The sequence below is a fragment of the Heterocephalus glaber genome, unplaced genomic scaffold (genome assembly GCF_053883595.1).
Source record: "Heterocephalus glaber isolate CG9 unplaced genomic scaffold, H.glaber_assembly_v1.0 deba00000071, whole genome shotgun sequence".
Taxonomy (NCBI): Eukaryota; Metazoa; Chordata; class Mammalia; order Rodentia; family Bathyergidae; genus Heterocephalus; species Heterocephalus glaber.
The window spans coordinates 30,925,461-31,069,639 of NW_028258137.1; the positions used below are offsets into that span (position 1 = coordinate 30,925,461).

General features: G+C 40.3%; 2 protein-coding genes across 2 annotated transcripts; one reads left to right on the plus strand and one right to left on the minus strand.

The window, feature by feature from the left end:
* Positions 1–18,452: 18,452 nt before the first annotated feature.
* Irx5 (iroquois homeobox 5) lies at positions 18,453–23,324 on the minus strand. The gene is made up of 3 exons (XM_004847913.3): positions 22,606–23,324; positions 21,144–21,549; positions 18,453–20,945 (listed from the first exon to the last, which is right to left on the minus strand). Exons 1-3 carry the CDS (start codon positions 22,852–22,854, stop codon positions 20,149–20,151), a joined length of 1,452 nt encoding a protein of 483 aa, XP_004847970.1. The 5' UTR covers positions 22,855–23,324; the 3' UTR covers positions 18,453–20,148.
* A 751-nt stretch (positions 23,325–24,075) lies between these two features.
* Positions 24,076–86,361, plus strand: LOC110349909 (uncharacterized). The gene is made up of 8 exons (XM_087192105.1): positions 24,076–24,252; positions 24,842–25,284; positions 30,222–30,285; positions 41,958–42,038; positions 44,754–44,830; positions 57,139–57,282; positions 58,281–68,394; positions 83,584–86,361. Exons 1-7 carry the CDS (start codon positions 24,076–24,078, stop codon positions 58,498–58,500), a joined length of 1,206 nt encoding a protein of 401 aa, XP_087048231.1. The 3' UTR covers positions 58,501–68,394; positions 83,584–86,361.
* Positions 86,362–144,179: the final 57,818 nt, after the last annotated feature.

A 144,179-nucleotide genomic window follows, 5' to 3' on the forward strand; every position in this document is an offset into this window, starting at 1 on the left:
GGTGGAGATGAGAAGACAGATGGTCAGGCATGGGGCTCTGTGACAAAAGGCACGGGGAGCGGGATTGGGGTCTCCAAGGCCTAGACTGGTAGGATGACGGGGAGCTTAGCAGAACTCTCAGCTCACACACCAGGCAGCTCCGGCTAGGGGACCAGCTCTTCTTGGCTTCTAGATCACAGGGGATGGGGATGGGGAAGAATGTGGAAGAGTATGTTGCCGATAAATTGCAAAGGACTCTGAATGCCAACCTAAGGAATCTGGGCTTGAATGACCATGAAGGCCTAAACACTGTTACTTCTGGCAGTATACTATGTTCCAGGCCCCACTCATTTAACCTTCATGGTGCAGTTACTATCTTCTCCATTTTACAGAAAAGAAAACTGAGGTTTAGAGAGTTAAAACCACTTGCCCAAGTTCACCCAGCTGGTAAGTGACTGAGCAGGTACTGATGCCTAGGAGGTCTCTCTGACTCCAAAGTTTATGTTCTTGACCACAGTGTTATACATCAAGAGAAAAACAAAGCAGTGAGCTTTAAAAAGGGGTTTCATTGCCTTAACATATTTTTAAATTCTCTAACTCATTTGCTCCTGGAGCTCTGTTATGTTTTATTGACTTGAAGATCAGGTTTCTACACTGCTTGAGAAATCTCACCCCTCCCCTTTTTAAACACAGCTGTCTTGGAGGGTGGGGAGGAAGAGTGTTCTAAACAGGACTTGTTTAACTAATTGCCAATTATCTCTGAATAGGGTATGGTTTCCAACAGCTGTGAGGGATTTTGGTCCCCATCCACTGCCTACTGTTGCTGGTACTCAGAGTGTGTTGAGGTATTCTTGGCCTCTTGCTGCAGAGCTGAGCCAAGGTTCGCCCCTCCTTCGTCTGCACAGGCTGCCTCTGCCCTCCTTTTGTGCTCACTGGCTGGGTTGGGAGGGCACTGACTTTGGCTGTAGGATGATGGGCACAGACTCTTCCTCTGTGCCAGTGCACAGACCTTATGAGGGTGGGATGCTGCCCTTGGACTTTATGCCCATGTTGCCAAGGCCCGTGTGCTTCCCCATCTCCCCTGTGCATGTGGACAGTTCTTGCTCAAATGTTAGAGCAGCCTTTGCCTCCTGCATTCCCAATTGAGCAGAAAACTCAAAAAAAAAAAAAAATCTTCTAATAGGAGATGCCAGGAGACCCCTGTTTGGATGGGTGATGTTAATTGTCGCTTCAGGCTCTGTCTGCTGAATTCCTGGGAATAGGCCGAGGGGCAAACCTTTGTAAATGTTAATCTCCTTATGTTTAAGATATCATACTGTCTTTGATGTTCTCAAACATGTTGACTCCTATCTTGGTTGAGGGTGTGTGGCCTAGACAGGCCGAAAGCTTGTTTTGTCTGTTGTTTCTTCCCAGAGTCCTCGGTGATGGTATGCTCACCTCCAGGGGAAGCAGGAATGGGTCCCCTTTTGAAGCCAGGTTTGGGGAGGGGGGAAAAAATGCAGTGACATTGTGATTCTGGGCCAGAGTCACCAGAAACCAAACCTAACTGGAGTCATTTTCTCATTTAAAACCCTTTGGATTCGTGTGTATGATTGTTCATTCCAAACTCCTCCTGCCAAAATGGAAGAGGAAAAGGATTTTTAAATCCTTTCACATTTATACTGGTTAAGCTAATGCTAGTTGCTGTAACAAACAAAACCAAGGTGTGCAATTGCTCAAGTATGATGGAGATGTACCTATCCCTGATGTCAAAGCCAAAGAAGATTCTCCTGATTGGAGATGGTTTTTCTCTGAATGATGACTCAGGAAGCCAGATCCATTCCATCTTGAAGTCCTTTTATCTAAAATATGGAACTCTGAGGTGGCTATAATTGCCTGCAGCTAGAGGTGGGAAGAGGGGGCATAGTTGTTGTATACCTGCTACTGGCTAGAAAGGACATAAATCATTTCCTATCTTACTCTGTTGACTTGAACCAAATAGTCCAACGACTTCATCTGGAAGGGAGGCTGGGAAAAATAATCCCTAGTTTGCATCCCACTACCAGCTTCCACTATGGAAATGGGAGCATGGGTCCTTGGTATACAGCAAACCTGAATGTCACATCTTGTGCTATGAGAGAACAGCCCTGTTATAGGAAGAGGTAGCTGACTCAGAGCCAGAAGATGTACAGTAGAGGCAAGTTCCAGAATCTGGCTATGTCCCTTTGGGGAGGCACTTGGTTTCCTAATCTGTAAAATGAAGATAAAGGAGAATGGAAAGAAATAATGAAACTAACTGTGTTATATACTATCAAGTGCTCTACCTGGGATTACCAACTAAGTTTGAACCTTACAGCATTTTAGGGAAAATATGATATAGTTGGCAATTTATATGGATTTCACATTTCCCTGAAAAAAAGGAAGGTCTGGTAATATTGACTCTGCATTTCTATATGGTTACAATTAGAGAAAGCTGAATGTATTAGAAGCATCACTGTGAACTTCCCCAGAGTTTCCATCACTCCCATTAGCCCGCTTGGCCTGTGGACACAGCAGGCCTAGCCGTGAGCTTGAGATCCCAGAGCTTGGAAGTGTCATATAGATTAATAATGATGATCATGTACAAGCTTCAGGGGTGATTTCCATCTACTTTTCTACTTTCCAAAGAACTTAGTCATTTCCAAAACTCCACCACAGATGTAGAATCTTGTGCATTACTTTAAGTACTCAGCTCTAGAAATTGCTTCTTAACAACTAAAACTGATGTATATAGTATTTTTAATGGTCAATGTTTTGTCTTGGCAGAGCATTATGTTCACAGTACAAATTTCAGAATTTGCTAATTTTCAGAAGATAATGAATGGGAATTTCTAAAGACAATTTTAGTCCAGAACTCAGAGCCCCATGTGTCCAGTGATATGATTAGGATGTTGGCCTGCTGAGGCCTGTGCTGGAGAGGATAAGTGACTGACAAGTATAATTGATTGATGTTGGTAAGGATGCCAGGGGCACCACTTTGTCCGGACAGGCTGGTTATCTCCTGCCAATGTCCACTTGAATATTGCTGGGAAGGCAGGAGATGAGCAATCCCTGAAGACTTTTAATGATCTGTTGACAGAAATAAGAAATGGGATCATAAGACTGCTCAGCACAGCAAGTTAGCCAAAAGAGGGAGAGGGAGGGAGGGAGGAAGGGCGGGAGAGAGAGAGAGAGAAAGGAAAGGAACAGGAGGAGTGAAAGAAGGAGAAAGCATAAGAAGAGAGCGAGGAGAAGGAAATTAAAAATTGCAAGTATATCATTAAGGATCTGCTAAGGTTTGATACTATAACCAATGATCCAGTATCTCAATGGCTTAATGCAAAAAAGGTTTATTTCTTGCTCACAGTACATCTCCATCAAAAGTCAGCAGAGGTCTCCACTCCACGTTGTCCTCAGTCTAAGACCCAGGCTGATGGAGTCTTCACCATCTGGAACATGATTGTGGAAAGGAAAGAGAGAAGGGTGAATCATGCATTGAGTTTTAAACAACCCAACTGGAAGTGGCAACTATCACTTGGACTGCTGGCAAAGAAAGTCGTGTGTCATGCCTTACTCAGGAGAGGCCAAGTGAAACCATACCACATGTCCAGAAGGAGGAGAAAAAGCAGAAGGTTTGTGAGCATCCCCATTATCTATGCCAGATTTTGGTTTTGGGATCTGTTCTAGCTGGGACTCTTGAGCTGTAAATAATAGAAGGTGAAACTCAAACTTCAACCAGATAGGAATATTGACTCAATAAACCAAAGACAAATGGAAAATCCAACTGTCTTCAGGCAAAACTTAAAATAAGGAGTCAAATCCTCTAAGATTTCATCTTTTTCCATCTTCCAGCTCTGTTCCCTTCCACTGAAACTTTGTCTTCAGGTTTCTTGTCCCCAAAGGTTCAAATTCAGTATGAAAAGAAAGCCTCCCGTTTTCTTCAATTTTAATAAAAGTCCTAGGCCTCGATTTCACTGGGCCAAGTTGGATTATATGTACATTCCTGAACCAGTACCTGTAATCAAGTGGTGAAATGTTGGTTATGCCTAAATCATATTCCTAGGCCTGGACCGAGAATTGAAGTAACTTCATCGGAAGTATGTGAACCCAGGGGTGGTTCTAGGGAAAATTCAAGATGCTAAAATGGAGTCTACATGTCCAAATCAAAACAAATTAATAAACACCAAACAAGTAAAATAACACATATCTACTACAGGACAGAGATGCTCCAATCTAGAGTCTTTCCAAGTGCTGGTTTGTAGCATGCTCAGGAGTCACCTTCGAAGACCACAGCAGAGCTCCAGCACCTCCATCTCCCTTTCTGTTAGACCAGCTGTGCTACCCTTGTCATATATATTGAGATTCAACATAAAACTTCTTTGAAACAAAAAATCAGGGTCTTCTGCTTTCAAGAAAAATCAAGAGCATTAAAAAATCACTGTTCTTTAATCCCATCTCATTTTACAAAAGGAGAGTGATTCAGAATGGTTAGTAGATTTCTCCTCTCATATCTCCTTGACCAAGATTGTTCACACAGCCACCTAGCTTCAAGGAAGGCTAGGAAAGCAAGCATCTTGCAAAAGGGAATGGAATTCTCACAAATGGCTCAGATATGAATGGTTTATCCACTAAGTCTGGGTGCATTGTTAACCCCCCAAACAAAACTGGAGACCTCTTAGGAAAAAAGAAGTAAAGAAATGGCTCTCAAAGTGCTTCAGTCATGGTGATATGAGTCTGGACTCATTAAAAATTCCTTAAATCTAAGATTGGGCCTCCCTATCTCTGCCTCTGTTTATTCCTCCACAGGCCTGATCTCCTTTGATCCTCAGAACAATCCTCTGAGGACACTGACTTTTAAGGTGTCCCCTTGGAACAGGCAATATTATGACTGTCCCATTTTGTAGATGAGATGGAGAAACTGAATCTTGGAGGTGAATCATGTATGCAAGGTCACACAACTAGGGAAGGGTAGAAATGGGTTTTTTAACATATATTTATCCTTCATTCTATACTTTTAGTGCAGAGAGGGGCAGAGCACTAAGGACCTTTATGCATAGACCTTTGTATGGTCTATGAAGAGGTTGGACTATAGGAAGGTAGGAGGGAAAGGGAGAGACAGGGCATGCCAAGCAGAAGGATCAACATGTGCAAAGGCCCAGAAGGAAGACAGTACATAGACATGGCAAACCATTTCAGAGTTAGAGCATCAAGTTGGAAAAAGCGTCATACCTAGGAGTCCTTGGACACCTAGGTCCTTGTATAAGAGCCATAGAAGACCATTAAATACTTTAAATTAAATACTTTAGACCAATGAATTGTTACATGTGCAGTCTATCCTCAGCATGGAAGATGACTTCAAGGAGCAAGACTAGAGCTGACAGGTCATGGGGAAGTTAAAGGTGACAGTAGCCTGGATTAGCTTGGGAACAGGGAGAAGTAGAGCTTCAAACAAAAAAATTGTCAAATTTGAAAGCCCCAGGTGATACTTCAGAAAACCTGAAAAGCTGGCTCACTCTAATGTTTCTAGATGGTGGTTTCATTAGCTAAGGGGGCCAGGTCGAGGGGGTCATGGAGGAGAAAGAACCCAGGCAGCCTGACTCTGAGCCACACTCTCCATCACGGTTTATTCCAGGTCCCTGTAATTATTTACAGGCAAGGACGAGTACTCAGGATGGGGATGGGGTGATGAGGAGGGGATCCCTCGGATTGGGGTGGGTGCATGGGAAGTCAGCTTGTAGCTACCTTACACTCACCTCTGCCCATGCCTGAGTCCTGGGACAGTGAGAGCTGCCACTAGTCATTGTGGGCCTCAACTTGACCCCTGACCCAAAGTGAGACACCTGGGCCTTAGGTCCATCTCAGAATTGACTTCAGGGGCCCCCACTAGATAGTGGTGGGACAGTGGTTTAAACTTTGTTACTTTCTCAATCTTTGAGCAGCACCTGGATGCCTCACTCCCATGACCCAGAAGCTAAAACTCTGTGTCTGGCATAGGAAGCTGCAAAGATAACGAGGTAAACACATAAGAAATTCTTCTTAAATTTAGGATAGGAGAATAAATGCCCCCAGGCAGATAAGTGAAATAGTTTCGAAAAAGAAAAGCAAAAAGTGGACTGGAGGTATAGCTCAGTGATAAAACACTTGCATGGCACATGCAAGGTCCTGAGTTCCATCTCCAGTACTGATAAAAACAAAAACAAAAACAAAAGCCTACAAGTAGCCCTCTTAGCATAAACAGCCTGGTACAGGCTCAAGATAAGTGGGCCATGAGAGTGCAGAGCCAGATCTGTGTTTTCACAGGGACACACACATGCAGAGATCGGCACAGCCAGCCAGAGCTCAGAGTGTGTGCTTTTTGGAATCATCTTGTCTCCCATCTTACACAGGGGTGGGCACTCAATATGTGACCATTGTGTGCACCTGGCTGTGTAGGCAGTGCTAGAATGAATGAGTTCCAAGGCGTTCTCCAGACATGCTTATACTCATCCTCAAGACTACCTTGAGGATACAGATAGTATCATCTTTACTATTGGGGAACTTAGGTTCTGAGAGACTGAGCTACTTCCCCAAGGTCACACAGCTGCTGTGTGGCAGAGTTTGTGCACACCACTGCCACATGCTCAGCAGCTGCCCCAGGTGGAGAGGAAACCACACTGGCTAGAGCCATTAGGAGAGGCCTCTCCACAAGCCCCTGCAGCGCAGGTGGATATAGACAGTGGCCAAGGGAGTGGAATCAGGCTGGGGAAAGGGCTCAGGAGCAACTATTCACCCAATGTGACCCCAACAGGAGTTACCATGAGGAGCCTGAAATGTGCAGCTAGGTAAGAAAGCGGGCCCAGAGTGATGAAGGGCTTTGAATTACAGCCAGAGGAGTTGGGGCTGTTTTTTGAAGTACAGATTTGATTTTGTCTCTCTCATGCCCTACAACCCTTTACTTTTTAAATTTTTTTTTATTTTTTGGTACCAGGGATCGAACTCGGGTCCTTGCACTTGCAAGGCAAGCTAGGGCACCCCTGAGCTAAATCCCCAGCCCCCTACAACCCTTTATAGCTTCTAATGTCTCCTGGCTAATAAGATAGGAGTTTATAGATGGAAAGATGGAGGGAGAGCCTGCAGACAGACCTATTAGGAGGTTGACATCTCAGTCCAGGGCAAGAGGACCAGAGACTGGAGGGTGGGAAGGAAGCATGTGCACTTGGGGGCAGGATTTTGTGAGATGCCCACCCCAAAACCTCCCACTCACCTCACCAAATTGAGGATCATTGCTTCCCTGCAGAATCAGATAATAGCTCAAGCTTAGCAAGTAGCAATTCCTTTGTTCTACTCCTGGTCAATCTGAGCCACACACAGTCAGAAAAACAACTGACACCTAAAACAGTGGAGAACAGCCAGCGACTCTATCTTGGCCCAGAAACTATCTAGGATTCTATCTAGCAACTCCATCTAGGCACAGAAAATGACAGCCACACATTCCTAGGCTGTTATCTCGCCTTGACACTAACTTAGGCAAGAAAACTTTCAGTGCCTCAGTCTCTTCACTTATTACTATTGATAGCAAAATAATTGTTTAGATAGCTTGTTAACTTTTGAACTCTGCAATTAGCAGCTTTCAGCAAAGGAATTGGTGTTGGTATTCTCAACTATTGTTTATTTAACCCTAGAGCCAAAGACTTGGGCGTTACGCCTTAGAAATGTCAGGATTTGAAACAAATTCAATTTCTTTCAAGAAGTTATGAATTGTCATTTCCTCCTGCTATGAAGATCACTAGTTATAAATAGAGAACTAGATGGACAGATAGTAAATCATAAAGAATAAACATATTTTTCCTGTTTGAAGTACTGAATGCTATAAAGAAAAGGAAAGAAAAACCAGTTCTCCTGCCACAAGTCCCTGCATGTGTGACAGAAGCCCATGGTGTCACCTCCAGGAGTTTTCATTATTCAGCTTTTTCTGGAATGAGTGATTGATGTAATTAAAGTTATTGGTAAAGAAAGATTCAGTTACCAAGGGACAGATGAGTCAGCAGCAAGTTTAAGTAATGAAATAATGTTCCAAGGAGTTATTCTTAAAATAAGCTTTTCTTTTTTTTTTTTTTAACTCAAGACATCTTAAACATTGTAGGTCAGCAAAAAGATGGGAAGTTGTTAAGAACAGGGAAAAACACACTACACAATTTTAGAAATTCTCAGATGAAGTCATTTTCAATCCTATGAAACAATATTTATTGAATAATCACGGCAGGAGCTCACATTTACTGCAAGTCTGCCATGTGCTTTCCATGGGCTTTGTATACATAGTCTCATTTGCTCTCTGAGATCCATCCTGTCATTATGGCCATTTTAAGATGAAGTTCAGAGAGGTGAAGCAGTTTGCCCAGGGCTGCAGAGCTGGCAATTACAGACAGGGAAGGAATCCAGGGAGGCAGTCTCTGGGGATCACCTACTCCAGGTCCTGAGCCTCTCTGCTTAGATTCCTTGTTATTTAACCTGGATCACTAATATACCCCCTAATAACAGAACATGGCAGTCAGATTTGAACCTACATTGTTTATCTGACTCTGGAGCTCTTTCTAAATTCGTAGGCTGCATTGGTTTGTTTTCATCTCTATAAGCATTTGTTGAATACCCAGGACCAGGCTTCAGGGTGTACTTTGGTGGTACAGAGATGATTGGGAGAGGGAGGCTATCAGAGGACATGGCATGGTCTGTGCCACAGAGGACAACAGTTCAGCCTAGAGCCGTTGAGGGGAAGGAATTGAAGGAGATCCTTCAGAAGGATTTGAGGGCAAAGGTTTGTGAGGTATAGGGGAAACAGAGGAGGCAGGAGGTTTCTAAAGTCCCTCCACTGGGAGACTGAGTGAGGGACAGCAGGAGAAGCTGATCTGAGGTTGGAGAAATTAGGGGAGGGAAGGATTACTTCAGCTTGGGACATTTTGAATTGCATGTGACCCTTCCAGTGGGAGACATGTCCTCAGATAGTCAGATGTGTGGCTCAAAGCAAGATGGGAGTAGGGCCTGGTGCATCCTCAGAGGAGCACAGCTGCCTACCGGGGCAGCTAGAGATGCACCTACCTGGTTGCCCATGCAGGAGGAAAGGAGAGGGTATTTTGAGCAACATTGCAATTGGAAACCCAATTGCCCTCCACTTCTTAATATTCAACAGTTGCCATGTGTCCCTGCAGTTGGCTGCAGGAATGAGGGGAGTGGGATAAGGAGCTCCCACTTGAGAGTAGCTGGAGAAAGGGGACCCAGGGACCCCTGGGCAGAAACCTCCCCGAAGGAGATGACATCCACTGCCCAAGCCCAGAACCACCGACTCCCTGCCACCTCCAAACTTTGCTCAGAGCTGGGGGCCCTAGCCCCCTTCTCCCTTGCAAACAGAAACATGGGCTTGTTATCCCCAAAGACTGAGCACAGTCAGGAAAAGGGGACTAGCCATTACAGACATAGGGGGGATCTAAAATTCCCATTTGAGTCCTGCCTCTCCAGAAGGACAGCCTGAGATGAAGACTTGAGGCAAGGGACTGATTAAAACACAGCTCCCAGAGTAACCAGTGGGGGTGGGGGTCAGGGTAGGAAAAGAGGCAGCTGTCCGTGGCTCTGTCACCAACTGACTATGTGATCTCAAGTTGTCTAACCTCTTCAGTTCTCAATATCTGTATCTGCAGAAAGGAGTAGGTGCTTTTTCCCAAAATGTGGTAAGAACACATCTGGGGGCCAGGTGCATTGGTATGCACCTCTGGTCCCACCTACTTGGGAGCCCGAGGCAGGAGGATCACTTAAGTGCATGAATTGGAGACTAGCCTGGACCATGTAGAGAGACCCCCATATCAAAACAAAACAAAACACAGGAGAAAAAAAACAAAAGGCCCGGAGGGTATAGCTCAGTGGTAGAATGTTTGCCTGGCATGTACAAGACCCTGGGTTTGATCCTAGCACTGCAAAGCAAAGAGACAAACACATCTGGGAGTGCATGAGGTGGCTATAGGTGGGTATGAACAGATACTCATAAGGATAACAGATAATTTTAAGGGCAGCCTGCAGAGCAGAATGATAAGGTTGAAGGAGCTCTGAGAGACCCTACGAGATATCTGAGACATGTCTGCCTTCAGAGTCCAAAGGAAGAAGAAATTCACTGAATTAACTTTTTGTTGTAGTTGTCTTTTGTTTCAGTCACAGTAGCAGGGTAAATACTCCTTTCAAAAGCAGTAAATGCTGATTAAATTTGTGATAAATTATTCTATAAATATTAATTCCAATAATCAGAGGCTATGATGAATACCTGGAGTCTGGGGCTGGAATGAGTAGGTTTTGAGGAGCACAGAGCAAAGGAAAGCCCAGTGCTTTCCAGTCTCAGATCCTGCTGAGCCTTCTCAGACCACCCTCCCACACACGCTAGGATCTGTCAGGCTTTGCCAGATTGAAAGGGAAAATTAAAAAGAAAAAAAAAATCTGGAAAGAAAAGCAACTTCACCAAATAAACCAGGCCAATAATTTTTCTGCCCCATTCCTCATGAGAGTAAAAAGGTGACATTTATTCCAAATGAACCCTTTTCCCCAAGTTGCCACTAATCTACTCTTTTATGTCATCTAGGAAAATTGGTCCTCAGCTACCAACAAATGTCTTTGCACGTATGAGTGCTTAGGAAGAAGGGCCAACTATTACTACTGGCTCTGGATTTAGATACCGGGTACAACTAGAAGGTGAACAGACAAACAAACAAAAAAACCTTGTAGTTTACATCTTTAAAAAAGTCTCAGAAACAACTATGTGGTGAATCTGATGTCAAATTACGTTAGCTGGGAAGGTGTCTGGAACATTGTGGAACGGTGAGGATATTTGAAATGTCGGGCTAACAGATGTCTCACTCTGCATGAAAGATGTTGAGATGCTGTTCCGAAGGGCCTCTGGGTTCTCTTAGGGAGAAAGCCACTGATAGTTTACAGAAAAAAAAAATTCCCCAAACTGACAACCATATATACACAATACAAAAAGTCAAGAAGAAAAAACTGAGAAAAAGCACTCAAGCTGAGGCATTAAAAAAAAAAATTCAAAATAAATGTATGAAAGAACCATGGTCTAGGGCTTTGCCCCCAACTCAAATCTTTGATAGGATTTGCTCTGTAAAATGATGGACAAAGGAACATTAATTTTTGCTTACATTGTGTGAGGTAATTGTGGGCGGGCAGAAGTCACTTCTGCTAGGAGAAATGAGCAAATCCTTTCAGAAAGCAATTATGTTAGGAAGAAAACAATCTCTGGCAGGGAAGCAGTCCCAGTGCCTCTTGTTGTTGAGTCTCCGGGAGAGATGGCACATCCCGAGCGTTTCCCTCATCTGTACTTCACACACGGAGTCCTAAGGAGGCAGCTGTCCTCCAGTAGCGTTTGAGGAGGGCTAAGATGTTTCCCGGCCCAGCCTAAAAATATCTCCCTTGACAGCCTGTCACAGTGTCTGAGATTCCACCATTATAAATTCATTCCTCTCTGTTAAGGCATTTTGTTTCCAGGAGTTCTCTGTTAAAATACAGATATCTGGGAGAACTTTGTTTGGATGAGGCAGGGGAAAACTTAGCCTCAGGAGCCAGGAGACCTGGGTTTGGGATTCAGTTCTGCCCATGAATTCACTGCATAAACTTAGACAAGTCATCTTCACTTTCTGAACCTCAGTTTCCCCACTGGGGAAAAAAGACAGGAATAAAAAGGGAAGACATAGCCAGAGAAGGCTGAGAGTGGTGGTTCCAGGAGAGAGGATCTGCTCACTTTGGAATTTTCCGAGGATCTGTGTTTCTTACCCTAGATATCTGGCAGGTACTTTGCCACTGGTTGCCCAGCATGTCCATGAGACCAGATACTGTGGACCACGGGGCTTTAGGGGTCAGGCCAAAGCATACCCTACATTCTCCTCCCTGAAGAAGAAGAAGGAAAAAAAAGCCTTTCTCAAGGAAAGGGTGGTAGTTGTACATTCCTCTAATCCTAGCACTCCGGAGGCTGGGGCAGTAGGATCATTGCAAGTTTGAGGCCAGCCTAGGCTACACAGTGAGTTCAAGACCACTCTAAAGTACATAGCAAGACTCTCTCTCTATATATATAAAAAATCCCTGCTGCTTCCATAATGTTTGGCATCTCAACAAGTGGCATTCCTAATCTTCCAGGTACTCAGCCCAGAATCCTCAGAGGGATCTAGGGGTCCCCTCCTTCACCCTTTCCCCATGGCCATTTAGCAGCAAAGCCTGTTGAGTATACCCGCAAAATATGGCCCAAGGAAGCATCACTTCCCCTAGATACTCCATGAGCTTCCTAACTGGCTCTTGGTTCCACTCCTGGCTTCCCAGAATCTTAGCTTCTCACACCTGGGGATGCATTTAAGATATCACTTAGATCCTATCACTCCTTCAGAACCCTTCCCACTTCCTCTCTTTCTCTCTCTCATCATAAATCCCAGTGATCTCATCAGGGCCTACAAGCCTGCATATAACCTGCCCCTTCTTTGCCTTGACCTCTCCCACCCCCAGCTTCTCTTTGCTGTTACTCAGCCCTGCTAGCACCTCTGGATCTTCTGCTGTTCCTTCTGCCTAGAACTCTTGTCCCCCAAATGTCTGCATGACCCATTCCCTAACTTCTTCAGATCTCTACACAAATGCCACCTCCCAAGGAGGCTCCCCAGACTATCCTCACTAAAAGAGCGTGCTCCTTGCCCAACTTGATTTTTTTTTATAACCCTCATCATCCAGACAATGTGGTAAGTCAGTATCACATTCATTTGTTTAGTTACTCTTGCCTTCTCAAGTGTAAGCTCCAGGAGGGCGGAGATTTTGTTCTGTTCATGCTGCATTATCAGCACCTTGACCAGTGAATTTGGTATATCATAGGTGGTCAATTAACATTAGGTGGATGAGGGAAGGGTGAAGTTTTTAAGTGGAGTCTCACTAAAAAGCAGCTCAGTGTAAGTGTTCCACTGCTTAGGTCTTTCCCACCTTCTGTTCCAGCAAGGCAGGATTGCCTTCAGAGGCAAAGGCATAGCCCACTGCTGGGAGATTTGGGAGGGACAATATGAAAGGTGTAAGGTAGGCAGGGAAAGTGTCACAACCAGAGCAAAGAATCCCAAGCTGAACTTGTAAGTCCTCATGCCACAGGTTCTTGGCTGAGACTGGCAGAAATCTTGACAGATTCCAAAAGATAGGATTCTGCAGACAAAGGGCTGGTTAAGAGTGGGAGGGGTTCTGAACTGTCCTGCACCTCCCCTGAAAAACTGGATTCTGCTACATAAAGGAGCCACAAGGCAGCTCCAATCAGCTGCCCAAAGTTTAGCCTTAAACAGATGAGACTCCCCATCTGCCTTCCTAGTCTCCTCCCATCCTCCATCCTCCTATCAAGCCCCTAGGAGTGATGCTCAGAGAAATGAGGCTAAGGAAGACTCAGGCAGACTCTGGCTCCCACCCTCTGCCTTTAACCCTCACCTGGGCTAGTGCCTCCTGGGAACTTGGCAGTATGACTTTACTAACTGCGTTGAAGGATGCCCATGTGCTGTAATTCATACCAAACCGGGGTGATATCACCCTTTTGCACAGATGAGGACACGGAAGCTCCGGCTGGTTACTGGACCTGGTCAAGGGCACACAGCTGGTAGGTTGAGGAGCCAGCACTGACACTCCAAGGCCCAATCACCCTGTGAGTTAAAGTGTCTTTGGACTAAAGTCCATGTTCACAGCTCCAGGCTGCATCAGGCTTTCAGATCCCATTGGAGACCCAAAGGACACCAGCTACCCAGCTACCTGTGGTCCTTTGGGAGCCCCAGCCTGCCCTGGGTTGGAGCAGTCTGCCCACAGGGACCGATGGTGGGGCAGTTAGAATCCCTGCCCCGAACCTCCTCTTGAATCTGGGAACTGGGACCACCAGCAGGAAGCGATAGGTAAGCTCTCAGGGCGGGGCACTTGGGGAAACTTGCAGGAACTGAGGCCTCAGAGGCCAAACCCCAGTTGTGTTGAGCGCGCTGCCAGGCCGCTGGCGTGGAAGTGAGCTCAGAGATCTTGTTTGATGAGCAGCAGCCAATAAATTCATTAATCATCATTTTATGCCTCATCAAACCCCCTCCAAGCCCCTCCATGGGAGTTTCACAAATTAGCCCCTGAAAAGACAGTAATTTCAGTTTATGGAGGTAAGTGCTTTCTGATGGGCTCCTCGCACAGAGCTCTCCTGACAAGCCAATCCATCAGTGCGTGGGGATGCGGCGCTGTGGGACGTCCTGCCCGGCCCTGCCTCGCCCGACCCAACTGGCCCGGGTCACCAGGTCCAGTCCTCCCACGCCCTGCCAGGTCCAGCCTCTCTGCCTGGGGCGCCCTTGTCCTGCACCCCTGCTTCGCCGTCTGTCTTATCAGGCCTCTTCCTTGCTCACACTGACCTACTCTCCAGCCCTTTTGAAGGGGAGAAACTTTTAGGGAAATACAAAGACCAAAAATTGGGGAACAAACTCAAGGCGCGGGAGGACTCACTGGCAGCGCTGAGGTTCTGTACCACCGCCCTCCCCCCCCCCCGCAACCCCACCCCAAGAAAACCAGGAGGCAGCTCCTTCTCCTAATATCTAGTTTGTTCGGGTTCTGGGACCTCTTGGAATTATTCAAATGTCGTGTGCATTGCGTGCGTACAATATTTGGAGGAAGAGGGGTTAATTCACGAGTTGGGCTGATTCTGAAAGAAACCCCAGTCTCCAAAAGAAGGCCATTTGTGTACTGAGAAAGGGGTCCTCCCTGTTGCGGCGGCTCCACCGGACCCTATTGGCCTGAGAAGCGTGCCTGGTCTTTTGGGGGGCCCTCTCTGTCTCTCTTCCTGAAAATGCTTCCTGGGGTGAAAAGACCGCGCCTGGAGAAGAAGATAGGATTTTAAAAAATAGAATGGGCCCAGCTGGTGTTACCCAAGACTGGTGTTGGGCAAGAAAGGAGGGATACTAGCCAAACTGGAGAAAATTGTAGCGAGGGCGGGGGGGGGGGGGGCTTCCACACTCTGCGCCAACGCCGGGCCTCCTCACTTTCCCAGTCTAGCCGAACAAAAGGTCCCGCGGGAACCCCACCCAGTGGGCAGAGCCAGAGCAAAGCCGGTCGACTAGCAGTCGCAGCCCACATGGAGCCGCGGGCCAGCGCGCCGCCACGGCTGCGGAGAGCTGGAGCGCTGAGCGACGCGCGGCTCCTTCATTAGCTTCCCCTCCACGCGGCGCTGCACGCCTCGGAAAATAAGTTAGCAAACGGGGAGCCGTTTATCTCTTTTATCTTGGGGCCTGATCCAATTAAATAAGTGCACATTTACATTTGCATCCATCAGGCGGGAGCGCTGAGAGCCTGGGGTTTGCTCGGAGCAAATAAAAGCAGATTTCACTGGGAAAGTGGCGTCTGGGCGCGCTGGACTCGTTCGGGCGCCGGAAACGAATGCTGCGCGGTTGGCGGCCTTGGGGGACCCAAGGTTGGGGGCATTAGCCGCCGGGATGCGGGGGACCCCTCAGCGGCCTCGAGGGGCGGGCTAGTGCAGGGGTTCCAGCGAAAGCTGCTGCTCTGCCCCTGAGGCGCTATCTTGTTAGGCCGAAGTCTGGGCTCGCCAGTGCCCGGGGCCCAAGTCGCGTTTCTCGGCAAAACGAAAAGAAGACCTGATCTGGCCTGGTCATAAAAGGAGACCCACAGGGTGGGTTTAGGGATAGTCCTCAAGCTTGGGCTAGTTTGAAGGAAAGACAGGCCATAAAGTCCCAACATGGCGAGATTTGCTTCTTGTTGGTGAAGGAGCAGAAGGGATGCGAAGAGTCAGGCCACAGGCGCTTTGACTTTCCCCAATATCTTTGGACCCGAGTGAATCGAGTTCACACATCCCGTTAGCACTTCAGGCGGAATGGGTGGACTCCAGGGTGATCGTTCCGTGCTTTACCGTGCCAACCTCATTAAAGGTGCTTTCGAAACAGGAGGGTTCCAAGCAATGCGAGGGTAGTTTTGTTTTATTTGCTTTCTGTTTTTAAAATAACGTCCACCCCCAAACCTGCTAAGACCAAAATGTCTCCGGCGGCAAGGTGGCTTGGTTGCCCCCTTGGGACGTACCAAACCGCAAATGAAACAGGCCAAGCGCGGCCCGGAACGCGACCTTGGCGGGGCCAGCGGAGGCGGAAGTGCGCGCACCCGGGAAGAGCTGGAGTCCCCGCGCCGTCGGGGCTGTGCCTGGCTGAAGACCCCTCCTGGGCTTTCGTCACCCACATATTTCTCAGTTGCCTGCTGCCCGGTTTTTTAAACAGTGAAGAAGCCGTGGCGAGAATCCACCAGGTTAAAGCTGTTTTAATCAAAGGCCCTGCTCCCCAAATCCTCAGTGCTAACTGGGTCCCGGGCCCAGTGTTGAAGCGACTTGGGGTGACGAAGAAGTTTAAATTTGACCAGCTCAGAGTTCAGAGCTAAAACCCTGCCGTGGGTGGGGATCTGGCCGGCTTTAGCCTAATTTGCCCCTCCCGGCGAACCCTTTGGCTCTGGGGGACCAGTAGGCGGCGCCTTTCCTAAACTGCATCCACGTCGGGCTCCCTCTTGGGAGCGCAATCACATTCCTTTCTCTTTGGGCGCTTTGCAAGGCGCTGTCCTGCGCCTCCACTCGAGTTCTCAGCTACTTGTGGGGCACAGGTGGGCGGGGGGGGGGGGCTGGTGTCAAAAGCGCACCCACGAATCTCCTTTCCCTCATCTTTCCAGGTCCCAAGTGCTGCGCATTCATTTACCCTAAGCAACCCTGAGGGGTTTGCAAAGCAGGAGGCCTTGCAGCAGGCTCCGCACTCCAAGTTGGGGAACGATATTTTGGACTCCAGTACCAGAAGCTTAAAAGCAGGAAATTAAAGACACCCCCCCCCCCTTTCACAGCCTCTCAACGCGAGGGTATGCGCCCTCGAGAATTCCCTGAGCCATTCCCTCCTTACTCCCAAATCCCGGGAACTGATTTGGCCGGCACAGACGGTAAGGGGAGAGACTGAGCAGACCCCACGCGGTGACCTCACGACTTTTGATAGTCGGAATTGATTCAGCTCCTCCAAGTCCCTAGGTGCCAAATTAGGTGCTCCTTGGGGTCCAGAACCTGCCTGGCCAGGAGCAGGTGGCCAATGCCCGCGCAACCCCAGCAAGGAGCTATGTTAGGCTCTGCCTCTGCAGACTTCTGCGCCCCAGTCCAAGCTTTCGAACAAACTCTGACCCCAGGACAGGCGGAAAGTCCCTCCCCAGAGCCTCTAAGACCCACCACCTCCTAGACGGCCCATGAGGCGACAAAAGGGAGATTCGGTTCTGGAAGGGACGTGGGGTCTCTAGAGACACGCAACTACTGGTAGTAAACGCGAGTCATTTCTTAAATGTCCACAGCCTAGATCTGCCTGGCAGGCCACCTCCAAAATGGAAAGTCGCTAGACACCAGAAAAACCGCTGGCCACTCAAACCCAGCTCCTCAAAGAAGAAAACCCCAGATTTAACTGGGGGCTTGAGCTCAGTAAGAAGTACGAAAAGCAAACTACAGACCCTTGCAATCACTAGAGGGAGGCGAGGAGGGGACAGCGACTCCGGCACCGGGCAGCGGGGGAGCCCAGGGAGGTTGCGCGGTTCCTCCATGGGGAGAAAGGCTGAGCGCCCCAGGACGGTCGGTCCGTTCCCAGGCAGCCCTGCGGGTATTGGGCTTGCAGCCCCGAGCTTCGGCAGTCGGACCTGGGAGGCCCGGCCGCGATATTTGCATATTGCCGGGAACACGGGAAGGCCTGTAATTTTCTTTTTAAAAATCACTGGGCAGGGTTTAGGGCCAGTGCTTCCAAAACCCTCCGAGTTGACGTCGTCCTTAAACTCTCTGTTAGGAGACAGGGACTGGCCTATTCTTCTGACTTTTTAAAGAAGAGAAGCTGTCTCCTGGGGCCGCAGATTCAACGGGGGGGGGGGGGGGGGGAGAGCTGATTGTGAACCAGGCTGAGGGGGAGGGGTCTTGGAGGGGGTTCAGGCGCTAGGGTGGGGGGAGGGCAAGTCATCTCTGGAATTCAATTGTTTAAAAAATCATTTATAATTAAAGGGACAAAATAAAATACGATCGTCTCATGCATATTTAATCATTCACACTTCCAGCTTTAAAACCACTTTCCCTGTGTGAATTTTTCTCACTAACTTCAACCCTAAAGTTGACCAATGTTCGCTAAAACAGCTGTGCGATGCAGCTTTCAAACTTTAAATTCGAATAAGCTAAAAGGAACCTCGCTGCAGGTTTTTAAAAATAGCAGAAGCAACAACTCTAGTGAAACTTTGGGGTGTGTTTAAAACACAGAGTAGGGTTAAAGTAATCTTGAGAAGAAATGCAAATATGTGCATTTTGATTTAGCCTAATTAAACTGGTGTTATGTGCAAACACATTCTGTCTCTACACCCAGGCTCGGGCTTAATAGAGCAAATTAATTCCCCTCGCTGGGGTATGTTTCTGCTGTAACACACCCCGCCCGCCCCCTCCCCGACCACCGCAAATTTCTCACGAAGTAAGAACACTTTGGCTGCGGCTCCGTATCTCCGGCGCAAAATGGAGACGTGGGCACCGCAACCAAACCAGAACAGACAGGGTTGGCCAGCTTGGGCGCAGGGTGGTGTCTCTTCCTTTTAGGGATCGAGATGCACCCTGAATTTGCATTTTGAGGAGAAACATGGAGGATTAAGAGGAGAATATAAAACCTCAAAAAAATACTTCCGTAGCTACTTGGATTCCTGAATCTGGGAGCTGGGAAAAGTGTTAAAGCGACGACAAGCCTCAACGAGTTCACCACGGCCTCCTTATCTAGGCAAATGGCCTCGAGCTTTTGAAAGCCACTTGTCCACAAAGAAGCCTGAGGGGGAGGGGTCTGAGGAGTCCTTCGGGGGCTCCCCACGCTTCTCCGAGTCACCGTGGTAGCTCCCTCCTCCCGCTGCCTCCCATTCTCGGGTCTCCACGAAGTGCAGGCTCGAAATTCAGGACAAGTGTGACACCTACCTGTGAAAGGGGGAAACCGTCCCCTCGCTGGAGGCTGCGCGGGCATCTACAGGGCCGCCCGCCACCCGCGCCGTCTTGGATGGATCGTTCACTAATTTAATCAAATCCAGAGAAGAGATCAATGCCCAATTTTGAAGGGGTAGAGAAGACAGTGACTTGGGAAAGCCTTCCCCTTGGCGTTCCCTAATGCTCCCCGCCTGCATCAGCCAGCAGCACCTTTGAAATAGTAATAAAGGCTAAATCCGGCATAAAATCGAACTCATTAGCAAAGTTCACCAGCTGATTGCTTTGCATAAAACACGACACTGATTGGAAGTAATTAGGTTAAGAAACGGCGCTCAAGTGGTGCGCATCTCTAGCTTGGCTTTGCCCTCTTTTCTCCCTTCTGGGCACACACTGGGTCTCTCTTCTCTTTTCTCCAGGGTCCAGCATCCCCCAAGCATCCCTCATCAGTGATCCAAATCTGCATTCCCCGTCAGGGCCGGGTTCCCCGGGGCTTCCAGCCTAATTATGGTTTTCCCCTGGCACATTGTAGAACCTTTCATTCCCCACCTCGAAAAAAGTTGCAGTTGAACCTTTTGACCAAGGCAATGGACAGTTTATTGAAGCTTCTAAAAAGTAATGAGTGGCTCTGATTATGTTAAAATCTCTTTTAATTAAATATTTTGCATTTTACAAAGGCGGCTGCAGTTTCTTTTACTTTTTAAATCTAAGAGTATAACCTGTTACCTTTCTGCAATAATACTTTAGCTCATACCCAGAAAAAAATCAATAGGTGTAAAAAATTAAATTAAACTTGTATTTTTAAACTATGAAACAGTTTGGAGAGAAACACAAATGTATATATTTATATTACAAAAAAACATTAAATGCCTATACAGGTGTCTTGATTTCATAATTTACTTCAAAGATATTGAATTATCAATTTAAATACAAAAATGCTACATTAAATATACAGAATAAGATTTAATACAAATCCTTTTTTTAGTTTTTCTTTTCGGTTGGCTAAGACATTTTTTTCTGTGTGGAGATGTTCACATTTTTATGTCATTCATCTCCATAAACTATAAACTTCTGAATAGGAAGGGTCGTTTATTATTTTTCTCTCTGTCTCTCTCGGTGACGGAAAAATAACTGCCAAGGCCATGTTTTTAATAAATTAGGAAAGTCCGGGAACGACGCATCCCGCGTTAAATGTCGGACATACCTTTCTTCAATTCATAAGGAGAGTCTTTGCAGAGGTCTAGCTGAGACTGGCTCCGCAACATTTTCGGGTCTTTAGCCAAAGCGTCCGCTCGATTCAACACGGTCTGGTTTAATCCATTGAAATGAGAGCCCGGACCGGTAGTGGGGCCTGGCCCGGGCCCGGGGTGGCCATGAAGGTGTCCGAAGGATCCATAGTTCGTGTAGCCGGGATAGAAGGGTGCAGTGTAGTAGAGGGGCCGAGACAGCACGGTTCCGCCCGGGAAAGGACACTGCGCCGAGGGCGAGCGCGAAGGCGCCGGGGCCGGGGACCCGCGGCTCCCTCCTAGGGCTTGCCCCGCTGCGGGGCCGGGGCACGGCGGGCACGGAGAGCCCTCGCTCCCGCCGCCCCCGTCCTTGACCTTGTCCGAGGATGTGGCGATCTCGGCCAGAGACCACAGTTTGGGCTTGGCGAGCACCGCCGGCGGCGGCGGCGGTGGTGGCGAGTGGATGACCGAGGGCCCACCGGGACCTGGGGGCAGCTCTCCCACGGAGGGGTGCGGGCCCGGCGGCGGCGCGCCCGCCGGATAGTGAGGGGCCGGGTCCTCCGCCAGCCGCGCCGCGGCCGGCCCAGCCGGGGAGGGTCCGCCGGCGCGGGGGGGCCCGGGCAGCGCTTCCTGACGGCTCTCCGAGGGAGGCTCCTTAAAATCCGAGTCGCTGAGGCTGCCTTCAGTCTCCTTGCCGGTGGGAGTGGGCGGCCCCTGCAGCCTTTCACAGCCCGAAGCCCCCTTCTGCTCTGCTCCGCCTGTGGGCGAAACCCAGGCTGTCAGGGGTGCAGAGGTCACGCGGCTGGACCCGGGTTCCTGCCGGCCTGCTAGGCAGAGACCCTCGCCCCAACCTCTGGGTCCCGCGCGCGCCCCCTCCAGGCCCCCTTTTCCTTTTTTTTTTTTTTTTTTTTTTTTTTTTTAACTAGCTCGACATACCCTTTCCCGCATCCACCAACCTGCTTCCGGGCCCTCGGGGTCGCCCTTGTCCTCTGGCTTCTGGGGCTCATCCTCGTCATTCTTCTCCAGGTCAATATTCTCCTCTTCCTCCTCGTCTTCGCTGCGGTTCCTCGGTGTCCACGTCATCTTGTTCTCCTTCTTGAGGCGCCGGCGCGCGTTGGCGAACCAGGTGGACACCTGGGTGAGGGTCATCTTGGTGATGATGGCCAGCATGATCTTCTCGCCCTTGGTAGGGTAGGGGTTCTTGCGGTGCTCGTTGAGCCAGGCCTTGAGTGTGGCCGTGGCGTCCCTGGTGGCGTTCTTCCGGTACGCGGGGTCCCCATACGGGTAGGAGCCCAGTGGCGCCGCGTATGGGTGGTACCCCAAGGAGCCCGCCATGCCAGGCGTGTGGTCATAGGGAGAGCCCTGCAGGGGACAGGTAGAGAGAAGGTGAATGTGGTCCTCGGTCTCCACCATCACCTGAACGCCTGAAGCTCCATTTGCCCTGGGGTCTTCGGGCCAGAGGATGGGCGAGGCCAGCACCCCAGCTTCCCCTGGGGCAGGGCTGGCTGATTCAGACCCCAGAGCAACTCTTTCCCCTTATCAGAAGGCAGCCGGGACCCCAATTCCAGAGTCTGGTCCTTTGGGGACCCTTGATCTCTCCCAGCCTGGACGCCATCCTAGAGGCCCCCGTCTGCCCCGACCCAGGAATGTCGGTGTGCTGTGGGTAGATCTGGCCTCCGCGGCCCGGCCCTCTAACCAGATAGAGGCCTGGGCGGCAGAGCGCAAAGGTTGGGAGCAAGGGGCTAGAACGAGGGAAATCAAAGCTCGCTTTTCTTTTCTTTTAATCAGCTAAGAAACGCAAACGAAAAGCTGAATCTCACCCCGCTCGCCCACCCTCCAAAAACGCTACCCCAAACCGAAGCCACAGCGCTTTTCCAGAAAGTGCACCCGGCCGCAAAAAAATCCCGGATGCACCGCAGCTCCGTGGACTTTTCAGAAATTTAATACCTCCAAATCGGATTGCGAAGATAGGATTACAGATTTGCAACATTTTGGAGGATTAATTAAAGGCAAGGCCAAACACATTTACATAGATTTATCACACTTCTGTTCAGATTTCGGGTTTGTTTCTTTTGAACTTTTCCAAGATGGTAAAACCAAACACAAATAAATAAAAATTGTAGAGAGGCCCTGAGTTTATGTTTGAACCAAATGCTTCTCTTTAATTGCAAGGACCTCTCCCCCTTAAAACCCTTCCCGCCAGCTCAGCGATCAGTGAGAGACGCGGCTCTTTCCGAGCAACTCCTGAGTCTGAGGCCCGGGCGAAGCCGAGCCAGTCTGCCGCCCAAGTTTGTACCGGCCGCGAGGTTTGGTAGGGGTAGGGGGTCAGCAAGTGGCGCCTAGGCCCGGGTCCCTCGCAGCCCCCGCCTGCTCTCTGGGCCCCGATGGCCCTCGCCTCCGCGGATCGAGCCTACTCACCACGTACGAGGAGAAGGCGGCGGCAGCGGCTGCCGCGGGGTCGGCGCCGTACTGGAGGTGCGAGTTGTAGCCCGGCGAGGGCGCCGTGAAGGCGGTGGAGCCAGCGTAGGGCGAGAACGCAGAGCCCGAGGACGAGCGGCCGAGCTCATCCGTGCGGGGCCCCGAGATGACGCTGGTGCTGTACGCCGGGCACGAGTAGAGCGCCAGCGAGGCGGACGGCTGGTACAAGTAGCCCTGCGGGTAGGACATGGCCACACACGGGCATGGGGCGCGCCGCGCCGCGGCCGCCAACGAGCCGGGCGGCGCCCTGCGAGGGCGAGCGGGCGGGCACCTGGCCTCTGACTGCCCCGGACCGCCGCTCTTTGAGCCCAGTCTCCCGGGCTCCGGCCCGCGGCGCCTCCTCGCTGGCTTCCCGCGCGCGCCTCCGGCTGCGACCGCCGCGCCCGCTCCTCTGCGCACCTCGCTCGCCGGGCTTGGCTTTTTCCCCCCCCCCCCCCCTCCCTTGCTGCTTTCTCTTTGCACCGGGGGGCTCTGCTTTTGGCTTCGCAAAGGTCCTGCCAAGATGCTAAGTTGGAAATTGAGGATTCTGACGCCTTGTGCGCGCCCGAAGCTCCTCCTTCCCGGGGTGTAGTCGGTGGGAGGACTGGCAGGAGCCTCTGCGCGGCCGCAGCCAACCCGGCCGCCAGCCGCGCCTCGCCCTCTCCCTCTTCCTTCCCGGCTCCGTCTCCCGCTCGCTGGCGCTCCCCTCGCCCCTCCCTAGCGCCCGCCTCTCCTCCGCCGCCCCCCTCTCCCCCCTCTGCCCGACCTCCCCCTTCTCCCCTGCGCGGTCTCTCTCTCTCCTTCTCTCTTTCAGACTCTCGAGCGCCGGCCCCAGGATGACAATCACATCCCAAGCGCTCCGATCTCTTCCAACTTTCCTCCCCGGCTAACTCGGGGCAGGGCGGCGGTCTGGACTCGCAGCGGGCCCGATAGCGGGCCGGGCCACTCCGCCGCACAAAGGGAAAGAGGCAGCAGACCGTGCTTGGGTGGACGCTCAGCGCACTTCTCGCCACCACAGCTAATCGCACACTTAGCGGATCCCTTGTTCTCCGGAAGGCTGGGCTCCGAAGTGGCTGGTCGCCCACTCCCCACCGGCTTCTCCTTCAAGTCAGGGATCCCCGGGGCGAACTGGAGGTCCCCGGGAGGGCCGACGGAGGCCCGCACCCAGGGCGCAGGGAAACTCGGACTAAGGTCTCCTCTTCGCCACCGCAGCAGCAGGTGGGCGAGAGCCAGGCCTCCGGCGTCTGGAAGTCTCGGGCTTGGCTTTCCTTCCCCCACCCCTGTCCGACGGTGAAGAAGCTACTCTTGGGGCCCGGGACTGCCAGGGTGGCCTTTCTCTAGAGGAAAGGTAGGGGGTAGAACTGGCCGGCCCCGAAGCAGCTGCGCCCCAGTGGGTTTCCTCACCGCCCCCTCCCCCTCCCCCGTGGCTCAATGCCGCTCTTTGCGAGCTTCCTACGGGCGGCTCGCTCTGCGAGGTCCTTGGCGGAGGAGGGTCCGGGATCCCCTTCCCTTTTGTTCAATCAAGTCGCCGTCCTCTTCACAGGCACTCTCGCAACCGCCCAAGCTCCACTGCAAACAGTCGGCACAGCAGCGCCCAACCCAACCACTGTTTGTTCAGCGAGGCGCTGGCAAGGCAAACATACACCACTGAGTCACAGGCGGAGCTCTCACCCACCACGGCCACACAGTTAGAATACAAAACAGACCCTCTCCCTGTCTCGCCACCTCCCGCCGCCACAAGTCACTGACGCACTCGAAGTCTGGGAAAGATAGGGGCGCTGGTGAACCAGGGCAGGAGGCGGCAAGGTGTGGGGCAGTGGGTTAGCCAGAGCTGGGTCTATCCCGGACTCTGTAGCTTTTAGAGTGGGGCTGCACCCAGGGTGAAGCATAACTATATACAAAGTTTCTCGCGGAGTCTGACGCGCTGAACACACTTTACTTTCTGAGCTCCTACAGCTCAGCACATACTAGCTCACCCCCAACACTGGCACCCGCTGGGCGGCTCGGGCCCCACGCCCTCCAGATGACTCCTCCCCTCCGTCGCTCCCCTTCCATGTTCCGCCCCCTGAGCCGACTGACCCCTCCAGACTACATTCTCCGAGAACCTCTCGGCCCTCCGAGCCCTGTCCCTTATACTGCCCTCGCTTCTGATTGGACACTGGCATCTATTCTACCCGCCCCCTAGTGATGTCGGCAGGTTTGCAGCGGAGTCTCGGAGCCAAAGGGGCGGGGATGGGCGGGGCTTCGTCTGCGCTATTGTCATGGAGACGACAAGCCAGAGGCAGCGTTGGCTGGTCCTGCAGGCGGAGAAGGCTGCAAGCCCGCGGAGACAGGAGCGAGGCGGAGTGCCCTGGACGGCTGGAAAGTGGAGAAACCATGGCGGCCGCTCCAGCTCACCCTCCTGGGCTCGTTGCTGGCCCAGGTCGTGGTGGGGAGCGCCCCGGAGCGTCCCCGCCCTGCTCCCTTGGCTCCCGCCTCCTGCGGCCGTGCAGCGCCTCCTCGCCCGCCCCCGGCTCCGCCCGCCGTCGCTACAGCTCCTCGCGCTAACGGTCGGTGGCAGCCCGCGTGCGCCGCCCTCCGGGGGCTCGCGCCTGCCACGAGGGAGCGTCCGCGGCCCGTGCGCCCAGCCGCAGAGGAGAGGTGAGCCCCGGCCGGGCCGCGTCCCCTGCCTGCCGCGCAGCCGGCCTCCGCGCGGGGACCGTCTCTGTGTCCCCTCGTGGGCCAGGAGGACGTGGCGCGGCCCGGTTTGTGGACTGCGGGAGTATCCGACCCGCCTCTGTGGGTGTCACCGGGTGTCGGCCGGCGCGCGTGGGCGTGTCCTCCCGGTCCACGCGTGTTCTCTCCATCACTGTCGCCTTTCGTTCGGGACGACGGTTTCAGAAATGGAGCCATGGAGGTTTGTGCTACCGAGAATCTGAATCTGTCACGCAGACATCCTCATTACATAATCTTGCCACTCCGGGCCACATGGCTATTTCTTCTCTCCCCCTTTCCCCACTACTCCACCCCCCACCCCCTTTTTTCCTTTTTGGTGTCAAGGACTGGCGAGAATCCTGCAAGATATTGAAGCATTTAGAATTTATGGTTCTGTTGCCGTGGTTGTCACCTCCGCTCTACGTCAAATTTAAGACTCACTTCTTAAGGATGTCTCTATTTTCTGCTTTATTTCCACATTGATAGTTCTGCTTCTCCGCTGGCCACGGCCGCCCTGCGTCTGAGATAGAACTGTGCTAATAAAAGGAAAGGGCTGATCATTAGCAGACAGGCGGGATTCTGATAGCATCTGGCAGATTTTCTCCGTTTTTGTATGCAAGCTTTCATATTTTCACCGTTAAACACGAGGTTTTAAGTTTTTATCTTGATAGTGGTGAAGATCTGTCCCCCCTTTCCCCCTACCCGTCCCCCCTTCTCCTTTTTATTAATCAGCATTTGCATTTGGGAACCTGCTTACTTGTTAGAGATCGTTTCATTGGCAACTCTTATTCCATCCTTTCATCCCAGGTTTCCAAGAATTTTTTTTTTCTTGCTTACTCCTGCATTTGTATCTTTCTGAACATGTTAATTTACACTAGGGATAGGTTTGCTCTGATTGTTATTAACTGAAGGCTATTGAACTACATTTTAAAGCTTCCTAAGGGTTTTTTGGTTTGTCATGTCTGCACGAATCCAGTTATGCATAACTATTAAAATGTAGAGCTTTAAAATAAGAGCCACAGTTGTGTTGCCAAGACATGGGGAGCTTGCTCTTCAAGTTTTGGCTGCACAGTTGTCATTGTTTCAATCAAGCGCCAACGAGGTTACTCCTGTTTATTTAGCGTAATAGCTGTTTACAGTTAAAACTTTAAAGACTCATAAAAGTAGGTCTGCTGTATTGTACAGATCTCATCATTCTTGTGCGAGAGACACAACACCAACACCAAGAAAGGCAACAGATTGCTTCTGTCATATCGCTTTGCTGTTTTCGAGTGTACTTAAAGGATTATGATTGATAAGGCTGTCTTGCCAGAGAATGTTGACACAGGTGTGCGTCGTTATCTTAATTAAGATCCTGAGAAAATGTTGTCTATAAATGGAGACATAAGAAGGGTGGCATATTTTTGTACAGTTTTGCTTTTGGAGAATTTAATTGCACTTGAAACCTCTCTTTGAGCTTCCAGATTTTGTGAGCAGTTTGGCAACAGAAGTTTTGGAGAGAAATGATAGTTTAATGTTAAGTGTCCCAACATGTGCTAATACAACTTGTGGCCTTTTGGCAATACCTTGAGTCAGTTTTCTTTGTACCCTACCTTTATGGATTAAGGGGATTTAACTTCAAAAGAAAAGCATAAAATAGAGCAGTATATTGTTAAGCAAACATTTATTAATGTTCAGAGTAAATCTGTGTAGAAAGGCACCCTTAATGTGAAGAAACAGAATATATAAATATATGAGAAATGCATGTCACGTAATTTTTATGGAAAAGATGGTAAAACTACTGATCTCAGACAATTTCTTTTGCCTGTCAAGTGCCTAGCTCTGATATTTATGGAATGCTTTGTTTTTATTTTTAAAAATAAAGGGAAACTTGTATTTCTTTCAAAATATTGTTTTGTAAATTTGGATAGATAAGCAAATGCAGATAATACTTTAAGGATCTGAATCATAACCTGGGTCACCACTAAAATAATATTACTGTCTTTTATCCAGAATCTCCAAATTCAAAAACAATGGCAAGACAGATGGATGCTGTTGATTATATTACCTTTGGCTTACCCAGCACTAGTACCCTTTAACATAAGTATCACATTAAGATTTCCCCCCTCTCCCTGTAGCTCATGATTTCCTGGAAGCTGGCTGTCCATCAGTGTGTGTGTAAGATGTGTGTGTATTTTCCTTTAATATTAAAACGCACCGTGGAAAGAGGAAATGAAAGTGGAGCAGACCTTAAGTGGATGATCGGAAAAGCCAGGTGTAGAGTCACAGCTCATTTTTGATTCCAAGAATAATTAGCTGGTTAGAATTACATGGTAAACTAAAATCAAAGGGGAACTTATTTAGATTTGTTTGCTGAGAGTAAAACAAGAGCATTAATTTTGAGATAATTGCTTTATTTATCTTCCAGCCAACCCATCAAAATTTTTTTCTCTGGCAGCCATAATCCCCATCCTTATGTTATTATCTATGTGTTATTTTAAAATTTTATATATTAGGTTAAAAGAGATGAAATTGGAACATAAATTAATTACCTATGCCATTTTCATTTATAATGCCAAATAATTAATATATTTAAACATTTTGGAAAGCTCAAAAAAGTGTTCTTTAGTTGATAAGATGGAAGTAAATGAAATCAGGTAATCCTGAATGAGTTAAACATGTTCTTTGCAATCGGCTATGAATTATGAAATAGCACAGCCTGTTTTGAGGGGTAGTATCTCAATATATTTGTATATTTCTCTTTAACTTCTACAATGTGTTAATATTTGTATTTTTAACATCTTTTGGATATATTTGTTAGCTTTTTCATAAAGAATAATTTTTTTAATAAAATAGCCACTGGGTCAACTCAAATAACATGTAAAATCTAGAATTTTTTTCTTTATTCAATAATAAGAGTGGTTTGCTTTCACAACACTACTCTGAGGTATGATACTGATGACTTATTTCTGCATAAATCTGCCATGTTTTTATAGCTGTAGTATAACTAAACACCAATTTAGCTTAGCAAATTAACTTAGATGCTTCAGAATTGAAAACCAGTATATTCTAATGTCGTTTGAGTTCAAGTCTTTATTAGTAGGGATGCATTTAACATTTGTTCGGATAGGGAATATAATTTTCTCCTGCAGTTGTCATTTATGTAATCCATTTTCCCAGCCTTTTCTTGAGCTAATGATATTCCACACCCAGATACAGCTTTTGTTTACTTGCCATAATATGGAGTGATACCTTAGAGAAAATTAGGTTACATATTCATACTTAATATCCCCAAAGTATTACTAGTCTTCTGTGTCTCCTTAAACAGGATCATTTCTGTTTCTGTGCAGGTGATGCGTTTGATGTTTGTATAATACATTTGGATGTTTTCAGCTAAGTTCACTTCCTAGCTGTGAATTCTTCCAAATGTTGGCTGACATTTGCCCTTGCACATCCCAAGGCTCATCAGCAAGTGAGTGTCTGCGCATGCTGGGTGTGCTGGTGTGTGAAGTAACCCAAAAATAACATTCAGTTTGGCTTTACCAAGACATTTTTATTGGTAATAGGGACTGCATGCAGAATGCTGAAAATGCCACTTGAGGCCTTTGATTATTAAAATTCTATGAATGCATTAAACAAGAATGCAGTAAATAGAAAAATACGCTGAATGATTTATTTATTTTTATTTATCATTTATACTAGAATTACCTTGAACAATTTATTTTAATGCTATCACTGGAGAGTGAAATTTATAAACTCATTTCTTTTCATAAAAATCAAAAGTAAAGTTATGATAATTTATAGAAATAGAATTGTTATTTAAAGTAAATAATATGTTTATACCAAATCAAAGTTTTGGATTATTTTGATTACCTATTTCTTTGAAGAAAAGATTTAGTGAGAATATCAGCTCTATCTATCACGCCAAACTGTTAAAGAGTATACAGGTGTATGCAAAACTTGTCATTTCTTATTAGAATAGGACTGTTAAATATAGGTAGATGAAAACAAACATGAAAAAATTTATTTTGCAGAAAAAGAATTGTCCTCTGTTGTGTAGTGGGCAGAGCAAGGAACTGGACGTAATGATACTGAATGTTCTGTTAAGTAACAAAGATAGTTGTATGACAAAAAAAGCTAATTTTACAGGAGGCAGATATAATTAGTATAGCCTTCAGAAGAGCAAATGCTTCTTTATAGACATTGCAAAGGCATTAAAGCTATTTTTACTGTAATATGAAATGATATTTGTTTATAAATAATATCCTTTAGTCATCCTATTACCAATTGGGACTTAAGGAAATGGAGTTTCATGTACAACTAAGAGCTGAAGCATTATAGCAAATTAGAAAATACACAATACAAATGTAAAGAAACTGTTTAGCTTTGAGCAATCTGATTACTCTTTGTTTATATCTTTAGACTTAGTTTCGTGTTTTGTTTTTAAATCATGTATAGAGTTGTTGAATTGAAAACAACAAAATCCAGCTTTGTGATTTTTTTCTAAGGATAGATATAGGAAATATGTAAACATATGTGCAGATTTGTTAATTTCTCATCTGTCATCAGCCAGATTTATTAAGATTCATATTTCATATCCATTGAAGGTATTCAAATGTATTAAAACTCTGTTCTTTTTATATAAGATAGATGTGTGAGAGTCCCTCGTTCTTTTGAGAATATGAAGAAAACATCCTTTCAACAGTTATGGATCATGGTTGATTAATTGAGAAGGTTGTACTAAATGTTCTCTTGTGGAAATAGCTAAAGAGTATGTTTTTTGAGAAATGTATCATCCAAGAATAAAATCAATTGAAATATTGGTAATTAAATTGTAATTCCATGAAGGAAGAAAGTGGTATGAGAGATGAAGCTAACTATTGGTATTTTTCTCTTTTTAACAGCACACAGTTCATAACAGAGCTACTGTGCTGGTTATTGGAAGGAGGAGATTCAGAAAATAGTGAGGTAATGGTATCTTTTTTAAAAGAGTACTTTTTTCTGTAACCCTTAGCCATTATTACATATAGAACTTCATTCAGTAGGCAGCAATTTCTTTAAATTTGGGATTTGGGGACTACCTTACTTTCCTCTGCTAAGTTGAGTCTGCTTTTCAAGGGCAATGGGCTGTATTTGGAGAGCAGAGAAATATTACTTCAGCATACTCAGCACCCTTAAAATAGCCTCTTTCTGAGAATTAGATCTGTGTTGGTGTCTCACACAGTTCGAGTAGGTGACACTGTAGTTTGTGGTTGACGTATATGTGTTTAACATGCTGTTGAACTGTCCTTATTTCCTTCTCAGTTCTTTGTCATGTTCAATTGGGGAGATGTGTTCTCTTCAGGATGATTTACTACCAGTCACAGCCACGCTCTGAGTGGAAGACCTAGTGGCTGCCACCTGGTTTCACAGCTCTGGCAAGAATTTGACTGGGCCCAGCCTGGGGAATTCTGGTGTACTAGAGCCCAGGAGCTCACACACATGAGTTCTTTCTCTGGTTCAGAGCTGCAGGTCCCTTTCCACTTACGGTGTAATCCTACGCCATGGCTAATATTTTCCTTTTCCACATGCTAGGTTGGCTTGCTACATTACGTACTTTGCAGCTGTTGCAGGGATTCACAGGAAATGGAAGACTCTGCTTTATTCTGGGCAATGTCTTTGATAATTTACCCGTGTGCTTTTGCATTTTCAAAAACCTGTTGTTAGCATTGTAGAAATCTAAGAGTCTTGAAGAACAAAAACTAGGTTCAGTTTGTACCTATTAGAAAAGTTTTTATCTTTTGATGCTTTGTTGCCACAGTAACAATGCAGGTCAAATTATAAACTGGTCTTCATAAAAGGCTAAGTACTTTGTCTAAGAATGTTTATACAGGCTTAAGTTGTGTAACGGTATTTATGTGTTTTCCTTCTAGAAAAGTGATACACTTTTGTAGTCACCAAAAATATCTGCCCCCTGAACTATATCTGGGGAGGAATATTAATAAAACAATGAAGGAGTTCATGGTGTCTAATTATGTAATTAGGCAATTGGTAAGAAATGTGATAACTAAAATTGATTTTTCCATTGAAGGAACTAGTATATATTAAAATCACAGACCTTCAGGAAAACTCTTTAATCTTCAAGTCATATAATGCTTTTGTTTAACTTAACAGGAAGGAGAAATATACCAGTTTGTAGACTCTTCTATTCATGTCTAAACCAAGGGTATAAGCTGCTGAGGAAGACATAAAATGCAGTCTAGAAAACAATAATTGTATCAAATTAACTATTTGGAAATCATTTTACATTTTTAAAACAATCCAGTATTATGACCTTGGGCAACTTTTACACTAGGTATATTTGGGTTATTACTCCAGCTTTCATCGCTCTGTGGTATAGTCTATATGGAATACGAGGGTATTTTCAAATTGACCATTTCTTACTGGTCATCTTAAAATATGCTTCAGTATTACAAATTTGAAACTTAATATGTCTTAATAGAAGGAAAATATAAAATTCAACATCTGGGCAACAGAGACCTTTAGGCCTACTTTTGTCATAAAAGAATAATTTTGACATCTATGACACTTTTTTGTTATTGTTTTATAAGATAAATGATGGATATTCTGCATTCCAAATGTTTTGTTAATTCAAAATTTTATTGTCTGTAAATGGACCTTTAAAATGAGAAGCATATGTTCTTTAGAGAATCTAATTTGAGTCCTGGACTAATTTCCTAAGTATTGGAATACAGAAAGCAGCCTTGATTAATTTAGAACTGTAAAAGGGGCAGGTAAAATTGTTTTCAGTGGAAATTTACTAATGCAGCAACCATTTAAATTAAATGTTTGTTAACATAATAGTGATGGCATTTTCTCCTCCTCCTCCTCCTTGTGGTTTTGTCCAACTAGATGTTGCAGTGGCAGTTGCACTGACTGTTAAGTGTTTAAATGATGACACCATTATGTGAAGTGATTTTGAAATGAGAGATTCCAGCCAAGAATTACATCTGCTCCCATCTCCTTCAAATCATACTCTCTGGCAGTACAGATTATGATTGATTTGTTTGTGACAGATTGCAGGAAACAGTCATTGATTTTTCAATATTTTACCTTAAAATTATTTACAGTTGTAACCATGGGGAGGTATTTCCATGGGCTGTCAGTCCCTGAAAGACTAGGATAATATTCCCTGCTCTCTGACAAGACAAATTACCTGTAATGAGTGCAGTAGCTGAAGGGTATACTTTTATTTTAAAATATGTCAATAACCCCGGTGACTAAACGAATATTGATTTAGCATAATGAAGCCTGAGTAATGTGAAAATGAGCTTTTTCAAGGGACATGGTAAAGACTTTCTTTTTAGCTGGTTGTAAGAAGCTTCTCATTCTTTTTAGCTAGCTGGTAGAAATACAGAATTTTGTAAGCAAGCCATCAGGACTGATAGTAGTGTCACCTGTGATAACCAAGGGACCAAATATTTTACCCTTGTTTTAACAATTCTTTTTAAATCTTATTTTGAGCCTTAATTTTAGTCATAGAATAACTACTGATTTGTTTGATGTTATCTTGACACGACTTAATGTCTTTGTAATTTTAATATATTTTGCTTTGGAACTGCTGGTAATGAATATTAAAATATAACTATATATACAGTGGTATGTAGATGACCATAATTATATTAAGACATTTCAAGTGGGTTATTGTTGTATTTAATGTGTCATATTTTATAGTAGACTAACTCTCAGTTTCTGGACATTGGATTGCTTTCCGTGGAAATGAAGATTAATTTACTTAAGTCCTCATTTTTTAGGCATCAGCGCCTGTTTTCATTTTTTTCAGACTTTTCTTCCCTTTTTTAATGGATTTAAGATTCTGTTACATAAAATCCTTCAAACAAGAATCATAGTAAGAAGTGTGTACTGTATGTTTACGTGTGCAGGTATATGAAGATTTTATGTCTGAGTATCTCCATACTTACTCAGGGGTAAACACTGCTGGTAATATATAGCAGAAAAATATTTAAACATGATGTCAAATTGATATTTCATGGGAACCTAACTCATTTTATGGTAACTAATAGTCATAAAATCATTAAAATCATTAGGTGAAATCCCCTTAGAAATTAAAAATTAGTTATGATTTAAAGGAAATTCAGATGGTTCTTTGTGAGTACTAGCTCTCTTATAGGAGCGCATTCAAAATGTTGATGTAAAATGGAAATATATCTTTTAATGGAAGAAAGGGTAGATTCTAGAACACAAAATTATTGTTTTATATTTTTCCCAGGAATTTGCCTAAGCATATGACATAGATGATCTTTGTCACTTATCTTGTTCTGTCCTACAATAAACTGAGTGCTTTATAAAATGCTGCACCTATGATTTCATATGCTGTAGGATTTTCTTTCTCCATTATCACCTGCTCCCCCAATTCTTTCTTTTTCTTTAAAAGGACCTTTGAAATATAGAAATATGAAGGATATGACATTATCATATGTGAATCTGTTAGTACAAATTCTTCAATCGTTAATTTGGTTTATAGCCATATAGCCATATTATAGCCATAGAATTACTTACATCATCCAGAAAAAATAGATTGTTTTTCTTTTGTAGACTTTCAAATACAGCCTGTTTTCTTCAGACAAATCTATGCTAAGAAAAAACACCTATATTGTTTAGTTTATTTTGAAAAAAACTAAAAACTATACTGTAGTTTCTACCTCATGACTCTATCATTTAGTTTGAACCTATGTGTTCATTTTATAGAACATGAGAGCTATTCATGCGAATTAAATTTAAGAAATATGTAGATAAGTAAAGCTTTTTTTGGAAAAATTATTCTCTTTCTCATACTATGCCTATCTCTATTCTTTTCTTCTCTAAAAATAAATTTACCCTGCCGTATTTTTTTTTTAGGGGAAAATCTCTTCATATAAAATATTTTTAAATTACACAAGTCATTGCCTGGGGTTGTTTAAAACACTTGTTTTTGAAAAGGAGAAATAGCTTTTAATATCTTTCTTATACTAAGATAAACAGTTTACTTGGATATGGTACATACCAATCTACTTAGTTAATTTTTTTCAGAATTCATTTTACTGTGACTCATCTGACATTCTGTGATAACTTAATATAGCAACAAATTAGCATATAATTTTATTTTCCATGTGACCTCAACCAGTTGTAAAATTGTACCTCCACTTTTGGGGAGCAATTTGATAGTTTCTGTAGACCATACATTAAGTGTTTGCAAATGTTCAGTGGATCCCGGTTAACATTTTTGTTATCAACAGTGTTTTAAAGTAAGCAGTTAGAAGAAACACTTCACCCTATTACTAAGTTACTAAAACGTCTCCTAAAGGTAGCATTTGTAATTAGTGTACATAATTGATTAGTGATTTGTCTTCTCTCAGGCATAAAACAGCATGGCAAAGTTAGGTATAATTAGTGAAGTGTAAGATAGTAGGGACTGACGGTGACAGTGACCATGACCGCTAAATGGATTTCTTTTTCTTTTAGAAAAAAGCCATTGGTCTCTGACATTTCCTGAGATCTGTTTCAATCTAGATATAAAGAATGTGGAAAAATTAAGTGCTCAAGTGATTTAAACATGTTTTGGATGGCCTGTATACAGTGTATTTCCAATTTAAATCCTCAGTTGTCAGGCAGAAGAAGGTTAAGCTCTTCTTGATCACCAATTTCATTGAAAATTTTTATTACTATAGAGTATGACTGAATATTTTCTGTTTTAACCAAAGTATAGGAAAAATGAAATAAATTATGTTGACTCTTTTTCTAAAAAGTCTTTATTGGATTGATACATACTAGTCCTTGAAAAAGAGAGTTGAAAACTCTTTTTATCATAATAATCCTTTGAGCAATCAAATATCTCTAGAGTAGCTTTAAAAGTCACTTTTTAAATTCTTATTTTTATTAATGTTTTCAGTATATAATAATTATATTCACCATGGGAAGTTGGTACATGTATGTAGCACATCTCAATTATTTTTTTTAACTTCCCCTTCCTACTCTCTAAAGCAACTCGTATTATATTCATGGTAGAAAAAGACTTGAAAGTTATCTATATGTATATTTTAATTCCCTATATTATACAAGAAAAGGTTGCCTTAACTGGCAGAGCATTCGCTGTACATTGGAACATTTGATTACGTAAAGAAGGTTGATATAGGGCCCAGGATTTAGCTCAGTGGTTCCACCGCCTGCCTTGCAAGCACAAGGTCCTGAGCTTGATCCCCGGGACCAAAAAAATCCAAAAAACAAACAAAGGTTGATATCCAGGTCTTTTCCTGGAATTCCTTCTTTTAGGTAGGCTGAGTAATATCTGATGACTTTGCCATTGAGAAGTTCCTTGCCATGGGCTTTGTAAGAGTTGTAGTAAAAAGGAGGGATTCTTCTGTTCAGGAGGCCTCCAGACCTTGTTTTGTGAACTATGAAGATGTATGTCTGGCCAGAAGTAGCCCCTAAGCAGGAGCTGGGGAGACTCCCAGATCCCGCTGATTCTTACAGAAACTGCTGTGACTTATTGGGTGAACCAGTTTGTGCGTTATCTGCTTCCATAGTTTTTAATGCATAATCCAAGTGCCAGGATGGATTCTGAATCTTAGATCTCAGTATGGGAAAATAAATGTATTAGGTTAGAATATTTCTTTTTTCATTTTTCTAATTAAAATTATATTTTGAGAAAATTACAGATTAACATACAGCAGTACAAAATAATATAGAGAGGTCCTTGAGTCCTTTCACGGTTAGTCCCAATAGTAACATCTTGCAGTATATAGTTTAACATCACAACTTGAATGTTGATATTGTTATAATCAGGAGAAGGAACATTTTCATTACTACAACAATTCCTCATATTGCTCTTTTATAGCCACATCTACTTGTCTCCTTTTCACCCTTTTTTCACCTTAACAATTAGTTCTCCATTTCTATAATTTTGCCTTTTCTAGATTGTTATATAAATGAGATCATAGCAAACAGCTTTTGGGGATTGGATTTTTTTACTCAGCATTGATTTCTGGGCACTCAGTTTATGTACAACAATAGTTTCTTTTTTTGTTGAGTAGCAGTTCATGGTATGGGAGTAGCAGTTTGTTTAATCATTCACTTGTTGGGACTTCAGGGTTGTGATATTTTACTATTACAAATAAAATTGCTATAGGGCTGGGGATTTAGCTCAGTGATGCTGCGCCTGCCTCGCAAGCACAATGTCCTGAGTTCGATCCCCGGTACTGGAAAAAAAATTTCTATAAACATTCATGTAGACGTTTTTGTGTGAATATATTTTCACTTTCCTGGGACAAATGCCCAGGAATGAAATTGTGGGTCATATGTTAATTACATAAACTATTTCTTTTTAAGACTAGAATTGATTTCGTGGAGGCAGAGAGGCAAGGAGGATATCTACATTCTTATAGTATTTTTGCATTAACGAGATTTATTATGTTAAAACATAGACCCTCTTAACTTTTGTAGTCAACATATAAGAAAACATTTTTCTGGAATCTAGATTTTTTTTATTTTAGAGAAATATTTTTAAATGCTTCTTTTTTGGGCAAACAATTCCTATGTAAAGGAATAAACACACATACTATAGAATAAACAATACCCATATATTATAGAATAAATAAAACACATATACTTTAGAGAAGATGTTGCAAAGCTGATAGGTTACTTGGGGAAATTTTCCAAGTGTTAACAGAACTGACATTCAAGGATATGTAGTAGTCTCTGAATTGGTAAACTCTAGTTTTTGTTACACATGTTGCCTGCAATTTTTATTGGTAAAATTGGCTCATGTGCGGAATACTGTGTTCGGTATCGAGAAAAATGCTCCTTTAATTCAATTACGTGCACTTACTAGGAAAAAAAGAAAGTTTGAAAAGCTGTCTTTTTATAGTACATGGTCCCTAAAAATGCAGTTACTTTACACATTGCTAAATGGAAGAAACAGGTTGGTTTTCACCAAACCCTGGTGCCTGTACTAAGTTCTGTTTACTGAAATGCAGCATATGTACAAAACCATGTGTGTAATTTTGGAGAAACCTATGGGAAAGATTTTTCAAGGAAAATTTTTACTCTGATTTTCTATCTTATGTACTGACTTTAGCACCCTAACAAAAGATACAACAATGTAACTCTATTTTTTTCTTTCTTTGTTTATTTGTAAAGAAATATAGAAAGTGATTAAGTGGGCCTAGTGATCCTTCCAACAGCAGTCAGTATTATAAATCTTTCCCTTTTTTGATTCAAGAGACCCTCTCTTTTAATACTAAGTATGGGTTCATCCTTAGTCCACTGTGACTATGATCGTAGTGATACAAAGGGCATGAGATAATAAAATAGGCCTTGTTCTTCAGCATGACCTGGATAAAAGAAAGGATATACATATGGAATCTTTAAGTGCAAGAATAAGGATTGGGGCATCCTGTGTTCTAGTGCTGCTGGGGATTGGGAACCCCACAATAAGGAAGACAATGCAGCTCCTGTTCTATTAGCAGGGTTCTCATAATACATAGATTTGGAAGTGTGTTTTGGGAAAATGTAAAATGAAACTGAGATCCAACATGTTTCTGCATTATTAGAAGCCCAGAATTCAGGGGAGAGAGATACTAATGGAGCTGAAACTGATGGTGCAGGCCTCAGAAAATGACCAGCTTGAATTTGAATTTGAATCACATATGTGTGATATGGAGGAAGACAGCAGGCGGAGAGGGAAATGAACTGGAATGTAGTTTGTTGTATGTAGGGTAGAATCTTGTCTGGCTCGAATTTCTTGGGGCATCAACAGGGTATGTCATTGCCCAAAAGTATATTTAACAGCTTTCTGTGTTTTAGGAGCTCATCAGAAATGAAGCATAGCTCTTTAAAAGAGTCCTATTCCAGGGACCGGGGATTTAGCTCAGTGGTTTCGTCGCCTGCTGCGCAAGCGCAAGGACCTGAGTTCGATCTCAGGTACCAAAAAAAAAAAGAGTCCTAGTCAAACTGAAATATATGGGTGTGTAGGCTGGAGATATAGCTCAGTGATAAGACTATTTTTGGCTTAAAATAACAAAAGAACTTAGAGCTCTTTTGAAAGAGCTTCAAAATTAAAACTACAAAATCACATGTAGATAAAAAGTTATATAAAGAATACACTCATAAGATTATGTATCAAGCTGATGGCATCATTGGTAAGTAAAGAAACTCTTAAGTATTTTTGCACATTATTCTCTTAAGTATACAAGGTAGTAGGAGAGAGCTAAGAGCCTTTGTTAAAAGTACAGTATATCCAATTTACAAGGCTAAAGTAAGTTCCTATAACTTAACTTGGAAAACTGAAGATAAGTTCTTATTGAAGTTTTTAAAAATGCATTTAAATCATAGATTTGATCTAAGTGATTATAAAAACATTAAAATTAAGATATTCATGATTTATATGTAATAATATTGATTCCATTATCCCCAGCTACATGACATTGCCCCAGGGAAGCTAAAATGAGTTGTATAAACAATTTCATAAAGGGCTACATGAAGCCAGCAACTTAAAAATCCTGTATGTATGATGACAAAGCATTGGGGAATCAGTTTTTTAGACTGTGTATGTAGCAGTTAAAAATGAAAGAAAGGGCTGGGGATTTAGCTCAGTGGTTCTGCTGCCTGTCTTGCAAGCACAAGGACCCGAGTTCCATCCCCAGTACCAAAAAAAGAAAAAAAAAAAGAAAGAAAAAGAAAATGGTACAACTTTAGGCAGTTTTTAAGAAAGTTTACAGATACTGAAAGTCATAGATTGGTTCCCACTACACTGACGCTGCAGTGATTACCGTCTCTCTCTCTCTCTCTCTCTCTCTCTCTCTCTCTCTCTATATATATATATATATATATATAAAACCAGGCACTTTATAATTTTGTCTATAATTGTGTATACATAGTTTCTTCACAAAATGGTTTGTGAACAACTTATTTCTATATTATTTTAACCCACTTTCCACCATTAAACTACTTTATGTATATGTATATTAAAGTGTCGGTTGGGAGACATGATAGTAGTCTGTTTTGTTTTTTCCAGAAGCTTTCTTATTCAAACTTCTTTCAAACTCAGCGCATAAAAATAGCAGACCATTTCCACTTGTGGGTTTTTGAAACTGGAAATTTATTTTTCTGATGAAGAAACTGAGGCCCGGGAAGATGAAATGACTTTCCGTAAGTGATAATGAGGATTTAAACTTTCCTTTGATTCCAAAACAAATGCTGCCAACAGGAAGGTGGTTGTCCCAGCTTCTGGAAATTCATTTTACAGATGTTTCAATGGCAAATCTATTTTTAGTATGTTTTATTCTGTACATATCAGAAAAATGTCTATTTGCTAACTATTCTAGTCATACAAACATTTTGGCACTGAATGAGTGTACAGGTAGCAAGTGTCAGTGTGTTCATCTGAGAACTGGGCTTTCGCCAGTAGAATATTCCATTTATTTGTTACTACACAAGTGTACCTGCTGTGCTTTAACATTATGATAAGTCCAGGGTATCAAAGATGAACATGACATCTTCCCTATTCTACATAATGGGCATTGGGATCGGGCCAGGAGATAAACTGGTGACTAGCAGATAGTTTATGCCTTTGGAGAGCTTACAGCTTGGTGTCTGCTGTGGAGACAGGGCCATAAGCAGACCATTTCAGCTAGCATGATGGGACAACAAGGCAGGTGCTGTGGGAGGACAGGGCACATCCTTCACCCAGCCTGATGGAGGGGGTTGAAGTCAAGGAAGGCTTCTCAGAAGAGAAAAGTCATTGGTACTGAGTTCTGAAGGTAAAAGGGCTCTACACAGGGAGGAAAAACCTAAGCCAGGAAGAGCATGGCACATCTGAGAACCTTGTAGGAGGAGCATGAAGGATGTATGCAGTGAAGGACAGAGGCAGGGCCAGGCTGGGAAGGGCTGTTAGATGCCCAGCAGAGGAGTTTGAACTTCATCTTGCAGGCAAGTGGCCCCATAAGGTTTTAAGCATTCACTTGGTTAGGTCTGCATTTTAGAGGCATCAGTTTGGCCTTAGTATGGGAGGTGCATCGGAGGCCAGTGAGGTTGGGTGTTGAGAAATTGGTTAGATTTTGGAAAATTGGGTGTCCAGGCAGGAGGTAACATTTGCCTGAGCTAACAGCATCACCAGGATGAGAGATGTTATGAAATTGATAGAGATACTCAGATATTACGAAGAGAAGGACTTTGTGATGAATAATTAAAGAGCAGAAGAAAAGTAAGTTAACAAGGGCATCCAGAAAGCTTAGCAATAAGGTTGTTGTGATATTTTGAAAGGGGACCCAGGAGGAGCAGGTCTAGGGGGAAACATATGTGCTCAGTGTGAGTGTAAGCCCAACTGTTGGCTCTGAGATGCTGGTAGAATATCCATCCAAGAGGTTTGGAACTCCCAATCCATTCTTTCATATTGGTGTACTTCTTTTTCCTCTTAAATGACAAGTTTCTCAAAAACTATGTTTTCTTTCATCATTTTTATTAAGAGAGAGAGCGTGTGCGTGCGTGCGTGTGTGTGTGTGTGTGTGTGTGTGTGTGTGTGTATACAGCTCAGATGGCCTATGCAAAGCAAGTCTTGAGACAAGCTGCTCAATATTCTTGGGCAAGGCTTGTTTTGAAAATGATGGGGACCCAGAAGTATGTGAAGGAAAGAGAAAAAAATACTCCTGCTCTCTAAGTAGTACAGAAAATTAAGTGTGGGAATTTCAATTGTACATTTAAATTTAAAGAAGAGGATGAAACAATTCACAGAAAAAAAAGTACTTGAAAATATTTGTTTTTGGAGACTTGATGAGCATGGATTACAGCATATATTTAAATGATCATTATATCTGCAGGTTTTGATAAGAGTGTTACCTCGAACAGTCTTTCTACAAATACTCAGTACCTAGTAGGTTCTAGGTGTTTGGACAGTGTTGGTCTTAAGAGTGCCAACTGCAGTAGCCATGGTCTCCCTGGGAGTTCATAGTCTACCTGATGGCTTGTAAGTCTGGAAGGTGCTTTATACAATATTCCTGTTGGTTTCTGCTTAATATAGCTAGCATATGTTGTAAGAATGGTTTATGGCTCTTAAAAATGATCTAACAATAAACCTATAACAGTGCCCTCCAGAGGTTCACAGATGCCATGTTCATAGGTGAAGAAAACAAAAGAAGAGAGGGAGGGCAAGAGGGTGCAGGGCTGTCTTGACTTGCTGTCTGTCAAGATGGGCAGTGGAATTGTTCTTTGGAGCCAGGAAGAGGACTAGATATGGACAGTAGTTCCTGGTTATTCCAGGGCAGCTAAGAGTTAAGGAGTCGTGACTTGTGAACTCAAAAGGGTAGAGCCAAAAACAGAGATTGAAAACATAGCTTTTAGAGTGAGAAGGATGTTGGAACTTTGAAACTTTCATTTTCAAAACCATCAAATCCACTAAGAAGCTGAACTAATGCAGTCTTTAAATTGCATCACCAAATGATATCATTTTTGAGGAAATCACAGTACATTATTGTTCCATCTTTTCTGTGCCCAGCCTCACCTCTGTCCTTCATTTTTCAGGGGAATGGGTATCACTTCTCCTGTCTAGATCGTATTTTTCTTTTTTTTCCATTTTCTCCTGATTGTTTGTTTTTGTTTTTTTTACATAGGGTCTCACAGTGGAGCTCAGGCTGGCCTCGAAGTCACAGTCTTCCTGCCTCCCCCCCACCCACCAAGCGCTGGAATTACAGGTTGCACTGTCACACCTAGCTCTTCTGATTTTTATCTCTCTTCTGTATTTTAAAATTTGCTGTTTTCATTAATTTATTTTTCTCCGTGCCTGGAGTTCCAAATAGCCTCTCTAGACCTACACTATCCCATCCTTCACCTGGAATATTTGCCTCCTTAGCTGCTGAGCTCGTAGGAACCTGTGTTTATAGAAATGTGTCTTCACATCGGATCTCTCCACTTTCCTTTCTCATCATTCCATGCCATCAGGTTGTCTGATTATCACAGGGTCTTGCTGCCGCTTCTGCTTCCCAATTCTCATCCTGCCTAACGTCTCTGAGCATGCAACGATCTCTTTGGCTCCTGAAGTGCTGCTACCCTGGTCCTCCTTGGCCCCCGACTCTTGTCTATTTTGCTGGCCACCTTCCCTTAATGGAGGCTGCTCCCTGGGATGCTGCCCCACTTCAGCACTCTCCTTTGCCTGACCCTACATGTGACATTTTCAGCTGTGGCCCTGGCCCTGAGCCCACCTGTCTCTCCACCCTCTTCCACACTCCATCACAGTTCATGGCATCACTTCTCCCCCACTTAACCCAGTCTGGCCACTGTTCCCCTCAGGTCGGGTCAAGTCTTCCTTCCCAACCTCCCAAAGCCCACTCCTCAGTCTGGTCCCTCTATCAGAGAGATGAGACAGAAGAGTCAAGGTTTCTACCCAGAAAGGCTGCAGTCTCTCTTAACTGTTATCCATGGTCTGTGACAGAGCACACATTTTTTTTTTTTTGTACCAGGGATCGAACTCAGGTCCTTGTACTTGTGAGGCAGGCAGTGGAACCATTGAGCTAAATCCCCAGCCTACAAACCTTTTTTTAGTAGACTTTATTTTTTTAGTTTTCTAACAAAATTGAGCAGATGGTACCGAAGTTTCCTATGTATCACCTACCCAGCCTCTCCCATTATCCACACTCCCCACCAGATTGGTGTTTTGTTGGTTAATCAGCCTTCATTGACATCAGTGCCATCCAAAGTCTGTAGTTTGCATTAAGGCTCCTCTTGATGAGTGCTCTCTGGGTCTACACAGATGAAGAGACGTGGATCCCCTCACAGTGCCCTGCAGAGTCATCTCACTGCCCTCTTCTCCACAATCCCGGCGGTCACTGATCTTATTGTCTCCATAGTTTTGCCCTTTTCAAAATGTCATAGAGCTCGAATCATACAGTATGTTAGCTGCTTAAGACTGATTTCTCAATTTGGGAGTCGGAAGCAGGAGGATCACAAGTTTGAGCCTAGCCTGGGCAACTTAGCAAGAGCCTGTCTCTAAATCAAAATTTCTTGAAAAAGCTGGGGAGGTAGCTCAGTCCAAAGGCTTTGGGCTCAATCCCCAGTACCCCCCCCCCCACACACACAGATTTCTTTTACTTAACAATATGTATTTGTTTTTTCCATGTCTTCATGTCTCCAAAGTTTGGATTTTTGTTTGTTTGTTTTGCCATTCACCTACTGAAGGACATCTTCATTGTTTCCATGTTTGGGCAGTTAGGAATAAACCTGCCATAAACATCTGTGTGGATGTTTCTGTGTTTCACCTCCTTTGGGTACATACCAAAGAGCATGACTGCTAGATCAAATGGTAAAAGTATGATTTGTTTTGAAAGAAACTGCTAAATTGTCTTCCAAAGTGGTGACACCATTTGCATTCTTATCAGCAGTAAATGAGAGTTTTTGTTGTTCCACATCCTTGTCAAGATTTGGTGTTGTCCAGTGATATATGTGCACCCATGTTCATAGCAGCACAGTTTGTAATAGCTAAAACTTGGAAACAGCCCAAATGCCCATCAACTGGAGACTGGATAAAGAAAATGTGGGTTTTTTATAAAATGGAGTGCTACTCAGCCATAAAAAATGAGAAATTAGAGACATTTATAGCTAAATGGATGCACATTGAGGCGATACTCTTAAGTGAAATAAATAGGACACACATGAATAAATACCAAATAGTTTCTCTGGTGTGAGAAACTGAAAGTGTAAATAAGGACTAAATGTATAATAGGTCATGTGAAATAGGAAGAAAAGGGGCAAAGGGGAAGGAAGTGGGAGGGCTAGGGGAAAGGATAGAAGGGAATGGAATTAATATGAGAAAATGGAAAAATAGAAACAAAATCTTTGTAAATAGGGAGGAATGGAAGGGTTGAAGGGAGGGCTGGGCAAGGGTGAAAAATAAGAACCGAGAGATTATGTAAAGGTGCAAATTTCCAATGATGAATGTCATTATATTGTATACCTAAAATGTACCAATGATTAGGATGAATAATCGATAATGTAAAATAGGAAGAAAAGGTCCAAAGGGGTAGGGGTAGTGGGAGGGGCAGGGGAAAGGAAAGAAGGGAAAGGAAAAATGCTGAGAAATGGAAAAAATGGAAATAAAGTCTTTGTAAATAGGGAAAGGTGGAAGAGGTGAAGGGAGGGCTAGGAATGGGGAAAAAATAAGAACCAAGATGCATCATGTAAAGGTACAAGTTCCCAATGAGAAACGTGATTGTGTTGTATACTTAAAATGTACCAATAAAAGAATTAAAAAAAAAAGATTTGGTGTTGTCGGTGTTCTGGCTTTTGGCTATTTAATAGGTTTATAGTGGTATCATTTTAATTTGCATTTCTCTAGTGACTTATATTGTGGAACATCTTTTTATATGCCTATTTGCTATCTGTATCTCCTTTGTTGTTATTGTTTTTTGAGTTAGGATCCTGTTGTGCAGCCCGGGCTGGCCTGGAACTTCACAGTCCTCCTGCCTCAGCATCCTGAGTGTTTGCATTGCAGGTATGTGCCATCTTTTTAAAAAATAATTAGTTTATTGTGATAAGAATACATAATATGAGATCTTAACAGATTTTAAGTGTACAATACAATAATACAAACTATAGAGACATTGTTGAACTTTTGCAGCTTACATAACAGACTTCATGCCCAGTGGTTGGCAATTCCTCACACCCTGGCCACTATAGTCTGTTCTATAATTCTATGAGTTTGACTATTTTAGATACCTCATATAAGAATCATGCAGTATTTGGCCTACTGTGACTGGCTTATTTTACTTTAAGGTTCCTCTATGTTGTAGCATATGTCAGAATTTTCTTCTTTTTAAAGGCTGAGTAATATTCCATTATATGTATAAACCACATTTTAAAAATGTATTCATCCATCAATGGACATATAAGTTGATTCTGCATTTTGACTGTTGTGTATAGTGCTACAGTGAACATTGGGATGTTAATATCTCTTCAAGATCCTGACTGCAGATTTTTTTTGAGAAATACCCAGAAGTGGAATTGCTGCATCACTGTGGTACTTACTTGCTTACTTATTTGTTTTTGAAGAATCTTCATGCTATTTACCAGTGATTACACCATTTTGCACTTCTTCCAACTGTGTACAGGATTTGTAATTTCATGTTTGCCAACATTTGCTGTGGGGAATATTGCTTATTAGTTTATAATAGCCAACCTAACAGGTAGTGATTTTGATTTGCATCTCTTTGATAACTGATGATAGTGAGCATCTTTTCATATAATATTGTCTATTTGTTGTTTTCTTTGCAAAAATGTCCATTCATTGCAAGTGCAAGGTCCCAAGTTCAATCCTCAGTACCAAAAAAAAAAAAAAAACCCAAAAAACTAAAAAAAAAAACCAAACATCTATTCAATTTTGTCCTTTTTAAAATTGGGCTAGCAGGTGTTTTTTTGCTATTGAGTTTCAGGAATTTCTTCTATATTTCTCAAATTAACCTCTTATCTGACATATGGGTTTCAGATATTCTCTGCCATTCCTTAGGTTGCCTTTTCATTCTGTTGATTGTTTCCTTGGCAGTGCAGAAGATTTTTACTTTAATGCAATCCTAGTTTTCCATTTTTGCTTTTGTTGCCTGTGCATTTGGTGTCATATCCATAAAATCACTGCTAAAATCAGTGTCATAAAACTTTCCCCCTATATTTTCTTCTAGGAATTTTACAGTTTGAGATCTTACATTTATAGGTCTTTAACCCATTGAGTTAATTTTTGTTGATGGGATTTCATTTCCTCTCCAGGTCAAATTGGAAAGAACTGACATCTTGACAATATGAAGTCTTCCTATCCATGAATATGGAATACTTCTCTACTTATTTCATTCTTGATTTCTTTCATCAAATTTTTGTACTTTTCCTTATACACATCTTGTACACACTTATACTTCATACTTCATTTTGGGGGGATTTAATGTAGATAGTATAATGTTTTTAATTTCAAATTCTGCTTGTTTATTGCTGGTATATAAAGACAGCGATTAATTTTTGTATTTTACCCTTCTATCCTTCTACTTTTCTATAATTTTTAATTTTATTCATTCTTTTCTTCTTATTTTACATTTAACTTGATCTTCTTTTTCTAGTTTCCTGTGGTTGAAATTTAGATTCTTGATATCAGACCTTTCTCTTTTCTAGTATACTTATTCAATATTACAATTTTATCTGCCACAATATTTTAAAATCTTGTTTTATTTATATATTTTTCAGAGGATTTAATCTATGGCCTTTGCACTGAATCACCCCCCCCACACACACACACCAGCCATTTTATTTTTTCAGGCAACGTCTTGCTAACTTGTTAAATTGCCTAGACTGGGTCCAAACTCGCAGTCCTCATCCCTTAGCCTCCCAGAGTGCCGTGAAATTTCTCTTACTATTTCTTCTTAGATTGTGTCTTATGTAGAAGATTGTTGTTTAATCTCCAAGTATTTTATCATTTTTCTACCTGTCTTTTTGTTAATGACTTCTAGTTTAATTCTATTATGTTGTGAAGTCATATATAATTTGTATTCTTTTAAATTTTTATATCAATATATATGTTATATATAATATAATATATAATTATATAAATATATAGTGAAATGATGTAATTTTTATATCAATTATATCTAGTTGAATAGTGGTATTATAGAGCTAAATTTTATTTTTACTGATGATCTGCCCAGAGGATCTGTTCATTTCTAATAGAGATATGTTGAAGGTGCCAATTATAATAGCATATCCATCTGCTTCTCCTTGCAGTTCTCTCCATTTTTTCTTCATGTGTATTTGACTATGTCAGGTATACGTGTAGGTATCTACGCATTAAGGATTGTTATGTCTTCCTAGAGAATTGACCCATTTATCATTATGTAATGCCTGTATTAATCCCTGATAACTTTCCTTGCTCTGAAGTATACTTTGAGATTCATATAGTTACTTTCACTTTTTTTGATTAATGTTAGCATGGTACATCTTTTCTCCATCTATTTACTTTTTTTTTGCTTTTTTTGGTTGTACTGGGTCTTCACACTGAAGTACGTCCTCAGCCCTTTTAATTTTTATTTTGAGACAGGTATCATTCAGTTGTTCAAGGTGGGCTTGGATTTGGTGATCTTCTTGCCTCAGCCTCCCAGAGTGTCAGAATTACAGGCATGTGCTACCACACCCACCTCCATCTATTTTCTTGAAGCCCCCAGGGTGTCATAATAAAATTTTTAAAAGGAGAACTACAATGGGTGTATAATGCCCACATTTACTTTTTAGGAGTATTTCTATTGATGAATTATTTATTTTAATTTTATGAGTTTTATTATACTATACAATATGTACCTAAAAGGAAAATAAATATCAATAAAATAATTTTTAATATATAATGAGTGTTTAGAATAAACACCAACATTTTTAACATCAGCTGTTTACTTGCTTACGAAATCTAAAAAAAGACAACAGAAATAAATTCCTATATTAACTACAATGAAAATACTAATAAATTTTTACCACGGAAATAATCTTTACTTGAATTATCACACCTAAGGCAGTCTTCACACATGAAAACAGCATGTTCCATACACAAGTATCGCTTACACTGACAGCGCACGTGTTTTCTTTTCCTGTCTTTTTTGGCAGGTCATCCTTGTCACCTCTCTTGTCTTCCCGTTTTGTCAGGAGGTTCCTATTATATATAGCATGTGCTTATCTGGAAAATAAAATGTCAAATATGTACCGAGTGTTTAGAATAAACATCAACATTTTCTACATCAACTGTTTGCTTACTAAATCTAAAAAATAACAACAGAACTAAATTCCTATATGAACTACAATGAAAATACAAATAAAACTCCACCGCAAAAATAATTTTCAATTATCACACCTAAGGCAGTTGTCACACATGAAAATAGTATGTTCCATACACAAATATCAGTTAACACTGATAGCACATGTGTTTTGTTTTCCTGTCTTTTTTGATAGTACATACTTGACATCTTGGTGGTATTCCTGTTTTCTTAGGAGGCTCTTGTGATGTTTCACCGTCTATTCACTAGTTTGCTCCAGAATTCTTTTGTGGTGTTCTTTGGGCAGATACATATTGTTCTTCCTCTGTTGTAATTGATCATTTATTAATTCCAGTCCCAGTCCTCTTAAGAAAAGTTTTCCACAATATTTTGTGCTTGTTTTTTTCTCTGTAAACTATGAAACTATTTATGCCTGACACATTTAGGATCAAGTAAAACACAACCATTGGCCAACGCTTTGCTGCATAACTCATCAACAATGTCTACTCTGTCTTTTTTGTTGTTGTAAAACATGACCATTCCTGGCTTCATTTGGGTTGATGATTCACTATCAATCTTTTTTTTGTTTGTTTTAGACAAGATCTCACTATGTTATCCATTCTAGATTTGAACTCATTATGTAGCTCAAGCTGACTTTAAACTCACAGAATCTTCCTGCCTGAGCCTCTGGAATGCTGGAATTATAGATGTGCACCACCACTCCTGGCTTCACTATCAATCTTATCATCATAGTGTAACTTGACAGTATTAATACTGTTTTTTTTCATTCGCCATATATAAGGCCAGTGTTATGTCTTTGTGAAATCCAAAGACTGTACTATACATTTCTCTATTGTGAACTTTCAAAATTTTTCAGGAATCTCCACTTTGTTCTTGTGAATAGTTTCTGTGCCAGTCAACTGGTGTTCTTTTAGCAAATGAAATATTAGTGAGTACCTAGTGAACCAATTGTTGAAAGTGACATTTCAATTACTTTTTGAAATAGGTGCAACAAGTCTGTTCACAATGTCATACAGTTTATTACTGCACAAATAAAGACCTGGTGGCTGAGTTTCAGGATACATTTCTAAATTCAGGGTGTAAAGTGTCTTTGGATCTACCAGGTCATACATATTTTTATACCATAATTGAACATTTATTTGGCATATATTGCTGAAAGCTATCATAGCCACAAAATGATGCAAATTGTTCGTCTGTGGTCATGTATTTAGATGGTATATAAATTGCTTGACAGTTCAAAGCAAAGCTTTCAAAAAATGAATGAACAGCAGCTAAATTGCCAGATTTTTTTCTTTTGGTGAGTCTTTTTGTCATCAAAATGCAGGCAATTTTGAGGGAAACCAAATCTCTTGAGTGTCATTGTTTTAAAAATCTCAAGGCCACATCTGTCACTTCTCCATTAATCCTTTGGATTCTGACAATTAGAATTATAAAGTCTTGCTATGAAGGCTTTTAGTTCAATTAGTGACATGTCATGATAAGTGTATCTTTGAGTATTATTATTGGTGCATATAGAACCTTTTACTTTAATTTCATTAGTAATGTATTTCACAACATCTTGTAGCATATCGTCCATTATAAACAATTTCCAACATTGAATTGCATTGTTGACATTCCATCCCATAGGTTGCACCCCTGGCAAGAACCTAATAACATTTTCTGATCTAGTTCTAACATTGGTCTTTCAACTATATATGACCATTTTATAGCATTTTGACTAGTGGAATATTTATTTATGTTACTGTTTTCTTCCTCATCTGAATCAAAGTCTTCATTCTGTACTTTTCTATCTGTTATATCATGTTCTGTTTCACTGTGGCAACTTCTTTGGCTTACATGGTCCAAGTCATCAATGGTAGCCAAATCACCTGATGACTCATTTTCAACTCCTCCCAAAGTTGTAAAAGCAGGTTTTCATGTGACATTGTACTGAATTGAGCTAATTCCACCAGAATAGTCAAAGCATTTAATAAAATATAAATACATAAAAATGTAATATGGCATGTAAGGTGGGTAAAACTCACCTGTTGATACTTTGACACACATGCATATACCTTGCCATTCATCTACCAAGTGAGTAAACACAAAGATTGCTTCCTATATTCCCTCAGTCCAGCTACTGAGATGCATATCTGGCTACCATTAAATATTTTCCCCAACTTGGCCTCAAACTAGTGATTCTCCTGCTTGAGTCTCCTCTTGTACCTTACAAGTGGGTACCATGATACTTGGCTTCTATTACAATGTTTTTGATTCCTAGCATTTATTTTTATTTTTTCTTGGACTTTTCACATCTGTGCTTACATTTCCCATTTGTCTTCTACTCCCCTCTATTTTATTCATTAGAGTTGTTAATATTTTAGTCATTGTCTTGGTTTGTGTTACTATAAAACAACAGATGAGTCAAGTAGAAAGGCATTTCCCATAGTAATATTTTAGTCATTGTCTTAGTTGGTTTGTGTTACTATAAAATAATACAACAAATGAGTCAAGTAGAAAGGCATTTCCCATAGTTATAGAGACTTAGAAATCTAAGATCAAGACTGGCATGTAGTGTCTGGTGAAGGTTGTCCTGCTGTGCCCTCAAATGGCAGAAGAATGAAAAAGTGAGAACTTATCCTTGGAGCCTGTTTTTTAGCAGTGTTAATCCATTCATAAGGGTTTCCCATTAGGATCTACTTCCAAACACTACTGCTTTGGAAATTAAATTTCCAACGTAAGAGTTTGGGAGCTGACAAAGGCATTCAAACTATAGCAACTCACTTGCTTTAAATTTCTCAGTTAATTCCAACATCCTCACCATATCTGAATCTGATCCTGATGTTCAGTTCAAACTGGTTTTTTTCTCTTTGGTGTACCTTGTAATTTTTTTCCTGATAGGCATAAAATACAGAGTAGGAAGAAAAACTGCAAATATCCCTTCACTAGCGTGCTGAGAAGAGAACCATTCTATGGTTCTATCACTGGGTCTCAATCTGTCAGCCTGTGTCTCTGAACTGTGACCCTCAAACATCTCAGTCCCCTCTCAGGTGGGGCAAGATGACTGGTCTTACAGCTTAGATCTAAAATGTCCCCTAAAATCTCGTGAGCTCAGAGATTTTGGAAGGTGGGGCTTTTAGAAGATGATTATATGATAGGGACACTATATTCATCAGTGGATCGATCAATCCATTGATGAGTTCATAGCTGAATGGGCCGTTGGGTGGTTGGGGCTAGCTAGGAGCAGGTAGAACACTGAGGGTATGACCTGGAAGCATGTTTTCTTGTTCCTGGCTCCTCCCTTCTCTTGATCTGTTTCCTGGCTACCATAGGTTGAGCAGCTTTCAACTGCCCTGCCCTCCTATGCCATTTCTTCCTTGGAAGCAGACAGCTGTGAACTGAACTCTGAAACTGTGAACCAAAATAAACCTGTCCTTGTTTAAGTTGCAGGCATTGGGTTTTTTGTTCTAGTGATGAAAAAGTGGCTGATACAATTGCTATAGAGTTGAAGCTGTGTATTTCCCTACTTTCCTACATGAAAGCTTAGAGAGGGCCTGAAATTGAGGCACTGTATTCAGGTCAATTGGGCTCTATAAAACCCCAGCAGGTTAGGCTCTGTTTAAATAGTTTCTCCTGGGGGAGGATCTGGTAAAGAAGAATGGAGTGGAATAGTATGTTATGGAAGATATCAAAATAGTTACACACACACACCCCAGAATCCCGGGGAGCTCTTTCTCTCCATTATTCACTCTGATAATCTAGTAGAATTCTTGTTATAAAAAAGAACCCCTAACCCCACCATGACTGGGTTCTCCTGGAATTTCTAACTGTTGGATTCATACACACTAGGTTTCCAACAGTTAATCAGTTACTGTTCAGGTTTTCCTACTCTGACTCTGGTTCCCTCAGATGTCTTTTCTGTGATAAGTTGTATCTACCTGTCTCTCCAATTTTGGCAGCAGCAATTTGCCTATGATCTCACTCTCATAGATTTAATAAAAGTCATTAATTTTTCAACTTTGTTAGATTTTTTTTTGTTAGGATAAAGGGACAACTTCCAAACCAGAAATCTACAAATGTCTTTTGTCAGTTTTTGACCAAAAAAGAAAAATGCACATAAATGAAAGCATTTAGAGACTTGTACAGCAACTTGACATTATCATAATACCCAAGTACATAATTTTGCATTGTACAAAAATCTCTCTGCAACTGCTATAGTTTGGATCCAAATGTCCCCCAAAGGCCTGTGTGTTAAAGGCTTTGTCCCCAGGGTGGTGCTCTTGGAAAGTGGTGGAACTTTTGGGATGCAGACCTTAATGGGAAGCTCTTAGGTCAATGGGCAGAAGACGTCCCTGCAGTAAGAATTGTGAGGCCCTGGTCTCTTCCTCTTTCTCTTAGTTCCCTGGTTTGTAATGTATGGCTTGGCTTTGCTATGCTCTCTCACCTCAGGCCCAAAGCAGTGAGATCAACTCAGCATGTACTAAAACTCTAAAGCTATGAACTAAAGTAAGCTTTTTCTTCTTATAAGTTAATTGTCAGGTATTTTGTTTTAGTAAGGGTAGTTAACTAATGTAACAGCAGATTAGAAATTAGAAGCGGAACAAAGCAACAACCACTAACAGTTCATCTTCACTGCGGATAGAACCAGCATGGGACTAGGAGGCAGTCAGAAAAATGATAATTTGCATGATGATTTGGGGTGGAAAGATCCCCTTCTTGCAGTTGTCTAGAAGGTACCCTAAGACCTAGGGACATTTATTTTGTCTGTGGTGTACTTGGAAGGATAATTAGGGGTTCTGGAGTAGACACAGTGGGGGAATCACAGATGTTTCCCATTCTCCATCACCTCATCCTTTCTGTCAGAAAGATGACCTTACTTGGGTCCTCCTGCCTAATACTTGTCAGCTTCTCAGGACCATTCACAAGATCACCACTTGATAGTGGACTCAGCCAGCCTCCTTCCATACCCTTGCCGGGACAACCTTCTCTGTTTTCCTAGAGAATGTGCTTCAACCCTATACCTGTGCTTTTCCTGCTTCCTACCCTTTCTTGGCAAGATCCCATGCATACTTTAACATCTTCCTTGGTTTTTATTTATTTGTTTGTTTTTGATCCTGAGGGTGGAACTCAAGGCCTCCCACATGCTAATTGTGTGCTGTACCTCTGAGCTACATCATGGTCAACATCTTTCTTTTTGAGACTTTCCTGCACCTAAAGTCAAAGGATAGACCTAGATGCTCAGTCAGTGTTGTGTAAGTGTGGAGCAAGAAAGGGAATTTATAAGCTAAGCCGCACCTATGGTCATTTCAGTGTATTGTATCTTCACTGGACGTGCCACAACTGGAAAGAGGGATGTATTTTAAACATTGTCTTAGTTACTTTTCCTTATTGCCGGGACAAAATACCCAATAACCACAATTTAAAGAAGGAGAGGTTTATTTTGGTTCATCCTTTTCGTTCATAGTACACCAGCTCCAAGGCAGGAACGGATGATGGAAGGTCCTGGGCAGAGAGCTGCTCATGGCATGGCCACCAGCAAGCAGAGAGAGAATCAAGGGAGGAGTCTGGAATGGAGATATAGCCTTGTAGGCTATGCCCCCAGTGATCCACCTCTTCCAACCAGAGTGCACCTACTAACAGCATGTCAGCTATACACCCCCTAACCAAGTCATCTCCCAAAAGCCCCACCTATGATCACATGAAGCTTGGGGGGAATATCTAGATATAAACCCTAAAAAAAAATTTAGAAAGGAGTCATTATCAAATAATGCAAGATCCAGCATCTCAACATATGAGCCTGGATAGGGTGGCTATCTTAGTTACTTTCTCATTGCTGAGACTCAGTACCAGACACCACCCCTTAAAGGAGTAATGGCTCACATTTTGTATAGGTTTCAGTCCATAAAACAGTGGCTCCATGGCAGGACAACATGGTAGAGAGGCATAGTGAAGAAATAGCTGGCCATATCGTGGCAACCTGGAAGCAGTCAGAGGAGCAGCCAGAAAGAAAAATACAGCCTTCCAGACCATGTCCACTGTCACCCGCCTCCTCTGAACAAGCTCTACTTCCCAACATCACATTTGGCTATAAACTATCAAAGTCTAATTCACTGATGATCATCCCACCCCCATGATCCAGTCACCTCCCCAAAGCCCCACATATGAGCAAATGAGGCTTTGGAGGGACATCTAGATATAAACCATAACAGTGGGTATAGATAGGGAAGAGGCTCCTTAAAGTGGAGCAAGGGAAGTAGCTTTCCAGGATGGAGGAGATTTGCTGGGATTCATACCCTTCTCAGGCGGAGATGCTCCACAGAAGGGGTTGACCAACTTTTTCTATAAAGAACTGCATAGTGAATATTTTGGGTTTTCTTGACCAGGTAACCTCTCTTGCAACTGCTTTGTGATTGTAGTACAAAAGCAGCCATACAAAAAGGGATGCAACTGTGATCTAGTGACACTTTTACAAAAGTGCCCCCGTAGCATTTACAAAGACAAGCTGTAGACTAGATTCTGAAGGAGAGAGAATGTCCCCCTTCCTCTACCTTGCCTCCTAACAGCCTGTTAAAGATCTCACTGGGTTTACCATTACAGTTCTTAAATCTCCACATCTTTCTTCCATCAAAATAACATAAACAATGAATAATCTTCTCCCACTCACTCATTAGTTGCAGAGTCCTAAGATGTCCTCTGATGGTGGAGTAGAAGCTGTATGGACCTTCCTGTGACCTGTGTTTATAAGATCTTTAATCCGGGTTGAGAAGAGTTAATGATATTCCTGATATCTCTCATCTTTTTAAGTCTGGCATCTAGACATTTGTAAATTACATTTCCGTTCAACAGTTTATTGAGCACTACAACTTTACAATGTAAAAGTTGAAACAGAATAGTATATTGGGTCAGCTTTCTGTTACTGAGACAAAATACCTGACATGTACAACTTAAAGGAGGAGAGGTTTATTTTTGGCTCATGATTTCAGAGGTTTTCGTCCATGATCAGCTAACCTCAACACAAAAACATCATGCTCAGTCATGGTGTCCAGGAAGCAAAGTAGGTTGGAAAAAGCCAGAGAGGAAGGACAGTCCTCAAGGTCATGTCCCTGTGACCCACTTCTTCCACCTAGGCCCCAACTCTGAATAGCTCATTCAGCTATGAATTTATCAATGGGTTCACCCATTGATGAGGATATTCGCTTCACAATCCAATCACCTCTCCTTGAGTCTCTCAATTCCATCAGTTGACCATCCAAGTGAACCATCATGGATATATCTTTTTTTTTTGGTGCCGGGGATCGAACTTTGGTCCTTCTGCTTTGGAGGTAGGCGCCAGAACCACTGAGCTAAATCCCTGGCCCACAGGTGACCCATCATGAATGACAGGGTATGTTAGTTGATAATCACAGGTGCATAAGCTAAATTTGTTTTCCTACAGCTTTTTCTCATGAGCGTATTGTGTTTAGGTTCATAATTTTAACCTCTTTTCTCTCCATTTATCTTGGGACATTTAGTTTTTCATTTTTGAAAGACCATTTTGAATAAATTTATTGTCAATTTTAGAGAGGACTGGCTTATTTTAGTTCATTCTAATGTTATGTTATGTACTTTAATGCTTGAGTTATTTACTATGAGTTTAGTTATTGACCTATTTTATTTGTCATTTTATAGCACACATATTTTCAGTGGAGACGCTTAGGCTAAGCTATATTTATGTATACCACAGGACATTAACCATAAAACTATCTAACTACAGTAAAACCACTATAATCTGGAACCCTTGAGAAGTGGGTTATTCAAAATAGCCAAATTTTAAGAATTAACATTAACTATTTGTGTTGGAAATCTTTCTATAATATGTTTGCCTCGTAACCTGAAAATGATATATGAAATCTCATTTAACTTTGACAGTAAGTCATGGTCATCAGTAAAAATTGGACTGTGTAACTCAGTTCTCGTTAAATAATTTCGGTATTTTGTTTTAGTTGTTTGTTGTTGTTAAGTTGTTTTAACTCTCACTGGCATTGCTTAAAACTCTTCTATGACTTTGATTGCTGCCAGTTGTATTTTTCACTGGCCTTATCTCTAGATCTCCTGACTTTCAGATCACTGCCTTTAAGCTTCTGTGTAGTTGGAGATCACGGAATGGAGCTTGTTAGAATATGGTTAGAGGAGTGTGGAAGGGCTTCCACAGGTCACTGGTGGTCAGACTCTGCAGTCGTGGGTTGTTTTTTTTTGGTACTGGGGATCGAACTTGAGTCCTTGCGCTTATGAGGCAGGCAGCAGAACCCTGAGCTAAATCCCCAGCCCTGCAGTCGTGGATTTACTTGCAAGCAATTCTGGTCCCACATTAGAGTCTTAGTCACCAGCATGTGGGTTTTTAACCCCTGGGTAGTGAGAAGAAGGAGGTATCTCCCCTGCCTCCTCTTCACGTCCTTCTCCTCCCAGAGCTCTGCAAAGGCTGCTTCCAGCCAGGTCAAGGGAGCTCTGGGCCCTGAGTCACAGACCCAAGGGAGCTAATTGAACACAACCTACAATAAAAAACCCAGTTTAAAACAGGCCTCATTGTAAGTTTGTGAGTTTTTTATGGATATATAATGATACTATCCTGCTAAATCTCCCTTTCCTTTCTTTTGCAGTGCTGGGGAGCATACCCTGGGTCTCACTTATACCAGGCAAGCCCTCCACCACAAAGCTAGAACCCAGCCCATCCCTTCTCTGCTTTATCCTATTGTTTATAAACCCTAAACATATGTTCTTTGGCTTGTACTTCACTGGGACTAAAGCTAAAGCCTTAATTTTAAAAAAGTATCTGAACAAAATTACAGAGCCCATAATAATTGTAGTTTTTCTTTTCATTTTGCACATTATTTTGGATGCATTATGTACAGTTCTTTACTCTACCTAGGTTCTTAGCACAGTAGCAATGAAAAATGCTTTGTTGAAAGTGCCAGCAGATGAATGTTGGACCTAAGTTTTGGGGTCTTGCATACTGTGTTACACCTTCTCCACTGTCTTTATCTTTTCTCCTCAGGGCTTCAGAACAGTGCAGAGATTATAGTGTCCCTTGTGTCATAGTCAAGAGGCCATCGGTGCAGAGGTATAGAGTGACTCTCTCAAGGTCACCCCACTGTTGGCTCTCACAGGTTTGGGCCCAGACCCTCTGCTTCCAATGCCAGTGAGTTTTCCCACTAGTTCTAGTAGTCATCTTGGTGGGTGATACTAAGACCTGCTTCTGACTAGGTAGACTGGGGTCGCCAAACCCTCTGAGTACATGGTCACACAGAGAGAGGGAGAGGGACTTCATCACAGGGCATGTGACCTTCAGGGGGAGAAGGATCATCATCCGGCTGCCCATGGAGAAGGCTGAGGCTGCCCATGGGTATTCAACAACCGACTCCAGCTGGCCAGCTGGGTGCAATAATTTGGGTTCATTGGTACTAAATATAGTGGCCTTAATGTTCCAGTGATTTTAGAGAATTAGGTATTACTGTATTTTGCTTAGTTGTGTTTTAGTCAACGTTAATAGTCAGTTAATGAAATTGTTTTTCAAAACTAGAGGCAGAAGTATTTGGGGATAAATTCTGATCCATTTCTTAATACAGTGCCTGTACCATTCGTTTTGAAAGTACAAATTCTTTTGCTTTTAGATTTTAAAATAAAGCTGTTCTTTGGGTTTGAAAAATAGTCTTTGTCAAAAATAATTGATATGTAATTTACAGATTCTACAGCTTATTGTTTTAAGACTTGTTAATCTTCCCTAGCACCAAAAAAAGTGTTAACGAGAGGATATAGTTATCCAATGTTTTTGATGGTCTACTAAGATGTTACATTCCTTATAGATTAATATTTAAATAATCCCTCAACAAATTTATATTTTTGTTTTCATTTCTGTGTGGGTGTGTGTATTTGCTGATGGACCTCAGATTCCTTTATGAGAAGTCAGCTCAACCCCAGAATTCTAAAATGTCCTCATTATCCTCTTTAGTTTTAGAAGAAAATCAGAAATTTATGGTGATCTACTTACATTAACTGACTGGTGCTACTAAGTTAATCCTGTAATTAGATTCATTTCTCAAAGATGTTACTATAATCTTAGAAATATTAAAGATTTAAACTCTAAAGATTGGTATGGAAATGATTAAATTTTCCCTATTATTTTTCCCTCTCTCCCAGAGTGATTAATTTCACTCTCAGTCTTACTCCGATCGGTAATGCTTCTGCTGAGACTCCTCATTCAGTAAAACCTGTTCAGGGGATCATCTCTGTTAGACAGACAGCTGCCAAAAAGACCTTCACTTCTGTGAGCATGGGTTTTAGATTATGGCCAGTCAAGACTCAGAGCTGGAAGAACACCTGTCAGAACCGTTTTTCTACAAGAAGATGGTCTCTTTAATCACATTTCATTCTCCTTCAGAGAAAGGTTCATTTTAAAATGTGGCATTTCTGTTATGATTCATTGTTTTCAGCTGAAACACCAATTTGGAGCTGATTTATGACATCGTTCTATGGTGAAACGAGAAACTGCAACAAAGTGTTTAAGAAGGAAGGACTTTCCCAGACATTTGGTTTGTGGCTTTCTCTTTTAGAAAAAAATCTAAAGTTTATTTTGAACTTTTCTTTGTGAATATAATTAATGATGGGAATTCTTCAAGCAAACTTTCAAAATATTTAAACTAAATTGTGAAAACATGTCATGGAATCTGGGGAACTTTCCTGTGTTGAAATTTGTTACATTTATCTTGAACAATACAAAGTATTATTGATACTGACTGGTGTTTAGAGAAACTATACTTGACTTTGAACTTATCTCTAATTGGCACTGCTAAGTACTTAAAACACAGGTACTTTCTCACATCTGCAGACTGTATTGAGTATAACTATTAGAAGACAAACTTCATTTTGCAAACTGTAATTTAATGGTATAACTGTGCAGAGCAGAATATCAGTTAATTTTCAAAACATTTTATTCTACACCAATTAGCTCAGGTCCTGGAGGGCAAAATGACAAGAGGTTACTCGTTCACTATGTATTTAATTAATTGAAAAATGCTCAAATTGCTTTTACAGTTGTTATTAAAAAGTAGAATCAGTGTTGCCAGTGCTCAACCATAATTGGAACCCCAGGGAATTAAATATTTAGCATTAGTAATGTAACAGCACTTAGGACACAAATTTCTATTTTCGTAATGAAAGCTATACACTGTGAGTGCAGGCGGCTGAAACGACAGCTGTGACAAGTGAAACGGCCTGGGATATTTCAATAAGACACCTCATTGGACAGCAAGTCTTACCACATTACCCGTTTGTAAGAGATCTGCAAGTTTAATTCCCAACAGAAACCCGTTACCCAAGTATTTAGATTTCTAATTGCATGTGGGATGAACAGTTGGGCAAATGTCTTGCCATAAGTGGCTGAAACGTATAGTGCTTTCTAAATAATCCTATATAAGTTCATGCCTTTGTCAATTTAAAAAGAGCAGGACTGTCAGGGAATAAAGATCTTGTTTGTTTTAAGTTTAATTACATTTTAAGCATACAAGCTTTCAGTGCTACAATGAGAAAAGTTGGATATTGGACTCTAATGAGCTGCAGTGGTAGACGGCTAGAGACCCTAAGGGATTCACTCCTTAAATTAACTGGATAAAAGTACTTGCTTAGGATATAGTTGATGGCTGAGCTGTTCTTAAAACCCAGTTATAGAGCTGTCTCTCACTCCTGTTTTCATTCTAAACAGGCCCTGTAGAGATTTTAACAGCCGCCTGTTACAACTGTTCAACTTGTCAAAATGTATTATATTACTCCACTAATAAATAGTATTAAAGGGTATTTGCCTTCATTTCTTCTTTTCAGAGGGGATCAGGTTGATAAACACAACTGGCTTAGGTTGGCCTTATTTTTAATTTGTTTATGTCATCTAAAGTGATATTGAAGGCCCATGGTTTGAGTTTGAAAACATTACCTTCCTGGAGACATAAAACTTAGCAAAATGTTATGTACAATGGAAACAGTGAATGGAGACTGTTTACTATAGAATGTTTGTCCTTGAAGATATATGGCTTTCACATTCTTAGGCTACATCTGAAGTATTTGAAAACCCATCACTAGATTGACATTCTTTGAAGCATGAGTAGACAAATTCCTTTGCCAATCTTTCTAACTTTTCTTAGAAAAAAATTATCATTTCATAATTTTCTCTTTCCTACCATTGTCCTTGTGTCTGCTTTTTTGATAATTTACTCGAATTGACCATGATTTTTTATATTTTTAAACAATCTAAAAAGTATTAAATGATTCCTTTAGAAGAAAACTGCAGTTTATTTGATTAGCTCTTCATTTGACCCTCTGCCCCAATCCAACTTCCCTGCTTGGTGATCACCTTTCCTGTTAGTTGAGAGTCTTTCTGTAACATTTTCTGTGTGTATGCTACATGTACACATGTGAGTATATATTTATATATTTATATTGAAGAACGTAATTCTGAGAATTCTATAGAAGCTTGTGACTTGCTTTTTCTCCCCACATAATTTACTATAGAAATCTTGCTATATTGGTGCTCCAGATCATCCTTGTGCTTTTAAATAGCTAATTGTGATTCTGTATCTTAAAGGTACAAAATTTATCCATCTGTTGCCTGTTGATGTCATTCATAGTCATCCAGTTTTTGCTACAGCAAACGATGCTCTGGTGAACTTCTGTGTAAATGTGTGTGTTGGCAGCATGTGCTGGTGAGCATCTTTGTGCTTGTGTCATAATACAGCATGGAACCAGCATTTATTGAGTGACTGCTCTGCACAGGCATTCTTCACAACACTTTATGTCTAGTAACTCATTCCATCCTAACAATAATTCAGAGTTAAGATGTATTATTATCATCCCTATTTTCATGTAAGGAAACTGAGGCACACAGAAATTAACTTCTTTAAGGCCTCATTGGAATAATCAGCAGCAGGACCTTTCTTCAGACCCTGATTTGGCACATCAGTGTCTGCTGTTAGGGAACATATCGTGTCTAGAGAAATACTTCTTTTTTAACTTATAACTTATCTTTCCTTATTAGTGAGTTGAATGTAATTTTACATATTAGTTGCCATCACATTTCTTCTGAGAATTGGGCTGTTCATGTCTTTTGCTCATTTTCCTTTAGTGTTGTCTTCTTGTCAGATTATAAAAGATCTTTATTTTAGATTATGGATTCTGGTTCTCTTGGACATACATTATCAAGTATTGTTTTCTTAGCCTGTTGCTTTATTTTTACTTTGTTTTATCTTAATATTCTTAAGTTGTGCTTTATGAACTGGGAAAGCTTTCACTACCCAAGATTACAGATATGTTTTCTTACATCTTTTTCCAATAGTTAATTTTTGCAAGTTTTCAAGGTTTTGCAAATCCTCATGGGGTTTATTTGTGGTATGGTGTGAATAAAGATCACGCCTTTTATTTTCAGTAACATCTCAGGTTTCCTTTTGTGGACTGCCCCATTCCTTTTCTTCCATGGTCTGAAAAATGCCCTGAGTATAATGCTGTATTCCACCCACGTATTTCTCCACCTATGTATTTCTCCACCTATGTATTTGCCAGGTCTGTGGAAATATTCCATTTATGGAATATTTATACCTAATCCTGAAACATCATATTTTTATCATTATAAAAATAAGTTTAATTCTTAAGAAATTCTCTCAGGTACTCTTAAATTATGAAAGTGATACATGTTTGTAAGTTTACAAACTAAAATAGTTTAGGAAGGTGTAAACTTGTGGGGATGGCCACACCTTCATTCCCAGCACCTGTGAATGTGCTACATGACTGTTGTGGATGGAATTAAAGTCCCTAATTGTCCTGGACTATCGAGGTGCATCTAGTGTCCTTAAATGTGCATGAGAAAGGCAGCAGAGTTAGTGTGAGAGGAACAGAGCATGAGATAGACTCAACCCAGCCCTGCTGGCTTTGTACTCAAAGGGATGAAGCCATGAGACAAACAATGTGGGCAGCCACTGGCTACTGAAAATGGAAGGCACAGACAGACTATTGTTTTGAGCTAGGTCTGGAAGCAAGCAGTGCTTTGCCACTACCTTGATTCTTGTCCAGAGAAATGCAGTTCAGACTTCTGACCTTTAGACTTGTAAAACAATAACTTTTTGGATAGAAAAGAATAAAAAACTATAAAATTATGTACTATTCAGCTATGAAAGATAAGAAAATCAATACACAGAAAAACTTTTGGACCAGTAAAACTGAATTTAGAGGGTAATTTGTAGTCTAAAAGTATTGACTGGAAAATCATGAGAGATTACAAAAATAAACTAGGTATTCAGTCAAAAGACCCAGAAAAGGCCAATCATATAAACTAAAGCAAAATGAAAGGAGGTAATAGAATGTGCGGAGCTCAGGACGTACTGCCCCAAAATGTGGAACCTTGGAAATAGAAACAGCATAATCAGGAAAGTCACACCCTGTCCCTCACCATCCTGAAGCAGATAATAAAGCCTTGTCACTCGCTTCTCCCCTAGGAACCCTCAGTGGCAGGTGCCCCAGAAAGAAGGAATATCATAAAGCTATGCCAAGAAAAACCTGAACACAGGCCTCACAAAGTGTGCCTCAGTTTATCATCAGGAGATCTTCCAAATCATAATTGGACACAACTGTCCACTTTTCGTCAAATTTTAGTGTAAAAATACACAGGTGTCCCTATTTCTTTGACTCTTCAGTTCTGAAGGCCTGCCTGTCACATAAAACTATGATTAAATATGTTTGTATGGTTTTTTTCTTGCTAATTTCTCTTTTGTTGTAATGGTCTCAACCAGGAACCTTATGATGAGTGAGGAAAAATGTTTAAAACGCACTTAAATGATTAATGCTTTTTTTGGGGGGGACTATCTTTTTTTCCCCAAAAAAACCTAGAAAATGGAGCTGTCTGATTTCTGCTTTGGATAATATGTTAAGAATTCCTTTGTAGTTGAAAGCTTAAAGTTTTGTAAATATCCCATGCATGTTGAAACAGAATGTGTGTTCTCTGTTTAGGAAAATATCTTCATCTGCTCATTAAATCAAGCTTGTTAATTGTGTTTTTCAAATCTACTTTCTTATTCTCCATATATCTCACTAGTCAGTTTCCGAGAGTCTGATTTGCAAAAGTTCTCCTGTATTTTCAATAATTTGTTTCTGTATTTTGGTGCATTGCTTTTGCATGGAGTAAGGTTTGTTTTTACCCTATCTTCTTGGTGGATCATTCCTCTGATTGTTGTACACTGACCCTCTGATTATAGGAGAACAGTGTGGTACTCCTTCCTACATACAACTACATACAACTCACAGCTAGAGCTGCCTTGTGATTTTCTTTCCCATGAATGAGCTCTTCCCATACATTTCTGCTGTTTAGTGAACAATGCTCAGCTGCAAACACTGCAGCTTCAACCAACTATGGCTGGAGTGAGGACTGGGACTGAGAGGCTGGCATTAGGATGAGTCAAAGGAGGCCCATGGAGTGCAAAGTTGAGGCAGTAGCTCTCAGGGTCCAGCAAGGCACCTTAGATCTTTGAGAATGATTCTCTCCCTAAAGTGCCTGCATTCCAGGCACTTCCCTTGCCTCAGCCTAACCGCCCCCCGCCCCACCCCCAACAGAGTCCACTGTTGTCTGGCTTGGCAGGCCTTTCAGTGATCTTGATAGCCCAGCGCCCACTCTTTTTTTGTATTTGTCTTGTCCAGGTTTGCTCTTTCTCTACTCCATTAGGAAGGATCATCTTCATTTCCATAATAGCTATACCTGTACCTGCTTGGGTTGTGCTTTACTCTGGTGTTTCAAGTAACCTTTTTCTGTTTTTATCTTCATGGTGAATTAGTCAACAGTGAAATAACACTGATAGGCTTATAACAACAACAGAATGGTTTTTACTTTTCTTCATCCTCCCTCTACTCCTCAGAGGCAACCCTTTAAAATTTTCTAGTTCTTTTTTCTATCACTTCTGAATAATGTTATTACTGTTTTCTCTTTAGTTATCAATGATAGCTATATTTTATTGAGTTCCATTCATGAAATATAAGTACATTGCTTTATTTGCCATCCCTATTGCTCCTACTTATTCTTCAGTATTAAGATTATTATCATACCTGTAAATAAAATTTAATGATGAGGAAAAATAAGGTATGTTTACTTCTCTAATCATTTAAAATACTTAGAAAACTAATAATGGCCTCATCTCCATATTTCAATATTTTCTAAATAGCTATCATATGACCATTTATCAGTTGTCTTTGAACTATTTGGTTATTCTTTTTTAGAGAACTCTCTCCAGAAATCTTTTTTTCTCTTTCTTCAGTTTGGGTTGATTACTTTCTTGCTTTGACACTTGGCTATCATTCTGAAACTTATCTTTGTGTTTTCCTGTCTTGGACTCTGTTTTAATGCTTTTATCTCTTCCCCTTTCTTCTCATTTTCATGGGGCTCATCTCTTCAAAGCTTTCTAAAGAAAAATTCGTGGAAATAAAATGTTTTCATCTGACAAGGTTTTTCCTGTAGGTACTGTTTAACACTTTTCCAAGAGCTCTATTTTATGTCTTGTTCCTGTTCTATAACAGCCTGTTCTTGTTTCATCTTCTATTTCTCTGAGGTTGTAAATATACCTTAAACACTATTTGCTTTTATTCTCTGCATGCAGTTTCCTACAGATTTATTTTGTTTGTTTAGGTCTTTATATATTAGAGGATCTCCTCAAATGTCTTATGGTCATTATCTATAATACTTAAGAGAAAATTCTACTAAAAAGCTAATTGGAAGCTTCATGTCCATTTTTAGAGCTTGTTAGTGGATGAGTTTTAGAGCAGTATGATCAAGAGGTAAGCAAGTGTTTGCTGTGGGAGACCCTTGAATTTCTGAATCTAGAGGTCTCTCTTTTACTAGGTTTGGGTCTCAAGGGGTAAATTCTCCACTCTCCTATTTGGGAGGCTGGTATTCTTGAAACGGGGAGGTGGAAGGGGATCAGGGAGCTCACTATTCTATGTGCTCCCTTTGTAAATTCTCATTCCTTGTTCTAGCCCTTCTCTATGTCTGGTACCTCTGTCTCTAAGTCTGGAGAGTAATTTAAGCTTTTTCTGTCCAGATAGTTGACTTGGACATGTTGGGCAGGAGGACTATATGGAATTCTGACTCCTGCACAACTTCTACCTATCTGCATGTTGGCCCTCATCCTTCATGATAGACTGACTGGCCCCTCTGGCACCTGAGCCTTAACATTGTGTGGGCTTCCTTCTCATCATTGGTTCCATCTACAGAATTTGATTCTAGCACCACTCTTTAAAGACAGTTTATCACTTATCTACCCCCTTTGTCTTCTGAAGTGGTTTTGATTTCCTTTCAAATTATTTTGATACCTATCATCCAGTAATATCATCACCCATTCCTTTCCTTGAGGACTTATACTCTTTATATATTTCTAGGTAATGGCTTCAGGAAGATTTAGGAAAGAAAGGAAATTAAATGTATGTGGTCCATTCTTGTTAGTTAATTTTCAATTCAATGCTCCCATCTGCTTTCAATCTTTCAGAAATTTGTTCAGTGTCTTATTTGCTAACAGTTCAGTGTTACCAAATAAATATGTTTACTTTGTTCTCCAATTTAAACTAGAAGTTGACTATTTTGAAGTAAAACTCTATCACTCTTGCTTATTCCTATCAGAATAATACTGTATATTTATTCAAGCCATAGAAAACATTTTTTAAAAACTTTTGTTTTGAAATGTTTAACTTACAAAAACTTTCGGAGAATAGTATGTAAATGCTTGTATATTCTTCATCTTAACTCACCAGTTGTTCACATTTTGTTACATTTGCTTTCTCTCACTTATCATAGTCTCATGACCTTCTATCCCTAAATACTTTCACAGTACAATTATCAAATTTGATAAATTTAACACTGACACAATACAATTATGTTATCAATCCATATTCGAATTTCACTGATTATCCAATAAAGTTTTTGTTTTTTGTTTTTTTGGGTTCTTTTGGTACCAGGGATCAAACTGAGGACCTTGTACTTGCAAGACAGGCTTGTTGCCACTGAGCTAAATCCCGACCCTCCAATAGTTTTTTAAAGGATCCAGCTAAGGCTCAACCTTGTCCTTTGTTGGTGTGTGTCTTTGGTCTTCTTTATTCTGGAGCAGCCACTTGTAATGGATCCAGGCCAGGTGTTTTGTAGAATGTTCTTCCATTGGGTTTCACTCATAGTTTTTCATGGTTAAATACAAGAAAATCCTAGATGTGACTCTGAATTCTTCTTTGTGTCTCACACCAGATGACACATTATATTGCTTTAATATTGGTGAAATTGGCATCAACAACTGGGTTACGGTGATGTCAACCAGGTTTCTCCACTATAACATTTTCTCTTTTTACTGAATAAAATCCTATAGATACATGTTTGAGATTGTGTAAATGTTCATTGTAAAATATATGTATATGTATTTTTTGCAGTGCTAGAACCAAACCGAGGGCCTTCACAAATGCTAAGCAAGCACTCCACCACTGCGCTATATCCCCAGCTCGTTTTTTTATTTTGAGATAAGGTCTCACGAAGTTGCCCAAGCTGAGTTAGAATTTATAATCCTCCATGCCCCAGCCTCTTGAGTAGCTGGGATTACAGGCATGTCCCATTATGCCCAGCCCACATCATTTTTAATATGTATGAAGTCTGATGTTGTATTGGTGGTAGTTAACATTATTATAATATGTATTACAGTTTGGTCTTACTGGGGAAACAGTGATGAATCAGGGTTTTCACAACTAACTTTTCTATTACTAAATGGTTTGTGACCTTAAGGATGATTTTTCTGTTACCTTTAGTAAGGAGTCCCTTTCTTTGGCACTGCCACCATATACAGTTCTGCAGGTTGTATACTTTACAAGAACATTATTCATATTGTAGATATGGTAGATTTTCTACATTTATCCTGACTTTTCCAGCAAGTGGACACAAGTATCTTGAGAAAAGTGGTCTTTTTCTGATTGCATCAAGTATCCATTTGCTTTAGTTATGGGAAGAGAATTATAATTGTTTCTATCAATAAAGTGACAATATTTAAGAAAATAGCTTATGAGTCTCAGTAATTCTCAAGCTGTGTAACTAGGGTCAGTAAACATAAGGAACCTCCACAGGGATGTGCTGACCTAGAAAGTGGGAAATGGAAAGGTTCTCAGGAGGGGATTGAAGTAAAGCATAGGTTTGTTGAGATCTGCATCCCTTTGGATATCACTGAGCGTCACCTCCAGGTTGGCCCCGAAACATGCTCCTTGTCTTTCCTCTAACAGCCTCTGCCAGGTCTGTACTCTCCTAGAGCTTGCATCTGGGAAGAGAGGGCATGCAGAAAGCAATATAGATGAACTGGGTGATCATGGACGAAAGAAGCTGTAAACCCCCGGGCTGCCCTCGTTAGTACGATCATGTGGCTGATCACTGGCTGGCCCAGTGGCTGTTTCCAGGTGCATTAATGGTCATATGCATGTCCTGTCCCTCCTGCTGCTCCATCAATGCCTCCGAGCAGTTTCTACCCCTTTGAATTGTGCCATTCTGATGCTGTGTATGTAGTGATTAGGTGCTCAGTAGGTACTCACTTATAAAGAAGATGGGGCTGTCCCAAAAGACAGACCCAGAAATGGAGACTCAGACATGTGCTGGCTGGCCCAGGAAGGAGACTGAACAGTAGCCCCATAATGAGTTCATTGGGTGTATTTTCGTTTGTTTGTTTTTGTCTTAATTCATGTCAGGTAAAAGGAATTAATGAAACTAAATTTCTTAATTGCCTGTCATTAGTGTAGAATTAATAGCATGAATTCCAAGGAAAGGGGCTGTGTAGAGACTGGATGAAGCAATTTGATTCATAATGCTAAGAATCAGTTTACATTTATTGAGCATTTACTAAATATCTGAGAGGTATTACTTCAGTATCTCCTGGGTAATGTGCAGTATCTTATTTAATTCCCACAAGGAATAGATTATCTCTATTACTCCTAATTTTTATGGGTGAGGAAATCGAGGCTCAGAGAAGATGAACAGTAAACTGAGTTTATGGGATTCATGAATGAGAATGAGAACTTGGACCAGTCGTCTGACACCAAAGCTTCTGCTTAGACAGTCACATTTTACTATTTCTTCCTCTACCTTTCAGCATCACAAAATCATTGTCGGGGTCACAGTATCTGGGGAAGAAATGATCATTGAGGTCACGTGTCTGGTTCAGCTCCTGTTGACATTGAGAAGAGGGTGTCAGCTTAATAGTTCCAGCCACCAAGCATTTGCTGTGTGAGTGCTGTCGTTTTGCCTTAGACCCCTTACAGAAAATAGAATCTTCAGCTTATCACAGCAAAGAGGGGTGTGAGGGCCAGCCCAAAATCACTGTTGGCAAAAGCACACAGCCCTTTGTCCTCAGGATATAGGATGCTCTACTCGGAAGTAACTTGAGCAAATACAGTGCTTAGTCCCTACAGAAAGAAACCTACTAACATATATTTCCTTCTGAGTTAAAATTAATGGAAGATGGCTAATATTCCAATGATCAGCTTTCCAAATCCCTGGTGCCACTCTGTTTTGTGTTACACACACACACACACACACACACACACACACACACACCCAGCTGCCCAAGTTTGCAGACTCAGAAGCACACAGAATAAAAACAGCAGGACGTGGTTCCAGGATTTAAATATAACATGCGTTTTCAACTCAAATCACAAGACATTTTTCTCCACCCTTCCCCCATCAACTCCCATGGTTCCTGAGGTTTGGAAAGATTGCAGAACAGAAGGAATCCACTGAAGTAAACACATCTCACATCCTGGTGATGTTTTCCGGACTGCCACATGTGGCCCCGTGTGTTAAGTTACTGAAGATTTCTGCGTGCTGGCACCCCACCTGGACCCTCACCTCCTACAGAGAACCTTTAGACTTCAAAAAACTTGGTGGGCTGTGGAGGGAAGGAAATGGGAGAGGGTCTCCACTTACGCCACCTGTACTCACTTTCCGTCTGGGAGTTTTCTGGTTGTTAGAGCCGTGCAGGAGACCAAAGGACAGAGGAATTTGAGGCGTTTCTCCAGATAAAGCCTTAGAAAGCCCACTATTTGAATGAGAGATTGCATTCTCCTAGAAGCAACATTTTTAAAAGCATAACTAAATGTAATTTCAATTGGAACATCCATATATCTGATGTACTCAGTATACTGAATGGTTAAGGAAGGGCCTTTGCACTGAGCTGTTATCCCCAGGTCTTTTTTTATTTTGAGACAGGGTCTTGTTGCATTGCTACAGTACCAGGCTGGAATTGAACTTTTGGACCCAGAGTGCTGAGATTTCAGGCCTCTATTTTTTGTGTTTTGGGTTTTTTTGCCTATTAGAGTTTCCAGAGTTGAAGTCTTCTGGATAGTTTTTTAAAATAAATCAACATGATCTTTATTTTGTTCTGCTTTTACATTTTGGATGAAAATTTTAAGAAATTATATAATTGATTTTTTTAAATCTGCAAATTTTTGGCAGAATTTTAGTGCAACACAAAAGGTTATTGCATAAGCAAACCTACTTCGACCAGCTTAATAAACACGTGATCATAACTGGTTAAATTAAGTGAATTGATGTAGGTTGATTTGTATTTTAAAATGTAGTCAGTCAAGAGATATTCATTGCACATTACTGTAAGAACTGCAATACCAAACTGGAGATGGTGGTGCACACCTGCAAGCCCAGCTCACTAGGAGCCTGAAGGATCACATTGGGAGCAGGAGGATCGCAAGTTTGAGCCCAGCCTGGGCAATTTAGTGACTTAGTGAAACCTTTTTCAAAATAAAAAATAAAAAAAGGGCTGGAAACGTATCTCAGAGGCAAAGCCCTAGGCTCAATCCCCAGTACTGCAAAACAAAACAAAGCAAAACCAAACCAAAACAAAAAAGAATAATAGTACATGTTTAGAATACTAGGAGCTTACTCTGAGTTCCTGCTGCAGTGATACAAGCAGCGTCTTGAACAGGGCTTATTTGTGATGGTCTTAGTGAGAAAAAGCCTGGTCCTCCCTTTCAGCACCACCTACCTGCCCTTGAGGGTTTTCCAAAGGTGATGCTGAGCTTGGTTTTAGTCAATTTCTCCATCACTGTCTCTCCACTTCTAACCCATGGGGTGGACTGTGGTGCGAGTCGAGCTGGCAGTTTCTGTATGGGAAGCTGTTTGCCCCATTTGGTGCTTACACCTAGAATCTTAGACTTCTAATCACCACCCTTCCTTAGACAACCATGCATGGCATTTTGGAAGCAAATGCTGCTTTGTTGGTCATTTGCAGTAGCTTTCTGCAGGTGGCTAGTTGGCTGCTGCCACAGCAGCAACCCACACCTGTGGTGGAGCTTAGGTTCTCAGCATAGAAAAAAACCATATTTGAGCCTCTGAGATCCATACATTTCCCACTATACTCAGAATTTATTCTCAGGTATTCCATAATAATGTGCATTTATTGAGCATTAAACAGTACCTAAGTGACCTGAAAGCTGACCAGCTTATGCCATTTTTTAGTGCAAAACAAAGATTTTCCTTATGTTTTCAAAAACAAAGATTAAATATCAAAGAAATAGGGCTGGGGATCTAGCTTAGTGGTTCTGCCACCTGCCTCAAAAGCACAAGGCCCTGAGTTCGATCCCCAGTACAAAAAAAAAAAAAAAGAAATACACCTATAATGAAAAACACTTACTTCTTAATTTAGAATTGCTTACTTACATAGGGTATTGAATGGCATCCAGTGTGTACAATCATCTCTAGGAGCCTTGTGGGGATTGCAGGAGCCCATTAGCCATTGTGCAGAAAAGGGGATGCACACCCCTCTTACTGCCGTCCTTCTGCATCCCAGTCACCATCTCTATTCCATTTTAGTGACCTGTCCTGATCTCAGGTGTGGTCTGGGAACATTTCGCAGCCTGAGTCCCAGGTAACTACTGGAATTGGCTTGTGAGGTGAAATTTATACTTATACGCCAGCTCAGACACAAGTAGCTTCATTCAAGAAAAGCTCAGTGCACTACTTCTCACCTGCACTGCTTGTGTTTACATAGCCCAGTTCTCTTTCTGCCTTGATCTTTGGGTATAACTATCAACATATATTGATACTTAAACTTCACAGGTTGTGATAGCTACAAGAGACAAGTTTTCCAAAGTCAACATTGCCATATGATGAACAATTATGGAAACTGACTTTTACCCAATTTCTGATAGACTCTTAGTTTAAAAAATGAACAATATTTCGTCTTTGAAAGTTTCTGGAAAAAAAAACTAAAAGAGAAAGTTTTGGAAAATGTTTATTGATTAGAAGCAAAGCATTTTTTAGATTATGTTTTAATACCTTAGGACATGTTTCTTTAAACTAAAACAAAGGATATGTGTGCATTTCTATTCACAACTGAACTAATAGCAAAACCAATTGAGTACTTAACCTGTTTTCTAGGTACTATGATAATTACTTTGAATATGTTTGTTTTAATTTGCTAGGGCTGTAACAAAATATCACCAGCTAGATGACTTAAACAACAAATTTATTTTTGTGTAGTTCTGAAGGCTGTAAGTCCAAAATCAAGTTGTTGGCCGTGGTGGTTTCTCATGAGGCCTCTCTCTCTCGGGCTTGTGGATGCCCCTTGCCTCCTCCCGCCACCTCAGGTGGCCTTGCTTCTGAGCGCATGTGTGCATGGTGTCTCCCTGTGTGTTGATACCAGTCTAATTGGATCAGGATGCACTCTGCAGCCCTCATTTGAACTTGATTATGTCTTTTAAAGGCTGCATCTGCAAATCCAGTCACATTTGGAAGTGCTGGGAGTTAGGGCTCCAACATATGATTTCAGCATATGAGTAGAGGTAAAGCATATGTTAGAGGTAAAGAAACTGAGTCACTCACTTGATAACCTTTATTGTAGCGAGCCTGGCATACCATTCACATGCTCTGTTTCTTATTCAGCTGTGTATGTCAGAGATAAAATTTAATTTGGGTTTTAAAGGGCCCATTGAAATTTCTAAATTCTTTTCAAAGTGTTATGTTGTATATATACAGTATAGCAAGATTGTTAATAGTGCCTCTGCCCCCTACTGGCTGTGTGACCTCACCCAGGTAACTTCACCTCTCTGGGCCTTGGCTTTCCCATCTAGAAAATGGGATTTTAATGGTTCTAGCCTCATAAGGCAGATGAGGAGGGAATGTGAGGTAATTTACAGAAAGTCCTTATAACCATGTCTGCACACAGTAGCTATTCAATATCTTTTGAATATTGATATTGTACAATTGTATATGATGATTATTGTTCTAAGAAGGATGAAAATTTAGAATAGGACAAAGTAATTATTGTCACTCTGTCTTAGCATTTGAAAGTGTCATTAGATCCTGGTTATTTGGGTCTATATATTATCACAGAATATTAGTCAGTGCTTACTAGAGTGAGATGTAGAAGAGTGCAAATGTCTGTCTGCGTGCTGGAGACCCGCTGGATCCAGTCAAAGGCTTGGAGCTCAAAGCATTGTCCCTTGCAAGTCCATACCAAGGATCTTCACGGGAAAGGCCCAATGGCCAGGGGTGGAAGCTAGAAAGTCTGTGTCATCAGGGTGTAGGGTCTATGCCAGAAGGCTGAGAGATCTGCACTGGAGGCCAGGAGACAATGTCCAAGATGAAGATGAAGATGAAGCTCCCCCCAAGGAAGACAGCAGCCAAAGCTCTTTGAAAGAAAAACCACTGAAAAGCACCTTCTTCAGGAAAATCAGCAGTGTGCGATCTTCCCCTCCCGTTCTCCTTTTATGCTGTTCTGGCAACAATCCTCAGGTGGGTCTTCTATGCACAGAACCATGCAGTCTCAGTTCATCTGGGTGTTTCCACTCCAGTTAACCATTAATTAGTCCACCACACAGTTTTACATATTATCAATTTCAATACAGTGGACCCTTTATATGAACTCAATTCATTCTTGAAGGCTGGTTGTAACTCAAGTTGGTCAATTGAAGGCTCAGGCTCCTCTACACAGCCTTCAAAGTCTCTCTCCTGCATATAGGCAGATCTCAGTGTCCTTAGCGAGACATTGGCCCAGGATTTCTCAACTCCACAGAGGAAAAGATGTTGTAATGTTCCTTCCAGAACTCTTTAAGGCTTAAATCTGTATCTGGAAGCACAAGCGGCTGGTATGTGGGTCATAACTCAAGACTTTGGTCAAAAGTTAAAACTAAAATATCAGTCATAACCCAAGTTTTTCGTATGTCAGGCCAGTTGTAACTCAAGGGTCCACTGTATGTTATATCGTTTTCCATTGGCAGCATGTCAGAGGTCAGTATCATATGGCAAAAGGATGTGCTGAGGAGTAAAGTGAGCAGGTAGAGTGTCACAGAATGAGGTCCACCTGAGCCCCCTTTGAGTGATGGGAGGTAGTGAACCTCTCTAAACAAACCCTCCTGTCTCCTGATCTTCTGTATGTAAGAACAAACTGAAGTAAAATCAAATTTATTAAAGAACATTAGAAATTCTTTATCCATCCTTAGCCTAGGTAGGTGACTGTATAAGCTGTTTGGTTATTTTATAAATTCTTTTTTTTAATTTGGATAAAATACTCTAAATGGTATAACAGATAAATTATTTTGATAAAGACACAAGACTGATTTTATATTTTCATATCACAAGTTACTCCAACTGAAAATACGGAACTCTTAAAAAGGTGTATTTTTGTCATTAACAAGACTCTTATGGGAAGATATAAACAAGAGTTTTGTATTTCAGTATCACTTCTTTACAGTCACTGAAAAACATATCTAACACACAGTAGTCAATAATTTCTTGGGCATCAGATTCTGGAAGGTAGTTCATGGCTGACTCTAGAATTTAATTGGAGATTGGATGGTGGAGTGAATGAGGTCTTTATGTAAATGTAGGTGTAGTGCCTAAAATGACAAGGAGATAGCTAAGAACATCAGTGTAATACATTTCTATTGTCTCCTTCTAGGGTCACCATGTAATATCCTTAGTTCTCTGTCTTTGGCTGTGTAGCACAGAATGAGTCAGGCTAGGTTTATATGAGTTATTCACAAAGATTTGGTGACTTACATCGAACATGCATTCATTGGTAATTTTTAACATTTCAAGTTGTTGAAAAATCTATAAAACAAGTGCCTTTGCCCTGTAAGAGCTAACTATCTTGATGGTGAATGAGGCAAGGGAACAGTTATGACACAGTATGTAGATGTAGAAGAGTTGAGAAGGGCTTTCCATGGGAGCATGTGGCAGCTCATGAGGGCCAGCTAGTCCAAGCAAAGAGCCCTGTAAACTGATAAGGCTGGTGTCATTCTGTCCTGGAGATTCTCTAGGGCAGCTAATCCTTACCGCAGGGCCTGAATCCACACACTCAGTGAATCTGTCTCAGGGGTTCTGCAGAATTTCTGGAATTGGACCCAGAATTTTCTGTTCTTTCTTTATCAGATTCTCAAATGTTTCCATGACCTTGAAAGATGTTATCACCTTTTGCAGAGAACACAGGAGTTCTGTTGGAAGTCTGGCTACTACTGTGTGGTTGAGAAATCTCCTTGCCTGTGTAGATATGAGAGCAAAGATGAATTCATGGAGAATAATTTTGCCCAAATTCTCCCTAATGTGTTAACATAGGTCTTAAGACAAAATGCTATCTCAATGCCAAGGTTGTACTGCATAGAACACATATACTCAACATTTCTAGAAAACCGAATAGAAGTAAACATAATTAAAATTATAAGGCTTTCTCCTTACCCTTAATGCTATCTGCTCTCTTACCCCAAGGTAACCACTCCTTGCTGGTTCTTGTTAAATATTTCTAGGAAAAAATATGAATTCCCTTCCAATGTATATGTATTTTATATTGACTCCAAAGGGATCAAGTTGTGCACACCATTCTGCCCGTGCCTTTCTTCTTTATCTCTGAATAACCAGTACATCATGGAGATCATTTTGTGTCAGCATGGGCTAGTCTAGTCGTCCTAAGGGTGGCTGGGGAGGTCTTCACCTGTGGGGCACTCCTGCCCCTGCTTGGTACTTCTTATGGTTGCTTCCAAATGTCCATTTATAAACCACAGTGCCCTTCATATCTGTACCCATCTACTTTAAAGGATTTTGTAAGCACTTTCCTAGGTTAATTTCACAGCATAGAGTCACTGGGTTAAAGGGTATGTGCACTCACAATTTTGGCAGATGTACCAAATTGCCTTTCTGTTTAACCAGTACATCTTCATCCATGGTGGATGAGAATGCCTATTTCTCCACACAGTTTGTGTTATCAAACATCATAATTTACACCAACATGATTGCTAAAAATATTCTGTCCCAGCTACTTTGATTCGTATGTCTTTATTTATGAATAAGGTTGTATATTTTATATATTTATTCTTTGTGTTTTCTGTTTTTGTGTGTGAATTTCCCATTTTTCCATTGAATGTCGTTTCCAGCTAAATTAATATAAACCCTTTGTCAATTAAGGAAATAAGCCCTTATGAAACTGTGTGTTGCCAGTGTTTTCCCTGATTTAACATTTGTCTTTTGCCTTTGTTTACAGTATTTTGAGGCATATGTTAAAAAGTATATTTATTTAAGTTTATCAATACCCAGGAAATGTGTTGAGAGTTAGACTAGATGGCAAGATCCCTCCGAGATTAAAGAAGAGTCTATAAACACAGCACTCACAACCACAAAACTTTAAAATATGAGCACCCAAGAGGTGAGTGTTTGCTGCATTTGGCGGATAAGTGAGTCTGTTCTCTGGACCTTTCTAATGCTTTTCTTATCTCTCCTTTAAGGTCCTCTAATCTGTATTGCAGCAGTTCAATAGTTAATGCTATATTCAAGATAGGATTTTAAAAACATCCTGTGGCTGTTATAAAAATACTATGGTTTACTACCTTGATAGAGTGTTTAAAATTCAGGCTATAGCACAATGCCTTATACTCGACATTGTATCGGATGAGTCTCCAAGTGTTAAAGATAGAAGGCAAATAATTGAGGAAAGGATGAGCCTCAAGGACTTGGAGCTCAAGGACTAAGATTTCTTCAGGAGGTGGAAAAGAAAATAAGCAATTTGGATGAAGACTTATTAAATTACTTTGAGATGGAAATAATTTATGACACAGTTTTAAACTGTTTTTGTAAAACACGGACCATCACACTTGTAAGCTTTTATAACTACAAAGCTTAAGCTTTTAAGGACAGTCTTCTAAATTACATAGCTTCTTAAAACCTGGGTGTGCATATGAATCACCAATGATCTTGTTAAAATGCAGATTTTCATTTGGTGGGGGGCCAGGACAGGACTGAGACTCTGTGTTTCCTATAAGCTGCCTGACCTAACAGCAACCAGGTTCTACAACACACAAAGCTCTTGAAATCCTACTCACCCGCCTGTACTACCTCCCCCGCTACCCCCGTGTATTCTCTCCTGACTTCTTTCTCCTCTTTCCTCCCTTCTCTTTCTCTTGGCATAGGATCAGAGAGTATTTATGTGTGTGCCTACACATGCTTTATATATGTCTTTATTTTCCTGCTTCCTAAAACATTGATTAAGAAATAGACCATTTTAATAGAAACCGCGATGCATTTCATGAAATACCATTGAGTACAAAAGTAAAACATTGACAAATTGATACTTTCTTGCTTTATCACGCTTGATTTAAGGAAATGAACCCAAAATGGGCTATGTGAATTGGAAATTGAGTTCAGCCACATTTAAATCATTCTCTTTTAAAATATTGGCAGTTGAGTGTGTAAGCCAATATTTATTTTCTAATCAAAGGTTTGTGGCAAATGGTTTATAAGGGAAAGAAATGAAGGAAGAATGCTTCAAAAATACTTCTAGTAAGAGAATTGGAAATAGGATATCTTATTTCTTTAAATACCAGATACAGACCACTAAAATCCTTCCTGCTCTGTGAAGAGGCAATGGTAGGCAAAACTGACCATCCTATGAAAGTGCAAGGCCAGCTCCTCTCCACCAGACATTACCATAAATATTTTTCTGTGGAAATAAGTTGAAGATCCTGCTACATTAGGGGAGAACCTATTAACAGAATGATTGTAGAGAGGAACCTTTAAGAAAAGCTTCCAAAATTCCATTATCTGAACTGTCACTTGCCACTTGGATTTGTCTTGGCACTATGTGTTTTCATGAATTACCCGAGCTGTTTGTTTTTCCTTTATCAGTCATCACCCTGTCAGCTGGGCCATTCATAACAACTTTTGGCAGCTCATCAGGGGAGTTCAGAGCTTGAATAGGACCCTATCAACTCTCACACCTCATTGTGTGAAACTGTTTACCAGCACTGCCTTTTTCTGTAAATATAACAAGCAGAGTCCTGAAAGGAAAGATGTGTGAAAACAAAATGGCCTAACCTAGTAGCAGCTGCCTGAGACAGCAGATCTGGGTTGACATGATTTACAAGTCCTGCGTTTCTCTTCCTCAGCTTAATCATACCTAGTATCTGGCCTTAAAGTTCATGCATGCTGGTTAATTAGACAGCATTTAATTTGACTTCATATTTGTGTCAGTTGGATGGAAGTGAGACTTTGTAATTAGGAAGTACAGATCTGTTTCTGTCACAATTCAGCTCCCTCACCCTAATTTAATCCTCACATCTACAATATTTTCTTCCAGTAACAAGGTGGCCCATGTGACACAACCACCAACAAGTGACTCTGTCCCTGGACAGAGTTTCTGCCAGATTCACCCATCAGAAATAATTTTCTATTTGAAGTGAATGTCAATAATCCTCTACTGATGCTAATATCATCAGCCTGCAAATGGTACACATTTCTCTAAGCCTTTATTTTTATCAGTTACATAGGCACAGAGTTTTAAGAGCCAAACAGTTCTAGTTTTATGGGGGAAAATAACAGTCTAACCAGTTTTCCCTCCCTGGAGAAAACCACTTTCAGCTCTGTGGCAGATTATTTAGAAAATAATTTCGCAGTAAGAAATATATTGATTCACTTTGCCTTCTTTGTGTGTGGTGCTGAGAATGAAATTCACTTTGTCTATTTTGGAATGTTATGTAACGTAGAAAGTATTGCAACTTGCTTCTTTCACTTACCAGTGGGAATTTTTATAACTGTTTTTAAATTAAAGGTATCCTTTACATATAGTGGAATGTACAATTATATTAAATATACAATACAGTGAGTTGTAGTACAATAGTCTCCATTTTCTGAACTTTTGCTTTTCACTGTTTAAATACTGACCTTCAACTGTGGTCCAAAAATATTAAATGGAAAATTCTAGAACTAAACAATTTATAAATTTTAAATAGCTTCTATTATAGTATATTGTTATAATTTTTCTATTTTACTAGTAGTTACTATCATTAATCTCTCACTGTGCCTGTTTAATAAATTAAACTTTATTGTAGGTATGTATGTACAGGCATAAGCAGGTCAGATATCCATTTAAACTCTTAGCTTATATCCCCCATACGTAAGCAGGGCTACTGGACTTGAATACATCCATATAACTGACCACCAACCAAGATAGGGCATATTTCCATCACTTCAAAAAGTTCACTCTTGTACTTTTTAGTTGGTCCCCCTTCATGAGTCCCTTGTCATCACAGGTAAGATTTAAGCATCTTTTACATGGAACCATAGAGGAACTACTATTATGTGTTTGGCTTCATTTGCTTCTTTCTTTCTAACTTGTATGCCTTTATTATTTTTTTCTTACATTATTGAGTTAGCTAGGACTTTCAGCATGTTAAATAGAGACAGAGAAGACATCTTGTTTCTGAACTCAAAAAAAAAGCATTCAGTATGGTATTTCACCATTAAATATGAGTAAAGTCATTGGGGCTTGGAGTTTTCTCTTTTTTTGAAACATTTTAAGATTATGAATTTAATTTTGAGAATTAATGTAAAGTTATTTGGATTTTTCTGTTGTCTCTTGATAACTTTGATAAGATATATTTTTTAGGAATTTATCCATCTGTACTAAGCTGTTGAGTTTAGAGGCATAAAATTAATTACCCTGTCTTCTTAGAGAATTACATGCTTTAATACATTGTAATAGCCTCTTCCACTGGTAGTTTTTCTTGTCTGACTTTGATATAAATAAAGTTGCTTCAACTTTTTCTTAATTTGTGACTGCATGGTATAATTTTTTCCATCCTTGTAAACTATTTATATCTTTATATTTAAAGTAGGTTTTGTAGACAGTAGTATTTGGGTCGTCCTTTACATAATAGTCTAACAGTCGCTATCTTTTTATTAGTGTGATTTACATTTAATTTGGTTGTTATGATCAAATTAAAATCTCCCATCTAACTAGCTGCTTTCTACATGTCCTATTTGTTCTTTTTTCCTTTGTTTAGCCCCCTTTTTGATTGAAATTTTTTTTAATGAGGCAGTGTTACCTCTGCTATTAGATTACTATATATACTATTTTAAACAAATTTAGGAGTTGCCTTAGAATTTTACCATGCACATCTTATTTGATGAAAGTCTACTTTCAAATATTATTTTGCTTAATACTAATTTAAGAACAGTAGATTACCAATTCCTCACTTCCATTCTTGCCCTATTGTTGTCAAATATTTGCTCTTAATATATATTAAGAATATATAAAACTACTATGTTTTCTTTAGATAGCTATCTTTCAGAGCAACTAGATATAAAAGGTAAGTTTAATGTTTATTTTAATTATTCTATTCCCAGTGCTTTTAATTTCTTTATACGGATTCAAGTTCTCATCTGCTATTATATTCCTTCTTTCCAAAGAACCTTAACATTTCTAATAGCATGGGTCTCCTGGCAGTGGGTTCTCTCGGATTTGTTGTTGCTATTGTTTTCTGCTTTGGGCCTGAGAAAGTCAGTATTTTTCCTTCTTTTTTGAAAAGTATTTTTGCTGGATTTTAAAATCTGGATTATCAGGTTGTCTTATTCCATTTCTGTTGCTCTAAGAGAATACCAGCCACTAAGCGATTTATAAAAAGAGGGGTATGTTTTGGCTCATGGTTCTAGAGGCTGGGAAGTCCACTACTGGGCCAGTGCATCTGGTAAGGGTCTTGTGCTGCTTTACGGTAAAAAGCCAAAGTGCAAGCAGGCACCTGAGGAAGAAAGGTAACATAAGAGGCAGTCTTCTCTCACAATAGCTAATCCAATTCTGCAAGACTCTGGGAGCTTACTTTCTCCTGCAAGATATCATTACCCCATTCCTAAGGGCTCTATGCCCATATCTCAGATACCTCCCACTAGGCCCCATCTCCCATATTGTCAGGGACTGAGCCCCAGCATGAATTGAGGGGACAAATCATGTTCAAAACATAGCACAAATTCTTGCTGTTCAGCAACAAAGACAACATTCAAATAACTTCTGGCTTGCATAGTTTCTGATAAGAAATATACTCTATTTCTTACATTTAGCTTTTAATTTCTCTGTATGAAATGTGTCTTTTCTCTACTGGCTGTCTTCTCAATTTTCTCTTTGCCTCTAGTTTTATGTGATATGATCATAGTCTGGGGGATCCTTAGAGGGGAGGAATTTATTTTACTCAATGTTCCTTAAGTATCTGGGAACTGTGATTTGGTATCTATCATTAATTTTAGAAAGTACTTATATATTATTTCTGATCTTTCCTGCCTGTGATGCCAGGTATAGCTTATAGGTTGGATCTATTGTTATTGCCCACATATCTCTTAGGTGCTCTATTGTATCTGGCCCCAAAACACACAATCTAACCTCCATTGTTCTGTAATCAGCACCAGAACTGTCCTAGATCCAGGTTCTACGTATGTGAGAGTCATACCAAAGAAATTTTGTTGCTGTTTTCTTCTCCTCTCTTATTCTCCAAATTCTGTGGGTATACCCTTTATACGTTTTTCCCTCACTGTGTTTTAGTGATCTTTGAAGGAAGTAAACATGAGTGTGTTTGTGGAATCTGCCATGTTTATCTGAAAGTCAAAGTTGAATTTAATTTAAGTCAGCATAGTGATTATAAGGATTAAATTTCCTGATGTCTTTGAGATAAATTAATCTATTGTATCTTGTTTCTAATTTTAAACAAAAGTTTCATACCTAGAAATAAGAGTTACAGAGTCACAAATAAGAATAGCTAACATTACCCTATATTATTATGTGCCAGTGTTGTAAATGCTGTTCTTGTATTAATTAAATTATTGCAGCAATTTCTCTATATAAACACCCTTATTATCTTAATTTTTAGAGATGATAGTAAACTGAGTCACAGAAAGATTAATTTGTCCAAAGATACAGAAACAGAAAGTGACAGAACCTGGCATCTTAACCACTATATTTCAACTGCCTCCAACATTTGGAAGGTAATGGTTTTAGGTAATTTCTTTGCTTTGTATCTGCAATCCTTCATGTGTTACCAGTACTTCTCCAATAATCTTAATGTGTTAAGTAGTAAGTACATATTTAGCTCTGTTATGTGGCCAGAACTGTTTTGTTCACTCTGGAGGTATAAGGAAATTTAGCAGAGCTATTTCTTTTTTAGAGTTTACACTTTCCAAAGAAAATCCCTCAGAAATCTGAAAATAAATGTTATAGTGCAGGGTGGTATCACTACTCAGGAAAAGGAAAGCTGAGTTTGATCTGGATGCCCAGAAACAGTGGAAAACAAAAATTCAAGAGTTCTGTCAGTCTCTGGATTGCTCATGCTGCTTTTTCACCTCTCTCTGTACTTCTGTTTTGTTTTGTTTTGTTTTGTTGGTACCGGGGATCAAACTTGGGTCCTTGCGCTTGCGCGGCAGGCAGCAAAACCACTGAGCTAAATCCCTGGCCCTGTACTTCTGTTTTTGCAACCTAGTTCTTAGCTGTGATACTGTTGATACTTCTACAAAACAGAGTAAGAAAGTTGTTTTAAGCTCAAAAGGTCTTTCTAAAAGTTTAGAGTTCGTAGGCTCAAATTCTTACTAAAACTCTAGGAAAATATCCTAGTTATTTTATTCTAGTTATTTTCTTTCTCCATTGAAATGGTTAACTAAAAATTAGCATGCATTCGTATTAGGCATTCCCTAGTATTTCTGGAACATCTGTGAGTCAACAGAGGGTTTATAAATGCAATTTTATCTTTAGATTGGTTAGCATAGTGTCTGACTCCTAATAGGCATCTCCCAAATATTTATCCTCACTGACAGTGAGTGAAATTAAAGGAACACTTAGATGAATCTTTTTATAAGCAATAAATCCTCATGGGTTTGTATTTTAATTTGAAGAACAGTGCACATCAACATATCCTAAGAGGGAAGTTGTCATCAATTTGATTTATTATCCTTGGCTAAGAGCTATGCAGAATCAAGAAACTGGACCTATTCATAGCTGAGACTATGTCTTCCCCAGTGCAGTACCTGGATGGAAAAATGGATCAGTTGGAGTCTAGATTGATGCAAAAGGAATTCGAGGTGCTATTTAACATTCTATCTTAAAACCAGATTCTCATTAAAACCAATAGTAACTAAAGAGTAGTTATTCAGGAAAAACGTGATAATGTAATGGTCAGACTTTGTACTTTGCAGACTTAGGATCAGGTCCCTTCCTTGCCATTTTCTAACTAGATGTGTCTAGCTTAAGAAAGTTGCCTCATTTCTCTAGGTCTCAATTTCCCAGTCTTCAAAATATTCCATATCAAGAATTTATCTCATGACCAACTTCAGTAAGTGCTAGTTAATAATGATGAATAATTATTGCTGTACAGAGACTTCACAGTTGAGACTGATCTATTAAATATTTTAATAAAAATGCAGAAACCTAATGAGAGGTGTCTATATGCTTACTAGATTTCTCTTTCCTTGCTTTAGGAATTTGGAGTGACATGTTTGACAGTATGGCTTTGTGGAAAGAGAAGGGAAGAGGACTAGAAGTCCTTCCCACTTTTAGGAAAATGCTCTCCACCAGGGATGTGTGCTAACAGGATGGCCAGGACCCATCCTATCTGCTGATGAGGAAAACAGATGGAGACAGTAGTTTATGACAGTAACGCGTTCTCATCTGTCAGGTGTCTGCTTGCTGATATCCTCTAAAGATATGGTGTTCAGCAATTCCTAGAAATGGTAACAACAATAGCACTTATATATAGCTCCTTTTACCATTTTCATAGGACTTCCACATGCACTATCTATTCTAATTTTCACCACAATGTTGTGAGAAACCAGAAGTACATTTTATCATTCCTATTTTATAGATGAGTATACATATTTTGAGAAGTGAAATATGATGCCCAAGGTTACTTGAGTACTCACTAATCAACCCGGGGCTTGAACCTAAGTCGTAACTCTGGATTCATTACTCTTTTTAATGTTTTCAATAAACTCAGAAATGTTTTTGTTCTACCGAATTTATTTATTTTTATTATCAAGTGTGCTTGGGTGCATGCAGGCTAGACTTTTAAAAATCTGTGCTTATAAGATAATTTCTTACTCAGCTAAAGTAGCTAACAGAGCCAGCCTGATTTTTAAACCTTTTGTGTCTTTTTGGTCCAACAGGGAACAATGTTTGTGATGCTGCTACAGTAGACCTTTGATGATGTCAATAAGGAGACATCCCCACTTTCTTTGGTTAAAAGTCTCAGAGACTTTAAGGATCGCTGCCTGCCAAGAAGAAAGCATGGTGAACCACAAGCTGTTGCTATTTCACTGAACCACTCCACAGATGGTCCATGGCTGCTGAGCAGAGTGAACCTCAGGATAGACTGCACTGGTCCCCGACAAGGCCACCCTCACCAGCAGATGAGGTGTTAATGGATTATTCCTGGTAATGGGTTTCCCTTCGTCTCTTTATTAAATTCCAAGCTGTTACCTAGACTACATCCCACTATATCTAATTAATGTACTAATCAACTTTGTTTTGAATGGAAATGAAGAAAATCTGTTGATACTCCTGCTGGCAGAATAAGAAATATGCCTACTGTGGAGTATCTTTTTCCATTATGAAGAAAATTTAATCTCTGTCATCCTCAAAAGTGAAAAATTATTTTGTAGTTGGATTCCTGCTTGTATGGCTTGGGGTTATCCTAGTTTCCAAGTGACTATTTGTTTCAGAAAGATTCTCTCCAGAAGCCATTCATAAGGCTGTTAAATTCTTTAATAAAGAATTGGAAGCCAAATTAACTAGGCTAGAAACACGGATAATCAGTTGGCAGTAGACTGATGTCCAGCCCCCTGAATTTTTAACTGCTGCAGAACTGAGTGACCCAGCTGTGGGTCCCACTCCAAGTCTTCCAATCTGAGAGCAGCCACCATGCCATCATCTCACTCTGTCCTCCAGTTGTCTTGTGTATCTCCCAGCATCCATATGTGTGATCCCTCCACACAGCGATGCCCTCTGATGACATATTGAGCATGACAGCCATGAGAGCCATGAGCATGTCCCAGCCACTGTGCTATACCTTTAAATCTTCTGTTCCAATGACAACCATTTGAAAATGGGAAGAATAATCCCATTTTTCACATTTCAAAATAAGACTTTGGATAGAATATGTATCTTGTCTGTAGCCACACAGCTACTAATTGGTGAAGTAAGGATTTTTGTCCACTTCCTACCCAAACCCCAGCCATCAACTCTGTCATCTCTATTAAGATTCTGGCTTCCCTAAATAAATACATGAAAAAATGTTCAACATCACTGGTCATTCGAGAGATGCAAATGAAAACAAAGCTGAGATTCCACCTCACCCTGGAAAGAATGGCTGCTATCATGAAATCAACCAATAACACATGCTGGCAGGGCTGTGGGGAAAGAGGAACCCTGCTCCACTGCTGGTAGGAGTGTAGACTGGTGCAACCACTGTGGAAATCAGTATGGAGATACCTCAAAGAACTAGGACTGGAAGTCCCATTCAACCCAGGTATTCCCCTGCTGGGGATCTACCACAAAGAATTAAAAGAATCATACCACAGTGATATATGTGCACCCATGTTCATAGCAGCACAGTTTGTAATAGCTAAAACTTGGAAACAGCCCAAATGCCCATCAACTGGAGATTGGATAAAGAAAATGTGGGTTTTTTTTTATAAAATGGAGTATTACTCAGCCATAAAAAATGAGAAATTAGAGACATTTATAGCTAAGTGAATGCACATTGAGGCGATACTCTTAAGTGAAATAAATAGGACACACATGTATAAATTCCGAATAGTTTCTCTGGTGTGAGAAACTGAAAGTGTAAATAAGGACTAAATGTATAATAGGTCATGTGAAATAGAAAGAAAAGGGGCAAAGGGGAAGGAAGTGGGAGGACTAGGGGAAAGGATAGAAGGGAATGGGATTAATATGAGAAAATGGAAAAATAGGAACAAAATCTTTGTAAATAGGGAGGACTGGAGGGGTTGAAGGGAGGGCTGGGCAAGGGTGAAAAACAAGAACCAAGAGAGACTATGTAAAGGTCCACATTTCCAATGATGAATGTCATTACATTGTATACCTAAAATGTACCAATGATTAGAATGAATAATCGATAATGTAAAATAGGAAGAAAAGATCCAAAGGGGTAGGGGTAGTGGGAGGGGCAGGGGAAAGGAAAGAAGGGAAAGGAAAAATGCTGAGAAATGGAAAAAATGGAAATAAAGTCTTTGTAAATAGGGAAGGGTGGAGGGCGTGAAGGGAGGGCTAGGAATGGGGAAAAAATAAGAACCAAGATGCATTATGTAAAGGTACAATTCCCAATGAGAAATGTAATTGTGTTGTATACCTACAATGTACCAATAAAAGAATTTAATTAAAAAAAAAAGAAAGAAACATATACCCTAATTGAAAAGAATAATCCAAAAAAAAAAAAAAAGATTCTGGCTTCCCTGAAGCAACTGTTACAGGCTGGAAGACATGGGCCACAGACAACTTTTAAATATGAAATGATAATTCTTTGCCTACTGAGATTCTTTTTTTAAAAAAATCCACAGGAAGAGTGCATTTATATATTTATTTAACATTTATGTGCAATGTCTACATTTACAAAGTGTTTTACAGTGTAATAGAATGGGCACAAATTTTTTATCTGGGCACATAATTGTCTTTTCTTTCATATTCATTTGTTCCTTTGATTTAATGTGTTTTCCATTTGGTCTTCGGAGATCATGTACAATGGTGACAAATTTAGAATAATAATAAAAGATTATTTTATATCACTCATAAGGAAAACTGATTAAAGCCATGCATGTCTCTACTCTGTATAAATATTATGCAAGAAAGCATTATATTGTTCCCAGAATATTGTCTGTAACATTAGCTGTACTAAATTTAAAAATATACTTACCTCTCCATTGTCATTTTGTGTGTGGTATTTACTTTCTTCTTTCCAGGCAGTTGGGATGCTCGATCTTTGGGGTAATAAACTCCTGTGAGCCTCCCTGATACTCTACTGCTTTCTCTGTTGATCATGGGGCACAGATCCTTTGCAGAGCATTCACACTGGTGATTCACTCCTTCCTGGGAAAGCTATGCCCAGATGGTCACAGGCTGCTGTACCTTCCTCAGAAGATCCCAAAGAACTTCCCTGCCCCATGTGTCCTAGCATTTTCTCTCTTCTCTGTTCCTCAGCAGGGAATATGTTGTATTAAAAACCCTAGAGTTTCAGATTTGGTGAGAAAATATTTTAAAATATATTGGAAAACCAATATTTTGTCATTTTCAAGTTGCATGATAGGTTTTTTAATGCACCTCTTAAAGGACATCTTTAGTGTAAAGTATTTTCAAGGTGTGTGGTTCACGTCCTGTCTTGTCAGGGGTTCGGATTATTACCACAGCGGGGCATGCAAACTATGGCCAGGGGGAAGGACCTCTATTTAGTCACTTTCTGGATCCCAGATGACTGTGTGTATAATCAGTAAATTAAAAGTTACTCTCAAAACTTATTTTCATCATTCATTTTTTTCTTTAAACATTACAGTGGGGCATCTACCTAAACTGTGGTTTAGAAGAGGAAGTGTGGAAGAAGGCTCAGGGTAGTCAAGTGCTGCTCAACTCAGGCTGCACATTATTAGTAATCCTACCAGTGGGGTCAACTGAATCAAAATCTTAGTGGGTGGAGCCCGGGCACTGGCACTAGTTTTTAAATGTGGTGAATTATCAGATATGCAGCCAGAAATGAGATCCAGGGCATCAGAGGCTCCTAGATGCCCACTCCTAAGAAACATGAGTGCCCCACGTAGCAGATGATAGCCCCTTCCAGGCCCGAGTCATCTGAGTCTCACCCAGCTCCAACTGAACTTAGAGCTCAGCATCTCCCCCTCCTCCTGTCGATGTTTCTGAAATGTCTCACTATCTTTCACACAGCAACCAAAGAGCCTAGTGCTGCCACCAGGAGACCTCTCCTGTCTCTGTTTCCTGTTTGTCCTTCAGCTGCCTTCCAGGGAACTTTGGCTTGCACTTCAGCCTACTTATCTAGTGTCTGGCTACTGTGGCTTAGCTCGTGCCCTCTCTTCACAGATTCAAGGCCTTGTCCCCCATACCCTGAGCCACCAGCAGGGGCGCTGCTTCAAGCAGGTTGAACCACCCAAGACTCACAGTGGAGTCTCCTCCCAAGTCCCTGAAGCCTGGAAACTCCCGCTGCTGTCAACTCCCCTGAGAGGCCAGTCTCTTTGAACATGGGGCCCTCCCCGAAGCATTTGTTCACTTTTTTGATTCATAGAGAAATCAACCCCACCTCTTTTTCGAGAGGCCATGCAAAGCCTCATGGGGCCTGAATGCAGAGAAGGGGTGAAAAATGGAGGCCATTAATGCAATCAGTCAACCACAGATGGGAAGCAAATAAAGGAGATGATGAAGCATTTCTGGGAAAGAAGGAAAAATAGTGGGAACATCAACTAGACAGGGAGTTTCTTTGAAGTGAAAATACTGTGTGTCTGGTGACAAAATAACAATCATGTTGCCGTGAAACATCCAGAAACTTGACAACTTGTGAAAGGTGTAAGAAATTACTTAAAGTTAATAACTGAAACTTCACAGTGCTGCTCACAAGACTAAAGTAGGGAAGGGGACAGGCTTGGTTTGGTGCTGGCAAAGGTTAGTGGATCCTATGCAGAGTTGCATCCCCTCAGGGTGGGTTGCTTTGCTGCAAGTGCTGGGACTATGGGAAGCCTTCCTAGACTTATTGGCACCAGTACACTAGAATTTTTACTCACCAATTTGTTTCAGGGACAGGAGCTGATCTCCTCCTCTTCAGGCACCTGGGTAGATTGCATCTTTGAAAGGTAGATGAAAGTGTCACATAGTACCTCCTCATTGAAGCAATTAAGAGCAGTGCCTCTATTTTGATGCTTTTCTTTCCTTCCTATAGACCACATATTGAGATAGTGACATTAAAAGGTGGAGGAACCTTGGGTCCCTCAGTGACTACAAACAGCACAGTCATCTGCTAGCCCTTACTGGATGTGGAACATGAAAGAAACGTTAAGCCACTGACCACCAGGGTTTGTTTTAAACTACAGCAGAGTCTGGTCTATCCTGAGGTCTTTGACCATAACTGTGCCTCAGTGAAACCCTCTGTAATTCTCATTTGCAACCTGGTAGATGGAAGCAATTTTTCCTTTCATCACTGAGGGTAAAAGTTTTGGCATTACCTTCTTACACTATATAATATATGCACACACCCATATACTAGGATTATACTTCCTGAAGTCTAAGCAGGTAGACATAAGGAGATGGAGGATGAAAGATAACACATATTTGTTCACTTCCTATTCTATACTAGGCACTGGGCTAGAGGTTGTGCATGTAATCAACCTTGAACAATAAGGTCAGAGGAGTTTGATTTTTATACTACAGAAAAGGAGGCAGAATTCAAATGAGGTTAAATTCTTTTCCTGCATACCTAGTAATATCACAACTGGCACCTGAACTCAAATTTTTCTGCCTTCACAACCATGTTCTTTCCTGTAACACAAACATACATACAAAGAATGAGCTTTTAACCCTTTCTAACTTGTTAGTATCTTCTGCCTAGCCCCAATCCCTTTAGAAAACATTTTAGATAAATCTACCCACTATTCAAAGTTATTATTGTTATAATGATTTTGCTCTTTCATTTTACCAAGATTTGTTTTTACTGACCTTTGACACATGAGGTGCTACAAATCTGTGCATTTATTTAAATTCCAACCAAACACCCTCATGCTTGTTTGAAGTCAGAATACCATCGCCAGGATCTCTGAAAATATTTCCACCCTGCCTATAGGCTTTAAAAAGTGTGAGGCTTTCCCTGTATGATGGTGATGTTAGAGGGAAATAAAATGAGAAGTAATGGCAACAGGTTTATTAATGAACAAGGGGAGATTGAAAGCCATATTGAATTCACAGAGGCCCTTTGGTTCCTAAGATATTTTCAACTGCCATTGCCATACTATTTGGAACCTTGTGAAGCCTCACTTTGAGAAAAGCCTCAATGACTCTCAGGGCCTCAGTAAAACAAGATAAGATTACAATGCAAATTTAGGACTCATCCTTCTACCTGCACATGGGATAAGTCACCTGGCTTTAGAGTGCAGCTGGGCCACTGTGCTCAGAGAGGGTGCAGGGCGTGCCATGCCTGTGCTTGCAGTCTCTGACTCAAGACATGACTTCTCAATGGAGAGCCGAGGCTGTTCTCGAGTGTAACAATATTAATTATCAAGTCACTTTAAAACACATGTGATGTATGTGTGCATTTATTTCACAGGAATGGTATAAAGATTAAATACTTAATGAATCCATTTTTCATATCAGGGATATATTTTCCCTACACCCAAATATATCTCTCCCTCCTGTTTCTCATGAGAAATATAGCTATCTTTATTATGTAACCAGTAATATATCATTCCTTCTAAGCAGGGTCTAATTTTAGCAACATGATAAATGGCCCAGAAATGGATTCCACTGCCCTCTGCAGAAAGGAATATATATCAGACCTGCTCAGGTGTGTGTCATTTCTTTATATTGGGAGATTCCAACTCCCCAGGTGGCAGCCTGGGTTTTTCTCACTGATAGCTCCAAGTTGTGTCTCTGTTTGGCTGTGTAGACACCATTAGGAAATGACCATGCGTGAACAATAAGCAGATTGCTATCTCGGCCGGGGAGGTAGCTGTCTCTTCTGTGCCCGAGTGTATTGCACCAGCTAGAAAATGACCAGTGAAGTGTTTTTTCTTCTGTTCATGCATGAACAGGATCTGTTTGTGTAGGATTACACTCAAGTGCCTAGCTGCTTTCTCCCATTATTTTTCTCATTCAGTCTTTAAGCAAAGATATTTCTCTGCAAATGAAGAAATCATTCCACTTAGACTAACACCAGGAAGACTCAGTAACTTGATCTTTCTTGAACTCCCATGGATAAAACTTTTATTTTCTTTTATGCTGTCTGTGAGCTTTATGGAAGCCTCTGCACATTCATGGCAACTTACATCTCGATAGCATTTTAATTGTAATATATCTTGCATTCATCTTTTAATGGATCTATGGGAGAATCAGGGCCGTACCTTTATCCCCATTTTGTGGATGTGCAAATTGAGACTAAGAGAGATTAAATGACTTATTGAACTTTGGAGATATAGTCTAGTAATGACCATTCCCCCATCTCTGTATCATATTACTCCTTATGCTTCACTTTTAGTGACACCTAAGATGAAAGATAAAAGTTACAGATGTTTATGTAACAATCATGTATATGAAACTCTGAGATTCTTTGTACAATCACTGATGATTCTGACATGTACTTTTTTCTCATACTCATTTCTGAAACAGGTACGTTCTGTAATCAGTGGAGTATCATAATCTACTTGGAAATATTTTTTCTTAGTGATTGCAGCAGATTGATTCTAAAAATGTCCTAAATCTTCACCCTGTCTTTCACCCTTTGCAATGTAGTTCACAGTTCATCTCACAAACCAGTCAAGTCTGTTTTCCTTCACTTTCAGCATGGGTTGGTCTTATCTTTACTACTGAAAAGGATGCTATTGCTGCTCTCCCCTCTACTCCCTCACCCTTACCACTGCAGCCTACCTGACTTCCAAATGCACCTGCATTTCTTTGCCTGAGGGCTGTCTCTGGCTGCCAAAACCCCATTTGCCTGCTGCTATGGCTGAAAAAAAATATATGTTCACAAATTCTTTGACATTCCCACCTCCCCTCTTGAATTTGGGTCAGACTTCATGACTTGACTTGCTTGCATCAAACAAAATATGATAAAAATGACTGTGACTTTCAAGAGAAGGGCATAAAAAGCTATTGGATCACACTTTGGGGTAAGGCATATCCCTTGTAGTGAGGATGCTGAAACAATCAAATGGAGATGTCTATAAGTTAAGGAATTGAGGCCTCCAACCAATAGTCAGCACTACCTGGCCATGTGTGAATGTGCCATCTCAGAACCAGCTCCTCCAGCTCCAGTCTAGCCTTCAGATGACTAAACTCCGGCCAATTTCTTTATTCTAAACTCATGTGGACCCTTAAACCAGAACCAGCCAGGGAAGCTATTCTAAAATTTCTGATCTTCACAAATCATATGAGATGATAAATATTGTAGTAAGCCACTAAATTTTGGTGCAGTTTGTGACATGTCAGTCTCTAAATCCATCCACAAGACAGGCATCAAGTGTTGGCAGGTCATTTCCTAAATGTATCCCTCTACCAGTGACACCTACTAGTTGGTGTAAGTACTGCAGTTTCCTCATCCCTTGGACGGGATAACTGAATTCCCAGTTTCCCCAGGGGTTGAGGCCCTAGTTCCTCAAAACTAGAATGATAACACCCCTTATCAGCCACCTTACCTACCCTGCCTAAGTTTTTCATGTCCCTGCCAATCTTCCCTCACCATATTGATTTCTTGCTCTCAAGTCCTTGTCTCAAAATTTCTTTTTTGGCAAGAAGAAGGAACACAAACTAAGGCAATTCCATGTGGGCAGATGCCAAATCCTATGCATTATTTTTTCATTTAAAATACTCTTTTCAGTGGCTACAGTTCAACAGCATGAACCTGAATTTATGCAAAAACTAAAAAGAAATCCCTCACACTTCACACATACATAAACTGTGGGCAAAATACCTGTTCCCTTCATTTTAATACATTTTCAAACTCAAAACCAAGAATGGAAAATCTTCAAATGCCAAGTACAAGAAAAAGGCAAAGTGACAAAGAGAGGTGAAATAAAAATGTTCACTTGTGAGTCAGGATGGGAGAGAGGCCTGAGAAGTGGCAGCTCTGAAGCCATTATGAATAGGGGCATGTGGGCCTGGGCCTCAGAATGCAGAAGCAAAAACAAGGCATCCTGCAGAAAACCAGGCATTCTAAGGAGCTGATCAAGTATCATCTGAGTCTGACAAACCATCTACCAGACTAGAAGAATAGTGAGGAAGCTTTGTCACTTTCTTGAGCTATCAGAATAAGAATTGCCCAAAATAAACAAATTTGTGGTACAAGTGGTATATGCCCTGAATTTCTATCATGCAAATCCTAGAGGGAACCAAAACTGAAATTATCCTGAAATCTATCCAAAACTGGTAAATATAAAAACATCTCTCACAGGGCACTCTAGAGCACAGGACACCTAACTCCCATTTTACTCTCATCTCCATAAAAAGAGGAGCTTAGTTTAAACAAACAAAAAACCAATTTTATCCCAGCATTCTGAGAGACTGAACTAGGAGGATCACAAGGTCAAGCCGAAATAAATAAATAAATAAATAAATAAGAAAGAAAGAAAGGAAGGAAGGAAGGAAGAAAGGAAGTCACTGGGTTCAATCCTTAATACCACAAATGAAAACCCAAAAGGAAGGAAGCAAACCACAGTGAAGGAAAACCAATAGGTAAAACAAATGAGAGAATTTGCATTTCAAGCACTAGATGTAGGGACTGAGGTGGGTTAATAGTAGAGTGCTTTCCTACAGGCACAAAGCCCTGGATTCAACAACTTGCACCACAATAAATAAAAAGGCAAATTGGAAATCATAGTTCCTAAGAACTAGAAGAATAAGATGAGTATGAGTATGTTTAAAATGAGTATTTAAAATATTTCCAGACCTGAAGAAAGGAATAGAGCTCACAAACCAAAAATAAAATTACTTGAAGAAACAGGAAGATTTAGAAAAACAATCTAAAAATGAAAAACATAGGCATTGAAATAAAATATTCAGTAGATTATTTAGACTATAAAGTAGATATGGCTGGTGAGAGAATAAGTTAATGGGAAGACAGAGCTCAGGAAATCTCCCAGATAAAACACAAAACAGAAATAAGTGGAAAAATAGACAAGTCCTACATTTGCCTATTGAATTCCAAAACTAAAAAAATAAAATAATATGCAAAGAGATAATAGTAAAAAATTACCACTATCTAAGGCCCGAATCCTTAAATTATGAAGCACATCAGTTATCATTAAGTATAATTAAAACCAAAACCCACTTCAAAATATAGTAGTTCAACTGCAAAGTATAAACCTAGTTTACAACTACCAGAGAGAAAGCCAAAGAAATGACAATTAGACTGAAAGCATACTTCTCAGACTCAGAAAGAGCTGCCGCCAGGAGGTGGAGGAATCATGCACTTAAAGTGCTGAGTAAAAGTAAAATAAAGTCAATTTTAGACATCAGATGACTATTTTGGCAAGCAGTATATCAAGATGTACTTTGGCAAGAAGGAAAATTACTGCGAAAAGAAGTACAATGCAAAAACATAAAAATAAATAAATGTGCCAGTAAATCTATATCTGCAATATTATTTTAAAATAACCATTTGTGAGTGTTTAAAACTAAAATAGAAGTAAATTTCTATGCAATAAAACCACAGAAGATAAGACAGCAGATCAGAGTTAAGCATGTAATATTTAGAAAGAGGTGATTGATACTGATGAATTTTACACATTAAAGTTCATTAAAGTTCATTAAATTAAAACGTCACACATTTGAGTGTGAATATTAATTTAAGAATGGCCACAAAAGAACAAAAACAATGCATAATTTACATAGGTGAAATGGGATATCACCCACCTAATCACGTAATTTCCTCTTGGGTAGGGAAGAGAAGTGACAACAAAATGAAGGGGAAGGGAGGCAAAAAAAACTTCATATGAAATATTCTAGCTTTTTTTTAAAAAAGAGAGAAATGGCTTGTGCTTCATATTCTCTTTTCCTCTACCTATGGTAGAGGGCCTAGGCTCTCCACTGGTACTCAAGGTCCCTGGTAACTGGCTCCATTCTTCCCTGTCAGCTTAGTTCTTTCTCTTCCTCCCACTATACTTTTTCACTCATTTTTCTACATCCTTTGTTTATTTTAGGACTCGTGCTTTTGTTGTCCAGATCCTGCCAGCTTTTAAAAGTCCTTCTTCCTGTGGCCCAACATAGACAATAAAGCCAGTAGAGCTGTCCATAGTGCATAGAATGTAATTATATCCTGGCCAACTCTCTCATATAAACTCTCTCATATTTTACATTTCACTTTTATTCATTTTCTTTTAGTCAGTGAATTTCCTTTAAAAATTTATAGAATACCAGAGGTCAGGAGCTGGTGTTTATTATACCTTACCCTGGAATCTTTCATGGCATGATCTATAGCTAAACTCATAGTAAATACTCTGAATATATTTGTAAAATTGAAAGCAGTTCACTGGAGGAAAGGTAACACTGAAGAGAAAATAAACAAAGGAAGTTTTCACCATTCTTTGGCTGATGAAGTATACAATCAAAATAATAACTATGTCAAGGTTACTTACCAACCTCAGCTATCTAGAATGTAGGGTTCGATATCAGGCACATCTCATTTGAGTGTCAAAATAGCCATGTTATTATCCTCTGTATGATTATGGACAAGTGACTTAAATTGTCTGAGTCTTAATTACTTCAAGGGGCAATTAGATACCTGCACCTACAAAGTACTTAACACAGGCTATGGTACAGAGTAAAAGCACTCAGCAGCTACAAACTGGGATTATTACTAGCTAAAGTATATAAACCAAAGAAATGCATGAGATAACCTACTTTTCTCCCATCTTCTTTGCTATGATGCAATTGCTTTATCTGCCCTCAAGATGTTAAATGTGGGCATGTGATTTAAATTAGCCAATGACATGTCAGCATAAGGACACACATGGCTTCCTGTGGAAGTTGTAAGAGCTGCAGTGTGAACACCGTGGAAGCTTGTGTTGAGACGGAGCCTCTGTGAGCCTGGGCACCAAAGTACCATGCTGATGACAGCCCTCCTGCAACCCAAGTGGACAACTGAAATGGGTGGTTTGATAAAAAATTACGGTAAATGCTTAATTTAAAAATACATATTACATATTGTCATTTACCTCCCTCAAAATACAACCTTTGCTTCAAAGACAATTATTTTACCATTCTTGTCACTTTCAGAAGCAGTTCCTTTTTGTGAGTGCCTTTAGTTATTCTGTCCTGACTTCCTTGATGTCCTGAATGGACTCAAAATATTTACCTTTCATGATCACTTTGACTTTGGGAACAAGTCAGGAGTCACATGGTGCCAGATCTGATGAATAAGGTAGATGAGATATTATAACCTTTTAAGGAGCCTGATTTTCCATTGGATGTCACTCACCAGCAGGATTCACATATTTTTTTATCATCTGTCATAAACATTCACAAAAGAGGACTTCCAGAACTCGTTCAGAAAATGGCAAGAATGGTGGGATAAATGTGTTCAAAGTGATAAGGAGTATTTTGTGGATAATGGAAGTGTGTCTTTTACTGTAATATATTTTTAAATTTTTAATTTAAATATTTACTGCATTTTGTGATTACACTGTGTATGTGAGAAACAAGTTTTTGCTCCATTAAACTCCCTGAGAATTTGGAGTTTTTTGTTCCTGCAGCAAAACTTAGTCCATCCTGACTAACTTAATGAATTAAAAGTCATCTTTCCTCTGCCATGGAAAAAAATTACCCAAAGCTATGCCTTAGAACTCACTTTCTCATACTTGAAAATACTTCTAGCTATCTTCCTAGTGTAGTTTCCCATTTCACAGGATATTAGAAGCAAAATACTGGAGAAGATACAACCAGAGGTGGGCTCAGACCTAGTGAGAAGGGAAATCTGCAGGACTGTAAAAACAAAAAGTTACAAAAACCTTAAAAGGAAAGAAGGAAACTCAAAAAGCATTAGGATCTGGGACCTCTAGAGTAAGTGGAAATAATTGTGCTTCCTAAAAAGCTTCTGAAGGGATCTTTGTATCATAGCCATGTTTGGTCATTTTACTACAATTTTATCACACTTATTTTGCTTATTAATTTTATTTTATTACACATTTAGTTTTTACTGTGCTTTTTGGTGAATGCTTACTGTCTCCCAAGCATCATACCAAACACTTTGAATTTGTAGCAGGTCACTTAACCCTCAAGGGATGTCTCAGAGGTGGAATGTTTCATCCATCTCTGTGATGGGGGAAACATGGCTCTTCCCAGAGATCTGTAACTGCCAAGATCTCTAGACCAACACAGTAGCACACATTTTGGGGTGAGCCTTGTCCATTTGGCTTCAGAGCCCTCGTCCCTCAATCCCCTCATGCATTAGCAGAAAGAAAACCATGGCATGACCCTTAAGAAAGGGTATCTGATGTTTCAGGAAAGTCTCTTTCCAAAGACTCGGAAACATATATGACATTTTGGAAAATTTTCTATTTAAAAAAGATTTCATTTTTAAAAGGCTGGTGTCTTTGAAGAAATAAAGCATGGGTTATCAGAAAAAGCCACATGTGGGAAGCAGCTCTCTCTCTAACTTAGTGAAATGAGCATCTTGAATTTCAGTGATTTTACAAACACAACAGGACAGCTAAGTATAAATGTATAAAGACTTTTCATCTTAGAACATGGAACTTACATTTTTGACCACACAACTTTATAATTTTTTTTGCTGAATCTTTCAAACAGAAAAATTTGTTTTGCATTGATAGGCCACTTCCTTTACCCCCACCCCATACTGGGAATTGAACATAGGGCCTTTGCATTGAGTTATATCCCTAACCCTTTTATAACTTTTGATTTTTGAGACAGGGTCTCACTACATTGCTAAGTTGCCCAGGCTGAGCTTGAACTTGTATCCTCCTGCCTCGGCCTTGCAGAGTGCTGGGATTACAGATACCATCGTGGTCAGCTCACTCCCTTGATTCTTTGCAGCACAAAGGAAAAGTAGCTCAGACGAGGGAGAGGAGGGACTGAGGGAAGGGAACACGCTGCAGCCAGTTCAGGTGGCTGCCAGAGAAGCCCCAGCTACCTTTTTCTCTCTGTCCCTGTTTCCTCATGAGAAGGGTAATTACCCACAGTCAGAGGTCTTGGCTATGAAGGAAAGTGCAGAGATCACTGAAGTTGGGAATTTCAGAGAAGCTTCCTTCCTTGAAAGGCATCTGGTAGGGTGCATTTCTTATCCTACAGCATTATACTCATCACTGCCAGACTGACATCTCTGGGGTCCCCTAACCTGGTCTGGAAAACTACGTTTTCCCTTGTACCACATATACCCAGGATTTCATTCTCATCTGAAATTTGATTTTTGTTTCTGTTTTTGCATGACCATTCAACAGGTAACTGGAATACCTGCCCCAGAGCTGTAGCACTGTTGTTTAAATGTGGCAACAGCAATTTCAATTAGGGTCCCCCTTCTCTGAGCGGTATCTCCCTGCCATTGCATGAACCACCTTCCTAGCAGCTGGGATGTACCAGGAGCAGGGTGACTGTGTATGCTTATTATCAGGCTACTTCTGACAATTCCTAATGTAATCCATATCCTATGCATACATTCTCGTTACAGGATTTATGAGGTATAACCTAGGGAGAGAAGTGAAGCTGGAATATAATTGTGACTGATGTGAAACAGACATGTAGAATGAATGGCCTTACAACATTTCCTTTGAAGTTTGTTAAAGCAGTAAAGTGATATTCACTCTAAGTAAAACCTGCTGTTAGAGATATCCACTGGCATGGGGAACATTCTCTTTTGACTTTACTTCTTGAATTTTAACTTGCCACTTGAAGATTTTGAAAACTTCTCTTTAGATATGGGATAGAAGGGAAAAAGTGAAAACAGTGGAGTACATGCTGTGTGCTTGTTTTATCCAGGCACTTAACAAGGGCTGACCCAGGAGATACAGTAGGTGGAGAGCTCATAAAAATGGTACTATCTTAGTTTCTTTAAAAATCAAGGACAGTAATGATAAATATACTAATGTCATCATATAATAAAATGAAAATTAATATAATAAATGACAATATAATAATATTAAATACACCATGAATCCCACTTTGGTTATATATATCTTTTTTTGTTATATATGTCTTTAATACTTTTTATGGAGGAAGAAACCCATAAAGGCAAAGTGTCAAGGGCCCACAGAAGTCATAAGGCAGCCCTGCTTCATATAAAATATCTCATTTAATTCTTCAGAGTGATTATAAAAGACTGGAAGACATGGAGAAACTGATGCTTCAAAGATCTAAGAAATAATCTTTCTAGGGTCCTTTACCTAGGAGGTGGTAGATTCAGGTCTCAAGACTCTTCTCTAAGTCTTTTCACTGAAGACACTGGAAAACCCGGGGGTAGAAATGAAAAATGTCGCTTATGTAATTGGCACAAAAGAAATGAATGGAAAATCAATTTTGAAATTGGCACATTTTTGCCATATAATATAGGAAGATACCTAGAGATATATGCAAGCCATCTGAACTCTGAATTCACTAGCTTCAAGGTCAGGATTCCCGTGTACCACTGAAAGTTCTGGCTTTATCCTATCCCTATGGCCCTCCCACCTTTCTCTTGGGACCTTTGAAGCCCATTTCCTTGTTCCCCCAACCAATCCAGCTTAACACTCATCTCAGCCAGCTGCCTGGCCCTGGACGTGGGAAGTCCTTGCTGGTTCCTCTTCAGTGTGCCACATCTTTCCCCAGACTCCCTCTCCTAACACATGGGTGCAGGCCCTTCCCTCTGTTCTCCAAGTCACAGCTGAGACTTCCTACTAGGTTTCATTGAAGCCTTGGGGACATCAGTTGTACAATATTTGACTGATATTACCTAACATATGACTAATGTCTAGATTGACAACTGGCCTGATTTATCAGACCTAAAGAAATTCTAGGAACTTTCAGTTTTAAAACCAGAACAGTCTCAGGCAAACTAGAGTTTTTTTCTTTTTTTCTTTTTTTGCCTTTGACACACAACCCTGATTTGTCCTCACTTTCGATTTCATTTTTGCCATACGCCTACTTCAGCCTCGTTAACTGATTTGTCCTGAACCCTGCAACTATACGCTCTTTTTTTCTTTAATCCAGACCAAACTTGGCCTGAGAGATTGGAATATAGGGAGATATTTTTCCTGTATCACCAGGCCAAACTCCTTTTCTGATTCAGCATGACCAACAATGGGAATAGTTCTTCCCTGGCTGGGAAAGACCTGTGCTCTTCCATTAGCATGTCATTAAACCCACATGGTCTACATGACAGGACAAGCCCAGAAGTCCCCTGGACTTTACCCAAATACAAAGCCACTTGATCTCAACTGATACCCTATTTGGGACCCTAACAGTCCCATACATCTAGTTCTCTAGCAAACTCAGTGCAATATCTTATCCCAATCATTTAGTCTGCTGGATGAAAGAGAGATGGGGGCATCATGTTTTTACTTTGCAATCTCTTGTGGGCAATGGTTAAGTTAGAATACCATTGCACATCTCCCTGGAACAGAAAGGACTTTTCAGGTAAATATCAGTGATAATCCAGATTTCAGGGGAAATAGGTTTACAACCCTCCAGGGGCACAGTTCTATGAAAAAGTAATATATACATATTGCCAAGTATAGTGTGAAGTATCTTCACGGTGGTTACTGTGCTGTTGTTTCAGGATTTTGGCCAAGAACAGTGAGTAGATGTATTGGTCAGTTTTGTCATCACTGGGACAAAATCCCTGACACCCATAGCTTAAAGGAGGAGAAGTTTAGTTTGGTTCACAGTTTCAGTCCCTGCTCAGCTGGCTCCAAGACTAGAGCATTATGGCAGAAGAATAGGTTTGAACAAAGCTGCTCTCATAGTAGCCAAGAAACACAGCAAGGGCAAAGAGTGTCAGGGAGAGAGGCCTGCTCCCAGTGACCCACCCTTAACTGGGTCTCATCTCCTAACAGCACATTTAGCTATGAACATCAGTGAATTAATCCACTTATGATTGTAGTGCCCACAAGATCCAATCACCTCTCTAGTAGTCTCTTAACCAGGTCAAGTTTTGACAATTAAGATGAGTTGGCATAGTGGGGAGAGTGGTCCCTCAATAACCATGGGGACAGGTTCCAGGACCCTCTGCAGATGTAAAATCTGTAAATGCTCAAGTCTCTTGTAATGGTGTAGTATTTGTATCATTGTCTGCATCCTCCTGCATACTTTAAATCATCTTTACATTACTTATAAAATCTAATAAAATGTCAATCCTATGGAAATAGTTGTTATGCTATATTAATAAGAGAATAATGACAAGAAAAAAAGTCTGTACATGTTCAGTACACACACAAATGCTTTTCAAATATTTCTGATGCATAGTTAGATCTAAAGATGTGAATTCATGGACAGGGAGGGTTGACTGAATGTGTCCTATGTACACTGCTAACTAAAACAACTTTCAAACAAGACTTACCTAAGAAAAGACAAAGTTCTTTTCCAAAACCTCATCCTAAATGCTCCCTAGAATTCCGCATTTTGTGACTACAAAGATGACAGGTTTCCAATTTTGAAAATTTAAAAATTAGGTCTATGGACCGGGGATTTAGCTTAGTGGTTCCGCTGCCTGCCTTGCAAGCACAAGGACCCAAGTTCGATACCTGGTACCAAAAAAAAAAAAAAAAAAAATTAGGTCTATTAGGTACCTCATCACATGCAGAATCAAAAATTATTTGAAAATTATTAAATTCATAACAACATGTTTAAGTTGCCACTCAAAGCAAAGAGATGATTTTGAACAAAGTGATCAGAAATTAATGTTTGAAAAGGAAAGAGAAATTAGTGAATAAGACAAAATAAATCTAAGAAAGCTGATTCTAGGGGGCTTTATGCTGAGTAGGACAGCTACTCAGGTCATCAATGTCAGAAATTATAGTACTGCGTTGACTTTACCAAATTTATGTTTTTTAAAAACTCATCATTAAGGGCTGGGGGAGGTGGAACTCAGTGGTAGAACACTTGCTTAGTATAAACAAGTCCCTAAGTTCAATTCTGAGCATTGTACACACAAAAATAGTCATCATTATACCTTCCTCTATACTCTATCTTCATTCTCCTTCCTGTTTCCATTTTTTGACCAAAGATTATATGTGCATATATTTGTCAGGGAGCTATTAAACTTGAAATAAAAAGTAAAACCAGCTATTAATGATGTTGTCACCCTATTTGGTATCATTTCCCTTTATTTTTCTATAGAGATAATATCAAGAAATTCAGAAGATGAGCATTCAACTAAAACTCCAAGTAACCTAAGACTTTTGTTGTGCTATGGTCTGGACAGATCTAGGAACATGTGACTCCAGGGACCAGGGAAGAGTAAGGTCAGAAAGCAAAAGACTATAGCTATTTTGTGTGTGGGTTAAAAGTCAGAATACTGCTTGCTCCAAAAGAAATGTATGAGAACAATTCAGAATGGCACCAGAAGCCCATCTGGGTAAGGAAGGCCAGGCAAGATCTGCTTTCTCAGACTGTGCTTGTGAGAGCTAGGAAGCTCAGCACTGGAAGCCTGGAAAAGGGAAGGGACAGCGGAGGACTGCTGGTTGGCTCCTGAGTCAGGCCAAAGAAATGCACTTTCTCTATAAAGCTTTTCATGTAATTATATTCTCAAAGTTGAGGTTTGAGGGATAAGTATTCAATAAACTCATGAGATGTGGTTAGCCTAAAACATGTCCAAAAGGGCCTAGATAAAATTCAGCATCCATTTCTGACTCAAAATCCAAGCAAAAGTTTTTTGTTTCTGTCATGTCAGAATTCCCAGCAGTGAACTGGTCACAGCTCTGTAAACAACTCCAAGACCAGATAACATGCATAGTAACTGCTTTCAGACATTGGATAACAGACAGGAGAGGGCTGCCACCCTGAAGAGAAGGAGTGCACATGAGTGGAAGCCCACATCCATGCTGACTTTCTATCTAGAGACATTTTCTGGATCATGGTAGACACAGAGCTCAAAGCTCCTAGAGCTAATGAGGCAGGAATTAGAGTTCAGAGCTGGTGAGGTGCTTAGAATTTTGGGGGAAGATTACTAGGGAAGAACTCATAGATGGAACTCAAGAAATTTGCACAGAATCCCCTATGTCTTTGGGAAGATCCAAGAGGCACTGAAAAATCACTGGGTATGTGTGTGAGCCAAATAGAAACTTGAAGTTTGCAGTGTTGAGTTGCATAGTTCTGACAGTGCAGAGTGCAGAAATCTTGACCAACATCCTAAGCAACCTATTAAAATCCCAGAGAAGTCCCACCTCAGTGTGGAGCTACTAGAGACCAGCCTTAGCAAGAGCAAGATAGTAAATATGTTAGGTTTGTGGGACATGTGGTCTCTGTGACACCTGCTCAACTTTGCTGTCATAGTATGAAAGCAGCCACAGGCAACACACAAACAAATGAGTGAAGCTATGTTCCTATTAAGATTTTCTATTTTTAAACAAAAAGTCAGTAGGAACTAAACTCAAAACTATTTAAAAGAATACAGAAAAACCCAGATCCCTAGCAATGTAGCTGCCACAATGTCTAAGATATAATAAAAATTAGTACGAATGCAAAGACTGAGGCAGAAGAATGATGTTTGAGACTAGCTTGGGCAACTTTGCCAAACACTGTCTCAAAATAAAAATATATAAAAAAGGCTGAGAACGTAATTCAGTGTGAAAGTCCTGTGTTCAATCCCTAGTACTGTGGTAAGTTGGTAACTCTAAAATTGAAAAATACCATAGCTGAGAACATTTTTGAATTGTGTCACTGGATTGACAGTAGATTGGATACTGAAAAAGAAAACATAACTGACCTTAAAGACAGAACAAACTAAAGTGTACAAACTGAAATTCAGGGAGAACAGATAAAGGTAGAGACTGCCTTCTGTGTGTTGTCAAAATATCAAATGATCTTACATATGGGAAGTCGTAGTTCAAAAGAGGGAGAAGAGTCCGAAGATAAAATTTTTCCAGTATTTGATAAAAATATTAATCTACAAGTTAACATTAAAATAACTAATTCATTTTAATATAGATATTAATAAATTCAATACATTTAAAATAGTAATTAAAAAGTTCAACAAACATGTAAGACAAGTTCAAAGAAAACCATATCTGTGCATATAATAATCAAATTTCTTAAAAAAGAAAAAGAAAAGAAACAATGACAAAGACAAAATCTTTGTCAGAGAAAAAGAAGCATGACATTTAGGACAAGAAAGGTAAGAATGAGTCCTTACTTCCTAAAATTAATAATGAAAGTAGGAAAATCTTGAAAGTGGTAAAAGAAAAAAATTTAAACTATCAAAGTAGAATTCTGTATTAGGCAAAAATATATATTTTTAAATGAAGAAAAATAAAGACAGTTTTTTAAAAAAGCCAAGAAAATTTGTCACCAGAATTAGTAAAGAAATGGCAAGGAAAGATCATCAAGAAGGAAAATAAAAACTTGGATCTCTACAAAAGAGTTCAAGATGACCTCCACAAAGGAATGGAGAGTTCCTGAGATGGTAAACAGGTGGTAAAGGACTTATTTTCTTATTCTTTCATCTTTAAAAAAATATAATTGGACAAAGACAATAGAAATGTATTATCTCTTTATAACATCTATAAATACAATGTTTTTTGTTTGTTTGTTTGTTTGTTTTTCAGTACCAGGGATTGAACTTGGGTCCTTGCGCTTGTGAGGCAGGCAGTGGAACCACTGAGCTAAATCCCCGGCCCTATAAGTACAATGTTTTAAAATGGTAAATGGATGATATTGTTGTAAGGGTTTTGGATTAGAAGCTAAGTAGTAAAATACCAATTCATAAAAAATTATAAGTTAAGGGTGCAAATTATGATCTCTCAGATATTACAGACACAAACGAAAAACAACACAGCATAGCTAAAAAGACAATGGAAGAGATAGAACGAAATACTAAAAAATTCTCCACCAATGCAAAAGAGCAGGAAGCAAGGTTGGAAACAAGAGTGAAAGACAGATGGGACAAACAAAAAACAAACAGAAACATGGTAGACTTAAACCGAAGTGGCTCAATGTTAATATTAAATGTAAACGGATTTTACAATCTATAATGAGCAGAGGTTATCTGATAGACCAGATTTTTGAAAAATCAAAATCCAGCTATAGAGCCAGGGATTTAGCTCAGTGGCACCACACCTGCCTTGTAAACACAAAGTCTTGAGTTCGATCTCCAGTACCCAAAAAAAAAAAAAAAAGAAATTCAGGTATATGCTATCTAGTTTCTGCTCATCAAATGATACCATCAAAAATATAAATACTCAAGCTATCGATGAGAGAAAATATCACAAAACATATGTGTCAAAACCCCTGAATCTAGAATGAATAAAGCAGCATCACTCAGTGTTAAGAAGACAACACATTGTTTTTAATGTACAAAAGACTGGAACAGGCAGTTCACAATAGAAGAAGCACACATGGTCAATAAACACATGAAAAGCAGTCAACATTGTTAGTTATCAGAAAAAATGTTATTTAAAAATATAATGGGATACCCCCACACATTCATTAGGATGACTAAAAATTTAAAAGACTGACAATACTAATTGTTAATGAGTATATAGCGTGATAAGAATTTGAATATATCACTGGTGTGGATTTAAAATGGGACAACCACTTGGAAAATGCTGAATGTTCCTATAAAGCTAAACATACACAAGGTGTGATTAAAATATACAGTGAATGTTTAAATTTTTTTAGATGTGTATTATGTTCATGTACCACGTTGACACAAGGAATGTAAACATGTATTACACACATGTACTAATAAACTAAAATAAAAATTTAAAAACTGTATTATAGTAAAAGACACATTGGCATTAATCCCTCTCAAAATATTAGCTCTCACTTTGAACACACTTATCCCATCATTCTTCTACTTCCTGAAACAGTTCTGGAAGTCTCTTTTATGAGTGACTTTAGTTGCACTGTCATAACTTCCTTGATGTCCAAAATGTTTCCCTTTCATTGTTTTGGCTTTGGGGAAGAATCAGAAATTACAGGGTGCTAGATCCAGTGAATAAGGTAGATAGGAACACACTGTATTCTTTTTGTTTGACACAATTTAGCAAAAAAGTAATACTCTTCAAAAAAACCTTAAAATAATACCCATTGCTTCAAATATAATATTCCATTGTTCTTGGCAATGTGTCTTTTACTGTAAGAAGTTCTTTTTTCAAATTTAAACATTTAAAATTTTGTTTACCCTTCTGTGATCCAATTTCTTAACTATTAGCCATATCATTTTTTTTTTTTTTTTTTTTTTTTTTTTTGCAACTGAGGATCAACTCAGGACCTTTCACTTGCGAGGCAGGTGCTGGAACCACTGAGGTAAATCCCCAGCCCTATCAGCCATATTTTAAAGGAATAAGATCTCAGATTCATAAAGATGTGTATTCATAGCAGCTTGATTCATAATAGCCATAAGTGGAAAACAGCCCAAATGTCCAACTATGGAAGACTTGACAAACAAACTGCAATAAAAAAGAACAAACTATTGATATGTGCAACAGTGTGAATAAAGGCCAAAAAATATGCAAAGAGGAAGAAGTTGGACACAAGAGGTGTGATTCCATTTATATCGTGTTTTATGACAGACAAAACGTATCTATGATCCTAGATATATATTCAAAAGAATTGAAAACATGCAGTTACACAAAAACTTCTACACCAATGTTCACTGCAGAATTATTCATAATAACAAAAAATGGAAACATCTCAAATATCTATCAATTGATGGATGAATCCATACCATAAAATATTATTTTTCCATAAAAAGAAATGAAGTACTGCTGCATGCTACAACATGGGTAAATCTTACACATATTATTTTAACTGAAAGCCAAACACAAAATGCCACATAGCATATGATTCCATTTATACAAAATGTCCAAAATAGACAAATCCATAGAGACAGAAAGTAGATTAGTGGTTGCCAGGGGCTGGCAGAAGGAATGGGGAGTATCTGCTAATGGATGTGTGGTTTCTTTTTGGATGATGAAAATGTTCTGGAATTACAAAGTGGTGATAGTTGTACAACTTTATGAATATAGTAAATACCACTGAATTGTACACTTTAAAATTTTGAATTTATGGTATGTGAATTATATCTCAAAAAGAAAAATACCAAAAACCCTAATCTACACTGACAGAAATCTGAACAATTGTCACCTCAAAATGGGGTTGTGGATGGAAATGACTGGGAAAAAATAGGAAGGAACATTCTGGTGTGAATGAAATGGTCTATGTGTTGTTAAGAGTGTGGGCTACATGGCTGTATGCATTTTTAACAGTTCATCAAATTATAACAAGAAGGAGCTGTATATTTCATAAGTAAATTTTTGTTCCAAAAAAAAAAACCAAAAAGAAAAAATTAGTAAAATTGGAATCAAGTATTTCCTTAATCTAGTATGACAATTTTATCATATATGTAATTTAAAACCAACAGTCAAAATCATGCTTCCTACTGAACCCACTAGAAGCATGTTGGAAGTAAAACAAAAATATCCTGTTTTGAATGATTACATTTGACAAGGTTTTGAAAGTGCTCACCAATGTCATTAGTGAAAATAAGCACTTACAAAAATAAGTCTTACAAAGGAGGTGACAAAAATACATTGCCTTTTACAATTGAAATTGTTCCCCTGAAAAACCTGAAGATACTGAGAAATTTTTAGAACCAAGAGAGTTTACTATCATAATTGTAAAACCAATAATTTTCCTGTATAATAGTAAATACTATTTAGAAAATGCAATCTTTAAATCAGTCCCACTAACCAAACTAACTAAAGCACAAAATGCCCAAATATAATCTTAGAAAGTGTTCAGTATCAATGAAAACAAAGTTACTAAACTTTCTGAAAATAACTAATAATTTGAGATTGTATCTCATCTTTGCAAGAGTGGGCTTGATATTGTAATTTTCTCCAAACCCATATACATATCCAGGCTTATGTGAACCCCCACAAAATTTTTATGAAACTTGAGAACAATAATTATAAAACTTACCTTCAAAACAAGTGCACAAAAATAGCTAGAAAAAGAAGAATACCCGCAATGAGCTTTCTTCTACCACTTATAAATTTTCAATAAATTAAAATTGATGCAACACTGGCCCAAAAGAAGGAGAATCCAATGGAAAAGAAATAATGAGACTGGGACAAATATCAAAGCATGAATACAGACTAGGACAAAGTAAATGTACCAATGAAATAATTGGAAAATGATTAGCTTGTTAGAAGGTTGGGAGAACTGTCTACCTATAAATCCAAATGGATTGAAGATTAAATGTGAAAACAAAACCATAAAAGCAATAGAAAAATGGATTATCATTTGTTAGACTGGAAAAGAATTTTGAGAAGGACTTTTGAAGTATGTTCACAAAGCTAGACACAAAGAAGAGAACTGACTTCTTAAAAATGAAAAATTTGAAGGTGAGCCTTTTTGCCTGCTGTACCACCACCCCCAGCCCAGAGGAGCAGAGCCTCACCCAGCACCAAGGAGGTGGGCCAGGCAGGCACCAGCAGCACACCCCCACACCCTGTTGAAATGAGAATACACGTAAAAAAATCTCAAAATCAGACTTCCAGATCACCTAAAACAATCCCAAAGGGAAACGAGATGGAACAATCTGATACTCAAGGACCTGGACTCCCTGAACTGGCAACAAAACAGGATCTGGAAAAAATGAAATCAGAAATAATTTCTCAGATAACAGCAGAGATTGTGCCCATAGTGCAAGACATGATTAATAAATCTAGAGAGAACACAGATTAAAAAAAAAATAGAGGTGCTGAGGAACATGATGGAATCCCAACATAGGAGACAAATGGAATCCATAAAACAGATGCAAACAGATTTCCAGGAGATTAAGAACTCCACTGAAAGTTTACACAGCAGAATGAGCCAATGTGAGGACAGAATTTCAGATATAGAAGATAAGACTGCAATTAGTGAGCAAGAAAGAAAAATTTCTTTAAATTAGTAAGAGAAATCAATCCAGCAGCTGCTAGATGATGCAAAGAAGAATAACATAAGACTGATCGGAGTCAACAAAGAAACAGGAGAGTGCAGATGACATAAAAAAAACTGTTCACAGAAGTGATGGCAGAAAACTTCCCAAGCAGGGGAAAAGAACTTGACATGCAGATAAGTGAGGCATATAGGACTCCAACTAGCCATGATCGAAAAAAAATCTACACATAGGCATATAATAGTTAAGATTCCAGAAACCAACAGAAGAACAAAACTCTACAAGCAGAAACAAATCACATACAAAGGAAAGCCCATCAGAATCACAGCAGACCTCTCAATGCAACCCCTCAAGGCAAGAAGAGCTTGGAGTGACATATTTTAAGCCCTAAAGGAAAACAGCCTCCAACCCAGATTGATGTACTCTGCAAAACTATCTTTTAAAATTGATGGAGAAATAAATAAGATACTTTTATGACAAAGAGCACTTTAGGAACTTCATGAATACCAAACCAGCACTCAAAAAACTTTTAGACAATATCCTAGGAAAAGACAATGAGGATCACAATCCCAGGAAGCCCAGCAGAATGAATGCATCAGGCACAACAAGAAATTAAATGCAAAGGGGGAGAATCCAACAAAAAGAAAAAGTCATGACAATGATAAGTCAATACATATCAGTTATAACCATCAATGTTAATGGTCTCAATTCACCAGTCAAAAGAAATAGACTGGCAGAATGGCTCAAGAAGCAAGATCCAACAATATGTTGTATACAAGAAACACACTTAATTCAAAAAGAAACTCATACAGTGAAATTTAAAGGGTGGAAAACAATACTCCATGGTACAGGAACCCCCAAAAAAGCAGGATTAGCTTTCCTCTGCAGATCAAGTGGATTTCAAACCAACACTGATTAAGAGAGACAAAGTAGGACACTACATCCTTGTAAAGGGAACAATAGAAGAGGAAGAGATGACAATCACAAATATATATACACCAAACACTAGTGAGTCCAACTATATAAAACAAATATTAATGGACTTGAAATATCAAATAAGCACTAATACAATAGTAATGGGGAACCTCAATACTCCACTGTCACAAATAGATAGATCAACTAGACAAAAAATAAGCGGCAAAATACTAGAACTCAATCAAACTCTTGAAAAAAAACTTAACAGATGTTTACAGAGTGTTTCACCCCACAAAATTAGAATAAACATTCTTTTCAGCTGCACATGGGTCATTCTCCAAAATAGATCACATACTCACTCATAGAACATGTTTAAGTAAGTGCAAAGGAATTGAAGTTATCCCCTGTATATTATCAGACCATAGTGACATGAAATTGGAGACCAATAGCAAAAGAAACTGCAAGAATTTCATAAAAATATGGAAATTGAACAATACTCTTCTGAATAACCAGGGGGTCACAAAGGAAATTTAAGAAGAAATCAGAGAGTTCCTACAATTAAATGACAATGACAATACAACATATTGGAATCTATGGGACACAATGAAAGCAGTCTTATGAGGGAAATTCATAGCAGTGAATACTCATATTAGGAAAACAGAACAAGCCAAATTAAACAACCCGATGCTGAATGTCAAGCTTCTAGAAAAACAAGATTAGGACAAATGCAAAGCTCATACAAGGGAGGAAATTGTAAAGATCAGAGCAGAAATTAATGCAATGGAGACTAAGAGAATGATACAAAAAAAAAAAATCAATGAAGCCAAGAGTTAGTTCTTCAAAAGAATCAACCAAATTGACAAACGCTTAGCCAACCTTATCAGAAAAAGGAAAGAAAAGGCCCAAATCCATGCAATTAGGAATGAAAAGGATGAAATTACAACAGACCCAGCAGAAATCCACAGGATCATCAATACCTACTGTGAGAACCTATATGCCAGTAAGGTGGAAAACACAGGAGAAATGGACAGATTCCTAGATACATATGAATTACCAAAGTTGAATGAAGAAGACCTAAAAATTCTAAACAACCCAATATCAATCATTGAAATTGAAAATATAATTAAAAACTTACCAACTAAGAAAAGCTCCAGTCCTGATGGCTTCACTGTTGAATTCTACAAGACATTTAGAGAGGAACTAGTGCCACTACTGTTTAAACTCTTCAATGAAATTGAAAAAGAAGCAATACTACCAAATTCATTCCTGGAATCAAGCATCACCTTGATCTCCAAAACAGAGAAAGACCCAACCGAAAAAAGAGAACTATAGGCCAACCTTGCTAATGAACATAGATGCAAAAATCCTTAATAAGATACTGGCAAATAGAATGCAGAAGATCATCAAGAAGATCATACACACTGACCAAGTGGGATTCATCCCAGGGATGCAGGGATGGTTCAGCATATGCAAATCAATAAATGTTATACACTATATCAATAGAGCCAAAGACAAAAACCATATGATCATCTTAATAGATACAGAAAAACCATTCAACAAAATCCAACATCCATTTATGATAAAAAACCCACAAAATATTGGAATAGATGGTCTCTACCTCAATCTGATAAAAGCCATCTATGAAAAACCAACAGCCAATATCATACTAAATGGTCAAAAACTGAAATCCTTCACACTAAAATCAGGAACAAGACAAGAATATCACCACTCCTGTTCAACATAGTTTTGGAAACATTAGCTGCAGCAATTAGACAAGAGAAAGAAATAAAAGGAATAAAGACAGGAAATGAAGAAGTCAAATTGTCATTATTTGCAGATGACATGATACTCTATATAGAAGACCCCAAGAACTCCACCAAAAGTCTTCTAGACTTAATAACCAAATTCAGTCAAGTAGCTGAATACAAGGTCAACACACAAAAATCAATAGCTTTCCTCTACATGATCAACAGACTCACTGAGAGAGAAATAGGGCAAACAATTTCTTTCACAATAGCATCCAAAAAACTGAAATACCTATGAATCAACCTAAAGAAAGAAATCGAAGACCTCTTCTCTGAAAACTATAGCACTCTGAAAAGAGAGATTGAAAATGATATCAGAAAATGGAAAGATATCCCTTGCTCCTGGGTAAGAAGAATCAACATAGTGAAAATGGCCATACTTCCAAAACTGCTATATAGACTCAATGCAATCCCAATTGAAATCTCAGTGGCATACTTCACAAACCTTCAGAAAAAAATTCCAAAAATTCATTTGGAACAAGAAGAGACCCAGAATAACAAAAGCAATTCTAAGCAATAGAGCCATGGCACTGGATATCACAACCCCCAACTTGAAACTATACTACAAAGCTACTATGATAAAAACTGCATGGTACTGGCAAAGAAATAGACCTGAGGACCAGTGGAACAGATTAGAAGATGCAGAAACAACTCCAGACACACTCAGCCACCTTGTCTTCAACAAAGGAGCCAAACACCCTCACTGGAGGAAAGATAGCCTCTTTAATAAATGGTGCTGGAAAAATTGGGTTTCAACTTGCCGAAGATTAAAACTAGACCTATATCTCTCACCATACACTAAACTAAAATCAAAATGGATTACAGATCTAAGTATTAAAACAGAAATCCTGAACCGGCTGGAACAGAGGTTAGATAGAACTCTCGAAGACATTGGTGTAGGAAAAGATTTTATAAACAAAACCTCAGTTGCCAATGAACTAGCACAAACAATCGACAAGTGGGATCTCTTCTTACTAAAAAGCTTCTGCATAGCAAGAGAAACCACGAACAGTGTGAAGAGACAACCCAAAAAATTTTCACCAGCTGTGCCTCAGAAAAAGGTCTACTATCTAGAATCTGTAAAGAATTTTTAAAAAATCAGACCTCATAAATTTAAAGACCCAATCCAAAGATTGGCATCTGAAATGAACAGACATTTCTCAGACAAAGAAGTAGAAATAGCAAATAAACTTATGAAAAAATGCTCAACATCACTGGTCTTTCAAGAGATGCAAATGAAAACAACACTGAGATTCCACCTTACCCGAGAAGGAACGGCTGCTATCATGAAATCAACCAATAACAAATGCTGGCAAGGCTGTGGGGAAAGCTGAACACTGCTCCACTGCTGGTGGGAGTGTAGACTGGTGCAACCACTGTGGAAATCAGCATGGAGATACCTCAGAGAACTAGGACTGGCAGTCCCATTTGACCCAGCTATTCCCCTGCTGGGTATCTTCCCAAAAGAATTAAAAGAATCATACCACAGTGATATATGTGCATCCATGTTCATAGCAGCACAATTTGTAATGGCTAAAATTTGAAAGCGGCCCAAATGCCCATCAACTGGTGACTGGATAAAGAAGATGTGGGGTTTTTTAAATAAAATGGAGTACTACTCAGCCATAAAAAATGAGAAATTAGAGGTATTTATAGCTAAATGGATGCATATTGAGGCCATTCTCTTAAGTGAAATAAATAGGACACACATGTAATTACTGAATAGTTTCTCTAGTGTGAGAAACTGAAAGTGTAAATAATGACTAAAAGGTATAATAGATAGTGTGAAATAGGAAGAAAAGGTGCAAAGGGGAAGGGGAAGTAGGAGGGGTAGGGAAAGAAAAGGGAATGGCATCAACCTGAGAAAATGAAAAAATGGAAACAAAGTCTTTGTAAATAGGGAGGGATGGAGGGGTTGTATGCAGGCCAGGGGAATGGGGAAAAAATAAGAACCAAGAGAAATTATGTAAAGGTGCAAATTTCCAATGATGAATGTCATTATATTGTATACCTAAAATGTGCCAAAAATTTAGTTTTTTAAATGAAAAACTTGTACAATATAGAAACTTCTTTAAATAAAATTAAAAGGCAACAATCAGGATAATATTTCTCACATATGTGACACTAAAATGTTAACACCTTCCATACATGATATGTTTGTTGGCTTCTGTAACTGGAAAGCCTAGAGATGGAGTTGACCATTCCTAGAGTTTAAGTCTCTTCAAAAGAAAGTAGTTTGACCCAGCTATTTCCCTTCCAGGTATCTTCCTGAAAGAGTTAAAGACATCATATTGCAGTGATACTTGCATGCTCATATTTATAGCAGCACAATTCATGATAGCTAAATCTTGGAAGTGGCCTGTATGTCCATTAATGATGAATGGATAAAGAAAATGTGGTACTTATACACAATGGAGCACTACTTTGCCATAAAAAGGGTAAACTTGAATCATTTGTAGGAAAATGGTTGTACCTTGAGACTGTAATGTTAAGTGAAATAAATCTGACACACACACTTAAATATCACATGGTTTCTTATATAAGTATAAATAAATTACAGCACAAAATAAAAGATAGGTAATAGGAAATAGGGAGATAGATCTTTTGCAAAAGGGGAAGGGACCAAGAAATGGAGAGAATAAGGGGAGAAGAGAGGGGAAGGAGATAAAAAAGGAATTAAGAGGTGTCATTTACACATTCCAACTCCCCACAAGGAAGTGGAAATCATTATACACTGCAGACATGTACTAATAAAAAATTAAAATTAAAAAAAAGAAAAAAGAAGCCATTTGGTTGCCTATAGCCTAGTCCTTCCATCCTTCCAGGTTAATGGTCCCCAGGAAAGACATATTTCTCTGCTAGCTAGCAGCAAAACTGTTGGAGAGATTTGGGTCCATCTTGAGAGTCAAACCTATCACTGAATGTGTGTTGTTTCTAGGGCAGGTAGTCTGACTGGCCAAGCATAAGTCACACATTACCCTATGGCACGGAAAGGGAGAGGACACGCCATGGAACAACCTGCAATTCATTTACGGTAATACATAGTTATTCTGTTAATAGAGGTCTTAGTTGCTTTCTTGTTGCTGGGTCAAAGTAGCCAATACCACAATTTAAAGAAGGAAAGGTTTATTTTGTCCCACAATTTGTAGAGGTTTCAATCCATAGTCAGCTGGCCCCAAAGCAGGGTGGCATGGCAAAGGGCCACGGTAGAGGCAAAAGAGCTCATGGCAGGCAGGAAGCAGTGAGACTTCCTTTTTCTTTCTCTTTTTATTCTGTCTAGGCTACAAGCTTATTGGTTGGTGCCACCCATACCCAGAATGGTTCTTCCCTCTTCAGTAAGTCCATCATCCACACCCAGAACAACACTACAACAGTCAGTGGACTGATCCTTTATCACACACCTATGATCCAGTCACCTCCCCAAAGCCCCACCTATGAGCACAAGAGGCTTTAGGGGCTCATCTGGATATAAGCCATAACACCAAAAGAAGGGAGAAACAGTGCTAAAGCATGAAACTAGTGAATGTTCACTAACATATGAAAAGGGCTCTTCCAAATTGATAGGAAAGTCTATTATCAAAGGCCATGAAAACCCATGCAGATCCACCACTAATCAAAATTTACTTTCTCAGTCCCATTCTTTCATACTTGTGCTAAATACTTTCTAAGGTGTAGTTGGTAATTTGACAAATTAAGTTGTAATTTATTGCAAGTTGTTAATATATCACAAGGAGCTTTTTCTGCCCCTGGGTGTTGTAGAATATAGATGGTTTCTGCTGTTGATGTTTTAATTCAAAGGAGTGCCTCTAATTGTGAGAATTTTAGGAATGATGACTAAGATGCAGTCCCTCAGGCAAGATGAAAGCATAAATCTGTATTTCATGAATTCAATAAACTTTTCTTCTTTCATCTCTGAAAAGTACAGGAGGACCTTATTCATATGATTTTCCTTGAAGAACCTATAATCTTTCAGTGGTTTAATGTGAACATTTCTTAAATGAATTTAGAGACCTGAACTCTACTTTGTTTCAAATTGTCTCAGTGAGGGAAATATTAGATAATCTTTCATATATTTATAAACAGTTTTATAAATATAAGTTTTTACCCATTAGTTTTAAGTTGCTGCTTTGTAAAAATATAAGCTGTGTGTTTAAGACTTGCATGAGATTATTCATAGAAGACTAAAAGCTTAGTTTTTATGAAAAACAAAAACATTTTATTAACTTAGAATCTACAAATCCACAAAGCAGAATTTCATAGGGTTTTTTGTGGTTGATTATTTGATCATAGCAAATCTTGCACATTACTTTTATGACTTAGAGAGAATCAGTAGCAAAGTATAAGCTCAAGAGAGCCCTCTAGGTTGTATTACACTGAATAAATCAAAATGTATGCTCTACCCCTTACACACTGTGTGCATAGAGAAGTTGCTCATCTCCTCTGGGTGTCAGATCCATCTTCCACGAATGGGGATAAGATAGTATACACTTTACAGGGTCGTTTTAGAGGGAAATGAATTAAAGTGCTTTTAACAGTGTCTGGCCAAAAGTAGTACACAGTCAACTGGCTACAGTTATTATTTTATGTCATTTCTAAACATAGCTCCCCTTCCTGACTGCTGTGACCTGATGCTATTCAAAGGGCCTTAGAGGTGTAAGAATATTTCTTTTTCAGAATATGGTTAATGAGAGTTGGATAGACTCATTTTCTTGGGCTAGAATTATCTGGAAGTGGGTTTTTCATCAATGGATAATGAATAGCCACTATCATTAATCAGAAGCATGAAGAGTTCTAAGCGTTCCTTGTTATATCTGTAGCCCTTATTCTATTGTGACTCATTTACCAATATTCTTGCATTTTCCTTTAAACTGTGAACTCCAAAGAAGTCTGTTTTATTCACTACTAGGTCCCTGGATCACTATGGGCCTATCACCAAGTGGCTGGATGAATATTTGTGAATGGATGAATGACTGAATGACTGACTGAATGAATGAATCAGCAAATGAACAGAGCCCATCAGGGTTAGAAACTCTCCAGCCCTCCTGCTTAAATCCTTCTCTCCTGGGTGGTTTGAGCAGGGTGCATGTCAGAACTAGAAACCCCACAGGCCAACTACATGGATGGTGCTGGGGCAGGTTTCATCCTCTCAAAATCTATTTAAAGATCATTCTTCAAAAATCCTTTAAAGCTTCTTAAAAAGAGGAAATTCCTTTAATATATGTCCTTCAGCCATGAGTTTCAACTTCTTTGATGAAACACAAAATGTTACACCAATTTAATAAAATCTTTTGGCTACTTTGCTGATCATTTGTGTATGTATATTAGCAAAGAGTAAAGAAATTGAAATGTGACCAAAAAGGAACGTGATTTAAATTAGGGAAATCACAATGATGAGAAGCAAGCAATAAATATAGTTCAACTTGCTGGATATTTTTCTGCTAACACTAATAAAAATATCATCTCCATATACTTTAGATAATTGGACAGAATGAAATAGCTTGATTAGGAAATAGTTTGAAGTTTGATTTGGGTTGGGTGCTGTAAATATAGTCTTTTTTTTTAAAGAAAAGATCTAGGTTAGATTGGGTAATGCAGTTCATTTTAGTGGTGATAGTGTTGGTGGTGTTGACATCCACATGCTGGTTTAATTCACATCCTCAATTTATGTGGGACTCAAAGTTCTTTTATAGAGCAGCAAATAGAGATCTCAAATGGGATCAAATTCAACAGGCTCCTTCAACTAGAAATGTATGCAGAAGAAAGTGATCTTTTCATGGCATCCTACAGTGTTTCCATACCCATCACTCAGTTCAGAACCAGCCAAATGTTGGCAATATGTTTGGCTTTCATGAAACCCTTTCCCTTCTACCTTCAGAATCAATCAAGTAGTAGCTACGAGAGCTGGAGATAGTACTCAGTAGTACAGTGCTTGCCTAGCATGTGTAAAGCCTTTGATTAGAGCCCCACATTGCATCAATCAATCAATCAATCAGTATGAGACTTTGGTAGATTAAAATCAAACCACCATCGTTATTGCTGACCCAGCTCAATTAGAAAATGTGGCTGGAATCTGCGGCCAAGGAATTAGGCTTTCATGTCTTGTTATTCATATTCTCTACGAAGACAAGGGATTAAGATGACCCCTTTGGACAGCAGACACTTCTGCAAACAGGATCACTGTCTCACAATTGCAAACTTCCTTATTTAGGGCCGATGGCAATGACCTTTCAGAGGTCTCCAGAAAGCAGACACCAGGTTCCAGGTAGATGAACTTATCTGCTGGATTCAGGAGCAAGAGAGGATACCCTGCAGGGGCCTGAGAGAGAGCCAGGAAATGTCGCACCATGCTCAAGCCCTCCTTGAGTCCCATCCATCACACTTGCCACTCCTTCTCCTCTGGGGTCAGTAATAGAGGGGAGAAACTTAGCCAGTACTGTAATGGAGTTCTCTCTTTGAAACACGAGGACCAGTGAGTCTCTCAAGGTGTTCATTCTATGCCTTTTCTGCCTCGCAGTTCCAAACTAGACTTTGGAAACTTTGTGCTGAAATTATTTGAGACTCCCAAGAGAAAGCATCTCTCTTCTTGCCAGGGAGCCCTCCTCTTGCTTCCCTGTGGCTGCTGACTGGTTTGTGAGAGAGAGAGAGAGACAGAAACAGAGAGCATGCCATGTTGATTTTGAGAGATTTCCCTCTCCATCATGACTGTGCCTTTCCCCAGGGGCCCTCATCCCTGTCACTTTCCTCACCCCTAAGAACTGAAAGTCAGTGCCCTTTCTTTCTAGAGTGGCTTCTTTAATTCTGCCATAGAAGCCCGGGTGGCTGTCACCTCTCCCCTACCCATCCTCACCCCCTGCCCTTTGCCCACAGCACACACCTCAGAAGTACCAGACTAAATACAGACTCTGGCTGTCTGATGATTGCTTGGACACTTACTTCGATCACAGTCTGTGTCAGAAGATTTCCTAGGAAGTTTTAATAGTCCTTGTATATATACAATAGTCCCTGTATGTAACTTGGCTTTTTCTCTAGTTACTGATTATAAGAATCTAAACTGAGTACCCTGTAGCTGACAATCATAATTGCTGTTGATTTTGTTGTGTGCTTTTGGTCATGTTGCAGGTGGCTGCTTGTCCAAGGGCATTCATTCATTCCTTCGCCAGTCTTTCCTGAGTATGCCTGGCACTGTGCTCAACTCTGGAATTATAAATAGGAATAATTATCAAGCCTGGTCTTTGGAAATGCAGTCAACAGGAACGGATGGGTATAGAGATATTTTAAAGTATGGCCCCATAAGCTGCTTTACTGAAGCACACAGATTCTTATGGAATACTCTGCTCTAGAATGAGGGGCATTCGGGTGTCATTTTACCTAGGTATTAAATGAAGGTCGCAAGGTGAGAACCTCCTGTGTAGAGGCTGGTGGTTTGGCCAGGGTCTGGCCTCCTTTCATGGAAAGAGCAGAGGGTGACCAGGAATTAGGAGAAGGAGGCTGGGCCCAGCTTCTGTGTGGCTTTACAAAACCGAGTAAGGAGTTTAAACTTCTGCAAGCAACAGAAAGCCAGCAGAGGTTTTAAGCCAAGTGTAACTGATCAGCTTTTTATTAGGGCGATTGCTCTGCCTAGGAAGGATGGCGTCCATTCTTAGAAAGTTAATCCTTAAAGGGCAGCAGGCATCTGCTGCTGAGAAGCCTGGCTTTTAGCTTAGTGTTTAGAGGGTCTTGTGTGATATTGATGTAATTGAGCTTTTAGAAAAAAAAAAAAAAAAAAAAAAAAAAAGATGAAATTGTAATGGCCAATATGTCTAAAATGAAAAGAACGTGATTTGCCTTATAATAATGCACCCCTAAAAATAAATCTTTAATTCAACCTATGAATCTTTAATGGCCAGAACGCAGGATAAAGCTTTGAAATTGAAACTTGAGATACAGGCATTGCAAAATCAGCTCTGCACTGGGTTTGGGGCAGACAAATTGAGCAGTATGAACTATTGACACCTCCTGGTGGCTGCAGATGTGTGCTGTTTGCCTGGTCAAAACAAGACGGAAATGAATCAAAGGCATTAAAAATAAATAACACCGGCAGCCCAAAAGGGAAGGATGGGAGGATGGGGTGCCCCGGTCATGGGCCGGACTTGGAGGAGGCTGGGCAGAAGGCAGTTGTGACAGGGAAGCCTTGTGTACCCGCGACGGGACGCGCTACCACAGCTCCTGGTGAAGAGGCCGGAGTTAGGGCAGGCCTAACAAATTGAAAACCAAAAGGTTACTGAGATGGGTGTTCCAAAGTGTCCGTTGGCAGTATTGAAAAGAAGCTGCTTCCGTTTTTAGCTTTAAACATGCAGGCTAATAAATGCATTCTTATAATAATCTCTTTCGTTGCTAAAAGAACTCTCTAACCTTCAGAGTTTTTCACTTACAGGATTGTGTTTAATATAAAAGATGGGAACTACAGGGAAGAAAAGCCTGGAGTCATCTTATTTCTCACTCCTGCTTTTTGGATTTAGTTTATTATTATTTTTTAAATCATGAAGACTGCTGGGTATGATGGTACATGCCTCTAATCCCAATACTCTGGAAGGCTGAGGCAAGAGTATTATAAATTCAAGGCCAGTTTGGGTAATTAAGCAATTTATAAGACCCTATCTCAAAATTTAGAAAAAAATCAGTACAAATGCCCTGGATTCAATCCCCAGTACCACAAAAAAACAAAAACTAAAACGTGAAGACTTGTGAACTTGTGAAATACTGAGTCACAAATAACAAAGGCCCCTCAAATGGTATTTTAGCTTGACATCCCTACCGGCTTACAGTGGAAAACCATGAGAAGGCAGAAAACAGGAAACTTTGATTTCTGAGTCATTGAGTTGGCTATGGAAATAGAAACAGAACCAAAGTGGGTTGGAAGGTTGAAGAGGGCTGTCTTAATTGCTAATTTGCTGAACGACTGAGGGTGTATCCCATACCTTTCCTGGGCCTCAGTTTGCCTACAGGTAAAATGAGAAGGTGGACTATATAAGAATCTCTAAGGTCTAGTGGAGCCAGGCTACATTTGGAACTTCATGGGTCTTAAGCTCTTTTGTCTTCATAAACCTCTTCCTCCACTAAAAAAATAAGTAAATAAAATTTAAAAATCATATTCCTGCTTTGGTAGAAGACAGATAAATCGAGTTTAGATTATATTCATCTTTATACCAACACAAAGTACATATCTTGCTTATTGCATGAAACAATACATTCTCTGAGGCCCAAAGAATGCTGTGAGCCCTCCTCCAGGGGCTGCTGAGCCCAGGGAGGCCTGGTCCTCTGTGAGTGGGGGCAGATCTGGACATAGGAAGAGGCGGAGGATCACAGGGTTAAGAGTGAGAAATTAGCTTAAAAAGAACCTTCAGTCAAACTTGCTCCTGGACACTTACTAGCTGTTTGGCCTCAAGCAAGTTATTTACTTTTTCTGGACCCCTAACTTTCTCCAATGTTAAATGAAAATAATAAATCATTCCAACTCTGTAGGTTTTCTGGAAGGTTCAATGTCACTGGGCTTCCATACTGTGGCTTTATTTAGCGCGGTGTCTTGGTAAACGCTGAAAAAGTGGCAGCTGTTACTGATATCACCCTCCCTAAGAGAGTGAAGTTTCTCAGTTCACAGTGGGGATGGAGCCCCATGTACACACCTTGCTCCTGGCCAGATGAGCAGGCTCTCTTCTCCTCATCCACAGCAACATGCTCAGAAGAGCTACCCAGCCAGTCAGGGGGGACACCAGCTGGTGACTGTCCCCAGCCCTGGGCACAAGCTGATGAGCCTTGTTTGTACTACATGGAAGACAGTGACCAAAGACTTATATACCTACATTTGCCATTATAGGTCATTACTAGAAAACAAAAATATTTCTTTAAACATGTATTTGTGTGTGTGTGTGTATGTGTGTGTGTGTATGTGTGTAGGCACATGTGTGTATTTGGGCCTTTGGCTAGCTTGAAGTTCCTATAACTACATCTGCTTAAGATTCTGTGGGTATGAAAAGCTCATATTGTTGATGGAGAAGGGTTATTTTTGCTTTACCAAAGACCCATCACATAGTTCAGTGGCACTTCCTTGCTCAACCGCTATTCTTTGGGCATTAATTTTAATGTTTAAATAGCAAGTGCATTTTCCAAAGGCTGCATAAAGCACCAGATAAGTAGAAGACCACTGGCTTGGGAAGAGCAAATGCTCAGCGAAGCCTTTCACATAGAGAGAATGCTGAATATCTCTACCATTATTTAGCATCAGAATCAGTTATGGTTGTCTGACTGATGGACAATTTTTTCCCGACCTGCTCTCTTTGCAAGTGACCTATACTGTCTAGACAGTTGCATATTATTTATACATTCATTTCAGATTTTATGGAGTCTTTTTTATTTTCACTAAAGTTGTGCTGGTTTCATGCAGCCAAATAGCTATTGGAAATGTACTCCAGGAAACACCACATAATTGCGGCAGGTGAATGCTGGCTTTATTAGAGTTGTGACACTATTAAAATAAAATAAAATGTAAAAACTGTCTTTTTAAAGACCATGATATGAGCTCTGAAAACAAAAGACCAAACCCCCTAACCCCTGTCCCCCCCACCAAACACACACACACACACACACACACACACACACACACACACACGTCTCCTATCTTCAGAGTACCAGCAGCAAGCCATGGAGAGAATTAAAGACAGCTAATTTCAAAGGTTCTTAATCAATTCAAGTTGATCCCATTTGTTGATTAGGGAGTCAAAATGCATTATTTGCATGCTGTTTCAAATTCAGAATTTTTTTTTGAGGAGGTTGGAGGCTGGAGAAATCTTTTACAGAGCGATCCCCTTGGGCAGAAAGGGAGTTAATTTGAAAACTCTGGTGAGTCTGACGGTTTGTGAAAGTTCCACATGAAACATTTATAATGGCTTCTTTCAGGGTGGTGGATTTTGGGGTGTGTGTATGTGTGGGAGGTGTGTGTGTGTGTGTGTGTGTGTGTGTGTGAAGCCTTCGTGGGCAAGAACATGTGGCTGAAGCTTTATCTAAATACCAGGGTGGTGAGTACAATGACTGACTTCTATCCAGATACTTAGTGCTTGTATAGACATCACAACTGGAGGAAAAAGAATGGGGCAAAGTTTAGAGATTAGATCGGCAAGACTCCCTTCTTGACATGCATCTGAAGCTACAGGCTGGTTCTGTGTGGGTCTCAGGCCAAATCCCCTTGTTGCATGGTGATGCTCAGTGTGGAACACTGTATTACTCTGGCTTCCATGTTAGGTTCCTTCAAGCTGGGGGCCTGGTAAGCTCCTGGAAATGTGCCCTGGCCTGAATGAGAGGAAGAGAACCCTTGGGCTAGCTCTCTTGGGGGAAAATTGCTCAATGCAGCCAGACGTGAGGGCGCGCATCTGGAAGTCCCTCCCCTCTGATTTCATACCCCATTGCCTTTTGCTCAGAAAATCCCAGCCCTGCTTAGAATTGATGTGTGTGTCCTACATATTGAGAAGAGACTGCTTCTTTAGGGCAAGATTATACATTAACCTATTTGCATCTCATTTCTGTCAACTAGGGATGGTGAAGGTGAACATTTCATAGGAATTCTAGAAAGGGAGAATGTAACTCCAACAGCATTAAATCTGTTCTGCATCTGGAACCTTCACCTCTATTCCCTAAACACATAACCGCATGTGCTGCCTCCTACTGGGAGTCACTATTGACATCTTCTACTTTACTCAGGCCACCAATGGCCAACCACATTCTTTGCATCAGTCAGCACCAACATTAAAATGTAAAATTTGCCTAGCATGTGGCTAAAGTTATTTTGGAAGTAAAAAAAATCACCATGAGGAAAGGTCACAGTCCTCAGCACCCTCTCAGAAGAGGGGAAAGTTTTACTTGCCTAAATAGTGATTCTAAAACACACCATTTCCTTCGATAACACCACAAATGTGCTCTTTTCAAAGGCTGTTTCTTTCTCAGCCTCGATTTTATTTTCCGTTCCACTTCTACAGTATAAGATTAATTCCCACATTCTGCACATTGCTGGGAGTTCAGTGCACATGTTTACTGAGGTGTACAGCTCTCAAATAACTTTGGGGCCTCTTTCATCCACTGTTAGGAAGTATATTTAAAAGAAATTGCCTTTTATAGATTTAAATTACAAAAGTACTGATATCATGCAAAAGGAGGTTTACTCATGCAAGCATACAAATAGGTAAATCTTAGGGGAAAAGATACCAAGACTAATATGAATGTAAATAGGATTAGCTGCCTGCATTAGCTGTGGCTGTGAAATTTAAAGTACTTTCTGTTAGGTTATTCTTTAAAATACACCTATATTTCATGTGTGCATTTGTAGATATTTGGGAATATATTTTATTTTGTCTTTGATTGGAGTTTTGAAGCAAGGATAGACAACAGCCCTGACTTCTGCTTATTGGCGGCCAAAGTAGAAGTGAAATTTAACCTTCTTGATGGTTAAATATTTATGGACATAAAATTTTAAATCTCTAGAAAAGTATGACAAGTATGCCTAAGAAAATGTAGATTCATATTGCAAGGGAATTAAAAAGTTGAATATAATGGTATTCTTTCTTCAGAGAAGCCTTGTTTGTACCCAAATATTAGTTGAGGTATAAGCGGTCTGTCCAGAGTAGGGATAGCAAATGACAGGCTGGGCCAAACTCTGTCTCTTTTTCTAAATTTCTCCCAAAGTAAGAGGGTTTTAACATTCTTAAATGGCTTTTAAAAATCAACAAAAGTGTAATATTTCATGACACATAAAATGTTAGCAAATTTAACTTTAACTGTCCATCAGTGAAGTTTTATTAGAATACAGTCATGCCTATTTTTTCAACTCTTTGCTTGCTCTTGTACCATAATGGCAGAATCAAATACTGTTTTAAACCATCCAGCCTTTTAACCTTCTTGCCTTTTTGGTAAATAACCAAAATTAGATGACTGGGCTTGACAATCTTTCTTTTTTTTTCTTGGTACTGGTGATCGAATTCAGGACCTTGAGCTTGCAAGGGAGGCGTGGTGCCACTGAGCTAAACCCCCGGCGCAGCAATCAGTTTTAAGTAGCTCTTTATTTGGCTGTTTGAACTTAGATTCTCTTTTCTTAGCTGGAAGCATCAAAAACAAATTATAAAAAAAACCAAAAAAACAAATTACAGATACGAAGTCATTGCTTTGTAAATGTTAATCCACAGCCTAACAGAAGCAGCTAGGCACCACAGGTCTGATACTTTGGGAGAGGATGTAGTAGGGTGAGGGGAGAAGACACAGGATCTAAGACCCACCTTCCTGAACTCATACATGGGTCTGCCACAAACCTCTCTGTGCCACAGGGTTGTTGCAAGAACTAAATGAGATGATGCATATAAAATGTTTAAAAGAGTGTCCAGACTTTGCAAGGCCCAATTGCTGCTATTATTATCATTACTATTTTAATAAGATGTCTGTTGTTTAAATCCTTGTGAATTCAAGAGTAGATTTCTATTACAGAAGTTTCTGTTATTTTCGCTGAACATTTTCAAAGGGTTCATCAGGCAAGAGTGCTTTGGAGTTTTGTTAGCAGGACACTTCCATGTGAGCTGTGTACACACTGAGGGTAAAACGTTACAAGTATGCCTTTGGGGAGACACTGCTCATTTTTTCCCAGGCTGTGCTAATCTGACCTCAGAGGATGGGGTGGGTCCAACAGAACCGGCATTTGATTTGCTTTAACCTAGCCTGTCCTATGGAACATAATATTAGATTTGGTAAAGGATATTTAAGATCATCTAGCTCATCATTTTCAGGTGAGGATATCTAAGCCCCCAAACTGGATGGACTTGGCCAAGGACACACAATGAAGCAGTAACGGGCCATGTGTAGAATTCAAGTCTTACAACTCTTAGAGTTGAAGCTTTTTTAAAAAACAGTAAAAGCCATGTGTTCAGCACCTATTCTCTTAACAGCAAGGTACATGTCACTGTACCTAGAACATGTTAAGTACTCAGTATAAGTATTCTTATTTATGAATAAGATATGATATGTTTATGTATCATCTCTCTAAGATGAATGTATTCATTATATATCATAAATATGTACTGATAAAAATGAATACACTATTGAATGAGCTCCTTGACATCTTCAAGCCCACTAACACACACACACCACACACACACACAGAGAGAGAGAGAGAGATTTATTCCAGTGGTTAAATGAAGAAAACTGTCCATAGGAATTTTTTATAGTGGCTCTGCCATAGTTTCCTGCATCTGAGCATCTGCAGTGATTACTTATGTCCAGCCATCATTCTTTCATCAGGTAAGAGTCTGAATATTAGTAATTCAGCCTATGTATTTTCACTTTATGCTTTTTCCTTTACAGTTTTAACCTACTCATAATTTATAAAATAGTAGTGTATTTTATTAATCTCTATAAGCAGTCTTTGATCCATATGGAAATTAACACATAGGAGGTGCTTAGTGAACATAGATTAACCGAATAACTGGATTTTGGAATGCTTTTCAATGAGCACCGTTGTAACAAAACATTATTTGACTATCAACTTGAGCAAACTAGGTAAATTATTCCAGCGTCCTTGAGTTAGACAAGATTTGTGGGGTCTATCCTTATGTGGGATCTGGGAAGACAAAAGCTCTTTTTTCTTGAGACAAGTTTGATATATGAACACCTGAGTTCTCAAAATGGATCAAGGAGAGGTGCATCTCATTACTTATTTGTTTTGGCTTGTGTCTACATGTCCCTAAAAAGCCTAATGCAGATGAAGCGGAGCTTTCTCTTCCAGAGGTGGCTGAATCTAGAATGTGTGATGCTAGAATTAAGGGTGTGTGATTACTAAACTACTGCACATGAGTGATTGGTTTGGCACCACCATAATCCCAGTAGTCTGGATGGGATGAAAGGGGCAAAAAGATGCTGTTAAGGTCCCTTGTTGCCTTTGCTACCTTGTGCATCTCCCCTGAGATGCCTGTCTACCATCCACCCTGCCTGGGAGCGAGCCAATTATGGACTGAAACCTCTATGAACTGTGAGCTAAATAAATCCTTTCCCCATTTAACCCTGGGTATAAGGGATTTTGTCTAAGCAATGAGAAAAAAGCAACTAACACATTATTCATCCATTCAATCCCTGCATGTTTGCAGGTCCAGCACTAAATGTTGGTAACCCAAAGCTTTGTTCTTGCCCTCATGCAGTTTATAGTCTAGAGGGGGAACTTCTGTCTATTACAACATAATTACACTTCACAGAAAAGCGCCAAAGGATATACCATGTACAATAGGTCTGGCTTAGTGGTGCCTTACTTAGCAAAACATTTTGAGTGCTTTTGAAGGAGGACAGATTGAGTAATACATGAGTAGCAAATGTTCTCCTGGGGTCCATGGTGTGGGATGTGCTTCCCACAGGGGAATGCATGATCAGAACTCCAATCAACAGCACTTTGGGGAGTTTCTATTCTCAGTGAAGAGTTTGTGGCAGAGAAACAAAAAAGGCAGAGAAACCCATCACCTCTGGTTCTGCTTTGGTCCACACAGGCTACTCTTCTAAGGCTGTGTGCAAAAAGTCAAATTCACTTGGAAGAAGTGGGGAAAAGGACAACTTTTGAGGTTGTATCAGAGTAGATCAGACAGCCTGTGGGTTGACCACATGTCATCAACTGGCTACTGTCTCGATATGATTATGAATATTCATCTCACATAAATAATAAATAATTGGTATTTTATAAGTGTTAACAAGTCATACGTTTGACAAGTATTTAGTGGAAGCATTTTATGAGTGCCTAGATTATACAAAGTAACTAATCTGCACACTGAAAGGTGACAACGTTGAAATCACGCTGCTCAGATCTCCCTTCAAGAAAGAACCTCCCCTTTAGCTGAAAGGAAGGCAGTTACCCAACAGCCTCTAGTTATTGGCCTTTAGAAATCAACTCAGCTTTCAGATAATGCCAGACCCTTCCTGGGAAGTTCTCAGCCAATAGCTAAGTTTTGGTCATTTTTACCCAGTGCTGTGCTCAACCAGTGGGCAACCTTTGTTCCAGAACTCTCTGTTGAATTGGCTGAAATTTTATCAGTTGAACATCATGTTCTGAGGTTCTGTCTTCCTATTCTCACTTCCTCCCCCGTCTTTGTTTCATAAGTGTCAGATCTGCATCATGATTAAAGGCTATTCTTTGCCAGTCCTGCTTCCTCTCCTGTCTCAGGTTGCTTTCTAAGGCAGCCTTCCCCGCTGCTGTTGAATTCCAGTATTCATAATTCATAGCATCCCCTTGAGTCTAGGCAAAACCTAGTGACTCACTTCTAACAAATAGAAACCAACAAAAATGAAGTGATGTTGCTTCTGTGTTTAGGTTACAAATACCATGATTGTGTTCTTGGTAGCACCCTCTTGTTCTTCCTCCCACCCACGCACATGCTGATGAAGGATGCTGTCATATTAGGAACAGTCCCACAGAAAAACACTACCAACAACCATCTGAATGATCCGAAAGCAATTATTCTTCCATGTGAGGGTGTAGGCAAGACCAGAGCTTCAGCTTCTTTGATTACAGCCTTGGAGAGACCTTGAGTCAAGGGTACCAGTTAGTATTTGTCCGTGTCTTGACCTACAAAAACAATAGGGAAATTCCTTACCAGCAATAGCTAAGTAATCTGCTCCTCTTCTATCTTTCTTGGATATAACTTCCAAGAATTCTCCTAGCTCCTAACTCCATTGTAGCCTCTGCTTTCTGGAGGATTCAACTGACACATGAGCCAGCAAATCAGGTGCGTGGGAGAAAAGTCAAGTTAGAAATACAGAGCAAGGTGAATGTGGAGCAAGAGATGTCAGCACTTCAGGACATGAGGTTGAGAGGAGAAGGGGTGAGAGGTGAGATCCTGGGCACTGGAAGAAGAACCAGCCAAAAAAACTGAAGAGCGATCTAAGAGCTTCCTTTTCTAGACATCTTGCTGCTGTCTTTCCCACCTCTCTCCATTCGTCCCTAGTTCTTCAGCACAAGTCTTTCCAGTCATAGAAAGTCACATTAAGATTAAGGAAGTATTTCCTAGCTCTGAAATAAACTTTCTTTCATAGAAAATTAGAAACAGAGTAAATCTTTCTACCAAAGTGGTATGTTCCAAGGCTCTCTGCAGAAAGTCCTGGCAAGGCTGGGAGAGATGCTGCTCCTTCCTTCTGATGTGGACCTTACTGCGTTGTGTCATGGTTGTTGGTTTCACTATCAACCTCCCCCAAGTACCCAGAAAGATCCTTGAGGGCACAGGTGGTGTGTTACTCCTTGTTGACCTGTTACTGTTTCACAAGGTTGGTAGGTAGGATGGATCACAAGGATGGATGAAATGAGCTAAATAAAGAGTAAGTTTGATAAACCTAACTAAGGAGTTTCCAAGTCATTTATACAAACGTTACCATTTCACCCTTCTAAGTCTATGAGATAGGTACCTCCATGTCACAATCAGAAGACCACACATGATACAGTAACTTGCCAATATAGTAACTCCAGTTTAGGCCATGAGGACTCTGAGTTGTCACTCAGCATAAGGACTGAAATAGGTAAAGTCTCCTGGCCTTCAGCCTGGAATTCGATTCTGCTACTTGTGTTCAGGAGCTTTGTCTCCAGGCAGCAGAATCTGTCATCCTTCTCCCTCCAGCCACAGGGAACAGCAGGGGTGTTCAGTTCCCTTCTTGCTGAGATCTGTGGGGTGCCTGTCAAACACCTCTGTGGCTGATCTCGGAGTTCAGTCTCTTCAGGGTCCACGCTGGCCTAGAAGCAAGAATAATATTCTAACCATTTCCCATCCAGCTAGTTTGATTGCAACTTTGCTGATTTTTTATTTGTTTTGGAGTTGTGGGAACATAGACATTGTCTGTCTTTCAAATTTGGCCACAAGTATTTGTTGAAAGTTGAGAAACAGAGTCACTTTTTTTCATTTTGGGGTCGTTTATCTTTAACCATTTCTCCCCCACCTTCAGTGGACAAAGAACCTACTTGTTATTGAGAGACAATTTCAATGAACTAATTTTTCCTGATAACATCAACAGAGACAGACTGCAAGATGATACACAGGCTGCTGCAACAGCTCTTGAAGCATCGGATGAGCATGTTCTCCTTGTCGTGTGGACTCTTCATGCTGGGCGAACATCTGGCAGTCACTGTCTATTCATGTTATGGTGACAGCCAGACAGTTGCACAATTATTAAGCAAAGTTTAGTTAGCTACATTTTTTTAAGAATTAGAAAATACATGAGAAAACCCATGGAAAGTGTCCTTTATTGATTAAAATTAGTCCCAAAATGGTTTTGAATGATTAAATTTCTAGAGCTTTGGAATACACTACTTTGGTCAAAATCTTTATTAGATTTCTAATGTATAATATAACAATACTTAAATTTTTGTTTGTTTGCTTTTTTTTTGTTATCTGTACTGAAAATTGAACTCAGGTCCCTGTGCATGCTAGCTTTACCACTGAGTTACATCCCCAGAAGTTGTTTTTGGTTTTTTGGGTTGTTGTTTTTTTCAAATTTTGCTTTTTACACAAGGTCTTGCTAATTGCTAAGTTGCCCAGGCTGGGCTCAAATGTACCTCTCAAGTAGCTGGGATTACAGGCAGGCACCACCACACCTGGCACTTCCTTAGTCTGGATGTGACCTTCCATCACTACAGGGACTCTCTTTGAAGGCCTGGAGGCAGCAACAGCAAATGGAACTGGAGGAATGCAAGCATGCTGCTTTGACAGAGCACCATCAGTTAGTTCTCCGTAAGAGCCAAGGACAAGGTCAAGAGACCAACATCCTAGTTTCTTGCTTCCTTAGGGAAAGCCTGTGTGTGGACCGGTGGTGCAGACAGCACCTGTGCTTGTTAGAAATGCTGAATCTCAGGCCCCTCTCAGACCTATGGAATCAGGTTACAAGATGCCCAGGTGATTGTAGTACCCATTAGTCTGAGAAACTGCAACAGTTCCACACTTGCCTGTAACTCGCTATACCTGCATCTTATTCCCTAGTACTTTTACAATGAATAATTCAGCCTAGAATAGTTAGATGCTCCTTGGAAAAAGGCATTCTGTGGTCAGATATGTTTAACAGTGCATACTATCAATTAACAATGTTAATTAGCTTATTAGAGGCTCTGAGAAGTCTTGCAGTAAAGAAATATTTTAACTAGCATCAACTTATTTGACCTCAAAACCATTTTTCACGTAAAATTGGCTATCATCCTGTAGAATTAATGTTCCATTGAGCACACTAGGAAGGAAATGGTTTTTAAACCCCCTTTAACCTCCGTGATTCTATGAAATAAACATTCTCCTTGAATTTTAGATAGCTTTTGTGTTGCAACAGATCGTACCTCTCAGCAATTGCCAAGCAAATCTAAATGTCTCCCTTCTCAGCTATGGGAACCTTTAAAAGGCTTGACCTAGAAACCTAGGTCAAAAGTAAAACAGTGCAGGGTGACCTATCATCCCTGTTTTCAGGGAGTTGGCCTTGATTTTAGCACTGACAGTTCCTTACCTCTTAGTCCTATGCTAACCAGGACATGGTCACTCTAAGAATAAACCCCATGCTTATCAAAGGGGATACCACATTCATCTTTCATTTTCCTTCTCTCTCTTCTCTTCCTGATCACATTCCTGTCTCTTACCCAGGCCCTTCAAATTATCAGCATAGGTAGAACAACCTAGCAGTTTGATCAAATGGAAAGACAAACAAGAAATGGGGAGTAGCAGAGTTTGAATACACAACCACATGGGTTTTTGTTTCAATGAATGGGCTCATCCCATTCAGTCAACCTGATGTGAGAAAAATCCCAAGCTGAAGATAGTGATTCACATTAAAGTTAAAGAATAAAGATCTGCTCTAGAGGTGATGCTAAGTGAATCAAATTATTTTTATCTTTTACCAATTCTTGAGAAAATATCATATTCCCTATAGTAATCACATCTGGATCACTTGAGTTTTCAGGTATGGGCATCTAGTACAGCAAATACCAAGATTCTCTCCACCCTAAACATTTCTCCCTGGGGCTTTTAAATAATCTTATATTTGACTGACAAGATTCACATATGTGTAGGCACTTCCTAGTTCAGAGACTTTGTTTCCCTGCGATAGTCCAATCTCAGTGAAATGTTCTTCTTTGTTAAAGACTTGGGGACAGTTCCTGAGTACCCTCTCTGTCCCTCATAATTCTAAATTCCAGCCTCAGTTCTCTGTGCATTTTCATAATTTCAGTTAAACAGAAAATTTAAAAGACACTATTGTGATCAAAATTGGATGCTGATTTATTTATTTTTTTGCAAAGCAAAAACAAGTAAAAGCATCCTTTAAATAACAATATTTTCTGATGTTAATGTCGAATTAATCCAAGAAATGAATATGTATTGATGGTATTCTTTGGGGTTTTGAAAATCCTTACAACCACATAATTAAATGAGTGCCTTTAGAAATACTGATAAAAGCCCACTGCCATTCAAATATCTATACAAGACAATGGCCCTAAGCTGTGGGCTTGGGAGATTAGTTTGGCTACGAGCCAGTGTTTATCACAATATTTCCATCTCAGCTGATAAAATTTAATCATTCTTATTTAAATAGAAATCAGAATTAATGCAGGTTTTAAAGAGAAGGAATAATAAACGCATCGCACTATCTTTATTTCAGAGCTCCTGGCATATATTGTCTATTCAGAATGGAAATGCTAGTGCTTGTTGTGTTGTTTTTCCACTGTGCACTTTTCATTCTGGAGTCCTCAAAAATAATGAGCTATTGCTGCTCTAATATTTATTTCTTCATCTCTGTTTTAAGTAAAAATAATTTCTACTCTTTTCTCCAGTGGGACAGGCAGGGCTTTGGCTGTGATGGGAGCACAACTAGAATAGGAGTCAGCAGGGTGTGAGTACCAAGAGGTGCTTCTCCCAGACTGAGGATGAGTTTGGACCCATCCTTTCCCATCCTTCTGCCTGGCTCCCTTGAGATGTGAGAAGGCAGCTGCTGTAGGCTTGGAGAGGTCTGGCTTTTGGACCAGAACCACCCCATGCTACTAGCGGGCCAAGTCCATTGTCAAATCTGTCAGGCGAACTGTCATATCCAGCAGGCTACTGAGCCTGAAGAAACTTTCTTGGCTATTTCATCCAGTTCCCTCATTTGGGGGGTAAGTAAGTGTGACCCAGGGAGCAGAAGTGACTTGGTTGAAGTCACCCATGGAGTTGGGGTAAAGCCAGGATACAAATCAGATCTGCAAATCCCAGTCTGGTGTGCTGTTGACTTTGTGTGATTTTTTAGCCCAGGCCACAACTCAGCACCACTCTGTTTGAGTCTGTTGATTCAGTACATTTTTGGTTAATATCTCAAGTGATTTAATACCAGACCAAATTCATTCAAACTAAAATACCTCCCCATCCACAAAACCAGCCAACCAACTAAAGGAATCACATTTCTTATTTCTTGGGTGGAGAGATGTAGAGACCATTTTATTTCTTTTCCTCCTTTAAAAAATATTTGAAAATTTAAGTATATTTTATGTTTAAATATTTTAAAAATTGTCCATAATATCATTGCCCTCGTAAATACTAACATTCAAAAAATTAAGTATAATAATTACAACAGGTAAAATGCACTGACCACTTATTATCCACTCAGCACTGCTGTGAGCACTTTGATCTCCTTCAATTATATGAGGTAGGTATTGTTTTTAAGTCCCATTTACAAATGAAGAAACCGAGGGGCAGAGGTCAGGCAACTTGTCCAAGGTCACCCTACCAACAAGTGGCAGAGCTGGATTCTAACACAAGCAGGCTGGCTGTGGGGCCCAGGCTCTTACCCTACACTCTGTATAGCCTTGAAAAATGTAGATTCTTAGTCTAGCCAGTGCTAAGGACTTACCTTTTAAGTTTCATTTCACTCTCAAACTTTATTATGCATCTCATTGTTTCCATGGTCATATAATTTCTCCCAACTAGGAATTGGGCCCCATTAAAGTCAATTGGTGCAAATAGTCAGATTTGTTAGGACAAGCATTTTGGAATCCATTTGATTCTATTGCTTTTGACTTTGTTATGAATTTCAATTTGGGTTAAGGTGTATCAGACTTCAAAATGTCTGGTTAGGTCATTTAAGAACCTTCCTAAGATTTCACAACCCTTTAAGACTTTCTTTCAAATTCAGACATTCCCGCTGTCACCATGCTCTTATAAATGTTTTGAAAACGCTTGAAACAATGTTTTATTCAGTTGGGAAAATGTACAGAAGCTCCATTAATCTGGTATCAATGAGACTAAAATGTTTCACATGAGAAAAATCTCAAGATAGCTAATCTTTAGATTTTTGAAGGCCTGGAAAACTTTTTCTGAATAATTTTTGGATACTCACTGTTACTGCTTTTGTCTAGATGGCCCTGTAAAGCCCCATGCAGTCATAGGTTGGGCTTTTTCAGAGGTGGCTGAATCTTGAGTGTCTGATTACTGGCTGGGGATTTAGCTCAGCAGTGGCGTGCCTGCCTGGCAAGTATAAGGTCCTGAGTTCAATTCCCAGTACTGGGAAAAAAAAAGTGTGATTACTAAATCAGTCCACTGACTGATTTGACACCGCCCTAGTCCTGGTAGCCTAGATAGAATATAAAAAAGGACAGAAAGAAGCTGCTAAGGTCACTTGTTGGTTCTTGTACATGCCTTTGCTGTCCTCTGCCTGCCATGAACTCTTTCTCCTCTGCAATGCCCCTCTGCTATGCCACCCTGCCTTGAAGCCAGCTGACTATGGACTAAAACCTCTGCAAACTGTGAGCTGAAATAAACCTTTCCTCCTTTAATTTGTGGGTGTTGGATATTTTGTCTCAGCAATGAGAAAAATAAGACATCACATATCCCTTTCTGTTTAGCCATTTCTTGATAACCAAGCTACAATTATAACTGCTAATAGTATTTTATGTGTACTATTGATGGTTCACTGAGAAATTGCTCTCTTAGAATGTAGAAAAATTTTTAAAAGCCTTGCCACTTTGTAGTAACAACATTACCCAAACTACTTAACATCTTGAGATTTGAAGATTGAAGCAGAATCAAAATAACTTTATGATAGAGCAATAGTTTGAATACATACAAAGTGTAATTGGAATATATGGTTAATATTTATATTTTCCAAAAATATTATTATAATAAAAGACGCATTGCCATTAGTTCCCCACAAAGTATTCCCCCATGTTTCGAACACCCTTACCCCACAGTTGTTGCCATTTTCTGAAGCAGTTCTGGAAGTTCTCTTTCGTGTTTTAAGTCATGCTGTCACACCTACCTCAGTGTCTTGAGTAATTCAAAATGTTCACCTTTCATGGTCATTTTGACTTTGAGTGGGGAAGAGCCAGAAGCCACAGGGCCTATATCTGCTGCATAAGGTGGAAAGCCCACACTGCAATGTTTTGATGAACCGGCCTTTCTATTGAATGGCTCTTGGCAGCAGCATACACTGTAGTTTTGATCACATCTCACAAAGGCACTCACAAAAGAAGACTTTCAGAACTGCTTCAATAAGTGGTAAGAATGATAAGTGTGCCTGAAGCAAGGGGGAGTATTTTGGATGAGAGTAATGGCAGTGCCTGTGCCTTGCTGTAACTACCATGGTGGGATTACTGTTGCACCTTGACCAAGCGAATCTTAACTGGACACTCTGGGCATCCCAGGCTGCCAGGTGACATCACCACCTCCTTACTCAGAGACATTAGATGGTGTCCAAAATTTCACAGTTGCTGCAGTGAACATCTTGGAAATACATGCATATCTCTGTACACAAAGGTGAGGCTGTCTCAGGACAGGAGCCTAGTTGTAAAACTGTGAGACACTCTCAAGTTTATTTGGCATTGCTAAATGGTTCTGTAAAGTGATCACACTAATTGACATTTTCATCAGCAATGTAGAAGGGTCCTCATTTCCTATTATGCTTAGCAACATTTGGTTTTATTGATCTCCTTAATTGCTTCCCTTAGCTTGTGTGTTTTATTTAGTGTTTGGTCAAATCAATGTTTTTAAGGTAATAATTCAACCTGGGAACTTATGAGTGAGAGAAATATTCCTCTATTTCCATTCGGCAATGACTTATTATTGTGTGTGGACTTAAAAGTGAACCAAATAGGGCCGGAGATTTAGCTCAGAGGTTCCACCACCTGCCTCGAAAGTACAAGGCCCAGAGTTCGATCCCCAGTACCAAAAAAAAAAAAAAGTCAACCAAATAGACAAAGAAGTTACATGCTGGACTATATTGGAGGCTGTTCCACCATTTAGCTGCTTCAAAGATGATGTTGGTACATACAGGAGATCCCCCACACACACCCCACAATATTTTATTTTTCAGTGCCTGGGCTTCAATCCTCATGCTAGGCAAGTGATCTACCTCTGAGCTACACCTCCAAGTCTTGGTGTTTAGATTTCTTAAAGATCCATTTGGAAATTTTCTAGATACAAGAAAGAAATCATAATTAAAGTCCCAGGGTTCCAGCAGCTGTTCTCCTCCCTTTCCCCAGCCCAAGTCCCAGGTCATACCCAACATGCTCACTGGATTTGAGCCCATCATCTGGCCCCACTTATCCTAGTCTGCTTCCATAAATACCACACAGGGCAAGCTCTTCTCATTTCTTTCTTTTTTTTTTTTTGGTACTGGGATTGAACTTGGGACCTTGCACTTGCGAGGCAAGCACCGGAACCATTGAGCTAAATCCCTGGCCCGGTTTTTTTTTTTTTTTTTTTTTTTTGGTACCAGGGATCAAACTCGGGACCTTGCACTTGCGAGGCAGGTGGCAGAATCACTGAGCTAAATCCCCAGCCCTTCTTCTCATTTCTCTTGTGGGTGCTACAGGGTGTCCTGGCTGGATCTCCTGTGTCTCTCATGGATGCTGGACTCCTGTGTACCACCTTCCACTGCTAATGTCTGATTTCCCCAGAGAGACCCTTGGATTGTGAACTTTGAGGAATCTCCTTTCCTCTCCCATCTCTTCTTTCCGGCCTCTCTTCTCCCTCCACCAGGCACCTGACCTGCCTCTTTCCAGATGTTTCCACTGCTCAATAATTTCCTTTTCCCCATTTCTCCATCTTTTTCCTATCTGCCAATCTGCACTCATCACCTACTGGTTCTAGTCCTAACTTGCCCTCTTACAGCTATGTGACTGTTGGAGAGTTACTTCTCTGGGCCTCAGGAGCACATTTATACAATGAGGGAAGAGGACTGGATCGGTAATCCCATACCCAAATGCAGGGTTTAGAAATAGCAGCAGCAACAAAAAAGAACAGATACACTTTCCTCGTATGCTAATTCTAATACTTCACATTCCTGCATTTGCCTTTATATTTATTGCTTTCTCAGTCTAGCTTTATTTTCCACTAATAGAGACATGAGGATGAGTGAAAGGTTACATCCTACTTAGCTATAAGAACAGCAGCACAGGTGTGATGCACCTATGGCAGATGACACCAGCTTCCTTGTAGAGAGCCATAAAGAGTGGTGGGGACTGGGCTGAGCTGGAAAGCAGAGCACGTGCTCCGACCAGGGGAAACTTGGCTCCCCTCAACCCCTGCATAATTTGGAAACTCAGACGTTTAATACAATATCTCCCAGTGTTTTATTTTATTAAAAATTAGCATCTAATTCAACTCTAAAATTTAAAAAGCAATCACTGTATTAATTAACAGAGAGCATTCCTAACAAAAAAAAAGGCCTCTGGGCCACATCTGGCCCAAGGGACACCAGCTTGCTGCCCTGGGGTTGCACAGCAAGACTCTCTTCCTGCTTCAGTTAAATATTTCAGCCCCTTTCAATCACATCCTCCCCCTGCATTTTCAGGACACACACATTCAACCTATCTGAAACCAGCAATCATTTCAGTTACTGCTTTGCAGCTTCTGTACTAGTTTTGTCTTTGTGTTTTATCTCATTACCTAAGCTGCACACTCCTTAATGGCAACCTGGACCCTGGACCAGGCTCTAGAGAGGCTGCAGGATGGAAAGGACACAGTCCTTGCCCACAAAAGGAGGAGATGGGAAACTATGAAGCAGAATGTGGGTGGTACAGAGAAGCAAAGAGCCTAGAGCATGAGCATTTTACCTCCTCCAGGTCTCTTCAAGCTCTTTGATCTCCATCTCTTCTGCACCTTCCAAGATTCAAATTCACTGTACCTACCCCAGACCACCACAGAAGCCAGTTCTTTGGTCTCCTCAAGCCTTTGAAATCACTGGAATCAGAGTATTCTGAGGAGGTTTTGATGGCCTACTCTAAACCTTTTTAAACTCAAAGGATGTGCCCAACTTCTTCACAGGGCCTAAGAAGACCTGCTGGTTAGGCTGCCCACCCCTTTCAGCCCCCTCTCCCATTCCCCCTGCCTTCTCCATTTATTGACTTTCAGTTTTCAGATATACTGTGCTTCCTACCATGCTGGTGTCTTTGTAGGAACTACTCCTTCTGTTTAGGCTCCACCTTTAAAATCCTTCTCATCTTTCAGACTTCAGTATGGGCCTTGGTTCCTTGGGGAAGCCTTTCCCAAACCTCCAGGCTGGATCAGAGTCTCTCATGATCTCTGAAACTCCAAGGAAGGGATTTTGTTTGTTTTCTTTACTTTTATATTTCTAGCAGATTTCTCGATACCTGGCACAGAGTAGGCCCACAGTCAGTGTGTGTTCAATGAACAAATGAAGGCAGAATAAAGAACTATAAAAAGGCTGTGGCTTTAGGAATTCCTACTAGGTCTCTCTGTCCTAAAATGTGCTCTCACCTGACTCCTCCATCAAAAGATGAGATCTTCAAGTTTACAGTAGAAATATTTTAAAACTGCAAGTCTTCCAGAGAGAGTGTCCTTGTACATGTATGATCAACATATATGGTGAATGTTCAAGTTTTTAAAAAATTTATTGCCATTAAGCCTTGTAGAAATAATCCCTCTTTCTTCAGAAACATTTATTTCATCATTCTTGTCACTTTCTGAAGCACCTCTGGAAGTCCTCTTTTGTGAGTATCTTTACGAGGAATAACCAAAAATATGGTGAATATTGCTCCCACATGCCACCCAATAGAAAGGCAGTTTCATCAAAACATTACATTGTGTCCTCATTGACCTTACTCAGTAGATCTGGCACTATGTGACTTCTGGTTCTTCCTCAAAGTCAAAATGACCATGGAAAGGTAAACATTTTGAATTGATTCAGGACATGGAGGCAGCCACAAGAGCACACCTAAAAATGCTCATGAAAGAGGTCTTCCAGAACTCCTTCAGAAAGTGTCAAAAACAATGAGATAAGTGTGTTTGAAACAAGGGGCAGTATTTTGAGGGGGATTAATGGCAATGTATCTTTTACTGTAATCAATTTTCAAAAAATGTAAACATTCTCTATAGCTTTCAATCACACTTCATGTACCCTTTTCTTGGGAGTAGAGTTTTAGAGTAAGTGGGGTGAACTTTTGGACAACCAGGACTGTGTCCTGGGTCTGATCATGCTTTTGATCCACCAAAGCACCGAGCACCACATGGAGACACATGCTACATGTGAAAAAATGCATTTCAGTTTTAAAGGTACAGAGTTTAGAAGTGTGGTCTATAGTCCAGCAGCATTAACATGCCTGGGAGCTGGTTAGAATGTAGGCTTCACATGGACAGAGCTTTTCCGAGTTCACCATTCTATTTCCAGTGCCTAGAATATTGTCTGCCACACAGAAGATGCTAAATGTTTGAATAAGTGAATGATTGAAGGGCAATTGGGCTGCTTCCAAGTTTGCCCATCAACTGGAGACTGGATAAAGAAGATGTGGTTTTTTTTATAAAATGGAGTACTACTCAGCCATAAAGAACAAGAAACTAGAGACATTTATAGCTAAATGGATGCATATTGAGGCCATACTCTTAAGTGAAATAAATAGGACACACATGTGTAAATAACGAATCGTTTCTCTAGTGTAAGAAACTTAAAGTGTAAATAAGGATTAAAATGTTTAAAATGAATAATTGATAATTTGAAATATTAAAAGGTCTAAAGGTGTAGGGGTGGTGGGAGGGGAAGGGGAAAGGAAAGAAGGGAAAGGAAAAATTATGAGAAAAGAAAAAAAATGGAAACGAAACTTATGTAAATAGGGAAGGGCGGAGGGGGTGTAGGGTGCACAGGTAATGAGGAAAAAAATAAGAACCAAGATACATCATGTACAGGTACAAGCACCCAATGATAAATGTAAATGTATTGTATACCTAAAATGTACCAATAAAAGAATTTTTTAAAAAAAGAAAATGTGGTTTTTTTTAATAAAATGGAGTACTACTCAGCCATAAAAAATGAGAAATTAGAGACATTTATTGCTAAATGGATGCACATTGAGGCAATACTCTTAAGTGAAATAAATAGGACACACATGTATTTACCGTACTGTTTTTCTGGTGTGAGAAACTGAAAGTGTAAATAAGGACTAAAAGGTATAATAGATAATGTGAAATAGGAAGAAAAGGGGCAAAGGGGAAGGGGAAGTGGGAGGGGGAGGGGAAAGAAAAGAAGGGAATGGAATCAATAGGAGAAAATGGAAAAATGGAAATAAAGTCTTTGTAAACAGGGAAGGATGGAGGGGTTGAAGGGAGGGCAGGGGAAGGGGAAAAAAATAAGAACCAAGAGAAATTATGTAAAGGTGCAAATTTCCAATGATGAATGTAACTGTATTGTATACCTAAAATGTACCAATAAAATTAATTTTAAAAAATGAACGAAGAAAAAAATGGTGGAGTGAAGGGATGTTTGAACAAGTAAGCGAATATTCGAGATAAAGGAACAATGAATGAATGAATATTTAAATGAATGTACATGGGAACGTGCCTTCCTAGGTGTGCAAACAATGGATTGTTTGCTTAAGGGCACAGAGACCCGAAACACTTCCCTAGGAAAGGGGATGAATAGTAACCCAGCTAATCTGAGAGGTAGAATTTGGCTTTTGATCCAAGAAAGGATCCTGGAGAACAGTCAAACTTTCCTCTCTTGTCCTTGCCTAGTCAGTAGCCCAGGGAAAGTCCATATTTGGAGACTAGAAAAAAATAAATGGCTTGACCTATAATGTAGTATTCCTGTTGCTCTCCACCCTCAGCACAGCTTGTTAACTTGAGCCTCAGGTGCTGCCATAACTCATGAAAATTAACACGGCTCCAACAATCCTTTGGCCTCACCATGCGCCAGGCTCACCTGGGCTCCTTGCAGTGGATTCCACAAGCAGATCCTAGCCACAGAGAAGAGAAAAAGGAGAACAAATGACCACCAGGACCTGGGCCATACATCTGAATCAAGGGCTATAGACCAAAGCAAAACTGAAAGGAAAAACTGCACTTGCTTATGACTGTATTTCCCAGGAGACACAAGTTGTCCACTAGTCAAGGCTGAATGTGGAGCATGGAACATCATACATCATTTGCTAAGTTCCCAGTCATTATGAGGAGAGTAATAATAGTTAATACTTCCATAGTGTTAACTCTGTTAGGTCCTGTTGCAAGAAATTTACTTATATTAACTAATTTTATCTTCTGAATAATCCAGTGAAGGACTATCATCACCATCCCTTTTTACAGGTGAGGGACTAAGGCACCAAGAGATTAGGTAATGTCACCCAAGATCACACAGGCATTGAGTAAGTGACAGAGGTGGGATCCAAACCCATGCAGTCATGCTCTGCAGAGCAATGGATCTCAAGCCCTACTCTACTCTTCCTCTTAAGTCTGAAGATTATTAAGTGTGTGCCTGCATTCTGCAGATCTGTAAGCATCTGTTATGAAGCACAGCCTCTCTGTGCAGGGATCCAGAGGCAAAAATAGTAATTCTTCTCCCTTGGAAAGTGGTTTGGAAAGTGCTTCCTTGATGGTCCAATGACACTATTCACGGTTGTGGGCCCTTAAGGGCCAGAGAACTCACATGTCTCCTTCAAGGTTTCCCAATTAGAAACAGGACGAGTTTGAATCTGAACCTGGAGGCTCTGCCATGGGCCCATTGTTATTTCTACCCCAGTGTACTTGCTTAAAATACCAGAGATCAAACACATAGACTTATGATGGGAATAAATATACCAAGAAAGCAATGCTCTGTTCTTTGGGGAACTTACACAATTTCATAGGTAGCTACAGGTTACGATTAGGTGAGAGACTAAATGCTGCCATTCTAATTGAACTTCTCTCATCCTTTATGAGCTTTCCTAGGGGAAGGGGAAGCATTCAGTGTATGACCTTGACAAGCCTATGGGATTCTCAGACAACTGGTAGAACATTATTTTTTGGTATGTCTGTGGGGAGGTTTCCGGAAGAGATGAGCACTGGAATCAGTGGACTAAGTAAAGAAGGTTGTCCTCACCTTACGTGTCTAGTGATCTGTTGAAGGTCTGAATAGAACAATATGGAAGAAGGTTGGATTCACCCTCTCTGCTCAAGCTGAGATATCCAGCTCTCACTGCCCACAGACACTGGGGTCCCCAGGTCCCTGGCCTTCAGACCCAGATGGGACCTATACCATGCACTCCTTGCTTCTCAGGGCCTCAGGTCTGGACTGGAACATCCTGTCAGCATTCTTCAGTTTGCAGATGGCTGACCATGAGACTTCTCAGCCACAATCATCACATGAGGCAATTCCATACTAAATCTTTTCTATATATCTACATATAGCTTACTGGTTCTGTTTCTCTAGAGAACCCTGAGTTACAAGGAAGGTGTTGTTTTCAAAGAGTAAATATAATGCATCATGTGAAATGCACAACTAAACTGGGCCTGATTTCCATTCAGAAGAAAGTCAAGTCTTGCTCCTCATATTACATAGAAAGCCTTATTTCTCCTTTTATGAAAATAATTCTGGGCCTCCGTTTTGCCCCCTTATGGACTGACCAAAAGTTGCCCTTTTTTAATGAACTCTCATTAAAATGGCCAGTTAGTGACATCGATAAGTTTACCCTTTGGAGGAGGGCATGCTGGGCTGTAATGACACGGTCTTGCTGTGTTCTTAAGGCATTGATTAACCCTCACCTGCCAGAAATCATTAGCAAATGGATTGCCATTTTCTGATAGATTTGAAAGGAGGATAAGTTTTAGTAAATAATCAGTGGCTGCCTTCCCCAGGGGAAATGCAGATTGGAGGAGCTCTGCAACACCACACTGGTTTATTTTTCAGTGAGAGTATTTAGGGAGGAATGGAAATTGCATTCCTAGCAACTAATTATAGGATAAGTGTGCCTACTTAGCCAGGCAGCAAGCATGTCAACTCTGCACAAAGCTATCACATTCTATATATTTTCTGTTCTCTGGGTAATTAACAAGATCAAAATATTACTGTCAGATTGGAGGAGAAAATGAACACATTATCTTAATTGTCTTTTCTACTCAGGTACGAGACATTACCATTTCAAAAAGGACTTGTCTAATACACTGGAATTTGAAACTGCAATTCCTGAAGATGTCGTTAATCCCTTTCCAAACTTTGATCTGGTATTGCGATATCTTTGGACCTTAACTCCACTGTTTCACTTTTGAACTGTTTAAAAATGGGTGTAGAGGGTGCCAGTGTGTGTTGGAGACATGTTATATTGTCTTACCAGAGCCAACTGCAAAATTTTCAGAAATTTTGTATACTGAGTCAGGCAAAGCTATTATTAAAAGGTAAATTTTCTAAACTTATATTGAAAGAAATGCTACTAAGACAAAGTAAGAAACATGCAAAACCCATCATTTTCTGAATATTTTGCTAAATTTACTATTAGCTATGTTCCTAAGGTTATAGCTGTTACAGCTTTATGGTGGAAATACGACATCACAGTGAGTTAGTGTTTGTCTCTTCCAGCTCCATGTTCAGTGATTATGTTTTTAGCACAAAATCAGCCATGGTGGGGGTTTTGTACAGTGGAAATTGGAAAATATTACAAATCAGGGATGTATTGTCTAGACCATGGGTTGGCAAACTATGGCTTACATATTAGATGCCTATTTAATAAGTTAAGTTTATTGGAATATTTGTTTACATCTTGTATATGGCTTCTTTGATGCTACCTCTGTGGAACTGACTAGTCCCTGCAGAGAATCTATGTTCTGTAAGCCTAAAATATTTAGTGTCTGGCTTTCTACAGAAAAGTTTCTGACCTCTACTCTAGATTAAGAAGTGATACTATTGAAAATACATGTGAACTGTGTAAGTATCATGTGTGCAGCTATTACATTTGTGGTCAGCTTGTGTAGCTAAAGAAACCAAAGTTTATCTGGCAGTATCAAGGAGTTCAAATGGTGTTACTGGATCACTCAGCTTTGCTTTCTTTTGCCTTTATCATTTTATTAACCTCTGACTAATATCCTGCTTATAGTTTAGTAACTCATTAAAAGAGCAACATTTTTGCCCTGGTTCCAGCAGCAAAAGCCCTGTGTTGTATTAACCTACCACAAACCATGTGCTCATGTATGAACCAATTGTAGTTTAAACAAAGTGCCTTGACTGGTGTGGCCCAAGATATGGGCCCATCACTGGGGCTGGAGTCAGGATCATCATGTGTGCCCCTCTGAATTCCCTAATTGCAGTATGACTCTAAAAGGCACTGAATGCCAGGTAGCCAAAAACAACACATATGTACTTCGACAATCAGTTAAGCTCTTATGGATGGAAAAACTGTCCATGGGCTGGCAGCTTGGGCATCTGGGACCCTATAAGAAAAGGAGGATCACAGGTGTCTTCCCAGATTTCCTGAGCCAGAATCTCATTGGACAAGATCCCCAGGGCATTTGCATATATGTTAACGTATGGCAAGCACTACTCTAGGCCAAACTTCTCATTCTGCAGGAAGACCAGGCTCAGAAGGTCCAGTGACTGTCTTGCATCAGGCCGGTGAAGGGCTCCACCCAGAATTCAGTCCTGAGCACCAGCCCTGCATTTTGGCTGTTACCCAGCCACACATGAGCCCCTAAAAAAACTGCTCTCGGTGCACTCATGACCTCTCAGGGTGAAACTGTCCTGAATTTTACACACTGGCAAGAAGTTCTAAAGAAAGACTAGGAAATGAAGTAGAATTCTCAGCTTTCCAGAAAGATCCTGTCTTCAGTGCTCTGTTGCAGGAAATACAAAGCTAGACTCGCAAATTCCTCCACTCACACATGGTAATGGTTTTACATGGGTCCCAGGCACCAGCTGATCTCATTTTATTTATTTTGGACTAACATTGAATCTTATGTATTTTCATCATCACCATCCTCACAACAACAATAATAATAAGTATTTTCAAAAGTCAACA

Bases quoted from the DNA above. Each gene is read 5' to 3' on its own strand.
- Irx5 (XM_004847913.3), bottom strand. From the start codon at position 22,854: ATGTCCTACCCGCAGGGCTACTTGTACCAGCCGTCCGCCTCGCTGGCG. The intron at 21,550-22,605 runs GTGAGTAGGCTC...TGTCCCCTGCAG, and splicing joins CCGCCTTCTCCTCGTACGTG to GGCTCTCCCTATGACCACAC. The intron at 20,946-21,143 runs GTTGGTGGATGC...TTTCGCCCACAG, and splicing joins CCCCGAGGGCCCGGAAGCAG to GCGGAGCAGAGCAGAAGGGG.
- LOC110349909 (XM_087192105.1), top strand. From the start codon at position 24,076: ATGCCGCTCTTTGCGAGCTTCCTACGGGCGGCTCGCTCTGCGAGGTCC. The intron at 25,285-30,221 runs GTGAGCCCCGGC...TCTTTTTAACAG, and splicing joins CGCCCAGCCGCAGAGGAGAG to CACACAGTTCATAACAGAGC. The intron at 42,039-44,753 runs GTTGCACTGTCA...TTTTTGAGTTAG, and splicing joins ACCAAGCGCTGGAATTACAG to GATCCTGTTGTGCAGCCCGG.